Source organism: Coloeus monedula (assembly GCF_965178545.1).
Source record: "Coloeus monedula genome assembly, chromosome: 1".
NCBI lineage: Eukaryota > Metazoa > Chordata > Aves > Passeriformes > Corvidae > Coloeus > Coloeus monedula.
The window spans coordinates 64,685,929-64,830,107 of record NC_138781.1 but is presented as its reverse complement, the minus strand read 5'-3'; the positions used below and the strand labels follow the sequence as shown (position 1 = coordinate 64,830,107).

At 41.0% G+C, this 144,179-nt stretch overlaps 6 protein-coding genes across 7 annotated transcripts; 3 read left to right on the top strand and 3 right to left on the bottom strand.

The window, feature by feature from the left end:
- Positions 1-6,317: 6,317 nt before the first annotated feature.
- Positions 6,318-14,542, top strand: NRSN1 (neurensin 1). The gene is made up of 3 exons (XM_082280892.1): positions 6,318-6,425; positions 11,853-12,050; positions 13,079-14,542. The coding sequence occupies exons 2-3, from the start codon at positions 11,862-11,864 to the stop codon at positions 13,475-13,477; spliced, it is 588 nt and encodes a 195-aa protein (XP_082137018.1). The 5' UTR covers positions 6,318-6,425; positions 11,853-11,861; the 3' UTR covers positions 13,478-14,542.
- A 13,074-nt stretch (positions 14,543-27,616) lies between these two features.
- On the bottom strand, positions 27,617-82,000 carry DCDC2 (doublecortin domain containing 2; the record flags this gene model as incomplete). Its single annotated transcript, XM_082277249.1, has 11 exons — positions 27,617-27,732; positions 29,005-29,349; positions 41,197-41,297; positions 55,023-55,218; positions 56,693-56,747; positions 57,566-57,709; positions 62,603-62,734; positions 62,854-62,930; positions 69,259-69,273; positions 77,409-77,460; positions 81,708-82,000. 11 exons carry the CDS (start codon positions 81,998-82,000, stop codon positions 27,625-27,627), a joined length of 1,518 nt encoding a protein of 505 aa, XP_082133375.1. The 3' UTR covers positions 27,617-27,624.
- Positions 82,001-87,675: 5,675 nt separating this feature from the next.
- On the bottom strand, positions 87,676-95,967 carry LOC309582265 (uncharacterized protein). Of its 2 annotated transcripts, XM_082297312.1 has the most exons (3): positions 95,692-95,967; positions 93,444-93,692; positions 87,676-89,433 (listed from the first exon to the last, which is right to left on the bottom strand). In XM_082297312.1, the coding sequence occupies exons 1-3, from the start codon at positions 95,742-95,744 to the stop codon at positions 89,262-89,264; spliced, it is 474 nt and encodes a 157-aa protein (XP_082153438.1). In that variant the 5' UTR covers positions 95,745-95,967; the 3' UTR covers positions 87,676-89,261. The 2 variants fall into 2 exon arrangements, 1 of the variants encoding a protein (XP_082153438.1); XR_014227095.1 differs by lacking the exons at positions 87,676-89,433; positions 93,444-93,692 and adding an exon at positions 93,856-95,354.
- Positions 95,968-96,106: 139 nt separating this feature from the next.
- MRS2 (magnesium transporter MRS2) lies at positions 96,107-107,773 on the top strand (the record flags this gene model as incomplete). The annotated part of the gene is made up of 11 exons (XM_082291188.1): positions 96,107-96,293; positions 96,523-96,596; positions 98,256-98,292; positions 98,881-98,993; positions 99,424-99,597; positions 100,228-100,358; positions 101,025-101,141; positions 103,841-103,993; positions 105,096-105,213; positions 105,979-106,092; positions 107,067-107,773. 11 exons carry the CDS (start codon positions 96,107-96,109, stop codon positions 107,175-107,177), a joined length of 1,329 nt encoding a protein of 442 aa, XP_082147314.1. The 3' UTR covers positions 107,178-107,773.
- Positions 107,774-108,981: 1,208 nt separating this feature from the next.
- On the bottom strand, positions 108,982-131,300 carry GPLD1 (glycosylphosphatidylinositol specific phospholipase D1; the record flags this gene model as incomplete). Its single annotated transcript, XM_082291176.1, is given in 26 exon segments — positions 108,982-110,292; positions 111,459-111,509; positions 111,605-111,631; positions 111,885-112,045; positions 112,354-112,530; positions 113,105-113,198; positions 113,292-113,361; positions 113,363-113,389; positions 113,944-114,085; positions 115,804-115,960; positions 116,423-116,497; positions 117,504-117,614; positions 118,574-118,760; positions 119,593-119,732; positions 120,248-120,371; positions 120,612-120,677; positions 121,644-121,783; positions 121,871-121,898; positions 122,599-122,706; positions 123,352-123,406; positions 123,899-123,947; positions 124,205-124,315; positions 125,170-125,267; positions 127,795-127,873; positions 128,353-128,408; positions 131,204-131,300. Coding segments are annotated over 26 exon segments (2,508 nt in total). The 3' UTR covers positions 108,982-110,214.
- A 1,095-nt stretch (positions 131,301-132,395) lies between these two features.
- Positions 132,396-143,484, top strand: ALDH5A1 (aldehyde dehydrogenase 5 family member A1). Its single transcript, XM_082285562.1, is given in 11 exon segments — positions 132,396-132,564; positions 132,567-132,919; positions 133,063-133,146; positions 134,754-134,924; positions 135,060-135,176; positions 135,615-135,758; positions 136,620-136,763; positions 138,066-138,224; positions 139,536-139,705; positions 140,445-140,503; positions 140,659-143,484. Coding segments are annotated over 11 exon segments (1,761 nt in total). The 5' UTR covers positions 132,396-132,410; the 3' UTR covers positions 140,865-143,484.
- The last annotated feature ends 695 nt before the right edge of the window (positions 143,485-144,179 follow it).

Sequence of the window (144,179 nt, the reverse complement as noted above, 5' to 3'; positions counted from 1 at the left end):
CACTGAACCAAATAAAAAGATATTTCCTTTCTCCAGCCTTCTAGAAACATTTTTTCTTCAGTGAATTTACAATCTGTCAAAATAAAATTATGTCCTCATTTATAGAATAGGTAAAAATCATTGCAAAAGTTGGAGAACAGAATTATTGCCCTTGGTTATGAAGGATGTTGAATAGCCAGGTATAATGGTATTTTTCAGCCTTGAAATTGATAACCTAAGCAAAAAGAATCAGAGAATATTCTTTGAGTGCTGGGTATATCAATCATGAATGGAAGATCCTACTTTTTCCACTGCTAGCTGTAGAGCATTCAAATTGCACTCAAAACCCCTAATAAAAAGGCACAGTTAGTGACCCAGTCCAAGATGCAGGCTATGTCAGTGACATCATGATCATCTTACCATCAAGTAAAAATTTACCAGGACATAATTCACATAACAAATTGTTAAAAAAAAAAACAAACAAAAATAAACAAACAACCCCAAAATAAACAAACAAAACCTATCTAAACCACATTGATTTCCTCAGATTAAAAAAAATAGGCAGTCAAATGTATAATTTAGATAACTACATCTCATTGATTTAAAAGGGCTTAGCTCTCTAAATGAGATACCACTACCTGAATAATTAGATCCCAACGCAGTTTTGAAGATTTGTCCCTTAATCTTCAGTATTTTCAGCACAAAACGCCCAGAACAATCAGCTGTCCTGACCTATTGAACAAGGGAATAGAATGAAAAAGTGACTTAATCCCCAGTTAAAAATTCATTCTTCAGAGAATATAGTATCATATAAAACCAAGCAAGCAATCAGAAGAAAGGAGACAGGGAAACATATTTCGTTAGGGTGTTGTGTGCTATTTTCTCATGAAGTCTGCACACAACTGTTATGAGGTCAAAGATCCTGGAGAGAAAAGGAGCTCTGCTGAATTAACTCTACCAACTGCAGAGCACCATGCCCACAGTGAAACATGGTCATAGAAATCAAAAGGGTTTTAAAACCCTGTAGGCATAAACAGAAGATTTGTATCAACCAATCTGTTCTTGTTACATATTCACAAATGCAGCAATGTTTTAAATGTCACACATGGAAGTCTGAGGATGATGTCAAAAGGATGATATTGACACTGGAACCTTGCTGGCTTATACATCGAAAAGATTACAGGTGTCCATGAGAGTGGAACTGGTCTGCCTATGATTGTTGTCTGTTTACTTTTGAACATCATCAGCGAGTTAAGGTGAACAGAAGTTCACCTTAGTTAAGGTCACCACAGAATTTTGACTATATTTTAGTTCAGAAATAATAGTTCTCTTGAATGATCTCTTGAGGGTACCTGCCTGTAATCCCACCAGTCTCATGCCCTCTGAAAGTGCATCAGGATCAAAGGTGGAATTAAATTTTTATTGGACTGGCTACAAAGAAAATAACATTTTCCTTGTGTCTCTATTCAAACACCTTGGACATATTGGACATGCTTATTTTCTCATAACATCTATAAATCATAGGAACAATCAGTGTATGCTCTCCTCCGTAAATATATAGTCGTTTGCAAAAGCTGAGATGGCACTTATCCTTCTCACTGCTCTCTGGGAAGCAATTGTTTGGAAAGACTTTTATTGCTAAAATCTAGCAGTGTTTTCTGAAGAAGAAATATGGACTAAGAGACAATCAATGACAGCCTGGCAATTGATGCTTGGTATAATGGCTAATTATATTACAAAAACACTGCGGTTGCACTGTTTCAGAGAAAAAAAACAAAGAGCTCCTTGAACCAGAAGATGCCTTTGCACAGAGGTCTTCGCAGCATCCTCCAGACAATGTGGTTCCTGCCTGATAGCAGCCACTCTCAGACACTGCCAGTACATGGGCAACAACACCATCACAGTGTTGTCCTTCCCACCTTTGGTCTTATAATCAATATACATATTTTAAAACTGTGCTTATGTTGATTATACCGTATTTGTGTACTACCTTCACTTTGCCCTGTTGTTAAGATTTGTATTACACGTAATTGTATAGAAGAGCCCAGCCACAGAGTAGTTGCATTATAAACTTACAGTGGCTGCTTTATAAAAGTCAACCAGTTTATCAAAAGATGATAGGAAGCAGTATAATGACTTCTGGAATAGAGATCTGACAGATAAAATATTAAGACTCCAGAGGATTTTGAGAGCAGTTATTAATGTCCTCCTCATGACTCTCAGCATTCACAGTACAGGTCAAGTTTTCAGTTACTCCCATTTCCCTGTGGGCACCAAAGCACAGAAGAACTTGGTACATTGCATATGAAGCAACTTTAGCAACCTCACCTCTGGGAACAGAACGCACAGGCATGCAAGAGTTACCACAAGACCCTTTGCTTCAAAAATTTTTCTCACAGGTGCACAGGAATAGAGCAGAGAGAGAAACTCATCTGATGTGGCCTAACCCAGTCAAACACAGTAACTCACACACGTGGTGGCCACAGCTCAGCCTGCCCAGAAACAGCCCCTGGCTGGCTGTCCCACTGGGAGCAGAGCACTATGGAAAGTCTTCCCTTGGCAGGGGTGCTGTGCGCTTGAACGTAGCTTACACCACACCTCCTCACAAAGAAAGGGAATTTCTTAGAATGATTCTGAAGTTTCCCCTCACCTGACCTTGGCTTTGAATTCCTCTTCCCTTAAGAAAACGAATTTTAAAAATTAACCCAATCTCCCAGGCACTGATCTTCATAGGCAGTGTATTTTAAAACAACACAGCCGTCTAGCGGTAGTAGTAGCTGCTGCTGCAAAGAAAATACTCTCTGCTGCATACATTTGCTGACCAACACCTGACACTTCTAGAAAATGGTGGGTTTGATATTTTGCTCTTCCGTTTGGGTGTAAATTAAGGCTTTTTGCCTCTAAACCATGTAGACACACTGCACTTGCAAAGCTTATTTGGAAACAACTAGGCCTAACAGCAAGAAAGTTTCTTACTGAAAACTGGAAACACAAATGTGATGAATGGAGGCAGTTTCTGAGTGAAGATGGGCCTCTGAAATACTGCTAATTCCAACTGCCTATTCCTCTTCGCTTAGCATCCCCTCACAGGCAATTGTTCACTGACTCATGTGAGCTCCCTGTCACATCTTCAATCACTTGTGTATGCGCATTTTGGATTACACAGCTCCTAAATATTTCCTGGGATTGTGATCTTCTAATTCACCAGCACCAATAGGAATGAAAAAGAGAACTAACAATTCCTAGCCCATATATTTTCAGCATACAAAAGGAAAAAAGCACCTAGATTTATGATTTTGACTGTCAAGAAAGCATCTTCTGTACTTATGGCTCAGGGGACAAGAACAAATCTATATCCAAAGATGGCGATGGCAGAATATGACAAATTATGACAATTAATCATTTTTGCTAGCTAGAACACTTTGAACAAAGCACTGGGAAATACAGCCATGTCTGACAAACAAGTAGCCAAGCACTCATTTCTGGACAATAGCAACAGATAAATCACCTCATATAAAACAGGAATGCAGCAGCTGGCAGCGTGTCTAGAGTCTGAAAAAGACACCTCTTTGATTCATAAACCATGCTCTGCATCAGAAGTTTTAAAAAATAAAATACCCCTTATAATAGACCTCCCAGCTCTAGAACAGCACTACAGACCTGAACCAACCTCTGCCTTTTTGCCCCATTCCTCCCCAGTATTTCTGGCCCCTTAAGATCACCTCCTTAATGGCAGGACAGCTCCTTGAGGAGACTCCAGGCCAGAAGAAGGGCAGACAGCTTTTAGTTATCAGTCCTGCTCCTTGTGCATCTGTGTCAACTGCAGATTTTCCAGAAGTGGAAGTGTTATGGGCCTTGCTCTCCAGATGAAGGTGAGCCAGTCATGAGGAAGGTAAGGACAGGCAACTGTGTCAATAATGTCATTACAGCAGAACTATTCAGGCCACAGCTTTCCACAACATGTGAAACAGAAGAACAGCCTCTGGAATCTTGCCATCACCATTAAGCAAATAGGAACAGACATCTGCAACTCACTGAACTTGAATCTCATACCAATTCCTGCATTTTGCTACAGGAGAAACGTGTTTTGCAGAAGCTGTAATTTCTCCAATTCAGCACAGGCTCCCAGAAGCTACCTAAGCTGTGTTCATCAAACCAGCTGATAAAATCACTTCAACTCTCAGTAAGAGAGAAGCTGTAAACTCTATGGCAACCAACACCACCACCTACAGAAGTTCTTGACAGGATTTTTTCCTCAGCATGCTCACTACTGTCCATTATAAACCTTTAGAACAGCAGATGGAAGATAAAGCACTAGACTTGGGTTTCCTCTCCACCAGGGGAAAAAAAAACCAAACCAGTATCTACAGCTTGAGGTAGAATATTGCACTTCCTCTCCATGCCACTACCAGCTGAAGGCCTCAGGATAAACACAGTCTAAATTTTTTGAAAGCTGGTAGCTGAGGAAAGACCTACATTTGGAAATTCCTTCATGTAACAGCAGCTGAAACCCTGAGTCCCACCATGACCTATAGGTCCTGCTATTCTAAAACATCTTTGCATTGATGTTACCTATTTCAAGGCTAAACAGGACATGTACACTCTTCTGTTCAATGTTTCTCAGTACCAAACTCAGCTACACTTCAAGAACAGCTCTGATCTCAGACTGAGTTTAAAGTTTTCCTAATGTGCTAAAAGTGCACTAAAATCAGTTATGATATCACCAGTGGTTAACCTTCAGGGTTGTTAATTTGGAGTTCACAGATCAATTTTTGCATTACAGCAAATGTTCCCTTTGCTAAAACATTTAATTTGTCTTGGTTAGCTGAGCATGTAACTTCTGTGTCAGGAAACAAAACTGGGCCAACACAGGTATTTAATGTTCTTTTTATTTATTGCTTTTGTCAATAGGTAAGTAAGTAAAAGAAGCTTTGTAAACAGAGGGAGGATTGATCATGTAGATTAATTGCTTTTTTTATAGAAGACATCTTCCTGATCTGAGATAAAGCAGCATTCAGTTGTAACTGCTATACTACATGTAAATGTGGTGTTAGCTTTCCAGGACAATTACTCACAGAATCGCTTTTAAGACTGATAGCCCATCTGGCTTTTCATTTATCACCTCACTGTATTTTCCTGCCTTTTTCACAAATAGTTGTCAGTTTATTACGTGCTAGCTGCTGTGGGCTGGGTATGCTTATTATACTCACTGAACAACACACTGCTGTAAAGTAGCACTGCTCAGGTCAGGGGAACATTTGGGCATTACTCATTGCCTGAAACAAGAAAGGTGTAACAGTTTTGGAAGGACAGGATGAAATGCACTGAAACCAGCATTTCTTCCTTCAAATCTAATCCCTTACTTGCTGGTTTTTAAATAGCTATTTTTATGATTCTTAGTTTGCAACTACCCAAACTCACTGTCATCATCAAATGCAGGATTTTTTTTTTTTTCCAAAGAAGCTTGGGCTATTAATGAAACCATTACTCTCACCTTACTCTTTACATATTATAGCAGTTTAAAAATACCTTGTTTTTCCATCGGCTAATACTATCCCATTTTGATTTAATTCACTTCCACTTTTTCTGCATGCAACAACACTGTTTCTGTGCATATTTCAGTGCACCATACGGATATGAGTCTTTAGAACTCTTGCCCTTTGCATTCTCATCATTCTTTCAGAGGAATTACGTATTTCCTCTTCATGGGATACACTTTAGCATCTCCAGCTCTTGGTGCCTTGTCATGCTAACTCTTTCCTCAGTAGGTTCCTTAGAACCCCAAACCTGCTTTCTTGAAATCTTTCCCCATGAACAACCAACCTGTTGCTGTCAGACGCCAACGCCTAGCCCTCAGGCTCACCCTGTCTCCCTGAGGAGTCTCCCTCGGTCTCCTGCTGACCGACGCATTTCCCCAGCGCCCAGATGTCAGGGCCTTGTCCTTCGCAGGACACTGTCTGTCACGTCTATCCACTCGGCTGGACAGATGGCACAGCCCTGGGTCCCTACGGTTTTCGATGCTGACTAAAAGGGGGAGGTGCTGTGGGGGGCGCGATCAGAGGCCTCTGCGCCTACACCCACGGAGGAGACCGCCGTGACCTTGGCGTGCACCTGCGGGCCTGCCCGGCGCTGCCGGCGGGCCCCCGAGCGCCGGCAGCCGGGGAGCGCCGGCCCCCCGGGCGGCCGCCTTTGGGCGGGGGCGGGGGCGGTGTGGCGAGCGCGGGGGCGGCGTGGCGAGCTTGGCCCGGCGCCGCTCCGCGCCCCGCGGCGGCGGCGGCTCAGTGCGCAGGCACGGCACGGGAGCGAGCGGCGCTCCGGGCCGTACATAATACGCGGTGTCTGGGGCCGGCGCGGCGCAGAGCGGGGATGGGGCCGGGCCGGGACAGCCGCAGCTAGCGCCGCCAGCGCGGGGGCTCGCCGGCCGAGGGCAGCGCCGGGAGGGACAGGTAACCGCGGGGCCGCCGCTCCGGCCCCTCGGCAAACTTGGGCTCGGCACTTCGGCGGGGGCTCCTGTGGCCGCCGGCGGGCTTACGGCGGGGCTACGGCGCGGAGCATCCCGCGGAAGCCGGTGGGGATAGGGGCTACAGCGGAGCCCCGGGCTTCGCGTCCCGGCTCGGGGGGACGCGGCTCTCCCCGGGCAGGCTGCTGCGGCGCTGCCCCACCGACGCCGGGGGGAAGACGGCCGGGCCGGGCTTTCCGCTGCCTCCGGGGCACCGCCGGGCCGGGCGGGTCGTGGGGGCCGAGATCTCGTCGGCGTCCGGGCGCTGCGGAGTTCTTCCGCTTCGGGCGGGAAACGGGAGATGGAGAGCATCCCGCTCCGGCCCCTGGCGGCGGCGAAGCGGGCGGGGCCACCCCCAAAGGAACACAGGCGAAGGTGCTGCTCGCACCCCCCGTGCAGGGCAGCGGTGCAGAAGTGGCTCCCGGAGGCAGCCGCGCGTCCCGGCTATCCTCAGGGCAGCGGCAGAAGGTGCTCCTGGCAGCGCCGCAGCCCCGAGCGAGGGCAGGGCACCGGGACGGGCGGAGCGCGGCTCGGCCCAGCCGCCGGCCCGGGAAGCGCTGGGAGCGCAGGAGGCGTCAGAAAGGCCACCTTGGAAACTGCTGTAAAAAGCAGGCTGTTTATGCCAGTGTACCCCCTTCGCAAGGAACGCTCTCGGTATGTCAGGACTGGAAACGGGGCTCTTTGAACAGAAGGGTGAAAGTATGTAAGTCTGAAGAAGGGAGAGGGCGACTTCACCTGTGCCGACCATCAGATTCGCGGCTTACACTCGGTGGCAGTGTGGTATCACAGAGCAATGACACATCTTTATTTCCTTTTGTGCTGCTTTTTAAATGGCAATTCCTTACATTTTTTTTTTTAATGTGTTCAACCCTGGCTCAAGAAAGCAAAGTATTTGGAAAATTTATGGGGTAATTTTTAATGGAGCTTGCTCATCTTTTAATCTGTCTGTTCACCAGTCCAGTCACATCTCCCCAGATCAGCAGAGGATAGTAAAGCTCAAAGTAAACAGGACAGCTTTTGCCATGGAAACAAAAGTTGCTAGGGGATGGATTGCTACTACGCAGTGGTGTTCTCTGAAGCTGTGATCCTACATCCCACATTTTCCTAAGCACCTTGGGTTTAGGCACTGAAAAACTTAATGATTAAGCCTCTTCTTTCAGACTGGATGCATGTTTTCAGATCGTGCATAACAGTGATTTGGGTAACAGCAAGTCTCTTTTTAGCAAAAGTTTCCCAACATTTCAGTGTTTAGTTTCTCAGCCCTGAAGGCGAGACATGCAAATACGCATCAACACTCAAGAGATCATAGCTACTGCAGTATTTATTCATCCAATGTAAACGGATGCTATGACACACGTTTCCCTCTTACTTGTGGAGAGCTGTTTTCTCTGACTGTTTCAGTTCCTGTGTCCTATCTGTAAGTAGCAAGAGCATTACATTTGCATTGTAGCTGAGAGAAGAGACCATCATAGCCCAGATTACCAGGCTGCTTCATATGGGGCTGAGGAGCTGCTTTCTCTTCTCTCTTAAGGGGCAAGATATTTTGCAAAAGATAGGAAATTATGTATAAGTAAAAGAGTCTGACCATGAAGGAAATGTTCAGTAGAATTATTATGCAGTGCTTGAAAAGAATTAATGATTCTGGCAGTCCTTTTTCTTTTTTTTCCTTCCATTTTAAAAGGTCATGCTACTTGATGCTATCACAACTCTTTCAAGCATGAGATCATTCTTTTGTTTTCTATTTCACCTCCCAGCTCTTATTTATCATTTTGTTCATATACCTGACCAAAACCACCTATTAGCCTTTTAGTTTGCTAAAGAAAAATAATCTATGTGTCATGTAAGTGATTCCAAGCTGTGTGGTCTTTACTGGCAGTTCTTCATCAGGCTGTTAGAAACACTGCGTCCTTGGGTTTTTTTGCCTGACTAAACCTACAGACAGTGCAATGAATGCAAGATCATGTTTAAAAAGGTTTCTGTCATGTCACATTGGGTTTTCTTAAATTAATCACAATAATTAAAGTTGCTGGTTCAGACTCAGCAATGTGCTTCACCTCCCTTCTGAATGCTCCTGGTGGCCACTGGAGTAATACAAGCAAGCTGTGGCAGGCCAGGTCATTTATCTGGTCATGTTAATTCTGGTTCTTCCCTGGGTTGACCTTATGGAGTTGCTTACACCTGGGAAAAATATCTATCATTCTGCTCATTATATGATGCTAAATTTTCTTCCCTGAATGATTTAAGTTAGCCAGAAGTTAAGCATAATTTATTAAGAAGGCGGGGTTGATGTGAGAATAAAGATCTAAGTAAGGACCCAAGAGAGTGGGTCTCTGGAGAACTTTAGTTGACCTCTTTGCTTTATTCTATTTCTGATGTGTGAGATGGAATCTTTGTTTAACCAATAGGTGGGTTGAGGGGTAGGGATGTAAAGTGTTCTTATTGTTGAGGTGTAGGCGGTGTGACCCTGCATGAGAGAGCTGGGGCAGCTGTGGTAAACTACACCATTTTTTCCTCTTCTCCTTTTCCCCTAAGGTATGTTTATGAGGTGGGCAGAACTCTGGTTTTAAGAGAACTCCTCAGGGCTTGTGCTGTTAAAAATGGCAGCTAGCTGTTGAACAAATGGTGGCAGTGAGAAAAGAGGACTTCTTGTCCTCTCTTTTTGGGTAGGGAATAGACAGTTCCTGAGAAAAACAAAAAGAGCCTCCAAAAGTAGAATAACTTGCAGCTTTTCCCCACAGCAGTCCAGATTATATACTTATATACATACCAAAATTTTTTTTTCTTTTTTGTACCTCAGAAAATGATAGTGTTCAAAACTTCATAGCATGGTAAAAAAGCACAACTGTCCTGGTTTCAGCTGGGATAGAGTTATCTTCTCAGTAGCCATTACAGTGCTGTGTTTGGGATTCAGTATGAGTACAGTGTTGATAACACACTGATGTTTTGGTTGTTGCTTCATGCTTGCTGGAAGCCAAAGACCTTCTCAGTGTCTCATGCTCTGCCAGTGAGGAGCTGCACAAAAAGGTGGGAGGAAGCACAGCCAGGACAGGTGATGTGAGCTAGCCAAAGGGGTATTCCACACCAAAGAACATTATGCCCAGTAGGGAAACTGTGGGAGTTAGCAGGAAAGGGACGATGGCAGTTCGGGGACAAGGTTTGGCACTGGTCAGGCTGGTGAGCAACTGTATTGTGCATCACTTCTTTTTCTTGGGTTTCATCTCTCCTTTTTTTATTTAGTATTAGTAGTATTATATTTTACTTTGTTTCAATGATTAACTGTTTCCTCAGCCTACAAGCTTTACTTTTGATTCTCCTTCCTATCCTACCATGATGGAGGGCTAGAGGGTGGGGATGAGCGAGTGGCTGCAAGGTGCTTAGCTGCCAGTTGAGCTTAAACCATGGCACAAACAAGTGGTTTTCAGTATATTAACTGTAGTTGGAAACATCAATGTAAGCTATGTGCAACTTGACACAGGGTGGCCCCAGGGCCAGGCCTTCCCTGTTCACCGGGTGAGCAGCTGGTGCTGTCCAGGAGTTTCCTCCTCTCTCAAGGTCTGTGTCCACCCTGCCTGTTTTTCCACCTTTCCTTGGAAGGCCAGCACCTTGAGCACACTGTGATGGACACTGATCCTGTATTATCAGCAGAGAGGAAGCCCATCCACAGAGTTGGAGAGCACTTCTTTAATTTCCTATGGCTGAGGTGGAAAAGGGAAACTTGCAGGGGGTATAGAAGCAGTATGGGGTTCAAAAAAAGGGGCTCCTGCCAGAACTGTGGTTGGCTCTACCCCTGTTGCTTTGCAAAGCTCAGTCACCAGCAATGTTCCCTCTGGCCCTTCGCAGGTCCCCCAGCAACACGTGGGCTGCCTTCTCCACTGGGTCATGACTTCTATGAGAACCTTGAAACCTCATCACCGTGTTGTAAGAGAGATATTTGCAACTATAAGATGTTGAGATCATGAAATCCCTAACTAAATGCATGTTAGATATGCAAAATAAATAAAACCCCAAGATAATGGGATTTTGTAAAGAGGAAAAAGTAAATCCCTCTTTGTTCCTGAGCCAAGCACACAAACAGGCTCCCAGAGGCTGGAAGTTCACTGTTTATACCAGCACTGATTTCTAGCAGAGCCAGCCAAAAGATTCAGTCAAACCATTGCTATTCCCCACCAGTATTTTCTGGATTCTCCTTAATTTGAATGCTTGCATACTCAGGTATTTCATACTCAATAAGATCACCCATTCCCAAAGGGCAAAGGTCTATAGGGCTGCAAAACTGAGAGGTACCAGCTGCCATGAGCACATAAAAACCTCCTTCCCTCTAAGTGAAGTTGCTGTGGAAATCTGACATACAGCTTGAAGCTGATACAAATTGAGCCATGACTTTCAGGTGCAAGTTCTGATTAACAGTTCCCTTTGGACTAAGCCTTTTTGAACTTCTTTAAAGAGAAGCCAATGAGCCTAAGTAACATTGAGCTATTGCTCAAGTTGTTTCTAGGAGCTAGTATTATTTCAATTAATTCAGTAGCATTACACCCACGCAAGCAAGTTCAGGCCTTGGACTTGCATAGTTAAATATGGATTTTGTGTGTTAGGAGAACTTCCATGAAATGGAAAGAGTAAGAAACTTTGTTGGTAGTTTTCATAGCAGGCAAAATTCTGATTTTATTAAAGTCAACAGGAGCTTGGGCATTGACTTCTCCAAGAGAGCAGTACTTGGCTGTGAGCTTAGAATTTCCATTTCAGTCTCACTGAGAAAATTGATGCTGCTACAGAATTCCATTTTTAATTTTTTTTTAACTATCCCTATTTAAGTACAAGTTATATATTCTTTTAATCTGTCCAGGACTTATTTTGCCTCTATTTCCCATGGCCATGAATGGTATATCAGTGCTTAATCCTGCACTTCAAAAGCTCAGGAAAAAACATTTTAAAAAACAACCCTTACCCAGCAGTTTGGAAAGTTCCTAAGGTGGCAAACTCTAGTTAACTGACAGAGACAGTCTGGAAGAGTGGCAACATGAGCCCTTGAGGGATGCTGGATTTTTTTACCTGGCATATCCTGCTTTTTTTGGTCTCCATGGAAACACAGTATCACATTAGTGTGAAAGATGGGGAGTGAGCACCCTGCGTATGGTAGGGAATGTTCCCTGAAGCACATCTGGCCTATGCTGTGTCAGGTCTCTGAGTTCCTTGGGTTTGCTTGAGCTGAGTCACTACATGCAGCTGTACCCAGCTCATTTCTTGGTTTGGAAAAAATGGAAGGAAAGGTCTCTCCTGGGCCATTTTTTTTGCATCACATCTGTAAAGTTTGTAGCCATCTTTGCTGCCCACCACACCGATAATGGTCTGCTTTGTGTGAAACCTCTCGTTGCAGGTAGGAAGGATGAGCTCCTATGCTGACATCTGCGGGCCCAAGCACACGCAGGGCAGCACCGAGGGAGGGTACCAACGCTACGGAGTTCGGTCCTACCTGCATCAGTTTTATGAGGATTGCACAGCTTCAATTTGGGAGTATGAGGATGATTTTCAGATCCAGAGATCGCCGAGCAGGTGGAGCTCTGTATTCTGGAAGGTACTGCCTGTTGCTTTTTACTGGAGAGAGAGACTCCCATTTCAAGACTTTCCCTGTGTAACTGCTGATGTTAAGTATTCATCCAGAAAGGCCTTTCATTGCCCAGTTTTGCCTGAGGTGGCCAAATAACTATGCCTGAAAGCAGGGCACTCTTACCAAAATATGTCAGCTCCCTGGGGTCTTTGGATCATCTAGTTTCTCTGTCCCAATGTCACTGAAACACCAAAGTCTTGTCTGGAAACCTCACATACACCTTGAAAGTGTAGTTTACCTCTGCTCTGCACCCATAGAAGTCCTGCCAGACTGCTGGGAACGGGACTGGTAGGTTAAGTGCAGAGTGTGACCTAGGGATCAAGAAAACCAAAAGATCTCCATTAAGGTTGGGGAATTTGACAGAACTGGAGAAGAGCAGAGGTTGGGTGGGGCCTGTGAGGCCATCCAAATCCTACCCCCTGATGATCCCTACCCCCAGGAACATTCTGGGCAAACCAAATTTTGTACTTACACTTGAAATATGCTATAAACACTCTGTGATCCGTTCCTATGGCAATAGCAGCTTCCTTCTAATCCCTCCAAAGGAATGACATCTCACAAAGCAAAAGCAAGTGATGGATGTGACAGACTACCAACAGGGACTGAAGTTGGTGCTAACCACCAGCTAAAGCTAAAGGAATAATCAGTTACACAGCGCTGGGGTTAAACTGTGATCCTCTCTCTGATGGGGCCTTTCAACATGAAATGCTATGTAGAGATAGCAATCCATATTCCATTGTTTCCAGAAATGTCAATACTCAATTATATAAATATGAGTTGTAAAAAGACAGTTTTTCCACTAGTTCCAGTAGGGCCTCATATATCCTAAGAGAAAAATACCTGACTTCTCCTAGGAGGGAGAACTGTATCTGCAAGACGTAGTGAAAGATAAATGCCTCCTAGGAGCACTTCCCAACTGAAAACTGGAAAAGTAAATTGGAAAAACTGGAAATTAACTGGGAGTTTGTTTCTTTCTTTCTTTCTTTGTTTTCCAGGTCGGACTCATCTCTGGGACGGCTTTTATGCTGATAGGTGTAGCTGTTCTTGTAGTGGGTTTTCTTGTGCCACCGAAAATCGAAGCCCTTGGGAAGGATGATTTTGTTGTTGTGGATACCCGTGCTGTTCAGTTCAATGGGTCCCTTGATATATGCAAGCTGGCAGGAGCAATCTTATTCTGTGTTGGAGGGTCCACCGTGGCAGCATGTCTGCTGATGTCTGCTTTTGCTAAAAGTTACTCCAAAGAAGAGAAGTACCTCCAGCAAAGATTTAAAGAGAGAATAGCTGATATTAAAGCCCATGCAAACCCAGTCACAAAAGCGCCAGCACCAGGAGAATCAAAAATACCTGTCACTTTGTCCAGAGTTCAAAATGTCCAGCCTTTATCTGAAACCTGACCCTTCCCTTAGGTTTTGTTTCTCTTGTAGATCACTTTAACTGGAAAATATCAGCCCTTGTTGGCATCTGTGCTAGTCAAGTAAAACATTGAGTGCTCTGCTATATAAACATGCAGCTAATGGGGGAGCTGCTCTGGTAAAAAATTAGGATTGGGAAAAAGGAAATTATGTGATTAGACCTGTGACTAATATATTCAGTACATTTGAACCTTTTAATCTGTGTGGGTACAATAAGTTCTTGCAACAGTTATTAGGTGTTTATCTTATCAGATTGCATCCCTGGGAAACCTAGGGGCGCACTTATGACAGCTGTACCAGGAACACTCTACATCCCACTATTTAAAGTTTAGATGAATTTGCTATTTTTTTAATTTCATTAATTTGTTTAAATTTTTTTTTTGCCTTTAAAATACTGTTCAGTCTTACATGTCCCACCTGGTTCTGCTGTCTGGGAAGCCAAGATTCTGCCCTTGTAATTTGCACTTGTCCTCCTGTCACACACTACAGTCTGTATCAAAGTAATACTTCACAGGAACAACATATATGTCAGTGAGAGCCCTTAATTTGATCCTGGCACATGTCACTTCCCAGCAACGTTACTTTCTGGGAAAGAAAAGTTATACTTGATCCTGAGTTACAACTAAACTGTGCTAAAGGGCCACTTTTGTCTTAGTCATTGCCATGTTAGCAAAAACTACAAACAAAATAAAGATAAGGAATTCCTGTGGGAGGAGGAACATCATACTTGTGTGTCTTTGCTTTGATATTGTTTCTTTCATTGTTGTGTTATGTTGGCGCTAATACAAAATGTTTTAGTTTTGTCTGGGTGAGGATGAATAAATGTAGTTTGACATGCCCAGGTCCTGTATTCTGTCAGTACATCAATGCCATGTTAGATGATCTCAACGTACGTATCTAAAGACATTTTGAAATGCTGTTTATATTTTTATAGAGAATAGAAAAAGTTATGCTTAACCAGATACATTCGTGTAAATGCTTACCTAAAAACTTGTCCTTTCATGGGAGACCCCTAATTATTTTCTCACCCAGGGCAATTATTTCACTGTCTTAATCTATGGATTTAAATTAAACTGTATAAACAAAGATGTGACATTTGTACTCTCTGACAATATGTGCCACCTTATAGTTCTGTCTATTTTTTTGAATGGATTGAATAAAATTCTAGGCGTGAGCCAGCCATGGATTTTATGAAAAGTTTCTTTCTAGTAAAAAAATGTAAGAGCTCTGCTTGAAGGAGAAATCAGCAGTTGAAACTCACTGGTGTCTTTATGCGGTCTGTTTTCATCTTACAGCAGCCAAGAAGCCACTTTGGTGCTGAATCAAACAGATTCTAGCACAATAATGGCAGAGCTGTGCTCTTTCCCTTGCTCATAAAACATTTTGTGGTCTGTGACACTCGGTTCATACTTACAACATCAATAAGCCAGATCATCTGTATGTGGAAGTTTCAGCTGAATCTGTAATAATTACCATGGCTGACAACACCATGGGAAGTAAAATTTTCTTCTGCAGAGAAAGCTCCCCTCTTGGCAGCACAACTGCAGAGTCCAAGCATTAGCACTGAAAAGATGGAGAGATGAGAGCTTGTCACATGCACACGGTCACAGAGAATGGAAGAAAGTAGAGGTAAAGGCATCTGGCAATTCACTGGCACCCTTATATTAGAAATACAAAGGCACATTACACCCAATACTTCAAATCTCAGGGGAGAAATAGATGAAGCTGTGCTAAAGAGGAAAAGTTCAAAACGCTGGCAAGGTGAGAAGCTGTGTATTTATAAAGAAAGCCATCAAGAACAGGGGTGAGGGGTACTGATTACTCACAAGGCACATGGAGAGGCTGTTACTGCTGCTGTTTGTTAACTATTCCAGGTGGAGAGGGTCCTCAGCATTTCCTGTCTAGGTTGCAAGGAATGTTGCTTACTGACATTGACTTTCACTACTGTTGGGCTATTGGTGTGTGGGCAGCAGAGTGAAGCTGTCCTGGCTTTTTCAACTGCGGCTTTTTAATTGTGCATGGAGGAAATGTGACATTTTAAGTTTTACAGTGAAGTTCACAGAAGGAGATGAGAGTGAGGGCTCCCGTAGCTATTACTGAGTCCCTTCTCTCCACCTGTGTTTTGTTAACACTGTACTGGAAGTTTGACTGAAAATCCAGCTGGGAAAGCAAGCAGAGGTTGGGCTAGTTCACCCGAACTGGCTATATGGGTATACAGTTCTCTTTAAAACACACCCAAGTGTCACTAAAGTGTCACTAAATTTTCATCCAGAGGACAACTGACCCAACAGGTAATTGATAGAGCAGATCCAAACATCAGGTGCTCAGTCACATTGCACAGAACTGAACATGCTTTGACAGTACAAAAGCAGATGAGTCATGGCATGGCATTACCCAGGTGCTAGGGGAAAAGAAATGCCCTTGAGGATTTTACCGAAGCTTGCTGGGATAGGAAATGCCCCTGGGATTTATCAGCAGCAGCAAAGCTGATAATGTTGTCATGGCTAACGTTGCCACACACGTTTCATCTCATTAAACCCTTGTTTCAGTTGCTTGGAGCTTTTCCGGAACTGAGACCTCCAGAGGCTGCAATCCTTCACAGCAGAGAATCAGTGCCACACACGGCTTTTGTAGAAATATTGAGCAGAAAATTGCTCTGTTACTATTAAGAAGCCACATACTGGAAAGATTAAGACACGTCAGGGATATTTTTAAGATCCATTTTCTTGTAATGTTTTAACACCTTCGCCCTTTGGTACAGGAGCTGAAGCATCAGCAAAAGACAGTGGAAATGTAATGTGTGCTGTTCTTATGGAAAATGCCTGTGATATGGCCTCCAGCTGGGGAGCAGCAAGAGGCAGTCATGCTCCCTGGGAAATTTCTAGTGAGGTTGAGGGCAATCTGTCCTTGCACATATCATTTCCCTACCATGTAACTTTTTCACTTTTCCCATCCCCACTAAATTGCAGCATACACTCAACTGTGGGACTGCCTGGGACTTCCCCTCCAAGCACTGACTGCCATCAGCTTTCCAATGGACACATTAATGGACACCCCAGTGCAAATAAAATATGGCTGAAGCAGCCAAGCTCTTCTTTTTTCAGCTCTTTGACCTCCCTGCTCCAGAGGTTCCTTTCAGTTTCTTCATGCTCACCTTATTTCTTGCCCCTTTCTAGCCTCATTTGGCTTGAAATTGTAGTGCAACCCCTCCCAGCCCAACACCATTTTCTCTGCAATTGTAGTGAAAGAAATCACAATTTTCATCTGAGTGGTAATCACTGGCTTCATTTTGGTTAATAGATGCTCTCCTGAAGGTTAGCTCTGCTTCCCCAGCACACTGTGCAGAAAAGGCTTCTGTTATCATCTGTTCTATCCTCCACTCTCCAGGCTGTCTCGACCCCTTTATTTTCCATTTTTTCCCAGTGCATGGTGAATCACAGGCAAAAGGCAGAGACAGAAACATTCCTCCTCTTGAGCTGCCTGTAAGCAGATTTAATTCCCAGTTTCAGCTACAGCCTCAGCCTGCCATTTCCAAGTATGAGATTTTTAATCATGCACAAGTACAAGCAAGCAGCTCTTCATGAAAGCAGCAGCAGCAGAATGGGGAGGCTGCAGAGAGAGAGGTTTGGCGAGGGGGAGCAGCAGCACAACATGCACACCAGGGAGGCCACTCAGCCCCTGAGGACATGAAATGCAGAGGAGACAGCAAAAGACTGCAAGTACCTTAGCAGGATGCACTTTCCCAGCAGCTTTCTAAAAAGGGCTAAAAATGGAACAATTTTGGTAAAATAAAGGAACTAGCACTTGGGATTATTCAGCACTGACTGGTCATCCCACCATTACACAGCAGGCTGCCCTCTCAGCTCACTGAGTATCAGGGGTAGAGAGACAATAACATACAAGCTGCCTGGGCAGGCTGTGGAGGCACAGCCTTATGCCTTCCTTGTCCTACCCCTCCCAAAGCTGAAGGAAGCAACATCTCTACAGAGCATTAGCCTGCACCAGTCATCTGGGGTTAACACCCACACACCTCTTACAGAAACAACGTTTGAGTTTTGCCAGTTCATCCCCATGGGACAGTTTGTCCCAGAGGAACGTCATTGTAAATGGGAAGACCCACCTAGTCTGCTCCTATTTCCAATATTTAGAGACAGTGTGTGATTCTTCTGGAGCCTTCTGGTCTCTGGGCAAACAATCTATCCACCCCCTCATTTTTCTTCAGTTCTTACCTGGACGTGTGGCAGACCACACAGGGTGCATTTCCTGCATCAGTTCACTTGATGCACATTAAGCAGTCCAAAGCTCAGTTTTGCTGTCAGATAATTTACAGAGGTATTGGGATGAAAATAATCTCTGCATGCTGACAGTAGGTGAGGAAAATACTTCTAACAGCCCTTAAAAGAAAAGAACCAGCATCAAATAACATCTTTTATTGGTTTTTTTCCTAATTACTTACAGCTGATTTTTGAAGGCACCCTTTTTTCCCATAATTTACCATTCGTGGACTTTTGCAAAAATAGATGGGAGATCAGTTTTAAACAATGCTAATAAGCTAGTCAATTTAATAATGTGTGTTATGCTGCTCCAGCAATTTCAGCCCCAAAACTTATGGCAGTCAAGGCTTCAGGCCATTTCCTGGCTAAAGGCACCCTCCAGCCTGAGGCTAAAAGGATGTGTTGGTGCTGGTGCTGTTGTTCAGGGTGCAAGAGACGTTTCTGGAATGTCATTATTTCCTGCCTCTGGTCACCTACTGCCTTGAGCATCTGCTGCCCTTCCCCTCCCTGCCTCCTCCAGGAACCTCGAGCCCTGACAATTCCTTCCTAAGCCTGGTGAGGTGAGGGGTGAGGTGAGAGGGACCCCTGGTGAGGTGAGGGGTGAGGTGAGAGGGACCCCTGCCACACATGTCTTGGAGGGGGTGCAAAATGTGCCTGCCTGAAGTGGCAGCACAGGGGAGGCAGGGCTGCAGCAGGGACAGGAGCGAGATGAAGGTGGAGAGAGGTGAGAGGGAAGGAATCCCCAGGGGAGAACTGGTGAAATACAGCATTTCAAGCATCAGTGTGGTCATCTGCCAGTGAATATCAGAGAGACAATCAGTGAATATTGAAAGCATAGAAAAACTTGCTGGAGGTCCAAAACCTGTGACCAAAACAACATAAGTACAGTGGCTAAAATCTTCATGGAAGTAATTTTAAAAAACCAAATCAACTTTTGACATCAATATCCTGGCTCCCACAGATGACTAGACAAGCACAAGGACCTTATTGTTGGGTAAGTGCATTACCTCTACTGTGAGGACACATTATTTCCTTTAGTATACTATGAAAAACAAATTTCTTCAGTAGCTCTTGCTCAGAATGGGTTCAGCTCTCGAATGACCCCTTGCAAAAGCACTGAAAAACAGAAAAGCTCCTGAAACTGGAGCTTAAAATCACAACAGAATGGATGGCAAAGAACTTGGTCTGACCTCCAGGTGATCATATAACTGGAAAGTGGTAAATTGAGTTTGTTGGTTTAACCATAGGTCTTGTGTTTAACCATAGGTCTACATGAGATGTAGACAAATCTTTGCCCTGACACGGAGCATTGTCTGGGTCCTCTGCCCTTCCTCTGCCCCTCCAGCAGCAGTGACTGCCCTCTGAGGAGTGCCTCAGCATTGCTCTCTGAGCTAAACTAGTCTCTTTTGAGGCACCACATATGTTTAGACTAAGGTATGACAGGAAAACATTCTCCAGATCACACAGAAGTTCACCTCCCTGAACCACTGGCATAAACCTTGAAGACCTCAGCTCAAAAGCAACTCCAGACCTGATAGCCAGATTGTTTTGTCTTTGCAGATACATTCATGGCATCCATGTTGAGAAGGCTCTGGCCTCTAGTTGTCTGGTGTGCTGCCAAGTCTCCTCACACAGGCTGTCTGTGAGCAAGCCAGCAAGCAGGCATACACAAGGCAGGTCCCAATCCTCTCTCCCGGAGCAGTGCAGACCAGGCCATCAAGTCCTATCTTTAAAACACCCAGCTATGGGTCACACAGTTGTTGCTTTAGAAGAAACTCGAAGTGTGCCATGAAGTATGTCCAGATCTGCTCTGGAAGGAGGCTGCTGGCCATGTTTCCTGTGCATGTCAGGCCTGTGCTGAGGCACACTCACAGCAAAGTGCAGAGAACAGAGGTGTCAGGGACTACAGTCTGCATCCCATGTGTAAGGGAGCTAATCTAGCACTGGCTTGTATGCCGGGCTGAGCAGTTAAAGAAGCAAAGCTGCTGAGAGCGCCACATGGAGCCTGATACCCACGGACAGACATGCCACTGACACGTGCATCACTTCTTTTGGTACAGGAGCCCTCATAGGGCAGTGTTGTGTGTAGTCTTTTTTCACTTGCTGGAGGCTTCCAGAGGAGTAGGCTTTTGTCTGAGAGCAGAGGCAAACACCACTAGGTCAGTCAGCACACCATGATCTGCTTCCACATGCACCAGCCACCGCCCGGCACCTGCCCACCTCCAGCACCCACGCTCAGCGGCCCTTTGCAGCACCAGGGCTCTCTCCCTGCTGGGGAACAGCAGTGAAACATCCAAGCGTGGAGCGGTGCTAGTGAGTGAAAAAAGTCTCAACACCAATATTAAGTCCTTACAAGATGAGCTACTCACCCTTACTCCACCCTACCCCCCAAAAAAAACCCCAAACCCAAATAAACAATCACACCTTTTATGCAAAAACCCCCCTCTGCTTCAGTTTCCCCACAGAAAATCATACTTGGGAAGGTTCTTCAAGGGAAAGGTTCTAATCCCCATGAGCAGGCATGATGCTACTGCAGCAAATGTCTGCCTCCTTTTGCACACACACAGGACCATCTGCAGGCATCAGATGCGCCTGAGGGTGAGGCCCCAGCCAGAGGCACCCAAAAGGCTTAGCTACCTTTCCTTCCTTGTCCTGGGATAAGCCACCTATAATCATGTGGTCAGGGCAGGGCACTTTGAACAATGAACCCGTTGGTCATCTTGAACTAGGCCTTGTGCTGCATGAAGAGGAGAAACAGTCTTCACCCATGTCTCTTTCTCTGCAGAAGGAGACTACTTCTAAATGGTGGATGCAAATCCTAGCCCTTGTCTCACCAAGGTCATTTCTGTTTGGTGCAAACTCTTCAGGGGTCAGTGGGAGCATAAGAGATGATGGGAAGGTGTAAAGCTCAGGTTACTCTAAGGATGCCAGTCTTGCATCAACGATTTATAAGGGAGAAATAACGTGGCACAGGCATGATTTTTAGAAATATCTTTTCTTACAACCAAACTGGAAGAACCAAACCTAGCAGAGAAACAGAAGGATGAGGAGATTGTATGCAGTGATGAAACCACAACCCATGGCAGCAGAGGAAGCAAGGACATCTTTATGAGGATACCAAGCTGAATACCCAAAGCACAGTGGCAGCGTGACTGGTTATCTCTGACACCACCACTTCATCACTGAGACAGAGGAGTTTAAATCACTCAAATCTCTGGTTAAATCAGAGGTCCTTCCTAACTAATACAAGGAGAAAATTCTATATATCACTGAAGTCTGAATACACTTTCTTCTCTCAAGAGAGGGAGAATTCACTCACCTATGTGAACACAAACCCGAAGTGCCCACCCCCTAAATACTTGCTAATAAAATAACAATTCCCTCCTATCTCAAGCATTGATTTCATCGAGCTCCTTGGTTCTACGACATTCAACCAGTTCATCCACAAAACTGCTTCAGCTGAAGGCTGGACTGCCTATTTCCCCCCCTGGGGCTGGCTGTTCCCATCTTCTCAAGCAGAAATCCCAAGACTCATACCACTTTACCTCTTCCCAAGCAGACTGAGTTCCCAGCCACTGGGATACTCATAGTGTGGGAAAACCTTGCTCAGCTAGAGAGGAAAGAGGAATTGGGAGTTAATTTCTTAAGGACAAATATCTATAAGAATAATCTCATCTTAAAGAAAAACATCATTTGCTTAAAAATAATGGGTGTAATATTGGGGGCAGGTTTCAGCATTTTGACAGGAATTGTCTTACCAGGTGTTGCATTTAAAATGGAATATGCATTTCTAGCAATGCTTTTTTGTTCTACCATGTTGAACAGCTTTGAAGAAGGCGGAAACATAAATGGTTTCATATTTAAAAGCTTAAAATCTGAACAGGATTTTTTAGTTTCTGATAGAGATAGGATGAGAAAGAAGAAAGAAAGAACGGCCCTAAACTAAGAATTGAAAGCAATGCAGTAAGTTTTAAGAAATGTACTTTCCCTTAGATCCTTATAAAACTTAGATCCTTTTGTTCAGTGTCTCAACATGGTGCTCCACTATGGGGAAGAAGTCATGTTATTCCAAAAGGTGACTACAACTGCTCTTTGCTGCCAAGCAGGGGGGTCTTGATGGCCTGGAGAAAGGGGCTGGCAGAAACCTCCTGCAGCTCAACCAGGGCAAGAGCCAAGTACTGCACCCAGGTGTTATGAACTGGTTTAAACACAGAAGAGCAAAGAAAACGAACTCTCTGTGAATAAACGGATCAAACCCAGAAAGGGTCGAAATATACCCCAAAACTTGATTAAAACCAAACGAGGTTAGATGTTGGTACCAAAAAAGTTGATATATTTTATTTAATAGTAAAAGAGGTAAAGGGAAGGAAAGGAAGGAAAGGAAGGAAAGGAAGGAAAGGGTGTACATGGAGGGTGGACAGGGAAAGAGTGACATGGATTAGGTAGAAACATATCACCCTCCCAAGGGTCTCAACGATGTCTCGTTGCTCCCCTCCATCTGGTCTTCTTGGTGGTGAGGGTCCCCCGCCTCCTGCTGCCAAAAAGTGTAGAATCCAATGGATTAATACATGCTTGGGCCAGGTGGGAATGCCCACGTGCCTCCCCTGGGGTGGGCAAGTTTGATACTGTCCCTTGCAACACTGTGGATCTGTTGCATCAGGTTGTGATGCTCTGGCGCAGGGTCTAGGGACCCCTTTGGGGGATGCCTTTGATGTCCTTCACGTGGATGCAGCTTTTCCCAGGGTGAAGGGGCCCCACAGCTGAGCTCCTCTGCAGAGCGGAGGATGGGTGTTCTCTGCCTCTGACCAGAGGCTTTTTCACTACACTCCCAAAACCTCTCCTCCCCCCACACTCGTTGGTGTGAGGATCTGTGGGAGCCTGGCAGCTGATAGCCCTGGGGCTGTGGTCTCCACCCCCGAGGTGCTAAACTTGATCCCTCTGTGAAAGTATTATTTTTTCCCCAGACCTGAGTTTATTTTATCTTATCTCCATCAACATGCAGTCCAGGGCCTTAGTCAGGGCATGGTAGTCTTCTCTGTAGATTTTATACAGTTTTGCTATAATAGGCAAAAGTCCTTCATGAAGATGTTTAAGCCATAAATTATAACACTTCAGTCTCCCACACCAGGGAGGGACAAGCCCTTGCAGCAGTAGATGCTGAGGCACAGCCAGCTCTGAAGCAGCTGTGCACACACCTGGGTCATGGAGGAGCCCAGGATGAGCCCCAGTTTGAAGGTGTCAAAGCGCCCTTGGGGCAAAGGCGGCTGATGGAACCTTGGGCTGCAGCAGGCAAAGCCTTGGCATCAGCTGGAGGGATGTGACCCTTCCCCTCATCTACGTCCAGCTCTGGGCTCCCCGTGCAAGACAGACCCTGGCCATACTGGAGAGAAGTCCTGTGCCAGTGCCTTCCTCAGCTCCACCCCAGTGCCCATTGGAAGGTGGGTGAGTGGGAGCCAACTAGACACAGCAGGAGGCACAGAGCAGTGCTGGCAGGAGGCATGCACTCTGTGATTTCCATAGGCTGAGCCTGGCCAGAGAGCAGGCAGCCTGCCAGCAGGGAGGGATGGAGGCACCTCCATGTCCTTGGCCCTTGGTCCAGGCTGGTGGAGGGCCTGGCAGAGATGCAAAGGGCTGCCTTTCACCCTGCTCAGGCTGTGCCCCCGGAATGGGCAGCTAGTGGGGTGAGCTGGTGTAGGAGGGGTGAGGGAGGGAGCAAGGGTCCTGCAGTGTCTCTGAAGACACTGCAGAGAGGGTTGGGAGCCACCAGGAACACCAACATATCCATGCTGGCAGGGGTGGGAAGAAAAACCAGCCTTGCAGGGCAGAGAGCTCGGGAGGGCAGAGGGACCCAGCTCTGCCACACTCAGGCTGTAGGTGCTGGGTGAAGGCTCATCCATGGCTTTCTAAGCACAGCCTGTTCTTGTAGGACAGTCCCAAGTAAGGTCCTCTGACAACCCCAACCCCATCTGGCAATGGTGGGGGACTTTGCCACTCACCAGGTTAATACTAAAGACCTTTCAATATTCTGGTATCATGTACTGCACTATAGACTTGTACTTTCTTGAATTTTCCAAATCCTGCCCACTTCCTTACGGCCCCCATAGCTTTCAGTAGCTCCTAGGCCAGTATTTCCTTTTTACTTCAGTGTTCAAAAATTCTGAGTTTGGTTCAGCAAAGCACCAAAGTGTACGCACAACATAAGAAAATAGGTCACCCTTTTCATGAGGTTATTACTAGATTTTGATATATTTTCTTGTGTAATTACAGCAAATTTCAGCTACACAATAATATTTTCCCCATCACTAACATTATAAGAAGATTACACTATTAATATGCACATGATTTATGTGTGCAGTGTGTGTGAGCACACAGCAAATGCCTTCAGTTACAGCACTCACAAACATCTACAAGTTGATGGATACAAATGTGCACACACACAATAATCTACAGAGAGCAGATGGCTCCACTGTCTATTGACATGTCCACAGCACTTCTTTTGATTAAAACTTGGATTGAAGGCTGTCAGCCACCCAAAACAGAACATCCTCGAGTGCATCCCACTCAATCATTCTGATTGCAACTACTTTAATAAACACACCCTTCCTGGAGACACTTCATTTGGTACTTAAATTTATTATCTAATGGTTGTTTTAATCTACATTTGGGGTAATCAGTCAAAATACCCAAGCAACGATCCTTTCCCTATACTTTCAAATAATCAGAATACACATACTGTTTTATTCTGCACACACGTTTATTTCACTGTACCTTAGTTGATACTCAGTGGGGATCATATTTTCCTTATTTTCACCCATTTGTTTCCACAAACTAACTTTATTTTGGCTCTGATGTCAAGGCACCAAAGATTAGTTGAAATTCAATGAAGACTGCAGTCCTATGGAATTTAAGCCTATGCTTTAATGCTTTGCTGAATTAGGACTCTCAGCAGGAAGACACGTAGAAGTTTGGTAATTTTCCCAGGAGCTGCCAGTGAACAGATAAAACTCATGTGATTGCTGAGTAGTGCCTGAACAGTGCACACATACCATAACCCAGGCCTAACCTGAACCGTGACATTAAAAAACTCCCTGGGCAGGTTTAACTGTGCCATCAGGCTTACATTTATAACTATGTAACAGCTAAACTGTCAACATATTTTCTTTCACAGTTGCAATACAAAAACTACCAAATCAGGGTGGGTTTTGGTTTTTTTTAAGTTTTAGTTACGGGAGAATCCTATCAGCTGCAAAATCACTAAATTTACAAAGTCAGTAACCCAAAGACAGATTTTAAATCAAACAGGCCTTGATAAGAGAGAAAACACAGGAATAGTTGTACTAGTTCTCTTTAATAGCAAATTATTTTTAAAAATAAAAGCAAAAAAGAAAATTCTTTAAAAAACCCTCAGAATTGTTGCACATAAGCTTAATAAAATAAAATTATATAAACTTTACAAAATAATGTATTTCTCAAGTGAAACTGAGTTCAGCCATCGCACACAGCAGATCCAGACAGGAAAACTATTAGCAAGACGACCTGTATCATTCCTGTTTAATTTCTACTTTCATATCAGAATTATTTGTTAGGCATAAACTAGTTTCCCTAAATAAAAGAATCTGATACAAATTTCATGTTGTCAGTGTTGCAAGGTGAATGATAAAATGGTTATATCTCTATTTCCAAAAAGTCTGATTTACTTTTCTGAAGAAATATATCCTGTCTTTCTTAGGAGAGAACAGAGGAGGAAACATTTTCAAAGTTGAATGACACTCATAGGGATTTCATGTTCCTATGAAGGAAAATGATAACCTTCTATTTCCCTAGAATTTAGTTTAATCTTTTAAATTATTCTTATTGATATCTTTAAGTCTTTTAAGCATGGAAAATACCAAATTTTTGGGGAAAGGGAAGAAATGACAGAAACTGCTGGCAGACAGAAGCTATAAACAGATACCAACAATAAAGGCACCTGTGTCATTTTACCTCACTGTCACCCACAGTTATTTTATTCATTCTGGTTTGGGCGGGTTTTGTTTGTTTGTTTGTTTGTTTGTTTTTTGGTGGGGGAGAGTTGCTTGGTTTTTACTTCTGCTTAGCTACAAATGTCTTTTTAAATCCCAGAGAAATTAAATGTACTTGAGCATAGGCTTAATTGCTGTCACAAAAAAAGGAAACATACATACTTTGGTTAAGAGCTTGGCTAAATTAGGAGCTTATTTTGAACTGATCACAAATGCAATATTCCCTTCGCTCTTTGCCAGACAGCTCAACAGAAGCTACAGGTTTCAAAGACAATTCAGAGATGCCACAGGGCAAACTGTTCTAACCCTGTTCATATGGTTTTTAACATGATGTCTTTTATACTTACACTGCCAAAGCACAGAAATATGCTGAAGGATCTCCACATATTTCTATTACATTGGAAAAATATATTTAATAACTAGTAGAAGAAGGGAAGATGTTTGAGTTTCAGTTATGACAAGTGGTTCTTCACATTCCTTAAACAGTGCTTCAAGTTCAATTTGTTCATAAATGTATTTCTTGTCTTAATGGCATGAAATCAACAAAAATGACATTTAGTTTCTTGTAGTAATAATTTACTAGCATTAATGATAAGGAAACCCACTATTTCTTTTGTATAATTAATAAAATTATGCTCAGGGCTGTATTTCTATGAACTACAAATTACTCCCATTACTAACAAAGAAATGATAAGAGCAATGGAATCAGTGTCATTAAGAGAACTAATACTGTGGATCAATGCCTTATTCACTAATGCATATTAAGCCACAGCCTATCAGGAGACAGCCTGCTCAAAAGGATGATGACACACTTCCAACCATTAAGGCCATGCAAAGGGTTCATAAATGCAATAATTGTTCCTGACTTTTACAGAAAGCTGGTAGGCTCATCCTGATGTCTCACATATTAAAATGGCTCCATCAACAGCAATGGTTTCATGGAAATCTCAGTCTCAATCCAGGCATGTTCTTTTTTTTCAGTTTAGTTTTTAATTAGTAAATTAAGTTTCTCTTAGACTGAATTACAAATCCATCCAAATTCAACTTTTTGAACTAATCTACTACATACTCTTCCTTTATTTTTTGTTCATGATGACAATAATTCACTGTTAAGTGAATCAGTGCAGGACAATCAACAAAACTTTGTGTTTTAAATGGAAACTAGCTGCAGTGTTGTAGGCTGTCCACATGTATTCATAGTGCTAAATAAGTGCTATTTATGTATGCAAACACTAATAATTCTAATTAATATACTGAAAATCCACTATTTAGTAACCTTAGAACTGGCCCCCCATTATAGTAAACCATTTTCTGTGGCATAAATCCATTAAGTGAGGAACGTATTCTAGTTATATCTTAATGTTATGCCTGAAAATCATACATATCATGTGGAATTTTAGAGGAAAAACTACACATATCCTAATTAAAAGGTAAAAAATAGTTTCTTTTTCTGAACAAATTGACAAAAGTTTTGACATTGAATCTGGGTGGGTGTCTTTTCCTTTTCCCGGAACAGTGTAATTTTTGTGGTTATTCTATTACTGCTAACTACTTTGTACCACAGAATAGTTCATTTATTTCTAATACTACTATAAAGTACTCTTATATTTCCCCCCTCAAATCCTATCAGAAAAATCTCACCTTGCAAAAATGTTCTTCTAGTAGATATAAACGCTTGTTTTTCATTGGTCCATAGAGCATCATCATCTCACAACTCATTACGTGGGTACTCAACCTGCCTTCCTAATATAAGTTACCAAACACAAAAAATAACATGCTTTATATTTAAAGTGTTATCCTCTTTCATTTTCTGCTCATTACATTTTTCCTATGTCTATGCAACTGCTGCACAGTCAATGCTCTGGTCGTTCTTTTCACTTTCCTGTGGGCTGGTGATTGTCACCCTTGGATTTGTGGATGTTTTTTCAAGACCGGGATCAACCTTGAGAAAAGGACAGGCACTGTTAACTTTATCAGGTATCAAAGATTTCGCTTCATTTCAATACAACATTAGCACTTCATATTAAAATTTCCACAAGGTATTCTTAATGTGAAAAAAAAATGTTTTCCAATTGTGATCATGATAAAATTTTCAATTTTTTTTATACTTTTATGTCTTCCAAAGGAGAAAGCACTCACATTAAAGGTTCCCCCCCACACTTCTTTCATCAAGCATCCAGTTACCCACATATTCATTTAAAGTGAATGCTCACTCACTTTCTCCATTTCCATAAATAACTTCAGCTTATCTAAAATGAAAAAAAAAATTCAAATATATGAAGCACAGAATAAATTCAGAGCCCAAGAAAATGTCATGTTACTCAGCTCTCTCAACTGAAAAATATTCTTGTGTGTCATACAGAAACAGAAGAAAGCCCAGTTGCAAAAGGCAAGAAACCATTCTCAGTATCACCGGAAGCGGAGGAAGAGACTGCTTTTCAGCAGCCTGTAGGCAGGGAACGTGCAGCAATTTGCTCTGCTCCTGACACTCACGAGTCCCACTCTTCCCAGACCTGGATTCTCCCCATCGAACAAAACGCTTTGTTTTCCACACTCTGTTAGCTGGTCAATTCATCTGACAGTCAGGGGAGTCCTCCTTATTTATGTGGACTGCAACCCTCCATCTAAGCCAACAGCATGTTACTGTGTATCCTAAATTAATAGGGCATTTGCTTTTAAACTGACTAAACCCCCTTGCTTTGAAGGGTCTTGTTCATTTCATGTATTTTTCAATTTCTAAGGAAAAGAGATGAAACTTCCACAAAGCAATGGGAAAAGCTCTTTATGAAACTCAACTTCTGTGAAAGTCAATTCATCAAAATAATGAGGCATTGTGGTGTCATGAACACACCCTTCTGCTCTGTCCTAAAAGACAAAGTAGTGTGGAATTATATAATGATTCTGCTTTTCTGGAAACTGCAAGAATTTTTTTCATTCCTTTTTTCAAAATTCAGCATACTAAGGAAAGCAGAAGATGCAGATTCATCAAATAGTGAGAAACATCTGCTTTCTCAGTTGGAGGGCATATAATGTAATCACCGATGTAACTGATCTACACAGATGGAAAACAACTTTTCCACAAACTGAAGTTCTCATAAATGGTCTCAGGACTTTATCAGAAATTACCTACTTAGAGACTAGATGAGAAGCATAAGGCTGAGATGAATGAGATACAGAAACATAAGAAAAACATTTTGAAAGAATAAACAATCACCTGGTTCTGAATGCCAGAATTCTCTTTTATTTCTTCTTCAGGCTGAAGATCACCTTCGTAGTTCAAATGCTCCATTCCCTCACCATTTCCTTCATTGTTCTTGCCATTTAAATGGGTAAGTTCCTCTTCCTCTGCTTGGTCAATATTCTGTGTTTCTCCTGCTTCATCTTCATAATTTTCATTTAATTTCTTTTTGTTTTCTTCCACTTCAGTTACTTCTTTAACAGTTTTCCCACTTTCCTCTCCATTCACTTCTGGATATTCTTCGTCTCCTTTATATGCCTCCTCTCCCCTGTCATTTTCCTCTTCTACATTTTCTTCTTCATCTACAGTTTCTGCTGGTCTCTGGTGAAAGGAAAAGCAGCAGCATTATGAGGCATTTTAAGTCAGAATGCTCCATGCAATTCTGAAATGTGATAGACATCAAATTCACAATTACATCATTACTGAGGACTAAGCATGCTAATTTGAGGTTTGTCTACATGGACAGAAAATTATGCTCCTATACTTACACCCCATAATGCCCTTTTATTCTTCATTTACAAAATGTGTTGGTGAGATTTATTTAATGGGGTTTCATCCATTTGATCACACTCAGAACAACTGGAATGAGCTAGCTTTAATTAATACAGCAACAGCTTATTCTGTTCCAGCTATTCCAGGTTCTCTGACTTTCTAGCATTTAGTACATACTTGTTTATAAAGTCCTGTCACAATAAAATATCATATATTACTAGCCCACAAATTGTTCCCCAATAAGCATTTTACCTATGGACCAGGCCATGCCACACCCATCGGTCTTGTCTTCTTTATATATACAGAAAAGTAGTTCGAGAGATGAGGTAGACCTACTTACTACTGGTCACTTCCAAGATATCATTCCCCTTCCCAAAGATCCCTGTGTAGGGGGGCTAGTTTAGGATTTGCTGGACATTTGGCAGCAATTTTTTCCTGCACAGAATTGGACCAGCAGCCAGAAGGAAAAAGATCTTGCCTCACCTTGTAGAAGAGTTATCAGAAACTCACTATGGATAAAGCTGCTGGCAGCATCATCTCATGACAGCCTGGGAGATGGATGCACAAACTGTCTGTTTTTTGTCATTTGCCTTCCAGTTTCAGCTTTGAAGAGTCACCTGACTATTTAGTCAACCAATGCTCCCACTTGCCAAGATTACGTACATACTTGTTCTGAGGTATGAATGAAAATAAAGTAAAAAAAATCCCACAGGAGTGACAAGGTGTCTGCCTCCCACCCAGCCTCATCAGACTCTAAATCTAAAGCAAACACACTGAGAGCAATAGATTATCTCTTAATCAAAACTGTTTGGAATTTTACTGTCCTCAGTAGCTCCTTTATGCAAGCAACTATCTGCTACAGAGAAGTAAGTTGTCTTCTAAAATTTTCTTTTCCTCACTAATCCTAACATTTCAAAAGAATTCTCTCATCACCTTCAACGTATTAATAAAAGCCAGTTCAGTAAGAATTTATTGAAGCCTCTTGATGAAACAGCTTGATTTTGCTTTGATCTCTAAGTAGCAACATAAGACAACTTTATTATGCCAGTTTACAATGCCACATTGGCACAGCTGCAAAAAGGACAAGTTATTGTGTTGCAATAATCCACAGAATATGAAATTACTAGGAACACTACATGGTTACATGACCAGGTAAATAATGGCTCCATAAGTGATTTTTGCAGTACAGTCATTTCTATGTGTTTTTTATTCAAGCCTTTCTGACTCACTTTCATCTAGTAACATCAAACTGGCCTTATTACCACTAAAATAAAACTTTAACAAGCCAAGTCTTTACAGAAACTTTCAAAGAAGGCACCATCCAAAGCAAACTTGATCCAACCTTGGTAACCTGCAGCACATAAAGATAGCAAAGAATCTGTAGATCCATAAATTCTCAGAAGCTACCTGCTAGGTCTTAGGCATGTTGCCTACTAATGTGCTTTCAGTCCACTAAGGAAATTAGCAGCTCTGGATTCTGACCAGACACAGGGAGGGTTAAAAAAAAATTAAATGCACCAGACACCACTAGCTAACAATGTGTTTGGTTTTACTTAATGACACCTGCCATGACATTACACACACTAAATGAAGAGAGGATAAGGAAAGTCAACACAGACTTTCTCAGTTAAGTGTTGTAGTTAGCCAAGATATTTCAATTTCCAGCAGAAGAGAATACATGCCCTTGCCTGCACAGCTTTAGTATGGTGGCTCATTCTGGACTGCAGAAGAAAGTGTGTAGGCTTTATGCCATAGTGTAAACATATGTATCCCAATGCTTTAACTGGTTTCACTGCTGTGGAGGCAGTCTTTGGCATGGAAGCACAATGGACATTTGAGGGACAGTGACTTCCTAAAGTGCTATGGTAGTGAGACTCATTTGACCTTATCTGCCTTAAATAGGTGTGGATGCAATATTTTTAAGAGTTAAATCTGAGCAACATAGAAGATAAACACAGCAGTATTGAACTGTACCTAGAAACTCACGGAAACAGAGCATAGAACTGGCATGAAATAACATTCACATTCCAACTAATTTAACTTGACCAATCAAGCTAAATTACAAGAAAAATAACAGAAGAAAACAAGATGAATAAAACAACTCCCATCAGTGCAAGTATAATATTTTTTATAGTAACTGAAAATTTCAAGATAGCTGAGCATATTACTAGAATGTTATTACTATTACAGACAAAAATAAAAAGCCATGTTTTTGGCTAATCATTGGAAAGCAAAATGCATTCTTCACTTAATCTCCTTTCAAGCTACACTACATAAGAATGGACTTCTCAAACAAGTTAAAAATCAACATTGATCCAGTGAAGACCTTTCACAAAGTAATTTAAAATGCAGTATGGTTCCCTCTGCATGCAGAGTCAAAGGTAGCCTTTAAAATGTGAATATGACCATTGACTGTGCGTTTCAGAATGCACAGCAGACCTACGACAGGACTGTAGGGAGGAAACTGAAGGCCACAATCTCCCACCAAACACTACATTGCTCTTTACATAAAAAAAGTGTGATACCTTCTACTGAGATCTTATTGACCTACTTGTTATGCATAAATTAGCATTCTCTATTTTAAGTACACCTTCTTCACTGAGAAAGGGGTTTACTTAGCAAATTTTTTATTTTTCATATTTAGGGAAAGAGACTGTTTATCTGAAGATACATACAGGGAAGAAAACAGAAAAAGGGAGAAACCAGAGGTCTTAATAGTCCAAAGCCTGTAAATGCTGCACATGCTTAACTTCACCTTCTTGAACAGTTTCAGTGCTAGCAGTGAATCTGAAATAGTGAACTAAAGCCTACATTAAAGTACTTGGTGGGTCAGGGTGTAATTTAAAGTCCCCTGGAGTCATTGGGAACCTTTTCACTGAAATTTATGCAGTTCAGCCACCCCTCCACCTACGACTGTACAAATTGCCCATTACATATGCACCAAAGTTACCACAAACTGTGCTCTCTCAGTCAGAATAAATCAGGATAAATCAGGATTTTGCACTGAAAGCAAAACAGGTATGTTGATGGAGACCTACCTATCCTTGCAGAAATTATCAGACTCAAGTCAGCAGTGACCTTGTATACTGACGGGAAAGCAGTCAGATTTCCCATCTTAGTTTTTAGCTTTTCATCACTCACCTTTTAAATAACCAAAATATTGTGAGTCAGAGCTTCCTGTATGGAATGCATTGGATGGATAGTCAAGACAGATGTGGGACTGTGCTGCTCTTCTTGTTGTTCAGAAGTCAAGAGTTCAGCCTTTGGACATTGTGTTGGCTCACAGGAAGTTGTCCCTCACACTTGTGATTCGTGTAAAAGCTCAGGGCATCTCAAATCCAGAGAAACAGCTCTGGATGTATCTCCAGGCCTGAGTGCCTGAGGTCTATCACCTCTTTGTAACACAGCTATCATAAGGATATCAAGGATCATAACAGAGAACAAGAGGCACGTCAAAAATTCATTTTGGAAGCCACCAGCCAGCTGTAGCCCAGTGTAACTAAACATGGATACTGTAATGAACTACAGAACCAATGTTCCTACATTACTTTAGGCCTGTCTACACACCTCAAAAAACAACAGCACAACTTGAACTTTGACTGGAGAAGCAGTCCTATTCCTTAAGGTAATTTTCATAATCAAGTGAGTTCTAGAAGAGGGAGCTTTTCCAGTCACTGTCCCAGTCCTCCTATAGCCAGAACGAATCATAATAAGGTTTGTAATTTTGTCTTTTGAATGGTTGAAAGAAAACAGGAAGTAACCTTCCTTTTTGTATTGCTGGCTGCATCTTTTAAGCAAAGGTGATGCTTTTGCAGTTTCATGGTTGAAAGCGCATTAGTTAAAATAACTAGTTTTCAAACTATACCTTCATGAATGTGAGAAAAATACTTTGCTTGTCATGGACTAGCAATAAAAAGACCCACTGACAAAAGACTTGTATATGTACATTGAAAAGCACAGTCAACCAAAGGCACATGGAAAAACCAAAGCAATTCTCAGCTTCTTGCTGGAAACATGGGCCCAGCTCGCCTTCTGGAAACCTCCTGACTTAACTGACAGGTTGATGAGGAACAGAGCCAATTTCATTTTGCATTCAAGAAGTATGATTGCTTGACAGTATTTTTAATCTCAGCAAAAACAGTGTTTAAAAAAGAAAGATGTATTCTAATTACACTCATTACACTATCATTCATTAAGAGCTACATTACCAAATGCCATCATCACTCAAAAGAAGTAAGTCGGGAAATCTTCAGACATTGAAGCATTTGGCTTCTTCTCCTCTAGGGATGCTAATGTAAACCTCTCAGAAGGTTTGTCAATGACTGATACTGAAAAGTGCAGTATCACAAATCATGTAAGGCAAAAATTATTTTGTACCATTAATATGAAACATAATTTTGCTTTATTGAAGTCGTTTGGAAATGTTTACTTGGCTAATGGTCACAGCAGACAAACAATGAGGTAGACAACAAAAATCTTAATGGTCATGAAGAGTGGCATGAATACATCTCACAAATGCAGCAACAGGAACACTTGACTTCGATTGCACCAAAGCTCTCCAGAATAGAGCTCCCCTGCTCCTACTCAGGAATGTTTTGTAGCAGCACTGCACAGATTCCAACAGCAAAACATTTTGTTCCTGAACCAGAAAGTGTTGCTAAGTGACAGCAGCCCTCTTCTCTTCCACATCATTTACAAAACCCAGACTCTTAAAAACAAGCAAATGAATAGTTAAGGTTCAACTGTCTTACACCTCCCACATAGTTCCCACATTCCCACAAAATGCACTGTTGTTCCTGAAGGCAAAAAGTCTTTATCCCTACAACATTTAAACTCCGACAATTTTATGAGATGGGTGCATTATATTTTGGGGGTTTTTTTTACAACACATCCAGCACCTGAATCAAAAAAGTCTAATTTTTCATAACATCACAGCACCCAGAAGTCTAACTAGAATGAATGGAAGCTAAAGAACTGGAAGTGTAGAAAAAACAGCTTTTCAAACTCCCTTCATTGGTTTCATTCTGTAGTAACTGGAAGCATACTTAATTCCTTAATCACAATACAGCCTTGATAGAGAAGCCAACATCTTTGAGCACTGCCCTCTGGGGCCCCCAGCATAAGAGGGACATAGACATCTCCTATGAAGGCAGACTCAGAGACTTGGGGGCGTTCAGTCTGGAGAACAGAAGGCTGCAGAGAGACCTTATAGCACCTTCCAGAGCCTAAAGGGGGCCTTTGTGAAATCTGGAGAGGGTTTTTTTACCAGGACATGTAGTGACAGGACCAGGGGAAATGACTTCAAACTGACAGAGGGCAGGGTTATATTGGCTGTTAGGAAGAAGTTCTTTGCTGTGAGGGTGCTGACAAACTGGAACAGGTTGCCCACAGAAGCTGTGGATGCCCCATCCTTGGAAGTGCTCCAGACCAGGATAATGAGGCTCTGAGCAATCTGCTCTAGTGAAAGGTGTCCCTGCCTGTGGTGGAAGGGTTGAAATGAGATGATGTTTAAGGAACTTTTCAACCCAAACCATTCAGTGATTTTATGATCTGATCAGATCTTTACTTTTCTAATATGTACCTGTCAAAAATACTTTTTTCCATCTACTTCAGTGACATTTATAATTATTTTCCCCACAACATTTTGCATGCGTTCACTAAAATTTTTCTAGACTTCACTTCCTACAATACAGTATGATCTGCTGAGCATCCCTGTAGATAGTGAGAAAATTGTTAAGCATTTAAAAATAAGTCCTACTGAGACTGCAAAAATACAGAAATAATTTTTTCCAGAAAGACGTTCTTCCAAAAATGCCCTGTAATTCATTAAAAATGCCCTGTAAGTTAAGCAATTTGATAAACTGCCTGCTCTAAGATTGCTGAAATTTTTGAAAACAAGGTTACACAGAGGAAACTTTTTTCAAAGTAATATCAAAACTAGTTTTACAAGAGATTTGCATTTGCAGGCTTCACTCAGAAGTGAAGGCCCTTCAACTGTTGGCCACACAGGCCTCTAAAGACAAGATCAGGCATTGCTACTTCAGAAATCACAGTCACCCAATGCAGAAACCAAGGAAAGATCTCCATTCTCATTCTGAACTGCAAGGAACCAATCAGAGTAAGTTTCCCTATCTCACACAGACAAACAATAACATTAAGTGTAAATAAGTACAGCTGAAAGAAGAACATGCAGTGGAAAATATTATCTGCTGGCTTGTCAGCACTCAAAATTCATAAGACTTAACTTACTGCTGCATCATTTGTAGTGAAATTTGAGCATAAGAAGTTCTGCATGTGTTCTTTCCAAATGCCATTTTGAAATCCTTACTGATGTAGTGCAAAATGCTTCCTCATGAAAAGTTGTAGCCTTTTTAATCAAAGAATGCCTCTTCAAGCCATCAGCCTGCTTTAATGTTGAATGAACGTAAACTTTAACATTTTGCCTTGGGCAATAGGGAAGAGAAACATTTTATTCTGCTCATTGAGGTGAATCTTGGGTCTTTAAAGCAAAATGTATACTCCATAAAGAAAACTGCAAATGAAAGGTGCAAATTTTCTGCTACTGATGATATACTCCAGCTCCAGCTCACCTAGGGGAGATACACAGTCTCACATCACATCACAGCCCAGGAAATGGGAAATAATGAGTGGAGGACTGCATTAATCAGTGGACATGTCTGTAAAAATGGAAAGCAAATGGATAATGAAAGAACCAAGAATGTGAACATCCACAGAAAAAACCCAAATCAGTGCCTGTTAGACGAATTTATCATCCACTAATTTTTCCAAATAAACACAGGAGAGAAGCAGATGGGATGATGAATCTGAAGGGGGAAAATAACTCAAAGAACAAACCAAAACCAAAACACAAACAGACTCTTTCTACATCACACCTCAACAGGCAGTATCGTATATCCCATGGCAAAGCAGGCTGTCACAACAACGTGCCTGAATTCCTTATGGTATGGGGTCATGCACTGGATAACTTTGGATCTCATAACTCTCATGCTTACTCCACCTCCCAAGGGCTCAGCATGGGAGAAGAACAACCATGCTTATGGAAATGGATAAACCAGTGCAAACTTGCAGCGTTATTTCAGTATTATCATTACAAACTGCTGCTTTTGTGTTTTATAACTGACATAGAATGAAAGAAAAAGGAGTAGTTTTTTCTGAAAGCTTTAAAAGTTAGAAATGTTCCTCTTGGAGTTACTTTGAATATATTTGCATTATTACCAGCAAATTCAAAGTAACACACTTAATTACCATCTCCAGTAAGAAACTACTATTGTTTTGCTGCCTCCTTGTCAAGAACTGCAACAAAACCACCTTGTTCCCTTGCTATTTGCACAATTGATTTCATAGTCTGTCATCAGTCCCCATGAATGTTGACACAGTGATGCAAACAACCAACTTGGAGTAAACTGCATGTCAAAAGAAGAAACTAATAATTTTGTATTTGGGAGCTGAAGTCTTGGTATAGAATATAGAACACAAAGGTCTGGTTTGGTTTAAGGCAAAATACTCATTTTTTTTCTGCCTTGATGTTCAATTACAACTGTCAGCTAGTCTGGAGTAAAGCAAACCCTGTTCTTTTAATTTGTTTTCAGCTGGCAGACAGCATTTTACAGAGCAGGACATAAGCAAGAGTCTAGCCAGTGTAACACTAGGTTTAGTTAATGGCTAATCTGGCATTTGTTCAACTGCGTACTTCAAACAGCAAGACAGAGAAGGTGCATAAAAAGAAAAAAATATGAAGCTCTATCTTCACCACCTCATTTATGTGGCTGATGGAAATGATAGCCTATCAGAAGTGTCAGCATTCTAGTGAAAGCTGGCATGTAAATATTTATGCATTGTGCAAGATAGTCAAGCCCTGGCTGGCTGTCCTTTCCCATATTTCTAGCCATAACAGAAACTGCAGTGCAGAAGAGAAAAAGCTAAAAAGCTTTATATCACAGAATTTAAAACAATTTTAAATGGTCATTAATAAGAACCTGAACATGTAAAATGCTAAATGTTTCTAAGGTTTGAGTGATCTTAGTCATCTGGGAATAAAAAAGTACTCTGTACTACTCAGAAGGACAGGGCTTCTTGCCAGATTACCAAGGAAATTCTACATGAAGTTTTAACATGATATATAAACCATGGCTTGTGTTGCAATTAATTCTGGTGCTTTGTTTGGCTTTTATGGAAACCTGAAAATTAGATTATTCATACTGTGTGTGACTGATTTTTTAATAGTTTTTTCCCCGTCAAATACACCTGATTCCAGTTCCTTGTCCAGATAGCAAAATCTGTTGATAGCAAGTGAAAAATATTTCCATCTGAAGAAGACGAATGGACCTTGGTACATGAGCTTAGAAGTATCCAGCAGGTTCCTAGCATTGCAAGCTTGCCAGCACATCTGATTCTCACTGGCAACTGTGTGAACAGTTCCACTGCCAAACAGAGAAGTGGTAGTAGACAGTTTTTCTCCTCCCTAGGGATGGTCACCATCCGCTGGCTGAGGCAAACTGGTGAGACACACAGCACTACTGCCTGTGCTGTAGGTTCTCTGTGGAGAAGTAATGTGAATTGTAGTCAGCCTCAAAACTAAGGCCTGACAGCCCAATTTACACAGCCAAATGTTCTACACTACCCAGAGGAATTCTTTACACACCTTCAGAGGCCAATAAACAGGCTAATCATTTCTGAATTTGATTATTACACTGTCAAGACCAGAGCAGGATGTGCTTCGGGATGTCATGAGAAACGAAGATTAAGACAACAGCCGGCATGTTCTTCCCCAATGTCAGTGCTATCAGTATAACGCCACACATCCTAATTACCACGACACCTCACCAGGACAACCACAATTAACAGGGCTGATGAGCCCAATGGCGTTCAGCATATAAGTCTCTGAGGCTGGGGCAGGTATTTGCTGTGAAAAGACACAGCTGTAGCATTCCTTTTATCAGGGACCATGTCCTTGTTGCCTCTGTCACCCGATTCATGTGTCTTCAAGAACAATGTCTACAAAATAGCTGAGCAACATTCCTTACCATTAAAGTAAATAAATAATGAGAATGATCTTTCTTAGCAACAGGAGTCTAAGACAAAATCCATGTTTTTTCCAGATGGTATTGTGTCATTCTTCAAAATGCCTAGTAAGTTCATAAAACATCTATTTTCCCTCAGGTATTTTATTTTTAAAGCCGAATACAAGCTAAAGGTGTATATGTCTAGTATCCTTTAACACAATACAATTAAATTGAAAAAAATCAGCCAACTAAATAGTAGGTACTATTTAGAAAGCAATTAAATAGTGTCATAAGCTGTAGCCCCTAAACTTTTTAGTTTGTTGCTGTGCTGAACTTTCTCCTGTTTGTGAATACCTCTCTTCTGCTGGGAAGGACTCAACTCTGGACAAATACTCCAGATGCAACCTCAGAGATGTTGAGTCTAGAAAGATAATCTGTGACCTTGATGTGCTGGCTGTGCTTTTATTAGCCCAGTCTGCACAGTCCACCTCCTCCCCACAGGGAGCACTGCTGACTCAATTTGCCAGCCACAGGAGCTGCATGGCCCCTTTCTGCAGCTCCTTTCTAGCCCACCTGTGTCAAGACTGTACTGAGACAGTTACTGCATTACAGGTGCCCAGTTTTGTACCTCTCTTTCTTGTTGAATTTCATGAGGCTCAAGTCACCCTATTCCTTCAAGCTGTTGAGATTGCTCTGAAAGACAGCCCTGCATACCACCTGATAATGACAGCTGGGCCTGAATAAGGCTGTGTCCCATGCCATCATCTATGTTACCCATGAGCATACTGTAATGTCTCAGACCCACTATCAAACCCTGAGGACCACCATCTGTAAATAGGTGCCAGTTAAATCTCAACCAGCTGACCTTTTAAATCCCACCAAACCAGCCAGTTTTTCACCTACCTTTCAGCCCACAAATCCAGTCCCCGCCCTCATTAAGGACACCTTCCTCCCCATATCTACCACCCTTCTTGCAATTTCTCCTACAAATACGGAAGTCTATATTGAAGGCAAGATAAAGGACAACAACTGCTCTCCCTTCCCCCACAGAGCCAGTTATTTCATCCCTGAGGCAGTGAGATTGGTCAAGTATGATCTGTCCATAGTAAATCCATGTTGGTTATTCCCAGTCACACGCACCAGTTTCCATTTCTCAACAAGCTTTGGCTCTCAGTTCCATTTCTGCATATCCAGGCAATGTCTCCATACTACTCTTTAGGAGTCTATCCCCTCTTCCACCACTTTTAGTGTGAGGTCAGTCCTCTGTTCAAACTGGCCTCCTGCTATGCCTGTTTGTTTCCTTGCACAGTGGGGATAGTTCTTGTGGTCTGAGGAAGATCCTCTTGGAAATCAACCAGATCTCCTCAATTCCTCCACACTTCAGGGCAGCCTCACACAGGATCATGCTGCCAGTTTCCCAACCAAGCCAAAGGCAACTCTCTTAACTTCTAGGATTTTTGTTATTTTCCATCCCCACTTTATTCAGGGGCTTAAACTCTTACCATCTCATGGCCAGTGCAACTAAGGCTGCCACTATCACATCCCCAGCTTCTAGTTTCTATTTATTCTTGAGAAGCAAATCCAGCAGAATGCTTACCTAACCATGTCTCACACTATCTACATCAAAAACCTGTCTCCAACACACTCCAGAAATCTCCTGGATTGTTTATGCTCCATGGGGTTGCCCTGGTAATTGAAGTGTATACACACTATTATCTTTAACTCCTCCCATTTTTTACAGTCTCACATTAACCAGTCCTCAGCACTGCTGACCACCAGTAAGTCATAAAAATGCCCAAGAATTCCTGATGTTACTGGCATGAGTTTTAGCCTGAGAAACCTTCTGGATAAACTGTGATTCCTTACATCAAAGCATGGATCAGAAATATTATTTTGTGGCCAAGGTGACTGGCCCCAGGCCATCATCAGTAGACACCAAAAGCACAGTGCAAGAGCTTGTGGACTGGAAACAAAGTTGAACAAGCTGGCAAATTCCTACAAACACATAAGATGAAAAAGAGGACTATTTTGTGAGCAATTCATTAGCAGAAAAAACCCTATGTACTTTTTCAGCAAATAGTTTAAGCAGTTCTACCCTTCTTCCTTGGAATAAACTTCAATTTACCTATTCCCTGTATTATTTCAGTCCACAGGAATACAAATCAAAGCACAAAAAGGGAGATATAATCTTACGTTTAGTTATCAAGACCTATTTATTGCACATAAATCTTAGGATTAAAAAATTGGCCAATGAGGCACCATGTTGCTCCAACAGAACAAAGTACTTTAAACAAAAATCAGATAAATCCTCACCTGTTGTGGTCCAGGACTGGAGGAATATTGCTCTATCAGTATAAAGAGACTGAAATTCAGGTGAACCTATTTGGTTGGATATAACAGTAGGGAGTCCTCATTCTCTAAGGCTCTATAAGGGCTCTCAGAGCAGTTCTGAAGCTGATGAAAAGGTAACTGACATTTGACATGCTAACACAGAAAGGAAGATTTGCTAAAGCTGCCATAAAAGAAGCAGTATCATTGAGCTTACAGTCATCCCCACAGAATTATGCTGTACACTGAGGAAAGAAAAACAACACACAATCGGTAATCCTAAAAAAAAAAAAAAAAAGTCCTTTATTTAAAGCTCAATCACTACCTGGTCCAGTGGAACTTCCACAAGAGTATCTTCATCTTCTTGTACTTCAACAGCCCCCCACATTTCAGACCCCTCTTCTCTGGCTTTGTAAATATCTTCACCTATAATGGGAAAGATAGAGTGGAAGGAAGTGAAGTCCAATGGTGACACAGTGTGGCTCAACTTCTGAACTACACATTCAATTTCGCTTCTGAGAACAGCTTTCTGAGCTGACCCATCATTCCCCACGCAGTTCTTTCAAGGAAGTCTTCAGTCTCCCATTATTGTCAATTTGGTTTTGTTTCCTTTTAACAACAAATACTTGTACAACAAATACACCACTTGGGGAAGGGGGGAGAAAAGGCAAAGGGAACTAGATGAAGTCCTGGATTTGAAGCTCCTTCATTTCAGGCGAAGGTCCAGAGTGAATCTGAACTTAATACAGCAACATAATACTTCTGTTTCTACAGTGAAATATAGTATCCTTTAGTAATTAGTATTATTGATGCCTTAAGTTTTAACTTTCATATTTTTCAAATCCTGTACTGTTTAGTGTGTAACTCTGAAGTTTCTTGTAGCCTGTTAACTTCTGCTCTCCTGTGCTAGGTAGACATAACAAAGCCTCTCCAGGCCTGCTCTCCAAGGACACCCAGACTGTCCTGGGCCCAAAAGTATAAACCAAAAACCTCTGAGAGGGGGGCAAGCTGAGGGGAATTACATCATTAAACTGAAGCTTTAATTGGAGAATTAACCCTGATATTCAAATGAACCAAACCTATAAAAGTGTGAAGAACTCTTGACCAGTCGTCCATCTTGGGGTCCATCTTGGGGTCCATCTTGGGGTCCATCTTGGCAATAGCCTCTAGTCCCCAAGGTGTACCTCTGAAGGCTTTTCAAATGAATACCTACCTTTATTCCCTTACTCCTGTCTAGTCTCTGTTTTTAGGTGGCCTCTCAAGGCATCATTATAACATGCATCTACCAAAAATTTCAGTCTCTGAATCAAAAACAAACATGCTGAACCAGGTCAGTTGGATTAGTTCTACTTCCCACCTCTGGGCGCATGCAAGTAGAATTATGGCTGAAACTCCACATCTGCATTAAAAAAGTACATGCTCCTGGCCAACAAGGATTAATGGTTACATTGGTATTCAATTTTGCAAAGATTTTACACCATTTCGTTTAAGCCATTTCTTTCCCCTAAGTGTAAGTAGTAACTAGGGGTCTTTCAGTATCACCTAATTAGGAAAGTGAAGATAGGTACACACAGAAAACAATTTCCAAGTGACACACAATCCTCTCTATTTTCCCCTGAACCGAAAACAGCCCAGAAACTAAAAGCACAGGTTACTCCAAATCATCTCTCTCCATTGATCTAGGAAAGATGAAGATGTGTCCATATCCAACATAATATGTAACTACAGTAAGAAAGAGGAAAAAATATTTCCACTGTTTCTGACTGCCTCTTAGGTCTTCACAAAAGGATCTGAACTTGGTAATATCAACTGACTACGTTAATTGATCTACATTGCTGGACGCTGTTAAATGAACAGGTTTAGTGTAGGACAGAACCATTTCGGTGGAAAAATAGCGAAAAAAAAACCCAAGACCTAGAGAAATCCAGAGTCCATCTGCATAAAAAGTCAACACTGACTGCTCTGGAAGTCAAGTTTCCTAGTTACTTTCTCATCACTATGAGAGTCAAGGGAAGAGTTTGCCCTAGGAACAAATCCTGAGGCACCACACCACTGCGAATGGGTGACTGGAGGGGAGGTGCCACATGGCCTAGAAGTTCCCTGACAGCCACTGCCCAGAGGACCAGAAATGAAGGCCGTTCTCACAGTCTGAAACAAAGAGGCAGAAATGGGGGTGTCTGTGGCACATCACAATGAAATTCCAAAGTGGTTCCGCTGGGTGCATCTTAAGAGAGATTTCCTGATGGACAGAGCAGCTTGATCACCCAGGCATCACTCCTGCTGGAGCCTCCGCACCCTGCCAAAAGATCTGTACTACTCATCCTCTGAAGGTATCCCTCTCGGAAATACCAGAGGGCTCTTAGCATCATTGGTTGGATTCTTATCCTAAACATCTCACACATCTTTTTCAAGATCTCATCTTCACACTTCACATGAAAATAATAATTTTCTTTTTTAATTTCCTTTTTCCTGGGGTTTATTAAATGTAATGCATGTGCATGTATGTTCCACTGAAACCAACTAAGGACATTCAATACTTGCTGGCAGTATGATTAATCTTAGACAATCTACCTGTATATATCTTATTACAAATCTACCTGTATATATCTTCTTTGACAAGACTTTGGGTTTTTTGACAAAATCAGCAATAAAAACATGGAGCGGTTGAGAATAACAACAAAATGCATCTGAACAGATGCTACTTGAACTTCAAATGATCAATGCACTTTAAATTTCCCATTTTTCTGAGTTCTCTAAGGGACAGAATGTCCTGTTTCTCTTACCTGGTATGATCATTGTTGCCTCTCATCACAGACATTTGAGTTATAGATTTCCACCATATTCTGAGAGGAGAACAAAATGTGTTCCTTAAAAGCCACCATGAAGACTCTCCTATTTCAAGGCCTTCCCTCAAGTACGTAAGAAAATAACCTTGCCCTAGATTCCTTGGCTCACTGAACTATAAAAAGTCAACTCAGTGTCTGAAAGAACTGCATTTAATATCACCATCCTTCCATTTAGACTCTGTAATAACACCTTTGCCTTCAAGGTCCCCAAGTCTTTCAACCAAAATGGGGACAGTCTAACCTCTAGAGCTAAAAGGATTTTGGTGCAGAGGCAATTTTCATCAGGCTTTACTCCAGCAGGGCAAAAGAAGAAGTACGAGGGAGATGACCGTGTTTGCCCTGGAGGCCAAATCCATTCAAGAGCTGAGGATTCTCAATTTTAAAGCACCTCTTCTTAGAAGAGCAGATCAGCCTCAGGGCTATGCTGAACAACCCAAGGAGACAGACGTACAGTATCTTCAGAAAACTTAATCATGGAATCAGAAGGGAGCAAGAAAGAGGGAAGAAGACTGAGGGAAGATGTTTCAATAAGGAATCATATTTCTCATTTAAAAGAGAGTGCCCAAAAAGGTAGTAACAGCTGCATTTCAATAAGCAAAATCTGAACTCCATGCAATTTCCTCCAAGCCCTTTCTAACAGGTGTTTGCTCAGAAAGCTGGTCATGAATACAAAGATATTAGTTGAAAACAACTCTGCACAACACTGCAGCATCTCTCAGGGATACCACTGTTCATTGTCTCTCACAGAAAGCATTCTCAAGAGAAACAGCATTCCTGTTCTTCCACAGACTGAAAATATTATTTAAGGAAAAGAGAACATTTACAACAAAAGGGAAATAAATTATTTACCTCTGCACAAACATAAGAGAATGGAAGACAAATGCCCAAAATATGTGCACAGTCAAGGAAGGAATTAAAACACTTAGGTCTGAAATGTGCCAAAACAGGTGAAAAAAATGACACTAACTGAAAAATGGGGAAGTTGAAATAACTGAACAAACAAAAAATTCCAAAGTAAATGGCAAGGAATGCAATTGGTCTTACATTAGGACACACACTTTTGTCTTATGAAAAGTGAAAAGAAATACAAAAATTGCAAATTTACATAAAATTAATTTGAATAAATGGAGCATTATGAAAAGAGCTTAAAATGTTAACATTATTAGCATTGCTACTCTACAGCCAGAAGTATTTAGACTTTCTGCATGTGAAGTTACAAATATCTGGAGGAGGGAAGCCGAGTGAAAGGCCAGCACATTACTTGTTTGTGTGATTCTGTGTCAAGATCTTGTCAACGGAGTTTGCAGGCCACATTAATCACAATTATCAGTGCTCTGAGTTACTTCCAAGGAAATGTTTTCAGTTGGGTAACTTTGCCTTGTATTTTATAGATAATACTTCAGAAATGTTTTTTGGTTTAGGGACAAAAAGTATGAAAAAATCTTATTGATGCAATATTTCACATCTCTGTGTCTGAATCATTAGTCAGTTTCTTCACATGTCTCTAAGGAAGAAAAAAAAAAGAAGGCATTTTAGAAAATGCCATCAATTACATGAAGAAACATTTTTTCAAGTCTTCATCCTGTATTGTTATGGGTTTATATTGCAATCTCTACTGAAGCAGAAATATGTGGTGTACCTTGATGAAAAGTCCCAGCACTTCCATTAAATGGAACTTATGACTACTCCAAACAGTTCATACAAATTTATAGATTAAACATGCTCCTCTTTTATGAGCCAACTCTGACTTTCTTGTGCCTTGGGCTACCTGAAAACTGACCACAGACAGGGCCATGGCAACACTGGGGCAGAAGAGCTCTAAAAGGGGGTAAGAAAGGAAGATGTGTCCCTCTGCAGCTTTACTGATAAGTATAAACAGAGGATTTATTTCAGTTAGGTCCTCTGTTCTTCATGCCACAGCAAGTGCAGCTTCTGTCAAGAGGCCAAGCAAAATATTATTGGAAGTTTCCTCATCTTCTGTGAGGATATTTTTCCATGGTGTCCAGACAAAAAGAAGATACTGGAGTTTTTCAAGTTTTGCCAGACACTGCGTGACAATAGACTACCTTGAGCCAAAAATCAGCACTATTTTTCATATCCTTAACAGAGAGAAGTTAGGTAACCTAAACTCCTGGTAAGCTCCTGTTATTTCTGATTATTTTAAAGTAGGGTCATGCTCAGCAATTTAGGTAAAAAGGGGGAAGAAGAACCTGCAGAAGGCCAAAGAACAGATCATTTGAAAGGAGCAGCCAGCTGGAGAGAGAGAATATGCAGAGGCTGGAGGATGTAGACACTGAGGGATGATAAGGGCACAGTGATGTTAGAAAAAATGTGTGGAATGAGGAACTGTATAAGAGCAAATAGAAAGATGAGGAAGTACTGGTGAAAAAAAGGAAAGCAACGGGGTCCAACACACTGACTGGAAGGCATAAAAATGGCTTTTAGGGAGTGGAAGAGTAGAAGCTTGAAAGAATGAGAAGGGAAAAAAACCCAAGTCAGCAGGTACCCAAGCCAATTTAAGCTTCCTAAAGGAATCTTCCTTCAGGAAAAGCTTCAAAGAGGAATGCTGTTCTACTACTACCTACCAGCAATTGAATGTCTATGTTCTGATGTTACCACACATACAGAAGTACAGCAAAAAAAACAGCAATGAAAAAATGCTCATTGTTTTCAGGCAAGTATTTTTACTGATTTCTTGCTCATATTTATTCCTCCAACAAACAATACTTATTAAGGCTCTGGAGAGGGGAAAGAATTCTTATAGAATTTTTTGGTTTCAGGCTGAAGGTATGAATGAAAACTACAACCATAAGTGCTTTCCTATGGAGTTTCTTCAACAGTTGTGCTCTATCACACCTCTTCTCCAGCTCCATAATCCCACAGAGAGAAAGAGTGATGTAATCTCCGAGGGATCCAGATGGCTTAAAGCTCTGAATTCTCTGAAGCCTTGTCAGGATTACCAGGAAAGGGAACATTTGTAGCCTGGTAACAGCTCTACCAAGGAGAGGTAACTAGTGCCTCAAAAAAGCCTGCCCCAAAACTCAATCTGTCCCAAGTAAATTCAAATGATACAGTTGTTGAAACACTGGCACCTACTTTATGGCCAACCTCTACAGCTAGGAGCAATAGAACCACACAAATAGTAAGAACAAGAGAAATTTTTAGCTTAAAAAGCCAGTGAAATTACATGAGCAGTACCAGAACACTTCGTCTTTAGCAATCAGGTCCAGGGGCTATGGGTAAGAGAAAGGCAGTGCGGTCAGGTTTGGATCAGAACCTCAGAAAGGATAATGACTGGAAAACAGCGGGTGAGGTTTCTGATTTTGTACTTGACCAAGGTCTACCTCAAAAAGCAAGCAGCTCGGTACTCAGTTGCTTTCACCAAAGATAGAAGGTGGTTCTGTATTCCTGCAGAGCTTTTCAGCTCTGTGACTTTGTTGAAAACGGACAAATAAAACCAATTCAATTTATGATAATGTTAAGACTGCCTAATGACTTGCACAATGACTCTTAGAAGTCAAAGATCTTCATTTTGAGAGTTACCTACTCTGTCCTGGCCCTTACCCATGCCAGCTCTTGCTGGCTTTGCAGTCCCTGAGAATTCATTTGTGTGAAAGGGATTCCGCTGCCCATTCAGGAGAATTTTCCAGCTATTTTCAAGATCTTTTATACTTCTTAATCTCCTGATAGGTACAGAACAGAGTAGTTACCAGCAAGAGCAAATTTATAAATGCCCAAAAAATTCTGTCTAGCAACATTTCACTGGTCACATTTTACTAGTTGTCTCAACCCAGAAGTGTTCAGTGTATTGTGCATTCAGTTCAGTATGTAGAAAAACAAACCACGAATTGGTGCATGTATGTCTTGGTTTTGAAAGACAGGTGTCTGCTAAGGAAGGCAGAAGCCCCCCTTGAAGTGGCAGATATAACCCCTTTTCCCTCCAAGTTATTATATTTTGAAATCAAGGGCCTTTAGGCAAAGATGTGGGAAATAGGAATAACAGTTCTTTACTATATATATATATATATATATATATATATATATATATGTATATGTATATAACCAGTCAAACAAAACAACAGTAACTATGGCAGTAACAGCAAACAATCACAAACCCAGTCCCAGCCTTCTCGGCTGTCGGGCCCTTTCCCCTCGGGTGCAGTTCCGCTCGCAGCCGGCAGGGGCGCTGGCGGCTCCCGGTGAGCAGGGCAGGTGCGATGGTTCCCCCGCGGCTGCAGGGGGCGCTCCGGAGCGAGCTCGGGGAGCACGCGGCAATGGCGGCCTGGGATCCCGGGAAGAGATGGAACAAAGGCTTCACAAACCCCTGGGCAGCCGATCCCGGACTCTCAGGAACAGCAGGCTGGAAACGGCAGGATAGAGCGGCAGGCTGGAGCAGCAGGCTAGAGCGGCAGGGACGAACGCAAATCCCGGGTGGCAGGCGAGATGTATCCAGATGGGAGAACCCCACGGAGGCCCAGGCAGGCAGGGCGAGCAGGGCTACAGCGTAGCGAAAACTCGAAGCAGCAGCAGCGGGGCAGGGCAGCCACAGGTCGGCCTCCAGCAGGGCAGGAAAAGCGGCTTTTGGGGTCCCGGCGTTGTTTCCAGCAGGAAGAGAAGAACGGCCAAAAAGAAGAAACAGCAGCTCCTTTCTCTGCAGCTTCTCTCTCCGGACGCTCAGAGCGAACTGACCCCACACCCAGGTGTAGACAAAAAAGTAGCCAGGCCCGCCCCACTCCCTTTTTTTGTCTTTCTTAAGTACAGCTATTTGTCCCCTAGCAACATGCATATGGGAGAAAATTCCTTTAACAGAAAAAAAAACCTAAGACTAAACTAAAACCCCAACAATGTATAATCAAGCAAGCCCTGGCTAAAATGCAAAGATCATTTTCTGTTTGATGCCATTCAGTATTTCAGCTGGAATTCTTTTTCTACACTTGGATAAACAAAGTTATATGACTTTATTAAATGCTAATTAAGTTATATATTAAACTAACACATAAGAAATCCGTACTTTTTAAATAATTAAGCACGGGAATAAATGGCTTTTATATAAGCTCCTTTCTTAAACATTAACTGTAAAACATATATTGCAGTGAAAATTACAAAATTTTAGAGATATTAATGCATTTCAAAATTTAAACTGATTGAAGTTTAGTAGTAGAAATTTTAAAAGTCATTGTAATAATAGTCTGCCCTGAATATTTTGTGGAAATTGGAGGCATTTAGTAACTGCAAGCCCTGTATGTAAGGAAGGAAGTCAATGTGACTATAAAAAAAATTAATGTGACTTACAACAGAGGCTGCCTCATAAAACCAGTAAGTAAAATTTAAAACAAAATATAAAAAGAAAAAAGTGGCTCATAAAATTGAATAGTTTGCTCTGATGAATAGGGAGGACATCTGTTTACGCCTGTGCACAACATAACTTTATTTCCTGGTTTTGTGTGTGGTTGTTTTGGGGTTTATTTAATTTAAAAGTATCATTGTTGTACAAGGCCCATTTCCAACAAAAAGCCACTGCCTTTGTGATAGGTTTGCATGTGTGTTCATGGCTGTGACTCCTGTCATCAAAAAGCGATGCAATTGAAAATAACCTGGTAGCAAGACACATATGAAACTGTTGAGAATATTAAAAAAATACATATTTTTCTTCACTTGATACTGTTACAGTCTCAAGCTTTTAAGCAATTGCTTCCTCTCTTTAGAAAATCTTGTATTTCTAATACAATTTGATGCCATTATAGAATGCTGACATCTGATGACCTCTAGAGGTTGTCCTTGTATGCAGCACTCTCCTTTACTGATAGGAAATATGGTAATGCTGGAGCAAAGGAAAAGCTGCAATAAGTCAGTCATCTTTATACATCAACAACTACAAAAACAAAGGACTGAGTGTCATAATACAAGGGCTTTTTCTTCCCTCTCCCTATTTTGGTCCTTCATCTGATTTTCTCTCCATGTTTCTAAGCATCCAATTTATTAATTGATTTAAATTAACAGATCATTAAGACTATTTGCATTTTGAAATTAAGAAAGTAGTTCTCATTCAGCCACACCTTTTTTAATTCCATGCCTGTTCCATAACTCAGCCTTCTCTTGAGTACAGCTGTGCTAGGGGCTAAACTGTCACAAAACAAATGCAAAAGCCCTGAAATGTCTGCCCTGGTCCCATCATTCCAAACTGAGCATCACTACACTTTTACACCCTCCTGCTGGGAATCAAGCAACATGCTTTCCTGATGTTAAGTGTATATATATATATATATATATATATATATATATATATATAAAAATATAATTTTTTTCCCCCCCGTTTAACATTTTGCAAAGTATTCACTTCCCTGAAAGCAAATCCAAAGAAACTCATTGTGTATTTGAAGAAAGTAAGAAAGTGGCTGCAAGGTTTACCATCATCTTAGTTCCCCACTGGCATTAGAACACTCTGGCTACCATGATTCAGTACTGTAACAATACACACCGAGAGCAAAAAGGGTTCCCATTTCTTGCTATAGATTTGTCTCCTATGAGGAACAAGCCAACAGGTCTAGTAAAATCTCTGCAAATGAGAAGCTCTCTCTTTCTTCAGCAGCCTTTTTATCTGCTTTTACAATACAGAAGTGACATGGTCTATGTTTTAATGACAGATGGGTTTTTAATCTTAAAAGTTGTCGGCAGGAAAACACGGACAACAGTTTTAGCTCATAATGCAGAGCGGATACTCAGCAGCCCAGGTTTGTACTCTTTGGCAAGTCCATAATTTTACTGAAACCAATTCAGAGCAGGACAGCAATACCTGGGGTTCTGTGCAGCTCTCCCTATAAATAAGGGCTGGTCTTTTTCTTCCTTTTTTTAGCCAGTAACAAAACCAGGAAATTGAAATGACTGCTAACTTCTAAGACCTCATAATACTCAAAAATAGATCTGAAAAACTGTGGAGTGGCTAAGCCCATCTCCACTCTATGACTTTTCCAAATCACAGCAAAAATTCAAACTTCACAGTCTATTAACTCCAGAACTTGTTTTATAGTTTATGTAGGGAGTTACTTTGCAAGCCATGGGACCATGATTAAACTACTGTATTTGAATGGAATAGGCTTTAAATGAGGGTACTCCCCTCCAAGAATTTTCTGCTACACTTCTGAATTGCTGCTTTCCTGATCAACTTCCTACATGTACTCTTTACAAGATACAGTACAAATGAAAAAATTAATAGATTGGGGTTTTTTGGTGGTTTGCCATCTTTCTTTTTAAAACTTCAAACCAAGTTGCTGATAATTAAATGTACCTTTGGTGTTACTTTCATAAACTTGAATTCTGCTGAACCAGATGCACCATTCTAAGCTCTAAACCTCACATTTCCAGTTCAATTACCGTTGCATGCAATATATTCAATGTTATTAAGGCTCCTTCGAGCGCAGAGAGAGCCCAATCATAACATTAATAGTGTGCCTTACAGGTCACAAACACCAAAGCATCAGCTCACAATCTACTGGATTTGCCCTAAGAAGTGGTGAATTTAAATCTTCCACAAAGAGCTTTCAACTCTAAGAAACTCTTTAATCATCTTGATTTAAGAGGATTATGACATGGATCAGTTGTAATATAAATGGCATAAATGCTGGTGAAATTATCAGCGTATTAAAAAAATAAATTCAAAGTAAATACACATCTAGCCCAAGTAAACTCAGTGGGAAGATTAGGTTAAGCCTTAAATACACTATGTGCATAATTCTTCAGATGTTAGGACCCAGGAAACAATCACTTGCAAACAGTCTAGCACTCAAGAGAAGATTCCACACAATGCTAAATTGGAAGGGAAAAGGACAGCAAAGAATACAGGATACATTCTCTAGTATGAATATTTCCTTTTTATCTATTTCCATACACACCAAAATATGCATGTGTAAACTCACTGTGCAGTTTATTGGTTTCAGATTAAAATTAATTAATTCCTTATCAGTGACAGCCAAGTGCAGCCAACTAAAATGCTGAAAGTCTTTTTCACTGTCCATCAGGAAAAAAATAAATAAAAGAATAATTAAAATTAAATAAAATTCCTAAGATGATGATAAATGCTTCCCTTACTCAATCCAAAGCCTTTGAATTTGAAGGAGTATTTTGGAATAAAACCGCAACACCATTTGAGGAACTGCATTGAGCCTTCAGAACAGACAGTGGAGCTGTACTGATCAAAACAGTACTTGGGAGCCACCATTATCACTGTGCTCCAGGAGCTGGCTTCTAGTTCTCCATCAAAAGTAAATCTCCATTTCAGAATAAGACTCCTCACTCTAAAATGAACCTGAAAATGTCATAATTCAAGGCAGCAAGGCAGCAATTACATACCTACTTCATACTTCACCCAATACTTCACCACTCAGTCTAAACTAGATTTCTAATTTCACTGTCAGCTGAGAGAATAAAGCAACCTGATTACCACTTTTAAAGGTATTTTCATCAGCAGCCCCACTAGCCACACAGCCACTGTGGAGGTCCATCTCACCCAGAGACAAGGTAACAAACCAGGACAGAGTAAGGGAGATTCTCTGCTGACAGGGAGACTTTTCAGACCACTAAAAGCACACACATTAGGAGAAGGGGAAGAGCTTGCACAGTCTGTATTCCACCGTTTCAACTTGGACTGGATGTTAATGCAGGTCTTCAGTGTATGAAGAAGTACTGAAAACAACAGGTGAAGCAGTACCCCCAGAAGAGGGAATGTACCCTTTGCCTGTCCTTTGGATCCCAACATATTGACCCAGCAGCATAAGCTCCTTCCAAACCCAAAGGGAAGCATGATGGGTCCTCAGCAGACATGTAAACAAAGCATACAGGCACAGGATAAGTACAAGTATGCACACAGAATGTCTGGCTGCCAGAGGAAGCCATCCCCACTTACTTGTATTCTGAAGCCCATAGCTCAGTATCTTTAAACATTAATTTCAATGAAGCTTTTTTTGTTAAAAATGAAACAACAGCTCTTTAGTTTTCAACAAGATTTGTCCAGTTTCCCGGTTTACTTTCTTTCCTGTTGGCTTTCTTCCCTTTTAACTAAATTAAATGTTCTTGTTCCACAATTGTAGCACAGCATTCACATTAACTTGTAATGAATACTTAAAATGCTTAAAATGTAAAAACCCCCCAATATTCTTTGCTCTGTTCTCAACACACTTCCATTATTTTAATACTAAGCACACTACAGTTTTGCAGATTATACTTAAAGGCTGCATGGCAATAAAGAGAAAAAATTATGAAATAAACTAAGCATGTTAGATAGTAAATAAAGGAAAGAAAAATTGTCTTTATGGTATCAAAATGGCCAGGTAAAACAACAATTAAAAGAATTCAAGGGAAAGGCAAAAACCTTGGTAAAAAAAAATTAGAGTTGACATTAAAACTCCCGAATCCCCTACCTGCTAAAAAAATTTCAGGGCCCTGTAACTGGTTTTCCAGTCTTCCTGTTCCAGATTACACACAGAGTGATAACAGATCACCCTTAACCAGCGTGATGGTACAGCACTGGGCCAGAAAGGAGGTTATCGAATACATTTTTCATATACCTTATTATCCCCAAGCAAAGGATGGTGGAACATTCTGATGGTTTGTTGAAACGCTACTTTACACCTCGTGAGTGTGGATGGGATAAAAGGTTACCATCTGTACTATATGAGATAGATAAATGATAAGGACCATGGTATAATGCTGACTTCTGCAGGTATAACCCTGGCTTTCTGACAAGGGCAGTCTTTGACAATGAGGGTTGACTGGGCAAGAGGATACTCACATTGCAGCACAGCTCACAGCTCCTACAGCCTGCCTGGCCTCTGCCTCAGGTCACTCCATCTTGAGGTGTGACCAGAACACAATGCACAAAAGACAACAACTTTGTAGGAGGTGACCATTTGGAGTCAGTGTAGTACCTTTTCTTTTAACTACTCCGCTACAAGCTCCCAAAGTTCTGACTACAGTGGAGCTCCCAAACAGGGTCAGAAGTGAGTGAAAAGACTTTAATTTCCCAAGAGTTAGAATCATGGAATAGTTAAGGTTGGAAAAGACCTTTAAGATCATCAAGTCTAACTATCAACCCAGCACCACCACCACCATTCACTATTAAACCTTGTTCTTGAGTGCCATATCATACTTTTTAGAGTATTTCCAGGGACGGTGACTCCACCACCTCCCTGGACAGCCTGTTCCAATGTTTTACAGCCCTTTCCATGAAGAAGTTTTTCCTAATACCTAATCTAGGCCTCCCCTGGTGCAACTTGAGGTCATTTCCTTTCATCCTCTTGTTACCTGGGAGAAGAGATTGAGCCGCACCTGGCTACAACTGCCCACTCCCACTTTTACTAACAGGTGTTAATGTATGGAGGAAAAACAGAGGATCACAGAAGAAACCAAGAGCTTCTCTGAACATGCACTTGAGCTCAAACTAGAGAATCTGCTGCCTTGAACAGCTTCTCCTAGTTACACAAGACTCACAAAGCATGGAAAGCTGAAGTGAGAAGCAAGCAGTCACTTCTTCAATAAACTTAGTGGTTTTCCAACCAATTCTGTCAGCAGGTGGAGCAGCAACAGCATTAAATACAGAGACAAATATGTCCCTCGATATGTCTATCTATCAAATATGGCTATACATACATATATATATATTCTAGCTCTTAAAAAAAATGGGGGGAAGGGAAATATCACACTATAAGATAAGAAAAACCATTTCTCAAAGAGGATGTTTATGACTAAATTTGCAAATTGCTGCCACTACTGTCACAGCACAGAGCAGGGCAAATTCTGAAAGAGCCTCCAGCACCTCTGCTGTGTGATTAGTCTCAGCAGCTATCAGCTAACTGGAGTTTCTGTCTGTGTTCTTCCCCCAGGGTCTAGTCATTTTGTTACACAGAGCCAGGCAGGTAACCAGGAATCCTCAGGGACAGCGAGGGTTTGAGAGTTTGAGTTTGAGAACACCAGCTCCTTTTCCTCACGTTTATGCAGGGCAGAACAGTGGGGAAAAGGTCAAAATATATCTTTTGTTTTCCTTTACCAAAAGCATTGAGATAGAACCATATTAGCTTAACTTCCAAGGTATACTGAAAATCATACACCAGCCTCTTGTGCTCTGTAAATAAGGCCAGGAATGTAGTGGCTACACACAAGTGCATTTCCTAAGCAGAAAGAACTTTGGCAATTCCAGCTAGCCAGAGTAAATGGACAATTCAGGAACTATTCAAGCGTGTTATTCTAGTATTCCACTGGTTTAACTGAAGACCCGAAGCCACTATGCTACAACAGTGTTTGTCTCAGTACTGACCATTATCTTGAAGGACTCCTGTGGAAGCTTTTACTGCCTGTTTTACTTTTGTAGACTGGTTAGAAAAGTGTCGTCTGGACACAGAATTCTCTGGATTCTGGCTTTTTTTGTCTTTCCTTTTGGGAAGCTGAGGTGAGGAATTGTTTTCTGCTCGGTCACTGGATCCAATGGTAGATTTAGATTGCCGATCATTTCCCTGAAAAGAAGAGTGTGTAATTATCAGTGATGCAAATTAAAAAGCTTATTTTTAAAATTTCATTAAGGACTGGTATCAGGTGTTAAAGAAGAATAATAATTTTCAATCAGTACATTTAAGTGATATCTTAAATTATCCAGAAAAGTATATCCTATCAACTTACTGTATGATCTCACCAATTAAATTCTCAACAGCTTCCAGGAGAAAAATCACGTATTTATTATAAGAAAATAATGTTTCATTTAATGAAAAGTGGCTAGATGAATCCATGCATGCATGCATATTATATGCAGCTATCTCTCATCCATATGTGTGGACAGTCACAAGATGTAACACGTTAATATGATTTGTTAATAAATCACTGTCTGTGTGAATGAGACATGGGCATTATTCTAAGTGTCAAGAGAAGCTGGAGGAGAATGACAGTCTTCATAGAGCAGTAACACATTCAATAGAATGGAACAGAAATTTGTATATTTTACCACTTATTTCTCTTTGGAGGCTCCAGAGACATTTTTTTGTTTTGTTTTGTAAACAGTCAGTGGACATGATCAACTACCACAATTATAAAGACAGACTGAGTCTGACTCTCTGCTGTCTTGTACTTTTACAGTAAACTGCACTTGTGGAGAACTGGTGAAAATAGGTACTTATATTCTGTTTTGGCACTGTTGTAAATCCACAGAGGACTCTTCATGTAGCAAGCTGGGGTTAGCCTCTTCTCCCAGTCAACAAGCAACAGGACAAGAGGAAATGGCCTCAAGCTATGCCAGGGCAGTTCAGGTTGGACATGAGGAAGAATTCCTTCATTGAAAGGGTGATTAAGCATTGGAACAGGCTGAGCAAAGCAGAGTCACCACTCCTGGAAGTGTTTAAGAAACAACTGGACGTGGCACTTTGTGCTATGGTTAGTTGACATGGGGGTGATAGGTCAGAGATTGAACTCGATGACCTTGGAGATCTTTTCCAACCTTAATGGTTCTATGACTCATTTTGTACACATATAAATAGCTATACAGGATACAAAGCAGTGAAGGATCAAGCTCTGTATGTAGTGGTTACCTAGAACAAAACAGATTGCAAGCTGGTTTAGGGTGTTTTTCAGACTCAGCATTCAGGAACACCATTTTCTGCAAAATGTTTTGTAAAAGGTTCTGTGTTTTTCCTTTAGGTGTATAACTTGAATAAATACATACACAAATAGATATAAACAGGTATATAGGAAAGAGCCCAAGCAGAAGCTGATCTTTGCTATGGAAGCTTTTATAAAAAACAAAGCAGCCCTTACCACAATAATATTTTCTCAGATTTCTTCTGTCTAATTGGCACTGCAAATAGCTCCAGATTCATCAAGCTTTAATAAGCATGCCACCAGGTGGCTGTGGAATTTTTTCTCTTCAGATTTAATTGAAACCCAAAGGACAGGGACTTTCCATCTGCCAGAATTCAGCTGAATTAGAAATTTGATACTTACACTGCCTTTAGACTTGCGAGATCCCACAATCGGAGGTAGTACCGAGGTTTTGAAACTGCAGAAATAAGCCGTATCTTAGAATTGTGTACACTGTCACTAGCACAGACACTATGTATCTATAATCAAGGCAGATAACACCAAGATGGCTATGGCAACAGAGGTAATAGCTTTTTTCATTGTGTGTTTTCACTAAGCATCACTCATTCTGTTTACTGGACTATGTTTAAATGCATAATCATTAACTTATTCAAACAAGTGCATTACCTCACAATGCATTCTCTAAATACCAAAAACTTGTAGAGCAGTATCCAATGAATTACTGTGTGAATGCTCCTTACAATTTCTTTCCATTTATTTCAATGAAATGGTTTCATGTTTTCCAAAGGTACAAAAAGCAAAAGTTTCTCCATACAGACACCCAGTTTAGGACTCTATTATGTGACTTTTCTAGCCTACAAAAAACCAGACCCAAATATAAAACAAACTTAAGGGAGTACATGTTTCACAAAACATTACTAAGCAAGAGTATACCTAAACTGCTGTAGCTACACCCAATCTCATTCAGCTGTACACATTTGTACCCTAAGGAAAAAAAACAGGATTACTTTGACTTGGATTAAGTTTTCTCTGACACTAATTTTGTGATACATGATCAAGGGAATGCTTATGAGATGAATTGGTCTTCTGAATTTCCATTTTTGCTTTTTTTATTCTTATCTCAACTTTCTCAGAAGCTGCAAATAAAGTTTTGCATCCATACCCACCCATGCATTGTTCTCGGAATAATAATTTCATACTTTACTGGTGGCACTTTGTAAACAAATTGACACACACAAACACAGGAGAAATGTATCACACACCTTTAGAACTTACCCCTGTGGCCTTCTCGTTGTAGATTTGGACAGCAGATCACCATACGGCAACTTCTTAAACTTCTCTCTACCCACTGCAACATAAATTTGCCCATTCTCCAAGTCTGACCCATCCTGAACAAGTTTTCCATCTACAGTGTAAAGTCTGAAAAATATGAAAATGCTTAATATAATAAACCTTAACATTCAGTTAGGTGTATTAAGAGCATTGAAAGCTATGTTAATCTAAACTCACTAAATCTATGTTTAGTTTCCAGTTATGAAACCCAATAAAGTAGAGTAGATGCCATGCAATGATCAGTAACTACATCTAAAAAAAAAGCCCAACCAACCAAAAAAACCAAAACCTTACTTAAATCACAGTTTATATAAAACTAATGAAGTATGAAGTGCTATAATAGATGAAATACTCTTATAATTTCTAAAAAAATAAATAAATTACTTTATACTTCTAAGGTCTTCAATACCTTTCCCCTGATACCTTGGAAGGGATCTATTCCATGAGTTCCTGACCCCCTCTCCTACCAAGTTCCACCTTCCATCTGTGCTCCAGAAACTATGCAGTAACCTGGGAAGAACAAGGCATTCACAACTGAAAGCCCAGGACCCGTGCACCTAACACAGACCATGCCAAAAATATTGCATTTATATTGTTATATTGTATATATCAGAAGGTTGGGACCTAGTGGGAGTAACAGGAAATACAGTACTACATCAAAACAAGAAGCCATGTATCTTGGGCACCTATCAGTAATAAATATGTCTATTACACCAGGTAGATTCTTACCACAATGACTTCTGTTTGAGAAGAAATAAATGCATCAGGGACTGGTGGGGGGAATTTACTTCCTTGTCAAGTTTGTGGTTTTATTTTAGCATGGTCAAAACAGTGAGTAAGGAGGGAACATTCAAGAATAAATTAGCTCTTTCCTACAAAGTATAGTCCAAAACTCAACAATATTTATATTTATTTTAAAAGTCAACAATAACAACTTTCATTTAAGTCTTAAATGCAGGAATGTTGAATGGCTAACTTAACTGACTTTCTAGAAGTGTTCTACAGGAACTATTATATTGTAAGTTTACAGTCATAAATTTCAACGCAATGAAAGAAGATGTGAAAATATATACACAACTATACAATGAACATTTGGGGAAGAATATCAAGAGGCTACCTTGAGTACACCCTTGACTTATAACATGCAAAAATTTTCAGTTTAATAGAGAAAGAGCTTTTAAAATTGATACATATGGTGGCATAACCCTGAATAAACAGAAGAAAATCATGCACTTTACTGAACCAGGAATCACAGAATATCTGAGGTGGAACAAGGCCTCTGGAGACCACCTAGTTCAATCATGCCTTGCAGAGCAAGAGCAACTAGAGCAGGACTGTCTCCAGGTATGTTTTGAACACCTGCAAGGATGGAGATTCCACTGCCTCTCTGGGCAACATGTTCCCCTATTTGCTGACCACTACTGTAAATTTCCTTTTTCTTCTGTTAAAGTGAAATTTCCTGTACTTCATTTTGTGCCCATTGCCTTTTGGCCTATCACTGTGCACCACTGAGAAGAGCCTGGCTCTGTCTTCTTCACCCATTCCCACCAGGTATGTATGAATGCTAAGGAAACAACTTTTGTGCCTTACAATTGGCTGGTCTCAAAACAAGACTGAGAAAAGAAACCAAAGAAAAACATGAAACTGAATCAGGTATCATACTTGTGCCTTATTATTTCATTATTTGCCTTAAGTAACATGATCCTGCCTGTGAGTCAACCAAAAACCAATGTTTGGGTAACCGTAGCCAATGCCTCAGGCTTGGATACCATTTGTTTGACTTATTCAAGTCCAGAAAAGCCATTTTCAACCTGCTTGGTCAGTTTACCAGTAGACAATTGGCCAATACTAAAAAATGTCTCTTCAGATCTTTAACGATTCTTCATGAATCCTACAGAGGAATGGGGTGTGTGGACTAAACTTCTCCCTAAGACACCCTATGAACCTCAAGATTTAAAAGATCCACACATTTAAAAGATCCTCCTGAGCCTTTTGTTCCTCAGGCTGCAGAGTCTCAGCCCTCCTCATACGCCAAGTTATCTTCAAGCCCTTCCTCTCTGTGGCCCTTTGCTGCACTTGTTCCAGCGTGTCCACATCTTTCTTGTATTACCCTCATGAAAGTACCCTAATTTTCTGTGTCTCCTGCCTCATGGCAACACATTTTTAAGTGCAAAGACTGAAAATTCTGAAAGGTGAAATTGCAGCTTTTTTAAAATCTAGATCACATTGCTGCTTCCTTGAGAAGAGGTATGCTAACTCTGGAGCACTCCGTTTGTATTACTCAAATTTACTTCATAGTGCAAACACTCCACAGGCATGCCAGCAATTCAAAGAGCAATTTATGTTTCACTACCACAGAGTCAACATCAGTTACACACAAACAGTGAAAATAAAACAAGCTATCGGAAAATCAGCAGGAAGCCTATTTCTGAATTAATCTCACTGTGTTCTGCTAGATTGCACTTTGCTTTGGGAACTTGGGGGGAAAAACAGGAAATCAGTGTACCACAGTTTAAGAATTGTTTATGTATTTGTAGAGGGGTACATACAAAATGACTGGGTTTTTTTGTTCTCGATCTTTCATTTTGCTTGTGTTTTAATGTTATATTTAAAGCACGGAAGTTGTTTGTTTAACATAACTCACAAAAATGTTACAGATCAGCTGGCAATCTCTAATTGTATTTTTCACCCTGAAAATAATAATCACAATAGTGAAATCAAACATAATCAGTCTCTGAAGATGAAAGTGAAATCAAAAATGCATTTTTAAAAAATGGATCTTCAAACAAATAACAAGCATACACAAGTTTTGTGATTCTAATTTCTGAAGCTACTTTTTTACAATTTCTGAATTTTGAAGCCACAATTTTTACCCACCCACTTGTCCACAACCATTCACAGACCAGCTGGGTTCTCTCTGGCTTGTATCATGTAACAAAAATGTCCTTGCGGTCACTTCTTCTGAGGCTGATCTAGGTCTGCCTTGTGAGATGTCAGTGGATTTCCATTTTCCCTCCTGAATCCAAGCTAAAAAGTGACAGCCAAAACAAAGGAAGCGTACAGGCTGACAAGGGAGACAGCAAAGACACAACTTCTGGGACAATATCCCCAAATTCCCAGCTGCTGATGCACCCAGTACCTGCCCATTGGGTTGCTGCACCCCATCCCCATCAGCAATTTGGCAAGGAGAAAAGCTGCTTTCTCATCATCTCCTCTCTCATATTTCTTGCTTACATCCCTATGCTGATCAGGGTGATCAATAATTTCTTTTTTAAAAAGCCCCATGTGAAACTCTAAGACTTTAGCTTTTTAAAGTCTTTTAATAACATGTAAAAGAAAAAACTGCCAGGTACATAACGCAGGCTCTTGTAAGTCCACTTCTCCTTCTTTAATGAGAAATTATATCTTCCCAGCATCAGTGGTCTTACCAGATCTCCCCTAATGCTAACATAGTTTCAGTAAAACCCAGAAAGTAATGTGTAACTTACCAGACAACAATTATGACTTTACTAACAGATTTAATATGTATTTCTAGTATTTTAAGGAAAAGAAAATGAAAACTGAGTTAATAAAAAACCAGCAAGGGGAAAACATTAAATAATTAAAAATGTCATGTACATTATCTTATTTTTGAAGGATTAAAGGGGAGCACTGAAGGGAACTTCTCAAAAGGTATCTTAGTTATCTATTGAATGCTTTCATGTACAACATTCAGTTTCACCAGAGTAGCACCAAGTAATGAGAATAAAATGTGAAAGATTTTTAAATTGCTAAACAACCTGAGAGCAGAAAGAATTGGTATGTTGTAAATGTCTTTTCTCACTTTGTTCACTTCTGAGTTACACTAGCTGAGAAACAGATCCAGAAAGCTTCAACACATGTAGGTTTACTTTACTGCAAGTAAAAGTCCTAAGTAGCCAGCTAATAGAAGCAAGTAAGTGCAGGGCTGAGAGGAAAAACTTGATGAGAGCTAATCATCAACAGATAGCATTACCTTAATCTTCTCTCACCTGTATCAGCTCAGAGAAAGCAATCAGAACTAAAAGACTACCTTATGTTCACTGGTTTGAGAAAGATTTTGCAAGCTTAGCCTCAGACATTGCCTAGGCTGTGAAGAATGGTTTTCCACAAAAGGCCCTTTCCCACCTGATGAAGAGATTTCTGTAATGTGCTCTGCATGGGGCAACACTGGAATGTCGGTAATTTGCTTGCACACCTTGACAGCCCACTTACATTGCACAGTTTCTCAGGGACATCACGTCTATCATTTTGCTCTAAAACTTGTAACAACTACCACATACCAATTTAGGTAACTGATTTTACATTGCAAAAGCCTTAAGGGACTGAAACCTACCTATCCAAGAGGTCACTTCCTATTCCTCGGATACCACAACAACTCAGACCAGCTGAAACACTGGAACTGGAAAACCCCAAAAACAATTTTGGCCTTGGCTTTTATTAGGAGGCTAAGGGCTGAATATTAAGCACATCCTAGTCTTAGCCCAGGTATACAAACCCTAAAGAATCTATAGTATTTTCCTTGAAATTGCTTGCCCCAATGAATTTAAAGAATTACCAAAATTAAAAAGTAACACACATCACATGTATCTCACATTCCAAACATCTTCACCAACTTTACCACACTCATTTATTTTATTCTGACATATAACTTAATTATTAGCACTAAGTATATTGCATTATTATTGTATTATTACAGGCCTGCTAACTAATTAATTAATATTAATTTTAAAATAACAGTTTAAGCAAATTGAGGTTATTCTTTTTAAATAGCAGTTGAAATGAAACCTGAAATTATTTGGAGTCAACGTATTTCCACTTTGTGGTTTTTTGACATATTTTAATTTTCTTACAGTGGAACTTCCCATAAAATAGGAATGATCCATTATATCTACCTATGGAGCTTTAGAAACATATCTAGGCATACCAAATGTATCTTGCAAATATTCAACTTCCTGATACCTGTGAACAGCTCCACTTCTGAGGGTTACTTTTCCTGTAACCATTTCAAGAATATGATCCCAGTGATTCAGTGTTTTCCTGGGAATGAGGAGGCGCACTGCAGGGCTAATAACATCTCCATTAGCAACCAGGCTGAAATAAAACAAAGTAAAATAACTTGGAGGAGCACTTTAAACAAAGCTCATCTGAAGTGAACACACCACTACCACCACCCCCGAAATGGCAATTCACTAAGTGAAAATTCTACTTACAAAATAGTGTAGGGCTCCTGGAGAGGCTTTCGAAACCGTGCTGACACGGTGATCCTACTGTGAGTAACTGGCTTGACCTGCAAGAACAAAATAATTAGAAATTACGCAGTCTTCACATTTGGAAAAAGCTTACCCTGACCACCATCAGCAAGTAGGACAGCATGCCTTTAAAGCATGCATTTTATTCCATTCCAGCTTCACCTTCTACATAGCACACATAATTAGTGCTGCGGGTTTACGTGTGTGATGAATAACAACCACAGCACAGTATACCACAGTGCACCATGGGACAACCTATGGTTTGCCCTGAGAAGGCAGAATTGTATGGACATCTTTGGCTGTCCTACAGACACAAAGAAAAACTCCCAAATGCTGTTCTTGCTCTCTTAGTTTTTATTACTTATAACCATGGTGCAGGCAGTTAAACAATCTTCTCTTTTTAACAATAAATGCCGTTGCTAGATCTCTCTCTAGATCTCTCTGCTACTATAATAACTACTTTTGGTCTTGTCCAGATCTTTACATCCAAATCCACCAGCAATTTAGAAAGGTTCCTGAACACTCTGCTCATTTTAGGGCAATGACTCAAAACTAAGGTGAACCACAGATTTTTAGCCTTCAGGATAGTACACAGGCTACTTAATTCCCAGCATTAATCACGGTACCCTTTTGAACACACAATGCATTGAGATCAACATTAAGGTCATTATAATGAACAGAAAGTTCATTATTAAAAAAAAAAAAAAAAAAAAGGATAAACACAAACTCCAAAATCATTAGGAAGATTTTTTTAATTCTTCATCATTAGCAAATCAAAATAAGGTGTTAAACCCAAACAAACATTCAAGAGTTATAGTACATGCATTAACAAGTTGGCTACATTTCTAAAAAAAAATACCATATAAGCTTAAAGGATTAAGCAGCCGGTATGCAGAGAGACATGCTTCCAAACAGATGTACAAAGTTTATTTAAACTGGCAATTTTCCAGTCACTGTGTAAATGACAGTGTCTAATGACATGATGTGTTGCAGTTCTATCACACTTTGTGCTAACTTAACCAGTACTTTTCATTTAATTTGTGGGAAATGGTCTGAACTCCAGTGCTTTTAGTCTTTGCTTGAATTTTCACATAAATTCATTTAGTAACAACTGGAATGCTGTCCAGATCTTTCTGTTGCATACACTGAAAAGAGAGGTGCTCAACCTATTACATATTCCAAACAGGCTAAAAATTATTATTAAAATAATCAAATCTAACTTTCCACACAACTCAAAGAGCTCCACACTGCAAATTCTATGCCAAGCACATAAATTCTGGAGGTAAGAGAGCAAACCTGGGAGAAAAGGAACCAAGAAAACAAAAGCAATACTGGCACTCCTTAGTGTACAATCACTTCAAGTAAAATACAACAACAGGTAAATCTGTAGAACAAAGTCTGTTTTCAGTGTCTGCTAAAGAAGAAGCATATTTATTCTGAATTCAACTCACTTCAACTTTTTGTTTTTCAAAGACCTTTGTGAGCTGTGTAGCCCTCTCAAACATCTGTTTTTTGAGAGACTCAGAGGACAGAAAAGCCCACATTGGTCATGGATGGAGAAATGCAGAATTAGCCTTTGCACAGCTACAAAGACTAAACAGAAGCAATCAGCACCAGAAGGGCACAGTGATTTGAAGCTCAGTGCAAAGGGATATTTTGTCCAGAGACATCTACAACAGGAGAGACAGCAAAGAAGATGTTAGTGCAGCATCAAGCCAGCACTGCTTGCAGACCAGACTAGGAAGCAGACTCCTGGAATGGCTGGGGACCTTCCCTTTACGCAAGCAATTCACTAGGCAGTGCATTTACTCCTTGAGATCTATTTTCTAGATGCATGTTTGTCTTGGCCTCATACCAAGAGAAATTTTGTACTAGACTGTACATAAGATATGCACTAATGCCTAAGGTAACTGCAGTTCACAGTCTTGCTGTTAATTCCAGTGTGATCTCAATCAGGTGGAAGATTCACACCTACTACTACAGAGTAGTACTACAGACTAGAGGAAAGAGAGTAAGAGGTTTTTATCATACAGCTCATTAGGGGAGGCAAAGACATTTTTTTGAGAACTGCCAAATAACTTAGGAGCTCAGCCATTGTCTTGGGGTGACTTTATGATGTGTACCTGCTATCACTGTTCTATGCCCAGAAATTAACTTTATGCCTTTCTGTGCCTTTAAACTGAGCCTGAGAGGGGAGAGAGGGAAAAACCGAGTGAACTTTTCAAAGCAGTTGTTCAAGGACACAGATACACAGACTCCTCTGCTTCTGCAGCAGCAAGAGCAGAGGAAGCACCCAGCTTGCTTTTCTGCCAGCTTTCGGCTCCTCTTCTCCAGAGAGAGACGAAGAGTTGAACTTTGTTTTCCTGGGACTTCAGTTTTTCCCTTCTTCTCTTCTGGACTGTTTCAACATCAGAACACACCAGGAGAATTTTCCACCAAGGCCCTGGAGGTGGGCTCACAACTCAGCTCCAACAAGGAGAGAGATTACACCTACGGAAGGACTCTGAAATTTCCCCAGGTTTCTCTCCACAGTGAGAGGTTTCATTATTTAGCATTATTATCCTTTTCCAGTGTGTTTTTTAAATAAATAGTTTTTATCTCTTTCACTTTCCCCCAAGGAAAATTTCTTTTTTCCTGAACCTGGTGGGGGGAGGGATGGTTGTAACCTGCCTTCTCTCAGGGGATATTTTCCTCCAAATTTGTCCAAACCAGCACAGCCATTCTTGCAGAAACATTTAAAGCATATTCTTCAGAGCAAAACTGGTCATTTATGTCACCAAAATTTGAAATGAAAATTTACTGGAAAGAAAAGAAAATACACCTTAAACTACAACATCTCAAAACATTTCTTTTGCCGCTGTCAGCCATTAAAGGGTTATTTTCTCAGCATAAGCAATCTAATAAAGAGCTTCAGAATACAGAAAAAAAAAAAGTAATTTTCTAAAGGGTATGCTACTGAAGGCTAAAATAATACTGATCTACTTCCATAGCATCAGGTCCTAATGTCCAGGCTCTGAATATAGGTTGCACACAAAATGGGAGTTACTGAACCTTGGATGCCCTTACACCTTTCTTTGTAGCTGGTAGGTTGCCAGGATAATCCCCTATAAAATATCCAATACATAAATAGTAAAGTTATAAATCACTTTTTCTAAAAGTTGATTCCACATCTATTCCTGATGCTCACTTATGCTGCTCAAGCTCTCCCACAGTCTCTCCAAATAGTCCCTCAAACTAAGTTCTCTGATGCAGCCTGCAACACTCAGGTTCCAATGCTCCACATTACTGGAACAGCTAGAAAGCATTCACTAGGCATAAAGGAGCCCTTTAGGACGCCCCAGGTGTGCCTCACTACTTAGTTGTTCCTGAAGGGTGATGAAACCATTAATTTTGGTGTACGCGCCTCAGAAGGCCATCAAGTGATTGCACATAGCCCAGTCACAAGAATCCTGAGAAAACAATAATCTGACAGATGTTAAAAGCTCATTTATTATTTGAAGGATTGTATTTCTGCCAATAATAGATACTGAGGCATCAACTTGCAAGTTTGTCTTTTAGGTTGCTCTCTGAGGGTCATTAACATTTCTGGCAGCCTTCTGTGGCCTTACAAGTGAGGCCTGCTATTAAACAAGCAAACTGCAGGGGATTATAACATGAGATGAGCTTGGGCAAAGATTAAATATTTGTCTGTTCTATCTAAAAATGGCCTAAACCAGAACAAAATATAAACTTGCATTGGTTATCTAAGCCTGTTTAAATCAATGTACCTTCTGTATTAAAAAAATGAAAAGAACATTAGTGCACTAATACATTTGATAAAAGTGACACTGCAAAAATCAGTGCATGAGAATACTAAGATGACCATGAGAATTTGGGATTGTTCAGCCTGGAGAAGAGAAAGCTTTTGGGTAACCTAATTACAGCCTTCCAGTACCTGATGGGAGCCCACAAGGCAGATGGAGAGGGACTTTTTACAAGAGCATGTAGTGACAAGGGGGAATGGATTCAAACTGGAAGAGGGTAGGTTTAGATTAGACGTTAGGAAGAAATTTTAGACTGTTAAGGGTAGTGAGGCACTGGAACAAGGTTGTCCATAGAAGCTGTGGATGCCCCATCCCTGGAAGTGTTCAAGGCCAGGCTGGATGGAGCCCTGAGCAACCTGGTCTAGTGAAAGGTGTTCCTGCCCATGGCAGGGGGGGATGGAACCAGGTGATCTGTAAGGTGCCTTTTGACCTAAGAGATTCTATTATTCCATTAAGTAATTTAGCATTTACAAGATCTGTTTCTAGGAGCTTTTAATATGCTGAACCTTGGTGGCACAAAATTCTGGAAAGTCTTTTGGCACACCTGACATGAACAGCAGGGACAAGAGTACTACATCTTTTTTTCGTGTCCACTTGCTCTTTGACAGAGGCTTAGGCTAATGTTTGTCTAGAAGAGGAGAGATAACTAATGTCTTTGGGACAACTTGCCTCTTGAAGATGTTTTACACCTGGTCTGGCTCAGGGGCCAAAAGAAAGATAAACTCTGTGTTCATGCAGGACACAGGAACACTCTGGTCTGCAAACGAGAGAGAGGAAAGGAGAAAATATATATTTTATTAGCAAAATTAAAAACCAACAAAACCAAACAGATGGAGGAAAGTGCCTGCACCAGGGGTGCTGCAAATGAGGTGTGTACACCACCTTTAATTTTGAAGCTGGCAAGTCTGCAAGTATATGCAAGTATAAAGCTACATAGCATAATGCAGAATTCCATGATGCATAAGAGAGAACTCTCACAGACACCCAATGTATGTTCTGGCTACAGCATGTTATATTAAGCTCTCTGAGTACAATACTGAAAAATTCAGCATAAGCAATCCCAGCCTGTTCTGAAGCCATGTTTTATAAAGATTACACTGTGATTAAAGACTACACTGTGATTAAAAAGGAAAAGAAGAAGTAAGAAAAAACCCACCACTTCCGTACTATACACCTTTCTTCTCATTAATCTGACTGTTCTGTTCATAGAGTTTAGAATAACTTCTGTCTGATCAGTGTTAAACTATTTATGGTCACGAAAATCAAGGTACCTAATTTCAAAATACAGAAGTACACATTAATAAAAGACCAAGTGCTCAGCCATAGTAAATCAATTTCATTCCTTTGAAGTGTATGGAGTTCCACTAAACCACCCCAGCGGAAGACATGGCCCGGGGTTTAATTAAAGAATACATTGTTCTGCTCCTGTTGTGTTTGTAGGAGGCACCACAGTGTTGGTGTCTGGAATAGCCTGACCCCTCTGGCACTGCAGAGTTACATATTAACAACAAAGTGGTCTTGGGTGAAAGTTTGTGCTTACATTAAGACACCAGCATTACTAGCCCCCTAACCCCTTTATTTTCTTTTCATTTCACCAGCCACATTCTCTGATGATGTAAATCAGCACTTTCCCATTTACGTCAGCAACTGTAAGCAGATTTACATTAATCAGTGATCTGACCCCATTATGATTTTATCTTTAAATTTTGTACATTTTCAGTTTGTTTGAAAAGACCCATTCAAGGGCAGCTTCCGTTTCCTACTGACAAATGTTGACAACAACTCATAATTTGTGATGAGATACTTATCTGATGTATTACACGACAACACACAGCAGCAACACAAAGTGTCCAGGGGAGGAAGGAGAAACTCGGAGAAAACTTTATGTTAGCTGGAAGCAATCAATCCAATGAGAATTTGCAAGGCAACAAGAGCTACACACAGTTGGAAATATACCATGGGATCACAGATACTCAAAACCACCATAATTTTTATTTTTCTATTCTTTAAAAAAAATAAAGAAAAAAGTTATTTCACACAGAGCCTCTTACAGCAGTATGGATTTTTCTTGAGCCTCTTACAGCAGTATGGATTTTCCTTGCTTCAGAGAGAAGTTACCATCTGTGAAATGACTTTGCAAAGCACCTTGCAAAGTCTGGGCAAAACAAAACAGCTAAACTCAACACAGGTTAGGTTCTGGGAATGGGAATCACTCTGTGGTGTTTGAGGACTGTATAAACACTTGAATCTCAGAACACATTTTACAGAGTCCCTTAAAGTCCAGCTTTCATCTTGGGTCATAATACACTGGGGTTGAACTTGCGATTAGCTCTGAGTGTCTCCTAACAGCTCTTTTAAACACAAAGACACAGCACATCAGCATCCAACTGAAGCAGGGTAAAAAAATCCATGCCCTCACAGCTGCTTTTTAACAACATCTGATATCTTTTTCCCTTATATGTTAAACACAGCTATATTCTAAATATTTACAAATTCAACAAACACAAACATAACACTTAAGAAACATATACAACACATTGCTCAATCTACTTCAGGTACTTACATCTTCCAGTGTTGACTGTTGGAAAAAAATCAGAACCAAAGCAAAATGATCAGCAGCCAAACCATTACCTCAGGAATACTGTCATACTACACATACAAAAAATTGTTTCTGTAAGAAAACCATTTTGAATTAGTCTGTGCATATCCACACGTGTGTACTTGAATATAATGTGTGAGTATACATAAATGTACACACCACCTTAATAAAATTCTCATTAAAAAAATTTCTGTTACATTTATGTTCAGCTGACTACATGAAAACAAATTAGAACAGTAAGTTTTCTAAAGCTATTACAGCACAGGAAACACCTATTTCGTAGAAACACAATTTATTTTTTAATGGGCATTTTTATACGCATTGACAAAAGACACAGAGTCAAACTCACTAAATAACTAAAAAACATGCCACTCCTTTTTAGAACACTATGGATGGGCTGGCTTATGCAATCTTTCTAACTCCAAGAAGTGTTAGATTGGGAAGAGAATGTCACACATATGGCATTAAAGGGAAACCATCATTGAGAATGGCTGTTCATGTAAAGACTCTGAGCAATGCACACATTGGTTTGAAGTACACAGACAAAAAATAATGGTTTTCACTTCATTCTTCAGACATGTGCTAACTAGTAAAAGGTAAGAAACATAATCCCTAACATGGAGATGTATCAAAATTAAGTTTATTTCTTTTGCTTGGTGTGAACATATTTACTGATCCCCATGCACAGAGTGTTTGCTTGTATGAATGCTGCACTATACTTCTCCACACTTACTATAAAAATATAGACTGGAAAGTGGGACAGACTCAGGAAACTACCCAATGTCCTGTTGGCTACTTGCAAGAGGCATGTGACACTTCACAGAGTCAATCCTTGTATATAAGAAAAGTATACAGTTCATTAATTAGCATTTTAAGTGGCCTCTGAACATGCCAGGCTGCATATTCAGTTTCTAAAAATGTTTTATGCACTTGAGAATATGTTCAAATAGAAATGTCCCATTCTTAGCTTTTCTCTTCCTTTCAGTGTACATTAAATAACTAGACATATGCTAAAGACAGAGGTCTGGCACCACTTTCACAGTGCCGCCATGAAGACACTTGCCAGTCATCCATAGCTAAGAAATGGTATCACTATCTGATTCCTTTAATTTCCTTACCAGAAGTGTCCCTCCATCAAAGGGAGCAACTAAACAGCTGCATGATTTACAGGATAATATGTACTTTCAAAGCCACACTGGACAGCAACAAAACAACAGTCAAAAAACGTAATGTGTCTGGGCCAGACGCTCTGTGCTGGTTTGATTTGTATGGGTTTAAGAGCTGGCTTTTCTTACTGCTACTAACGCACTCCTGGGTGCTCTGAACATCTCACTCATCACCCACGTCACTTTATAACTAACCTTTTGAAGCTTTCAATATTTCAACACAATGTCACATTCCAAATTTATCAGCTCATGCAATGAGCCATGGCTTTGCTAGTTTGTTACAATGGCCTGTTTGTTAATCAATGTGCCCAGGAAAATTGAGAAAAAATATTTACATTTCCCTGGGGTAGAACTAGGGTCAAAACAAAACAATCAAAACCCCATTGATACACATCACGACCCTGTGATGTGAAAGAAAGGAATGTTCAAGGTTCAGTGGTCAAAACCAAACTAGAACAATAAGTTTTCTAAAGCTATTACAGCACAGGAAACATGTTATTTCATAGAAACATGACTTTTTTTAAATGGACATTTTTTACACATTGACTAAAGTTGCAGAGTCAAACTCACTGAGGTGTTTGGCAAGTACAAAACCATTTCAGTTATCCTATGCAGTAACTAACCTGGATAATTCACGTTTCCCTGGCTACTTTGCACTGCTGGATGACACTTTGGATAGTACAAAACAGCCTTGTGCCAGAGACTACAAGTCTTTCTACTGGTGTGGGTATAAACCAGAACTGAAACTGCTATTAACTGAGCAATAGGCCACAACACCATGGCTGCACACAAACTTCTCAGCCCACATAAAACATAGATGAGCTGGAAATGAGCTGTTCCACAGCAGACAGTCATGTAGTGACTAAGGGAGCCTTCTAGACTGCAAAGCTCCTACACAATTCCCGGAGTGTTTAAAGCCAACCTGCTCTCCAAAGTAAACTGCCCTACTTTTCAGCCATGGTAAGTGAAATGGAGTTTATATTCCCTGTCCATCTGGCAGGAAGTCGCACCTCAGCTATTTAAGCCCTGGAAAGAAAAACTTTTCAGTCTGGATCTGCCATAATTTTGGGACATTGGACTAGAAGCCGAATCTTCAGCTGGGGTAAGTCAGACAACGGCAGGGCCTTATCCACCCAGACACTTGGCATGTGCAATGCTCCACAAGAGATCACATCTGTGTGATCCCGAGGATATCTCCCATTCCTTCTCTGAGTTGTATGATGCTGTACACACACTGCTTACAACACAGGCAGTGATGGCATCAATAACAGAGTTTATTCAAGCAAAATAGATCCTGGTACTCATTTCGGACACTGACACACTACTGCTGATTCTGACTGGTCTTGTCTCACATTTTGTGTATTTTCCCCAAATACCTTAGACTTAATTATACCAAAAGGAAGTCTCTGGCCTTTATGGCTCCTCAGAAGGACCTGAAGCTAGCAACAGTCAACAGCTGAAGAACAAAAAACAACCCCCAAAAAATACTTTTTTTTCTTCACCATTTTTAATCAAAGGCAAAAGTTGTTAATGTTTCCAGTAAGTCAATTTAATATACAGCAAAAAATTATTAATGAGACTAACACATGCATCATTAAAAGCTTCAGTACTGGCACCTCTTCCCTCCCTCCCTCCTGGCCTCCTCACAGGCCAGGAAGACCAGTTACCCTACGGAACAAGGCATGTGGTAATCAAGGAAGGGAACAACTTCAAGTTTCAGATCAAACTCAATACAGACTATGGAATTCTCCAGTGACATGAAGCAAAGTCTTTCTGCTGCTCAAAAATTAACTAAATCCATCTGTAAGCAATCTGCTAATCAAAATACTCAAAATTGCAGAGTTCATGTATACAGAACTGTAAAAGGAGAAATTTTATGCATTCACAGGTCCAGTTAGGAAAAAAAGGGCACAGCTTATCTTCTAACTGGATGTCTGGTCAGTTCTTCTCTGATTCCTCCTGGTATTGGATTGTGAACGCTCAGGAAGAATATTTGTTTTGTATGTCTTCTTGTGCTAATTATGTAACCAGGATACTAAATACCAAACAATGGCATATCACATTAACCTGTTAAAGATGTTGCTCAGGAGATTAAAGGCATATATGACATTTTTTTAATCTTTGCATTTTAATAGTCTTATTCCCTAAAATACACTTACAGTAGAATGACTAATTAATTTAGCATGAGAAAATGAGAAAATTCTTGCCCAGCAGTAGAACTAATCAAATGGGTCAGATATGGAGTAGCAAGAGCATTTAGTTTTGCATTCTGGCAGAGAACATGAAGTAGACCTTTATACACAATTTGTTACCAGCCATACAGTATTCTGTGTTTAGCAATTTTGGGTAGCACAAAAAATGTTTGAGGGTTTTTTTAATTCTTAGGAAAGAAGCTGGAAAGAGTATCTTCTGTAGATACATTGTTTTGACATCAAAAGCCTGTAATTTGCACAGCCTGGGATCATTTCTAGTATCTAATCAGTCCCTTTTACAGAACTATCTTCTGTACAGAGAAAATATCAATGAACCATTTCTGACAGTTAGATGATAAAGTGAATCAAGAGCCCAAAAATTGAAAAATGGCACGATTTTTCTTATGATTAAACATGTATGTTGTCAGACATGATAAACAGTAGTTATGAAATAAATAATTATAACTACTGTGATTTTTCATGAGAAGGTACTTGAATTACTCATGTTAAGTTAGATATCCAGCAAGAATATACCAAAATAATTTGTGAAACCAAGACAACAACATAAACTTCCAAAATGTAATTCTTACAGGTAAGTCCAATCATACTACTGCTGAGAGATGAGTGGTGACTTTGTCTCGCAACATAGGATGAAGAAAAACAATTGCCATAAATGATACTAGAATAATTTAATTTTGAAATATGGAGGAACAGAGGGAAACACAAGATTTACAAGTCTTCAAAATACTTTTATAGCATCATCTTAGATGCTTTGGGGGAAAGTTTTAGTGCTAAGTTCATATCTACCAAGTCTCAAACATTTTATTTTCTACTTCACACTCCCCTGTCATGGTGCTCGCCTCTTCTGTCAGCACTGGACAACAGGGAACCTTTCCTGTCCCAGGATCCCACCAAGAACACAGTGGCCAAATGACCTGCACTGAGATCTGCCAATGAACTATGCCTGGTCCACAAGACCCCGTAGCAAAATTGCTGCTAAGTGATGGGCTGTACCTGGTAGAAGACATTCTGCCAGTCACATTTTCACTCTGCAGTCACACTTCATCACAGGAACAGACACATTCTGTGAAGCTCCCTAGCAAGCAAAAGCACTTTACTCGATGTCCTAGCCCATGTCTAGGTCATCCAGAATGTGACCAATATGAGAACTGATATGCACTGGATCAGAAAAAGAGGTTTTAAATTTAAAAATGTCCAGACATTCATTCAAATCCTTGTGATTAGTAAGTGTTTTCACTAGGGAGAGACATTCTGGAGGTGTATGCAGACACAAATATGCAGGTCATACATGTAGGAAAGCTTTGAGGAATCTTTACTAATCCTCTGAAGAATCATTGGCACAAATATTGATTATTCCATTCAACAAACACTCCTACAAATGTGACCACACCTAAACCACATGATAAAACAAGAAGTTGCAATTGAAAAGGAGTTATGGAACATTAAAATAAGTTTATATAAAATAGTGAAAAAGTGATTTTTCACTGGAAAAATGTGACATGGTTGTGTCAGAGCTGCCCACACAATCACCTTGTCCTAGAAGTCCAGGAGAAAAAGTGAACTGCAGATAAAAAACTCGATGTTCTTCCTACCTAAGAAGATCAACCAAGGGCAAATGTATCAACAGTAGAGCAGCTTACTACAGGCCTACTATGGCCTTCTGATAATAGATGCTGTTTCATACAGACAGTATAAGCTTCCTTTTTTCTCTTAGTTGCAAGAGCCTGGTTCTTCAATATCAAAATACTTCTGCTTTTCTTAGGCACCTGTAATTCTTTGCTGTTACAAATATCACATGGCAAAGCTCATTTACTACAGTGTGTTCAAAGAGTCGGTCGTAAGAAGTCAAAGAAGAAAGGAGGTTCCAGCCGAACATATTTTTATGAAGCAAAGAGAGTTTAAAATAAATAGTTGCCTAAAGGATTTGCAAATGCAAAAGCTCAGTTGGTTCTTCAGCAGCTTGCCCAGCCCCAATGGCAAGTAAAATTCATCTTTTTGAGTGTAGAGGGAGAGACCATCTAGATCAGACAGTGCCTGGAGAAATATAAATGCCCATACTTTCCACATTATAATTGGAAAATAACATTAAAAACCTTTTAAAACAAACAAAAAAATAACCTTTTAAAAACAATTAAGCTTATAACAAACAACTGGTAACTCTGTTGGTCCATATTTCCTCAAGAGATTAATTGTTAGATTCCTCAAGCACATCATTTAATGTGTATTTGGACTTGCACATCACCTTTGGTACAAAAGGGATCTCTCTTGCAAAACAAGAAACTCAGTTGCCAAAAGAAGCGATGGATGGGAACATACCTGAGAAAGAATTTGTAACAAAGCTTTAGCTTGGGTCAGGATGAAATCTTTTTACTATTTTGCCTACCAGTAAAAAAACTGTTAAAATTTTGAGATGTATTATTACAGCATGATGGTTCTGCCAGAGGATTTACACCATGCCTTGAACATCATTTTTTTCTTGCTTAATTCTAGTTTGACACATGTTTTCTAGTTATACATGAATTTAAAGTAATTGACGTGCTGCCTTCAAAGAACAACATTAAAGTGCTCCCAAAAGCAGATGTCAAGCATTTGGCAGTTTAACTAACACAAAAGAAAACATATAGCTGCATACAAATACACAATGTACAGCTGCTGCATAAAATTTTCTTTGTATTGACCCTCTGCACACTAACCAGAATCAGAAATAGATATTTGTAACTCTTTTAGTGGAGAAAATGCCAAATTGCATGTGCTTGATACAACCAGAATTGACATCCTTGTACTTAAGCCTGATAGGAATACTACTGCCTCTCTTGATCCTAAAACAAATCTAGGTTTTTGATTCCTAAGTGAACAACTGAAAAAAAAAAAAAAAAAAAAAACCAAACCAGAACTTGCTGCTTCATACCATTTTAACAAAAACTAATTTAGGCATTAAAACTTCTGTTACTAGTCCCCTGGAAGTTCGTTCCTAGGATTAAATTATTAGGCCATGAAGACAGTTGTGTAATCCATAAGCCCAGACAAAAATCTGCCGGCTGTTACTATGTTTTGTCTCATTTTTATGACTCCTCTCCCCAAATAAACCAATCACGTTAAAGTTAAATGCACAGGGAGTTAAGCTCTCCACAGAGAAACAGTGGAGATTGCAAACATAAGTCAAATATGAAGAGGAAAGCTGAGATAATGGAGTTTATATTGTATTATTTCAAAGCCCTGAGAGATGGCTGAAAGTGTTAAGATAATATACAATGAGCACTGAATCAAGACAAAATAATAGCAGCTTCTTTGATCAAACATGCAACTCTAAGTAAAAAAACTCACAACTCTTACAACTATTTCTCTGACTGCACAGACTTTTTCTTATATCAAAAATCTTCTAAGGATTTGCAGCAAAATAATCAGCCTTAAAACTAGCTTTAAAAAAGCAAGGCTCTAGAGGTACTGATAACTATTCAACTAAGTGTAAATTTACAGGGTAGTTGTAGCAGCATATCAAATCTTCAGCTTGAATGTGATCTTCCTGCTCAGTGCGCCCGTTCAAAAAATACAAGTGACAAAGTTATGCTCAATTATAAAATTGTTGTATTTCATAGCCTCTGAATAAGAAGTTTCTGAGTATCACAGTAAATGTCATTACAGCAATTCTGAGGATCTTCTAGTACAAGGTGTCCACTGTCTGAAGACACCTGCTATGCAAACCACTGAACTGCTGAAAATGTGGCCTGAGAGCACAAGGCAGAGGAAATTGAAAAACAAGTCAGCTGATGCTTCTTGTGAAGCAAAAGCTGTAATTCAAATGTTTGTTGGGAATCACTGTTACCTCCATATACAATAAAACAGCAAAAATAACACAGTCATGCATCTCACACAAATCCACATATGAAACGTTTTGAAGCTTGCAGTTATCTCCTCTGATTACAGCGTAGCGCCACTGAAGAGAAACAAGTGAGCTTGACAAATTATGGACTAGAACTAGTCAGAAGTTTACAACTAACATTGGCATTTTCCAAACAAAAATGTCCTTTCTTCAGAGGAAATACCAAGTTTTGAAGTGTCGAGGGACTCCTTGCAGAACAGGGGCATATGATACCCCTGGAAAGGTTGGACAACCCAGGGTTGCTGAGGAAAAGCCCCTGAACTGGCCCCTGGCTGCAGGAAAGCCTGAAAAGCACCTGGCTGCAGGCAGCCCTGAGAGTCCTTGGCAAGTTATGCACTGGTTGGCTCCCCCACTGATTAGAGGCTGTCTAGAGGGACTAGTTGTGAATCTTTGCAAAAGTAGATATAAGTTGGCATAGTTGAACAATAAAGGGAGAACGATGCTCAAATCGTATCGGTGTACGTGTTGTTTATCTGGCCAGCTCTCCAGACTCGGTCCCTAACATTGAAGAACATTTGCTGCTCCAAAACTCCCCAAATTCTCATTCCTATCATTTTTTTCTGCGAGTACAAATTTCCCTTAGATTTATGATCAGATTCAATGAAGACAACAGGACATCTTTTTTCTGACTGAATTTTTAACTGGATGTGGCAATTTAGAACGCTGAGCAGAAGACAGTCAGTACATCATGCTCAGAGCAACCAGAGTAATAATCACTGAAAATATATGTGCAGAATGGCAGACAGTTGTATTATTATTAAATTAAATAAACGTATATTTAAAAAATCAGGCATAAATGCAGGCATGCCACTAACAAACTACAGGCTTACTTCTTCAATATTTCAGCCATCATACCTCATTATTGACTTCAGCAGGTTTTTTCTTTGTTTCTCCAATGTCCAAATAGCTGTGGAAAGAAAACAGGTTTGATTACTTACAGAAGCATCTAACTTACACAATACAAATATTCTACACTTTTTTTCACACATGAAGGTTTTAAAACTTGTCATGCTTCAAAATAACAGAAAAAGTAAATAATTAATAAGAGACTGTTAATATAAATCTTCAGGCTAGCTATCTGGGCTAATACAAAAGACAGGGGAGAACCAACCACCTACCTTCAAGTCACTGGTGATTAGAACAGACCATCAATAACCCCCTCGTCAGAAAGAAGCTCATATACAACTGTGAGGTGGATCAATAAATCTCAGAACAGTATCACCTTAATGGATTTTTCATGGTCATCATCTTGCCTCTTAGTTTCTCACATTAAGTCTCTGAGACATTTAAAGTTTTCCTGCACACCTGAGTTTAACTGAGGGCATCAGCTAAAGTTTAAAAGGATCTACACCACTTGGGTTTCAATAGAATGTGGACACATCTGAACACTTGTTTCTTGTGGCTGGATGAACCAATACCAGCTTCATCATTATTTTATGGATAAAATACAAGCCTCAACTGGACAAGCAAACAAAATACATCCTTTTGAACAATATTATGTTATCCCTCTGATGTTCCCTGTTCTCACTTCCAGTGGGAAGGTGCTTTACCAGGCTTTTAAGACTAGAAGACCTTATTTGAGAAGTCACGTATATCTAAAGCCAAGCATCAGTGCAGGCTCACCAAAAGACCTCAGAGCTCACAACATATCTGCAGCTCTTCAGTGATGTCATGCTCTGTAGTTAATGACTGGGATCAGATTTGTTTGCTTTCCTACTTGGCCAAAGTTGAGAATTCATGGGACCTGAATGAAGGTGCAAAAGCAGTAAAGAGAAATAAAAGAAGAGAGAAAGAAAAAACATCATTCTTTCTTTGAAGGAATGGCAATCATTTATCAAAGTATCACAGAATGGTCACAGGGATTTCAAGGCTTCATTGTGAGGGGACACTAAGACACAGCAAAGCTGCCAGGCCATGCTTGAAAGCGCATGCCAATGCTTTGAGAAAGGTAAGTGTAGTAACATAGGATGATATTTTGAAAAACTTCATGTTTAAAAACAAGCAATAAGAACTGTTCCAAGCTCTCAGTGTAAAAAGGAATGAGTTCTCCTTAAACCAAAACCAAGAAGTCTTACAGCCTGAAAAGAAGTGCGTCAGACAAAATGGTTCCAACAGCCTGTAACAACAGCTACTGACTGTGGTTCTTGTTTTCCAGACATCTGTGAATTACTTCACCACAGTGAGAAAGAAAAGCAAATACATAGTCAAAGGCTTAAATTCACTATGCAGAGGTCTGGATATTCAGTCATCAAATTTCAGGGACCTGCAAATCTGAAAAGTTCTAAACAGAAGCAAAGGAGCTTTTTTGGATGATGGCACTCAAAAAAATGTCAGACCAAAAACTTTACAAAACTATTCTCACTTGCTAAGAAAGTAGAAATGCTTCCAACCAATGGCTAGCCAAGCCAGCAATGAAACTACAGCATTGTTTAGAAAGACACTCCTGGAGAGAAGACAATCTACCACTGATGAATGAGCACAGATATAAGGAAATGGGCAAAGGGAGGCAGATGGTAGAGCAGCATGCTAAAAAAAAGCTAAAAATCAAAACCAGCCTCAGCACAGATAGTTTTCTTTCAGGAAGCTGAGAGCTGGGAAGAACTCCACAGGGGTGCAGCCTATATGTGCATTCTCACTCACCACTGCAACAACTACAATATACCAACACACCTCACCATGTATGCATCAAAAAACAGGTGTTAACTTGGCACCCCTGTAAATGACAAAACAAGCTGGAAAACTTGTTATATGAGCCAAAAAATACCAACATCAGATAAAAATTCCTCCCTTAAAGAAAATTTCTATGTATTTTTTCCTAAAAGCAGAATTTCTAAATGCTGATTATTTTATTTTACTTTAAAAATTGAAGATATCAGCAGTATATATAGAATATATGCCCTCGGAGCTATCAATCTTCAAACCTTAAGATTCAGGCTTTGGCTCATGTGCTAAAGGTGAGCACAGTTTAGTCTAGAATTCACTGTGAACAGGAAAGAAAAAGATTCACTTCTCAGTGTAAGGCATCTGAAAAGAAACAAATGCACTGCTTGAAGCAGAACAATGACACTTTCAACTTCTGCTACTCCTTGGATACTTTCTCCATGACACTCCCACAGCTCCCACACAAGTGCCACAAGCCTACATTTCAAAGTTCAGCCCTGCACAGTCTATCACAGCAATGAATATGTCCAATAAGAATCATGGGGGGAAAAAATAAAATTAAAAAAAAAAAAAATAATAATTAAAAAAAAAATCAAACTTCTTGCTGCCATCAGACCAGACATCCTTTAAGACAGATGTTTTGGTCTCTCACAGCTGTAACTGTTTACCTGCGACACATTACACAAACATACACATTTTTCTTTAATTCCTTCACTTCCTTTCAGAAAATATTTCCTTCCAATTAACCCTTCCTCTCCTCTGACTTTTCTGGCTAAGATGTGTCCCTAATTAACACTCTGTCTACAACCCAATTAAGAACAACTTCAACATTAAACCCTTCAGCTTGTCTTTAATGCTCATAAAAGCACTGCTAACATTTCCAGCACTATGTAAACAAATACTACTAAGTGAACAACTCCAGTTCTGAATGCAGAAATGGAAGGGATCTCAAGTCATCCCATTTATCCTCTCTAGAGCACAGGACTATGACATATTATCAAGGGATATATAAAACAGCCTGGTTTTACCCAGTTCTTTAGGTTAGCTTTTCTTAAAGTATTGTCTTTGTTGGTCTTAAATAACTCGGTACCCTGTTGCACATTGCAACCATAAAAGTCTGAAAAACTCTCACCATAAAACTCTGATCATAAAGTGTGAACTGATAAAAAGAAATGCCCCACCCAATATAAACCCAGAGTGTCCAACTCTCTAAGCAGTGCATACTAATGTCACTTACTTACTTTTAGCCTATCAAACACAAAACACATTTAGGGAGGTGGAACACGATGTGCTGCAAACCAACAACTTCAGGCCATCCACAGAATCACAGGGTTTAATATCAAAAAGATATGGTATCTTTTTTAGAGCTGAGCACTGCATTTGGCATGGAAAAGAGTAAGTACTGTTGGAAAAGGGCTTATATTTAGCCTGTCATACATCTTTCTCTCTGACTTTCCTACTGAAGTGGAAGAAGCTTCCATAAATCTTTAGAAGCAGGTAGTGACAGAAATGATAAGGGTGATGATAGAGATCCTGTTCATTACACAGAGAGTTTTCTCCTGAAACATAATGAGCCACTAATGAGCTCTCCTGAAAACTATAGTGTCATCAATCTACAGAACCAAGATGAAGACACTGTAAAGGTGGTGGTTGATGATACAAATTCTCAACCACCTGCAGAAAGGGTTTGTTAATTTTGAGATTTATTTCTATAAAGTCAACTGTAGGAAAAATGCCCACAAAGACTGAGCAAAACATTTAACAGTCAATTGAGACTATGAAATCCACTGACAGAATTAGGAATAGTTACTGACCACATGCAGAGCCACTCTGGAAATACCTAAAGGCCCAGACCTCCTTCACATTATTCTCCCAGTGACTCACTAGAAAACAGACAAACTGGCAGGTTAATTCTTGGTGTCCAGGTAGGAAAAAGAATGTAAATGGTCATCTTCTAAATAACAGGAGGGGCATAAAAAGGCTATGTACGTACCCAAAATGAACAGAAGTGATGGAGAGGCAGACAGCTGGGTAGAATACTTTAGACTTTTAAAAAATAAACAAGAAAGGAAGCATCGGGAATTGAATTCCCAGACTCATCAACTTCATGGAAGGACTGTCAACAGTCCACTTTTCTATCGCTTTCACCCTGTTACCCCTGAGCACAAATACTGATACTGGCCCTTCAGCTAAGCACAGGCATCACAACAACATGCCATTCCCACATGTCCTTTGGGTTAAAGGGCTATTTCTCTCTTCTTTTCTACTGTCATGTCAAGGAGATGTCACTATGTGACTCATGGTATGAGTACCCTTTCTGGGGCTCACCTCTAAAGCACTTTTCTTTTTGCTCTGGGTCACAGCTTCTAAGTTCTCTTTCCCCAATGACTAATAAAAGGGACAGGGTGAGGGGTCGTCTGAAGCACTGCCACAGTGCCAAACCCCAAGTGCTGATATTCATTTCCCTGTAAATCTTACATTTCAGCCACTCACTTGAGTTTCTTGAAGGCCTCCCTGCCACCAGCCACGTACTGCTCTCCACTCTGGAGCTCCTCCAGCTGTCGGACACGGTGCCCACCCCGGGGGGTATAGATGTTTCGCACAGCTCCAAAGGGTGCCTGCACCCCGCCCGTCACCTCTTTCAGGAACACATCAAAGTTGGACACTTTCTTCTCATGGATGACAATGCGGCGCCCCGGGAAGAAAGGGTCCCCGTTGCGATACACCAGCACGCTCTTCACGGTCGGCTGCGAGAGCCACGACCCCTTTGTGCCGGGACTAGTCATGCTGGTGCCTTCGCGTCTGCGGTGCACCCGAGCCGCCCAGCCGCGCTGCCTGCACCTGTCTGCTCGGGAGAGGCTCCTGCCCGGGCACCCCTCCGGCCCTGACACCTCCCTGCCCGCGGTGCAGCGCCCACGCCCACGCCGGGCACATGGGCACACCTCCCGGGATGCAGGGAGCGATCACGGCTCGCCGGGGCCTGGGCACAGTCCTGCGTAGCCTGTGCACAGCGGCTCCTCCCAGGCAACCAGCGCGCTGCTCCGGGCTCCGCGGGAGCTTGGCGCGGGGAACGCCAACCCCGGCGGAAAAACGCGGCGCGACACTCGAGCCGGCACAGCAGGGACACAGGGACCCGCGGCCTCCCGGGGCCTTCATCCTCCGGCTCTGCCATTACGGAAAGCCCTACCGCCCTGCTTTCCTCGCGGAACTTTACCCCGCGTGTGCCCGGCCTCCCGCAGGGAGCGCAGCCAGGCGAGAGCCTGCCAGGAGCCTGCCCGGCCCAGAGCCACCGCGAGAAGGAGGGCGAGGGGCGGCGTGCCCAGAGGCGGGCAGAGGGCCGAGGGGGCCGCGGGGGCAGAGGGAACGGGATCCGGGCGAGGGAAAGAGGGAAATCCCCGCTCTGCCTCCTCCTGCCCGATCGCCGCCTGTTCCACAAGGGAAGGGCCGGCAGCTGAGCTGCCCCGGCCGGGGAAGCGACGGCAGCGGGGAAATGCCGAGGCGGCGCAGCGCTCCCACCGCACTCCGGCACACCCTGGGGACAAGAAGTCGTAAAACCTGAGAGAAAGTAAAACAGAAGTGCCTTCAATTCGAACATAATTCTTTTAACAACCTCTTTTCCCCGTTGATAGTCTCAAGTCTAAAACTGCACTAGACCCTCCTACCTGGATTTGTTCAGTGTACAGTAAAGACTATCTTTTCAAATGGGTTTTAACACGCGGGATGAAAGGAAATTCCTTTCCTTTTATCTTACCTCATTTGATGGGAAAATTACCCCCCTGCTGTGAGTTACAACAGAGCAGTTAACCATTACAAAAAGAGCAATTTCAGGGTGAGGGCAGTCAAACATGCTACTGTTACTGGTTAACAACTAAAGATCCCCACTTTATTGGTCTCCTGACTAATAAAGGGGAGAACCAAGAATTTGTCATCCTCGAATTAATACTGTTTAACATTGAACTACTGTAACCTGAAGAGACATTTTTGTTATTAAGGATTATGCTTCTGAGTAAAAACCAAAAATGCTGATGACCCTCACCTGCTCTGCATTCAAGTAGTGATATGTCAACTATCTGCTATTTTATGCCAGATTCTACCACATTTGTTGATCTTAGGCCTAATTTGTAATCACACAACATCTTTGACATAGGACTAAGATTGAATATTTTTTTGGTGCACCCATTTTGATATTTGTGCTACTCCAAAATACTATTGGTCTTTACCTATGGCCACAGTAGTTATGGTCACTTTATGGATTGCAATAAAATATCCTTTAAATGGTAGCAGAGCACTGCTAGCCTTAAGCAGCCTAAAATTGGTGGACAAAATTTTTGTTTTCCATCTCGCCTAAGTACAACCACTGACCAAAAGCTAAGAAAAGGTTAGACACTTCAGTCCATAATAGCAGTGCCTTGAACCATGACAATCTGCTCCTTCCAGCTTTTCCAAGGTCTGACCTTTTATTCCCACTATTGTTTCACTTTGTAAGCAATCTCCTATCACATTCTCAACAGCAAGGAGACAAGGTGCTGAACCCACTGACATGATTAAGATAAATGCAGAAACACATTATCTCATTATGATGGAGCAACTTCAGAGGTCTCATCTTACATGAGGTTGGTGCATGACGGGACGTCTGTCAGGATCCCCTGAGGTCACATAACAAGAATAACATAACATAATGTTGGGGGATGTGATGAGAGCATAGCCATGGCAAAGTGTAGCCAAACAGGGTCACTTTATCTGCACCAGTATGCCGTGAGGTCTCTGCCATTTCAGAACCAGGAAAGATTTTGCAGCTTGTTGTAGGGCCTTGCCAGTTATGCTCAGTGACAGCAAAACATGAAGTCATGAAGACAGAAATGTCCTAGTGCTGAAGAAAAGACCAACAAAATGGGCAGAATGGAAAAGGATAAAGTTTCTAATCACAGAATGAAAAATTCAGCTCATTCTATTGCACACAGTGCTGAGAATCACACTTAGTAACTGCACCTCTGTACAGCTTATCAGAAAATCAGACTAAGCAATAGCAGCTACTGCATTCCCAGCTGTAAGTTGGTAGTACCCAGACTGTCTGCACTGGCAGTTTAAAGCACATAAATACCAAGTGGTTTGGCTCACATGCACACACTAGAAGAAGTAAAATACCGATGCAGTTGTAAATTTTAAAGCCCATGTTACAGCAAATTCATCTACTTGCTCAACTGCCAGATCAAAAACTCCTTAGAATACCATGATCAATTATTTTTGCTTTACAAAATACCTTAGACAATCACAGTTTAAGCTACAGCTTTTGATCACACAGGTCCTGTCTAACAGCATTCTTGAGACAGCCAAGATGCTGAAGGATTATGTAGGGAAAAGGCTTTAGGAAACCCGTAGAGGCACAAAAGGGGATTGTTCTCCATGGAAAAACAAATTCCATGAGTTAGTTCCCTTAAGTAAGGAAAAAATTGAAAGGTTACCTTCCATGTGGTCTTGGTATAGAGTAATGAAAGTGAAGTCATCTTCCTTAAGCAAAGATTTCTCAGTGTGTTACTGTAGCTACCTTTGATCAAAGGACCTGAGATTATCAGTTGGGTATTCCTGATTCATTCATGTAAGAGCAATTATTATAAACATGAGTGGGTTTTTTAGTAAGTTTACTATGGGGTCTTTTTGATTTCTTCTTGTGTAGCTTCACTCATCATCCACTAAACACTCTGGTAGCAAATATTTTTTGTTAATCTGGCTTCTTTTTGTTGTTTAGTGTTCTGATTTTTATTTTTTTCTCAATGTGAATAAAATTGCATATTTATTTTATGAGAAGAAACAGGTCAGAGGTACAGGCACATACTTGTATATAAAAATGATTGATAAATGAACAAGTTATACACTGTGAATTGTCTGTAGACCAAGATGCCTTTTTACCATAATTTTACCAAAAAGTTCTCTGAGCTTTTCTTTAGCAGAGATTTATAAGGACCCCTCTGACGATAGCTATGGTTTCTTGCTCTTTCTGTGTGTTTTTCCTTGGTGTTTCTGCTCCTCCTCTTGCACAAAGCCCAGCTGCAATCAGAGCAGTCCCCCATGTCTGCACTTACATTCAGCTGGCAGAGGAACTAGTTGCTCATGTCATTCGACCTCACAAATACCTTCGGTGTGGATGGCAGTTTCATGACTAAGCAAGCCTGTGCTGGAGCTATCCTTGCATTTTGGCTGGATGCAGAACAGCCATCATGCCTGTCTGTGTCAGTGAGCCTCTTCAACAAGCAGCTTGTTGAAGAGCTTGGCCCACTATTTTTTTGATGATATTCAGCAAACAGCTCCCAAAGGTTGGCACTGCAGGACAGACTGGATACCTGACATGTGCCTACAGCACAATCAACAAGCAGCTCGCTGGTATTTAGAGCTGCAATAAATAGAGGCCAGTTCTAGATCTCCAGTTATCTTTTGCCAGCAGCAGTGTAAAATCAGACATTGTGTGTGTGCTTCATGACTTGTCCCTGGTGCCAGTGCACACCGATGTTCTGCCTTCACCTCTGAAGACAGAGGTGATCCCTGGTTATTGTCTGCCCTTCCAGACAGTTGCAATGGTGACTGATAATGCAGCTTTAATGAGATACAATACCAGTGCTTCCTGATACATTGGCCTGTTGGATCATACATAGCAGAGTTTTTATTGAATCAGGGGGATGGGAAGCAGAAGAATTAGTTTGTCAGTAACAATGCATCCAGCTTGGTCAGCATACCAGGGCAGGAAGAAAAGAGACCTCTGATAAAACCAGGGGGAGTCTCAGACAGACATCCTGAGAACCAGCTCAAACCAGTCTCAAAGGCCAGGGGTACAAAAGAGCATGGGCAGGGGAGAAAGGTGAAAAGTTCAGGACGAGGAAGACCTCCTGACTTCATCAAAAAGACCCTCGGAGACCCCTACCAAAAACACCAAACAACACTGCGCAAGCGCAACGCGGATGTAAATGACTTTTGGGTTCATTATAATACGAAACGAGGTTGGGCGGGGCTAGGTGATGAATATGTATAGGCGTGTTGCAAAACTTAATGAATATGGAACTTGTAACCCTATAAATACCGAGCTGAATGCAGCTGTCGGCCCACATGATTTTGGAGGACCGATCCTTCGTGCGTTCCAGCGCTGGAATAAAACATACCTACTTCACTACTTCTTTAGTAGTGGAGTTCTTTCCGCTCTTCAATATCAATACATATTCAGTGCAAAGTGACATCATCTTATTTCCAACACTTCCGTTGTCTTAGTAGCCAGAAAAACAGACAAGCAAAGGAAAACAAATAGATCAACCCAGCAGCTTTTTCCTTGTTATTGAAGAGTGTGAAATGTCAGCTGTGTAAGACTTACTGCACATTCATAAAATACAAATTTCTGGCAGATATCCTTTAGATGCTTCCCTAGTTTTTGCATTCCAACATGCAAAATAAGCTGCCATTAATTGTCAGCAGTGGTGTGCACTGGTTTCCTGCCTTCCTGAGGTATTTTCTGTGCTGTCTGGTGTTCCCAAATATTAAGTATCTCTGACATCCAAGAGATTAAATTAGTGTAGTGTGGGAAGAGATGAGATAGAATTGGGTTGCAGGCTGTGGGACGCACCTGCAGAGGCACATGGCAGCACAAAGCAGCACATGGTGGCGCACAGAGGTTTGTCTCCACCAGACCCTGGGGGGAGGAGGTGTCACTTGGCAGACCCCTACGGAGAGGAGCCTGCCGGGAGCTGACAGACAGGTGAGCAGTGAATGATCATCCCATAGAAGGACATTTAGGAAGTGTGTTGCTGATGTGGTAACACGGGATGGGTCACATAGTGAGAATTGCCATGTAAGGAAATACTGTGCCTTGGAAGAATGTATAAAACCAGCTCGTTTCTTTCAATAAATGATTCAGATTCCCTGCTGGTCTGGGTCTGTGTCTCGGTCACTCACAGTGTCACACATACTGCCACTTGCTAAGATTAACCAAAACTACAGCTAAAATACTCCATTTAGAGTAGATTTCAGCTTTTTATCAAGTATGAATGTGGCCAGCATTTGCACACAGACATCGTTACCCTGAAACTGAAAACCTCTTGACAGTGAACCGTGCCATAAATCAAATCCCTCCTGATGGGAGAGAATTTTCTAAAAGTCCTTGCAAGGAGTTTCAAGGATAAACCAAGACTTTTCCTTGAGTTTCAATGCTGCCGGATAGTTGTTTATTAAGTCTTATCAGAGGAACAGAGCCACTAGCGTGACCCAGGTACAGCACAGAGCACAGAAAGAGGAGTGAAATCTCTAATTATCAAGATTTACACAGCCTTTTAAAGGTAATTTAACCAATGGTTACTAAAAACATATATTATTTTCACTTTCCTACCAATTATTCAGTAACACGGGCAGGAACTGCGGAATTCTCTATCCAATCATTCCAAACTACTTTTACTGCAGAACATGGAGTAGTAGAAGAAGGAGAAGGTTTAGAGAACAACAACAATCCTCCATTTTGATTTTTTTTTACTCTTATCTATTTACTACAAAGAGAAGCCCAAAACCTCTAAATTTTTCACCCTGTGACAATCTTACATAGTAGTCTATCACCTAATTCACACCACTGTATTTTCTAGTTCTCGTCTGACCGTTGGTAATTTTTTCCAAGGTTGGAGGCTAAAACAGTGTTGTTCAGGGGGGTAAGAACCCTTAAAAACAGGCAGAGAAATCCTCTCGGCACTCTGGGTTCCTACATCTCCCCCTCCTGTTTGAACGAAAAACACTTCCTTGACAGCTTTGTCCATGGCTCTTCTAGCACAGTGAAGTACACAAGGCACAAATACTATAAGAATTACAATAGTTAAAACATACAAACCTGTCTTCAAAATTTTTCTCCATAAAGGTGTAAGGTCAAGCCAATTGAACAAATCGTTCAACAATGATCCGCTTTCTTCTCCAAGTTTAGCTATTCCATCCTCTAATTGCCGTATACTTTCATGGATGGATTTCGAATGATCTGACAAATTCATACAGCACATACCTTAAAATTCTTCACATCCATGTCCTTGCACTAATAGAAGATAATCAATTGCTGCTCTGTTTTGCAGAGTCGCTTGTCTCACACTCTGAACATCAGTTAACATATCGCTCAGTGCGAGAGAGACAGCACGAGAGTTCTTACTTAGCCAACAGCCCAATTCATCCAATTGTCTTAAGGCTGCTCCTGCAGCAGCACCAGGTAAAAGGAGAGCTGCAGAAAAACTTTGTCCAAAATTCCAAGCTGCAAATTTGTCATTACAATCAGATTTATATTGCTCAACAAATCTTTTTTTCCTACTCTTATGTTCTTTTATCATTTTTGCATTAGGTGTTAGCAAAGAAAGCTTTCCAAAGCTGCATGGACCGCCCTTAACATTTGAGGGAATTGCAGGCCAAATTCTGTCCCCACAAATGAGAAACATCCCTCGTGGCAATTGCAATGGATCCTGGTTGAACGATATGCTCATCTTTACTGTTGAATTGCACCAAGATGTTGCATTTCTATATATTTCGTAATTTGGAGTGACATCTGTTATCTTGTCTTTATTTTGTTTCAACCCTGGAGAACTGAATACTACACAAAACTCCATCTTTATTGAACCAAGAATTTCCAATTCCTGAGGTTCGTAAGGAGCCTCCGGAAGGAATTTGGTCCAAACATCCCAACTTTCCACTGGATTTGAACCAAATCGTGAAAGTTTTAGATTAGCATGTTTGGAAGGTGGCCATTTGTCTGCTGGTAGACCAACCAAACGTTGAAAATGGTTTCTTTGGCCTTGAGTGAGTTAGACAGATGGTATCTAAGCCTGATGCATTGGCCAGAGTCTCCCAGACATTTTCTTTTGGTTGTTTTACGCGGAAAACTGCGTTGCTTAAGGCAATCAGTGAGATGATAAGGCACAAGTGTAATACCTGATTGGGCTTCATTCTCAACAGCTTTATCCCACATAGGAATCTCTGATCTGTAACACAGCTTCTACCACACCCTTACATACAAAATTTACACCATTAACTTTCCCACTTTTTACATAAGACTCAGTCCACAGTTCTTGTACAGAAAGACAACTGATGTCTGTGGCATCGACAATAGCGTTGACACTGATTCACGTCTGCGTGCTCGCCTCCTTGTTCCCGAAGTCGATTCCTGCTTGTTTCTGGACTTGAAAAGGTTTCACGTTTTTTGCTGGAATCCACTTCAGTCGTGCACCTGTTAAGACACAAGCATACCCTTTGCACTAGGTTATTAGTTGAATGGACTTTCAGTTTTCCCTGTCTCTGGATTTCTGATCTAAACCAAAGGGTTTGCCTTTAACTTTGCCTATATGGTGTTGGAAAATGTCTAATTATAAGCAAATTTGATTCTGAAAAAAACCTGGTTTTAAAAAATTTAAAACATACAGTGCTTTATTCAAGTGTATTTGAGGCATAGCCTCTGCCTCCCCCCCTATTTTTTTTTAACCAAAAGGGGATTTTAGAGTTTGGCGTGTTCTTTCAATAATTGTTTACCCTGTAGGAGAATGAGGAATACCGAAGGAGTGATGTGCACCCTGACTCATTAAGAATTAATGTAGCTCTTTTGCTATATAAGCTAGACTATTGTTTGTTTTTATCTTTTAAAGTATACCTAATGATGCAAATGCTTGCAGAAGAATGCTGACATGCATGTTTCACTGTTTCTCCTGTGTGCAAGGAAGCAAAAACCGCATTGGAAAATGTATCCACTGGCAGATGGATATTTTTATATTTTCCAAAAAATGAGCATTTGGCATTTGCCACTCTGTCAAGAGCCTTTTGAGCCTCAGGAGTAAGTGTCCTGGGAGACATGATGTCACAGTCTCCTCTTAGCAAGTCAAAACCTGAAGCAAGTCCATCATCGGTGTTCTCCAAAATTGTCCTGTTTCAATTTATTGTTCCTAAGAGCTCCTGTAGATCCTGCAGATTGTTGAAGCAGGTTCTAAGCACTGTATCTTGCGCAGTGATTCGGTACTCTTGTATCCTCTGCAGACTCAGGGCAAAATCTTTAGATGTATCCAAATTTTCTACACCTGAAGCATGGCCTTCTTGAGAGTTCTGCTGCCACTACTTCTGAAGTTACTTCGTTGTAGATCTGAACGAAGCGCTGCTACTTGCTCTTTAAGAAGTTTTCCAAGTTCTTGTCCAAAAGCATTTGCTTGGGCTGCTGCAACATGTTGAGGTGTGCCCACCTTACTGCAAGCTTCTATCATTTCAGCTATGGTCGCTTGACCAGGTATAGCACTGATTATACATTTGCACTCTGCATTAGCGTTTGCAAAAGCAAGACTTTGTAGCAGATATGGTTTTGCCACTTCATCACTGACTTGTCTGTCCAAGGCTTGCTTTAGACGATCGACGAATGAGGTAAAAGTTTCAGCAAGACCTTGCTTTATTTCTGTGTAAACGCCTTCTGGGGTTCCAGCTGGTGGAATTTGTAAGATTGCTTTTTGCGCTGCTTCTTTGATATCTGTAAGCACATTTCGAGGCAAAACCACTGCCTGATCTTCTGGTCTAGCATGAGGTCCATCACCAGCCAATTGCTCCATTGTGAGAGCTGCATGTGGTCCTCCTGCATATTTTTCTCTCCGCTCACGAAGTGCTTTTCTCCATCTTGCATCCCATAGCAGAAGTTGTGCATCTGTAAAAATTGTCGAGAAAATACTTCTACAGTCAAAAGGTACCAAGTCATAATTGTTAAATGTGCCTCTCAAAAGTTGTTTGAAGTATGGACTTCCCAGTCCATCATTCTTTACTGCATCCATTAAATCTTTGGTAACTTGATGATCCATAGGTTGCCATACAGGAGGATTTTTATTTTGTCTGGTATACATAACTTGCATTACAATACTATCTGTTTTGGCCATATTAAAATCTCTGTCTTTGAGTCCTTTTTTCCTAATACTTGACCAGTCTGTTGTAACAGATGTATCTCTTGAAACATGTCTGTCAGGTGAAACCATGTCCATACCAGCATTTCGTGAACTTGCAGCTTGATTGGACTGCAAGGATGCAGGTTCTTCTTCACCGAAGAATCCATGCATTCTATCTTCTTCTCCTCCTCCTGGATGAGGACTAGGGGAGGGTATTTGCGGCTGTGCACTGTAAGGTAATAAACGAGGAGTGGCTGAACCTGCCATCGCAGGTGGCTTTGATCTGGACACTGGAGGAGAGGGTACAGTGGATCTGGACAGGGTACTGCCACCATGCGGGATGGGTGAGGGGTGGGGACCCAGTGCTGCAACCTCTTGAGGTATATGATCTCCTGCACATTCTCTCAGTCGGAAGGAAAGATGACGAATAAAGTCATCTGAAAGCTGAAAGCAACCATGGAGAAATGAGGGATCAGATGCCTGTTGTTGTGGAATTCAAAGCTTTGAAGAAGGCATATGAGAAGTTGGAGTTGTACTGCTTGTTGTAAAAAAATAAGGTGAAGCTTGAGAAGATATAGGAATGCCTTCTGAAGTTGTGATGGTCACCATATCCTCCCCACTGAGGTCCTGAATAGGCACTTGAGGATGAAAAAGTCCCATAAAATCAGCTGAACGTCCCTGAGAAGTTCGAGAAGAATGTGCATGAAGTGGAATGTCTCGCTCCGAGACTTCACTTTTAATAGGAATAATACGTGCTTGGTCCTGTTGTGATGGACCATGTGACAGTATACAGCTGAGAAAGTTCGCTGCCTCTTCTGGAGATAAAATCGGGTTTTTTTTGGTTGAAATCATATGGGAGATGTGGTTCAACATCGTGCGATTGTTGTAGTAATTCTCTGAGTGGCGTTGTCGGAGGGATGAGAGGTGGCAAATGCGATAGTGACACGGTAGTTGCTGAAATGCCTCGGCTGTGTGTCCTCGGCCGTGGCTGCGGTGCAGACGGGGTCTGTGTTGACGCAGAGCTGGTATGAGGTGTAGCTGCTGAAAGCTTGTACGATGGAGCTGCCGCAGCCGCTGGCATTGCAGCGCTGGCTGGAGGCGCTGTGCGTACCGGCGGTGCCGGTGTAGCAGCCGAGGCGTCCGTGCCCGGCGGCCGCGCGGCGCCACCGGCCAGGACCGGGGGCGGGGCGGGGCTGGTCCGGGACGCGCCGGGGCCGGGCAGCAGGGGCGGGGCGGGGGCCGGGCAGCGGTGGCGGGGCGGGGCTGGTCCGGGAAGCGCCGGGGCCGGGGCCGGGGCCGGGGCCGGGCAGCAGGGGCGGGGCGGGGGCCGGGCAGCGGTGGTGGGGCGGGGCTGGTCCGGGAAGCGCCGGGGCCGGGGCCGGGGCCGGGCAGCGGGGGCGGGGCTTGGCCGAAGCCGGGGGCGGGGCTGAGGCCCCGGCCAGGGCTGGGGGCGGGGCCAGGAGCGGCTCGAGCCGCGAGCGGCGTTGCCGGGGTAACCGCGGTGTCCGAGGGCGGGGGGGGCTGTGCCGCGCCGCAGGCGTGGAAGCGAGGGCTCCCGAACGCGGAAGTACAGCTGGGCCGGCAGCGGCGGGAGTGGTGACGTCAGCAGCAGGCGCCGCCGCCGCGGCGGGCCGTTCAAAGGCGGGAGCGGCCGCGAGCCCGCGTCGCGTGGGCAGAGCGGGAGGGACACATGGAAGCTCCGGGAGCGCCCCTGGCCGCGTGCATGGTTCATCTGACGGGAGGACCCCGGGTTCGCGAGGTACGGAACTGCCCCTGACTTGCGCCGGAACGGGTGGCTCGGGCGAGATGGAAACTACGCCCTCCGTGCGGTGCCTGCAGGGACTCAGAACCGCTTGTGCCAAGAGCCTCGGGGCCTTTCGCACGAACAGCGCGTTCTCCGCCCGTCTCTGAGGGTGGGGAGGGTTCGAGCGGGGTTTTAAAGTCTCCCGCTGCTTTTACGGGTGTCAGCGAAGTCTCCGCGGGAGTTTTAAACATCTCCTCTTCGTCAGAAGCAGGAGGTGCCAGCTCTAGAAGCGTTTCATAAATTACTCTAGCTGGTGGTATTAATTTCTGAGCCGTTTCATCTCTTAGACTGGCGTAATGATATAGAATAGAATTAATATTCTCCCAAAAAGATGGTGAATACAAATCTCCAATTACTGCATCAGAAAACTCTCTTTTAGTCCAGGACAGCAAACAACTTATTTCTTTTTTAGATGCTGGTAAGGGATGGTTACGAACTAGGCTTTCAAAATTATGTATTATATTTGCCTCCACTCGGGACAGAACTGCACCCATAGTTTGTTATTTGGTCTAGTTTTGGACAGCTTACCGTCTTTTTGGTAGATGTTGCTGGCTCGTGAAATGCCAGTCCGAGTTCCGTCCAGCAGTCCACAGGTCTTCCTCCCCCCTGTGCACCGAGGTTCGGAGATCCTGGAGTTTCAAGGCCGACCCCGGGGTTTTCTTTTCTTCTGTTTCTGGTCGCGCGCTGCTGTCCAAAACGTTCTGGGTTGCTTTGCTCAGATGAGGCCGAACACGGGGCACCAAATGACACTGAACCGTGCCATAAATCAAATCCCTCCTGATGGGAGAGAATTTTCTAAAAGTCCTTGCAAGGAGTTTCAAGGATAAACCAAGACTTTTCCTTGACTTTCAATGCTGCCGGATAGTTGTTTATTAAGTCTTATCAGAGGAACAGAGCCACTAGCATGACCCAGGTACAGCACAGAGCACAGAAAAGCAGGAGTGGAGTCTCTCTATCAAGATTTACATGGCCTTTCAAAGATATTTTAACCAAAAGTTACTAAAAACGTACACTATTTTCACTTTCCTACCAATTATTCAGTAACACGGGCAGGAACTGCGGAATTCTCTATCCAATCATTCCAAACTACTTTTACTGCAGAACATGGAGTAGTAGAAGAAGGAGAAGGTTTAGAGAACAACAACAATCCTCCGTTTTGATTTTTTTTATCTATTTACTACAAAGAGAAGCCCAAAACCTCTAAATTTTTCACCCTGTGACAATCTTACATAGTAGTCTATCACCTAATTCACACCACTATATTTTCTAATTCCTGTCTGATTGTTGGTAATTTTTTCCAAGGTTGGAGGTTAAAACTGTTGTTCAGGGGGGTAAGAACCCTTAAAAACAGGCAGAGAAATATTCTCGGCACTCTGGGTTCCTACACCTCTAATGGCTTCAGTCTACATATCATTGTTGTCCATAATTCCTGAGGAACTTTTTCATTGAATTACTTCCTTGTGAGGTCATTCATCTTTATGCAAGGTGTGAGTAACCATCCTTCTGATTTTGTGCATGTCAATCCTCTTTGAACAAAGGCTCATCTATGTATATTAATGTATGTATGCACACACAAAACATACAAATGCACAGGTTGTGGTGCAGGAAAGGACAGTTAAAAATATTCTAATAAAATAATTGATTTAATCATATAAAAGTTATTTATGATTACAAGTAGGAAATTGTAAAATACAAGGTATAGCAATATTAGGAGTGCTGTGTTTAAAACATGCAACCATAGAAATGTAACCAAGAAGTTACTGGATTTTTTATATTTTGTTCAAGAAGCTATGGAGACCATCATGCACACCAGTTATGCTGCTCAGAAACCCCCTACACTTCCCATCTTAATTTGAATTTCAAGGATTCCAATCAGTAGAGCTCAGTAGAGATGACCAATGATTGTCTTAGGGTAGAAATATTAATGAAGTTATATAACTAGCAAAACCAATTATTGCAGAGGTTAAATTTAAGCAGAGCAGACGTATTATGCATAGTATGTAAAATAACTTATGTAACAATGACTTGGCAGAAAAAGTATATAAAATTGATGGATTTTGTTTACTAAGTGGAACACGTTTGGAGGAGTAATCCCACGTGTCCTCTGCACTGAAATAAAGAAGCGTCTCCTTATTCACATCAAATTGGTGTTGGATAAGTTTCTTTCATCCTGTTTGGTGACCCTCTTGTCTTCAAAACTCAGACCGGTGTTTGGATTTGTGTCTTCCTCTTGGAGCAGCCACACTGCATGGATCATTTCATTAATCACTTCCTTTTTTATTTCCCCACTAAGGACTAATGACTACTCTAAGTACATTCTGATAACATGTCCTGCTGCAGGATTTGGACATGGCCTTTGCCTCCAGGCCGATTTAGACTTCAGCCGAACCAGCCAAAGGAAGCATATCCCCGGCAGGGATATCCTTTTGCGCATGAAACCTGCAGTTTAAAAAGAATATATGATAGTGGGAGCTGGTATACTGCTAATGAAACTTCTACATCTCAACTACCCAGGTTGTCTCTATCTTAAATACAGAACTAGGGCAAGCAAATTTTATTACAAGATGTTTGCTGGGGACAAAATTGTACTTCACTTGGGGAAAAAAACCCGAATTTTAGAAGGAAAATCATCAGGAAGTGGCCGAATGCGGCAGGGAAAATCGCAGCCACAGTAAGGTGTGCTCACTTTATGAGCACTGCTGGAGCTGGGATTTTAAGAACACTTGTGTCTTTGGGAGGAGTTATCCATTTAATTGGATTTTCAGTTCGGACCTACCTCATTAGAGGAGCGCAGGTGAGCTTCAAGGGGTTCTTGGTTTTTTTTCCCATTCTCACAAATCGTCACATACAAAATCCAGTTAATGTCAGTAGGGTTAAGACAGGCTGGGTAAGAAGGTGGAGAGAAGGATCATGTCTTTGTGCATATATAAAACAATGACGATGAGCTTCCAGGGCACCCACTGAGTTATCTCAGATAGTTTAGAAATACAGACGCGGGTCACAGGACCCGCTACTCCGCCACCGGCTCCGCCCGCAGCCGGCGCGGCCCAGACCCGCCCTTCTTCCGCCGCCGCTGCGGCCGCGCTGCTCCCAAGCTGCGCCGGGGCTCCCCGTCACGGCGCCGGGCTCCTCCTCCCTCGCCGCGGCTGCGCGCCGGGAGCGGTGCCGGGCCGAGGGGCCGAGCGGGGTCGATGCTGCGCGGGGCCGCGCTGCTCCCCCGCGCCCTGGGCGGCGGCTGCTGCTGCTGCGCGGCCCGCGGCTGGGCGGGCGCGGCGGGCGCAGGGTCCCGCCCGCGGGCCGGCCCGGGGCTGCCGCCGGGCCGCGCCTGGGACTGGCCCGCGGCGGTGCCGGCGGGCGCCCGCGGGCTGCGCTGGGCGGGTGAGCGGCGCGGCCGCGCTGCGTCGAGTCGGGCTCCGGGAGAGCCGGGCGGGGGCAGCTGCGCTGGGAGCGGCGCCGGGCTGGGCCGGGCCGGGAGGTGTCGGGTTCCTCGGGGCCTTGTCGTGACCGACGCTGCCTGGCGCGTGTGCCGGTGCCTGAGAGCGGGGCTCCGCGCCGCTCAAGGCCAAGGCCGGTGTGCTGCAAGTAGAGCTGTGTTCTCTTCCCGCAGGTAAATTTTACCAACATGCCCCCACTGAGACCTCCCAAGCCACCCTAGCCAGCGTGTCTCCTGTTTTTGCAGTGGTAAGTACCTGCAGGCATTTTCACCAGCGAGGGCAGCTGGTGCAAGATGATGGTGCTTTCCCCCGGCTTTTTTTCTTTTTGTTTTTTTTGGGTTTTTTTTGTTTGGTTTGGTTTTGAGTGGGGGGGGGAGGTTGTTTGTTTGGGTTTTTGTTTGTTTGGGGGGTTGTTTGCTTTCTTGGGTTTTTTTTTTTTGGGGGGGGGGGGCGTTCCTTAAATCTTAAGGCATCATAAAAGCGGATGGATTTGTGTCTCGGAGAACATCCCTAGTTCTAAATCGTTGGTTTGAGGTACTCTGATATGAGGACCAGTTACAGTATGTAGCGTTGATGGAGATGCTTTTCTAAGGCCCAGCATCTGCTGGAAGTTCTCTGGCTGTAATTGTGAAGGCAGGTCAACTCTTGGAAGTGCTGCAATCAGAAGTTCCTTCTTAGTTTGCTAAGGCTTACTAATACCTTTTAGGAATATTAGTCCTGTGTCTTGGTAGCTGCACTTCTAAGCAAACATAGAATTCGGTGAAAAACAAGCTCTCTCTATGCTGTCTTGTTAAAGGAGACTGAAAGCTGTTTGCGAGCTGCTTGGTTTGCACATCCTCATTTTCCTTTAAATATATATATCTAGTGAAAAATCACATTATTAGTGCCAGTGAAGGAAGGTGAGGTCTCCTTGTTGATAACGAAAAGCAGTCATTCTGCAACAAGGTGCCATGTAACCTCCACTGCAGCTCTACTGGAATGCACGCTTAGGTAGGCTTAATTCACTGAAAGTCAGTTTAAAAGGCAGTAATGTAGGATTAAGCTACATTGTTTATGAGCCAAACAATACACTTTATCATTAATCCAGACATGTCAGTCTTTCCACGAAAATAATTTAACTAGGAAATACAGGTGTTAAATGAATAATATGATTGACAGTTATGAAGACAAGAAGTATTTGGGTGCAGGCTACGAGCTAAATAGCATGTCTCTGCAGTACTTGACGTGGGCACAAGGCCTGACGCACAATCCATGGAACTCTTTACTTTTTAAGTTTTATTTGTAGATTTTTCAGAGTGTTCCAGAGCAAATAGCTGAATTTTTAATCACAGATATAAGATGCCTTGCTGGTCTCCTCTCCAAGAGATCCAGTAATAGGATGTGTGGGAATAGCTCAAAGCTGTGCCAGGGGAGGTTTAGACTGGACATTAGGAAGCAATTCTTTACCAAGGAGGTAGTCAGACTGTGGAACAGGCTTTCCAGAGAGGTGGTCGATGTCCCAAGCCTGTCAGCGTTTGGAGCATTTGGACAGCATCCTTAGTACCAGGCTTTAACTTTTGGTCAGCCCTGAAGTGGTCAAGCAGCTGGACTCTGATCTCTGATTGTAGGTCTTTTCCAACAGAAATATTTGTCTGTTCTAAGTCTGATCCTCTGTAAATCACCTTAACAAGGTTTGTGTAGGAGCATGGTCACGCAGATGACACTGGTCACAAACAGTGAAATGTGGCCATTTCGTGCAATTATTTTGTTTAATGGGGATGAAGTGTGAATAGAGGGCATAAAAAGGTGCTTTCTCTTCATAATGTGTTTTCCATTTGGGTCCTAGGGAAGTGCCAATAATTTTAGAAATTGATTTATTGTTTTATAGTGGTTCTGTGAAAAAAATTTTTTTTTTCCATTTTTCCAGATGAAGTTCGACAAAGAGGGAAATACTACCTATTTTGGTAAGTTTTCATTGTAGTTTTGTGTGGGCTTTGTTTGACTTTTTCCTTGTCCAATACAGAAAAGCCCAATTGGAAATCTACGTGGCTTAAAAAATCATGTTTTGGATACTTCACTGTGTTTATTTGGGATGTTGCAACATCTCCTCTGTTTTGCTGCCTTCCATTGGGCCTTTATTGTTACAGTTTTTTTATATTTTTAAGCAATATTTTGAACATAATGTATTGCCATCTCTCACAGGAATGTAATTTTTGCTTTGCCTTTTTTCTTTTTGACCAGCATGCTACTTTCCCTGCCTCGTCTGTTAGTGTAGGATTACATGTGCTTTCTCAAAGGAGTCACTTGTTTCTCATGTGAAGTTAATTGTCATTGCCAACTTTTTCACTTACATCTAGAATTTTTCATTCAAGATACAGTCTTTTAAACTTTGTAGAAAATAACTCAGATTGAGGAGTCAATGGGAAGAAAACCTTTAGAGATAGCACAGCTGGGTTTTTTTGTTGTGAGACTTGGTAACACTCTAAGATGTGATTTCAGAACATGTATGCTTGTCCTCTAAATGTCTTCATCTAAAAATATTTTCATCATAGAAAAGAAGAAAACAGAATTGTACCAGGAGTTGGGTCTTCAAGCTCGAGATCTAAGATTTCAACATGTGATGAGCATTGCAACCAGGAACAACAGGATCATCATGAGAATGGAGGTAATGGTTTCTCTGTAGCTGAGTATAAACCTCTCTCATCCTTGCACTTTGATTTTCTTGCACAGTTCTAACAGCAGCTTTCTGTGACATGCAGTCCAGCAGTAAATGTGTCTTTGGAGCTCTGCCTAGCAATCAGAGTGCAAGTTCACCAACTGTACACATTAGTGACCATTTTCCTGGTTGAGCACAAGAGAAACATTGCTAACATTGTCACAGAAGTAAAGGCTTGTGAGGAGCCTCTGCTCAATCCCTGGCACAGTGCTGTGTGAGCCTCTTTGCAGTTAGCATGAGATTTTGTTATTTTCCCACCTGAAATGACATTTGAAGATTGGTTTTATCAAAGCCCAAATCATCAAATGGGCAACAGAGTTATGAGAAATCTTGAGCGATTTTTTTTTTTCAGACTCCTTACATGTACTGTCTTTTTCAGTTCTTGAAGGCTGTCATAACACCAGAGTTTCTTCTGATACTAGATTATCGGAATTTAAGTCTGGAACACTGGCTCCTCAATGAACTAGCATCTCAGCTGGCTGGGGAAGGTCAACTAGTCACATATTCCCTGCCCTTTGAATTCCGAGCCATAGAAGCAATCCTGCAGTACTGGGTGAGCTATCTCATTTTTTTTCAAAATGTTTGGGAAGTTCTTGCTACATAGTAAAGGGCATTTACATGCACATACTTTTAAATGTATTCTGCACTTTCTCTCTTTTTGTTTTGACTCTTGTTGCTTTAGTTTCTTACAGTGTTGTGTGTATGTGTGTTTTCATTCCCTTTCCAGTAAAGTGCTTTTGGATATGATGGCTTCACCATCATTTGGATAATTAAAAAACAAGTCCGAATTATTTTCTAGAGACATGTTGTAGCTGAAATGAAAATCACACAGAAGTGCTGAGGTTTCGGCCTCGTGACCAGGAGTCAGATAAATTTCTAGCTATCATAAGAAATCTGTGCTTGCTAATTCTAATATAACGTTTCTAGACAATAGTGTTTTAGTTTTATCAGCCTTATTGGTGTGGTTGTCACTGGGTTTCAGTTCACTTTTTATTAAATACTGTGTTTTGCACTGGCTTGATGTTTATGTGGTATCCATATAGAAGTATTTCCCAGGCACTGGAAAGCAGGTTATATTAACTACCTATTGCTGTGAATTCTCTGTTGAGAGACAGGAGTCAGTTGCCCAAATCATTCTAAATGAATTATTTTAATTCTTATGAAGGATCATGTTGTTATCTAGATCAGCAAACTGCAGGGAAGACTTAACACTTTGCAGCCTCAGATCCTTGAGACACTGGAAGCTCTAGTGGACCCCAAGCTTTTATCTGTGGATAGGAGTAAACTACACATTCTCCTGCAAAATGGCAAGAGGTAACTAAGCTGTGAAGAGACTAGAAAATGATCACAGAAAATGGCATGCATTAAAGTGTTGAAAAATGGTATTTGATATTAATTTCCTAGATTACTGTAATGCTGGGTTGTGCCTCTTACTTGGAAATGTAAAAATCGGTGTATGAGTTACCTAGTGATATGGGGAAAAAGGAAGATAAATTCTGAATAGTCAGAAATACTGTTGTGCTTCTTAAATAGCATCTGACAGAACAAAATAATACCTAAGAGAATCAAGCAGTGTGGAAATGTTCCCCTTAATGTACATCTATGTAAATCTGTGCTTGAGGTTACTAATACAGTGCTCCCTTCATGTATTGGCCTCTCTGATACAGCAGTGCAAACATGCGCTTGCTACATGCTCAAAGAGTGCTTGTTTTTCTGGCTTTCTGTATAAATACATCCAGAAACACTTCTGGATGCCTTTTAGTATGTGTCTGTACCTCCCTGGTCCCCAGTCAGATCACTGCCACAGCTAAGTGTGTGGCTTGCAGAGCATGTTTTGAAGGAGCTCTTACAACCCCTCAAGGAAGTCTTCCCCGGCCACTCCATCTGGCAAGGATGCTGGCTCGCAAACTCATGTAGAGATGACCTTTAGGTGCTGGTGCCACTGGGGATTACTTGACCTTTTGCCTGTTCTTCCTTCAGCTTGTCAGAACTGGAAACAGATGTTAAAGTTTTCAAAGAAACAATTTTGGAGATCTTAGATGAAGAAGAAGTAATAGAAGAACTCTGTCTGTCTAAATGGACTGATCCACAAGTATTGTATGTATATTTTGAAACCACATACATTTTTTTAACAGTGTATTTTGTTTGAGGAGAACTTGAACACTAAACTGGATGCTTACTGCTAAAAAGCAGAAAGAAAAAGTCTTTCTAATTTTTTTTAAGCCCTAATGCTTGCTGCTTCAGAAACCATAGTAGTTGCCATTTTGGAGAGGAACTCCATTGTTACACAGTTACAAATAGTTCTTGACATAACAGGCTGGCTCATCTACCGTGTGATGAAGTGGGAGTGGGATGGCAGGAAAGCAAAGTGTTATTTTTCAATATAAATCAACACATTCTGGGAGCATTTTCCTCAGTTTCACCAAAATAAAAACCAGAGGCAGGTTTTAAAGCTTGTCTTTAATAGGTCAGACACCATACTTCCTTTACTAGAAGTGTTCTGAACACTTTGCTCCTAGCTTTTGCTTACCAGCAGTACCTGAAGGAAAGAGGCCCTCGAGCAATCTTGTGCACCTGAAGAAAGGCATTCCAGGAGATGTACGTGCAGAAACAATCCTATTACACTCTGGGGTTCTGGTGAAAGACAGCACACAGCAACAGCAGCACTGGTCACCTTAATAAAAACTAAAAAACTGAGGGATAATATATACAATTTCCAAATATGTTTTGGGCTGAATTGTATTTGAAGCTTGGGCATAGAGGTGTGTTTTATGTATAAGAAGATAACAGAAGCTACCTCCCAGGGTACTTTGTGAAGTTGCTGAATAATACTTTTGCCTAACTGCATTGCATGTACATATTAGTACTGTTCACACAGTAGTGTGGGTTTGAAGTCTTGCCCTGCAGACCTTCATCTAAATGTGCAGCAGAAACTCAGTGTTCCAGAAGTGGGACATGGTTTGCATTTCTAATGCATCTTCTGGAGCAGTATCGGAGGTAGCTCTGAATTCCAGCTGCTCCTGAGCCAGCAGCTGGTCTTTTTCCTGGTTTTGCTCACAGCCTTCCTTTAGACTTAATACAGTCTGTTGGCAAAGCCTTTGTTGTCTCATGGTAGACAGTGTGTAGGGGACATCTAGGAAAGATCCCAATGTCACCTTATGCTCGTGTCAAGAGAAACCCACAGGCATCCCTTCTTTCAGACACTGTTGCAGTGGGGTAGATGTTGTGTGTAGTGGGAGGTTGTGTGAAGAGTGCTGGAACTGTGCTGCTGGATGCAGTGAGGCAGTCTGTGCATGAGGCACACCGGGAAACACCAGCCATGACAACACATTTGTGTTAACACATGGCAGGCAGGCTGGCCACGTGTGATCAGCTCTTTTTTGCTCCAGGACTGATGCAACTGATACGTGGTACTTGATGAACTCGGGAAGCCTGAAAGGATGTGGAGGAACCCAGTGAGGCAGATAGGTACCATCAGAGATCTTAGCAGCAGAACGGTGAGCTTAGCTTAGAAAGATGAGGCAGACCTCTTAACTTCGTGAGGAAACGTCAGAATGTGGAAGACTCATGAGGCAAATGGAAGCTAGTTAATGAAAGCACATCCAGTGGCAGTTACTTTCATGTCTTTGTGGCTGTCTTTATTTTGTATATCCCCAGAGGAGCTATGTAAACGTAAAGATAGTCATCAAATATGACCTTCAGCTGAATCTGTAATACAGCAGATAGTGCTCTAAGGCTTTCAAGTTTGCAGCTCATCTCCATGCAGTGAAAACCTTAAGGTCTGGAGGGCTTTCAAATCAGGTTGGCTAACACAGAGTTTCTGCCCCAGAAGAGAGAAACTAGGTGCTCTATTAAAGGTCCTCAGGGAGCTTACATGAGTTGGTTTGTAAGACAGACAGCTTATTTTCTTGGAAAACCATTTTACAGAGGTTCTTTTAGCAGTCAGTAATGCCAGGAGAAGATTCATTAAAAATAGCAGTCTCTAGAGAAATGAGATCATACCACAAAACAAAAAATTATGAACAATCTTCCAGGCTTTGCTGCTTAGTATCCAAGCTCTTGTGGACCTCAGGTGCCTCAGGTTTCATCTACACAATGCCAGAAATGTGTGTTTCAGAGGAAGGCTGCTGTGCCAGCAGTAGCACTATGAAGTAAGATCAAAGTCTCTCAGATAGACTTCACTTAGAGGAGCATCTTTCAATAGATGGTCTCTCTTTGGCTGCTTCATGATCCCAAAATGCTTTTCAGTAATTGCTGTGTATAGCTCCAATGCTTTATGACTAAACCATTTTAATATACACCTAAACCATCTCCATCACTGTGTAATTGTTTGTGTGTTGATTTTCGGTTATGTTTTATTCTTGGGTGTTTTTGACTGCACTGTTACCAGCTCTCACCACTTGAGGGCACCAAAAAGTTAGGCATCTCCAGTCAAAATATTTAGCATTTTATAAAAACTAATAATATATAATATCAAATTTCTATAACTTTTTAACTTTGTAATATCTGAAAAACTTAAGATTTGTGGAGTTGTGCATCCTTTGAGCACATCAAATGTTACCTGCTCTACTTAAAATAATTGACTGCGTATGCTGAGGTGCTGATAAATATAAAAATATTTCTTTTATTTTATGCTATTGGAACGGATGGAAGTTCCTCACCAAAAAGACTGGATTTTGTGGTGTAGTGTCTAACAGCACTCTTGTTCCCCACAACTCTTCTGTGCCTTAATACATCAGTAATATCCTTCTATACAATATGTAGCTAACCAGGAAAATACAAATTGTTGCTCACAGTGAGGAGAGTACGTCTGGGATTGACCATGCAGAGGAAATGGAGCTGCTGTTGGAGAATTATTACAGACAAGCAGAAGATCTTTTAAATGAAGCTCGTGAACTCAGAGTACTGATTGATGACTCAGAAAGCATCATCTTCATCAACCTGGACAGGTTAGCTACCATCCATTAGATTATCAAAAGCTGAGTGGAATTTAGACTTTCACAACCTAGACTTTCTCAAATCTGCCTACAACAAAAGTTGGAGAATTCTTAGTGAGGGTTGAATGGACTTGTAGTCACAGCTGCATTGCGCTTTTCTTATCATGAACTGGATAAAGCAAAGCAAGAAGATAGCCTAATTAGTATGTGTGATTCGTATGTACCTCTGAAGCTAGGTGTCAGACTTCCCTGGCAGAGAAACCCAGCTTCTAGCTCCTTCTGGGGAGCTGCTCAATACAGGAAATGTCTGCAAATTTAGAGGCATATTGAAATTCTGTTCAGAAAAGATTGCTAGCCAGAGTCTGGCTAGGCTACTCAGGTTTTCAGTACAAGTTAAATTATTACTCTGTAGAGTGATACAGAAATTATAACTTGGGAGCAAGTTTTCTCTTTTTCTCTGTATGCTATATTTTTCACTTTTAATCAGATTTCTTAACTGAAAAAGAATTGTAGCTTGCATTTGCAAGAACATTCTACTCTCTCTTTGAGGCTGGCGTTTAATATGTTTTCTCCTCTACACTGAGGAGTTACCTGTAGAAGCAATTAATGGATGCTGCATTAGGAAACCACAAAAATCTTTTTTGTGAAAGACTTGAATATGGAATTCACCCAAACAGGCTCAAGTTTATAGTCTGCAGCATTTAACAACTATTTTTTTGTAAAATGGATTAATTTGCAAGGTAACAATAACTTTTCATCCATTGTGAATATGGACATAGAAATTTCAGCCAGGTGGTGGTGAGAGGACACAAATTTAAGCAGAAATTTACTGTTACTCTGTGTATACACACCTCTGAGAAGTGAGCAATGCTGGAAAGTCTGATGATGATGATTAAGCAGAACCTGCTGCCTTTAGAGGTGTCCTGATGTAGCAATGTCAAAATGATAGTCTCTTTGTACTGTTACTTCATGATCTTTGTCACAGGCTTACCTAATTGCAGCATGTCTTTCTCTCTTTCACTATTTGGTTTTAGTGCTTGCTATATGGAATTTAAGAATTTAGGCAGCAAATAAATTTTTGGGTTCCCCTTACAGATGTTTCTCCCTTCTTTAGCCACCGTAATGTGATGATGAGGCTGAACTTGCAGCTGACCATGGGGACTTTCTCTGTCTCTCTCTTTGGACTCATAGGAGTTGCATTTGGTATGAACTTGGAGTCATCTCTTGAAGAGGTAAGGAACGAGTGCTGCATTTATCATAAAATATGGGTCCTGCTCTTATAGCACATTTTATATTTGGTACAACCTCATTCTTTCCATAGACAAAGCTCCAGTGATTTATGTGTTCATACAGTCACTTCTTTTTTAAGCAAGTTACTGTATGGCAAACTGCACAGTGTTGCAGCCTTTTTTCTGTGTTAACGACCTTGGAAAAGAAATGGGAAGACAAATTTTTGGTTGTATAAGTAGTTGACTATAAAGTAGTAATAAAGTTTCTTTAATGATTATCTATTCTGACAAGAGCAGCTTTGTCTTCCAGATACAAGGGTATCTGGCAAGCAGCCAGGCTATTTCCAGCACATCAGAGGAAGTACTCTACTATCAGTAATTGTTTATAGCTAAACTGGGGAGGAAGGGGTACAGACTGGGGGGGGTCCAACTTCCAAAATTGCACATGCCACCTTTAAAACAAACAAACAAAGCAAAGACTTCTTCCTTTTCAACTCCATTAAATATAAGGGTTGAATTTTCAAATTTCCCAGTGAAGGAAAGAAAACTGCATGGAACAGTAACAGAATGCAGTACAGTGGTCCTAAATAAAATGCTTTGCTATGAAACAGCCCTTTTGCCAAGGGAGGGCTTGGCTGTTGATGGTAGAGAGTTTACTGCTTCCTTCCATAAAGGAAGAAAACACCAGTGGGGAGTGAGAGATTATCTTTGGGTAATCCCTTTTCTGGAGTGATAGTTGGATGACTAATGGGAGTGTTCTGTCAGTAGGACCCCAGGATATTTTGGCTGGTGACAGGGATTATGTTTCTGGGAAGTGGTCTGATCTGGCGGCGCTTACTTTCCTTCCTTGGGCGGCACCTAGAGCCTCCGCTACCTCCTCACGTACGTATGGCTGGCCAGGGCTCCTGCCTCACCCTCTGCATGTACAGTCCATTCCTAAGGCAGAAAGTAAGATAGATTAGAGGGGTAAGCCACAAAGCACAGCAGAATTCAGCTCAGGCTCTGCTCCTTGACAGAGAAGGTGCCCCCTAGCTGGATTAAATAAGGTGGGGAGCCCCAGCACTGGCCAGAAGTGAAGCTGCAGGCTGTTTCATGAGATGTGTAATATTTACTTTCACCTGGAAGCCCAAGGAAAGCTGAGGCTAATGGTAGAAGCAACCCTCGTCCTCCCACCCACATACTAACTCTGGATCTGTAGTCCCTGTCTTGTAAAAGAGTAAGCAGAGCTAAGTGAGGGCAGGCCCTAGCTGTAACATCTCTCTGGAGAATGATGCCATGGTTGTGATGTCCTGACTCTGAGTGCGAAGTTTGTTACAGTTTCTCACGTGCATACCAGTTCTCTCTGTTGTTGATGGCCGAGCTGTAAGGAAGATTTCCAAAGAGGCCATTCAGATGAGCATGTATGGGTCATTTTCCCTATTGACTACCCTTTCCTGGACTTGTGGAACTGTATTGTCTACCTCAGCTCTGCACTGTGGTATTTATAGCAGAGGTATCAGTAGAGTCAAAAGTTAAGTTGCTACAAGTGACAAAGGGAGGCTCAGATAAACTCCTGTTCTTCCCTCCCCTCTTTTGCTACTAAGAGGCAGATGGAAGTAGTTCGATGGGGATTGTTGACTATGGCTACAATTAGCTAGAATATCCTGAAGTGTAGCTCAAAAACCAAGTCCAGCACATACTGACTGGCTTGGAGAAAGATACTGGAGGAGGGATACTAGGGAGGGAGATGGCAAAGACACTGTTCTGAAAACAAGGGGAGAAAAATCAAGGTTCAGGCCTCTGTGTGGCTTTATTTCCTTTTGCCACATGTAGAGCAGTTTCTCATGTAATCACAGGCTATTCTGTTTCTTGCCTAGGTTCCTGCAGTTTTGAAAAAATCCCAACCAGCAGCTGGAAGAGTGGAGATAAAGACCAGCCTTAAAGGAGAAACATTTGGGCTGAGCAGAGGCACATTAACAAACCAGTAGGAACAGCAGGAATGAAGAGATTGGTGTTGTTACAGGGTGGACTTTGAACACACCTTGTATTTGTTCTCCCTTACTGAAAACTGCAAGAATTTCTACACTTGCTAATTTCGATAATATTTTGTGCCAAAAACCTTCAATGATATTTTTAATGCTCATGCACAAAAGGAGAGAAACACAAGGGAAAATAACAAAATGCTTTCTACAGCAGTTTCACCTCCACCCCATGTATGTGCCTTTAGTTTTTTGTATCACATACATGTACTTACTTTTTGGGCATTCTGGTTTTAAATGTTTCTGTCAAATACTGCTTTGCTTAATAGCCCTTCTTACAGAGAAAAGAATTTTTGGCTTAAAGGAGGACAGCAGTCAGCATTGATCAATAATTCTGGTTCTGAGCTGCAGATTTAGGAATCTGAGTTCAAACATCAAAGAAAAATCCACCCCAGGAGTGGCTTCTTGAATGGATTTTTAAGGCCCTATTTAATTGCAGAGAACAGGTTTTCCAAAGCAAAAAGCATACCTGCATCTCATGTGAAGCGTGACTTCCAGACTGGGAGCAGTGAGAAACAATGAGCAATAAAAGACTTTGAAATGTAGCTGCTAATCTTGTATATTCCTTAACAATTAATTCAGGCCCAAAACAGGCAGTTCTAGGAACAGGGCATGTGGGCCTATGGATAATGGCCACTTGCATTTTCCATCTGACACTGTTTCAACACACATTGGTACAGCTGCAGATCAACAACTTGTGTGGTCATTATTCAAATTCTGGTAAAAATCAAGAGATGGGTTGTTGGTTTTTCTTAAGCTGGGCTCTGCTTTCTCTCTTCCCTCCAGGACAAAGCATGGACTAGCCTGCACCACAATAAGTAGCCAGGTTAGTTAAGGGTATGGAAGGCTGAGGTCCTGTGATAGGCTGAAAGAAGGAGTAAAAGCCTTATGCCAACTATTTCTATTTTTTCTTAGGACTTCTCTTTAAGGGTGTAGTTCTCCACTGCTTTCTCTCAGGTTGTAGAGGGAACATGAAATATGTCTACATCAGGTTACATGCTGTCCATTTCTTCTTTGGGATTTTTTTAATCTAACACAGTGAGCAGCTCCTTAGGTGACACCACATAAATAATTGTACTGGTAGGGGTTGAAAAGACAGTAGCTATAGCTGTCAACATTCTTCTCATGACTAATGAGTCAAAGATGGAAATAAAAATGTTCATAAATTAAAGTTGTGCAGGCCTGTGATCCTGGTTTGGTTCAAGTCAGTTGTACATAGTTATTTTCCAGCAGTTCTTCTGTATGTGACTCTAAGTACAGGTACTAGTGGCATGAGAAGGTGGGAAGGATAATGGGGCTTGTAATGCTTTTGAGTTCTTTAGTTGATTTTTTTGGCGGCCTTTTAGCTTAGCAGGTAAAACAGTAAAAACCCTCCAAACTGAGCAATCCAGTGGAAGAAAACAATGGCTCACATACCTCAGCTGATAAACCCCAGGAATCTCAGTGTGTGAAGGGACATGGATGCTGATGTTTTCATTTAGGCCAGAACTGGTATGTGTTGGTGCAGCTCTTTGGGAAGCTTTCTAATAAGCTTTTGTGCAGGGAGGCTTCTGTGGACTCCTTTTGACTCTTCACCTGTACATAACTGACTTAAAGCACAATAAAAACACCGAGAGAAAGACATGTCTTCTACAAGACTGCTTTTTCTCTTTACAGACGTACACAAATGTTTAAGGGTTTTCTTACAATTCAAGTAATCAAAATGCAGTCAAGTGCAATAAAATTATGGGGAGATCATACATAGGAAAAACAAAAGCGAGTGGAGAGTGTATGTTGAGAATGGAATTGCTACAGAACATACTGGTTTTGTCAATTTTGATTTGAAAAGAAAACCTTTATTCTGCCCTTAAAGGTGCATTGCTTGTTTTGCCTTGTACCACAGTTAACAGATTTGTAAGGTAAGCACTGCAATCCCAGTTCTATCCAGTTACTTCTGTCACGAAGTTCAGATTTAACTTCTTTTTTAAAGTGTTTTGCTGTTTGGGCAAGTCCTTAAAGTAGATGGCAGAACACATTGTACATCAAGCTAATGTTCACCTTGCCTTTTTTGATTTGCTTAAAGCAACATCCTTTAAAGAGAATTCCTAGGAACGTAAGTTGAAGTGTTTGATTTTGGAGTATGACCTCTAGAATTCTGTGCTATTTTATTTAGAATAAAAATAATGCTTTGCCTTTGTGAAGGAGGCAAGAGAGAGAAAACACATACACATATGTGTCTACAGAGTAGCGTTGGTAATAATAGGATCAACCCATTCTGCTGCTCAAGTTGTTTAATAGATAATTGATGCACACTCTGTTAAACCTGTATCATACAAAATTAGTATTAATTAGTTAAAGACAATACTGTTAACAATAAAAGCCATTAACAATTCTATGTTACCATGGTCATGGAATTTTACAGTAAAGCAGAAAGGATGTCAGAGTAATCAGCCACAATTGCAAAAGCATTTCCTAAAACTTCATTAGTCTTGCTTGTTCTTTTTTCCCTGGGAGATCCAAGCTGCACTATACCCTCAGTGCAGGCCTTAAGACTTGAGGGAGAGAGAGACAGTCTTGTTGAGCCAGCACTCACCTTTCTGTCAGTCTTAAAGCTGCTCCATGCTTATTACTTTTTCAGTAACTTCCCATAACTTAGAATCCTTATCCTTATCACAGTATGTAAGGCATTGTAAATGATGTGCTGCAGTTTCCCAGTTTTGTCAAGAAGATACTCGAATCTGGCCAGTAAAGAAGGTGGCCACTGGACATTCCTTATACGGCCAAATAGTACTACCAAAAATCCAGCTGCCTGCTCATTTCAACCTCTAAAAGGTTTTCAGACCAGCTGGTTCTAGATAAGCAGTGCTGCTGCCCACCACAGAATTCAGCAAAAGTTTGCTGACGGGGTCTGTTGGTTTGCGTGAGTTCAGGAAAGTAGCACAAAGACTACAGAGATTCTTCACTAGAAGACCACGTGTGCCCTGGTCTTCCAGGCTACTGTGCACTTTTAGAGTGAGTAGACAAAAAGCCTTCCACCAAGCCGAGCTTTTGCAGAACTTCTCTCTGCTGCCACTACAACTTCTTTCTGCAGGGATAAAGAGCAAAGGTAGCAAAATGTAACTGTAGGTGCATGGCTGCCTTAAGCTTCCCCCATGGATTTTGACCATCTCCTTAGTGTCATACAGAAATGTGATGGGAAATGAGGCAGCAGCCCACCTCATCAGAGTAGCAGTTAAAGTCTGTTTGCCATACTATTTCATTTGGGGAACTGGAGCAAGCTGGAACAAATGAAATAAATCTCTTGCCCATATAAACTGCTTCTCAGAGCTAATATCAAGACAGATGAAGCTGGAGTGTGGACTAGAGTGGTGCCATAGCAACAGAACACAAATGCTTGGAGAATAGCCTCGCTTGCACTCAGCAGTGCCTCTGTTTCAGGTGTTGGATTATGCACCCTAACCTAGCTGAGAAGAATTTCCAGGTGCTTGTCCATTGCATGTTTTAACACAAGAAGTCAAATACCAGTTGTTGAAGACCTCCTCAGCCTAGTACTGAGGCTTCTTCTGTATTCACACAGAGAACCCTAGTCCTCATGGAGATGATGTCAGAGTGAGCAGAACATTGGAACTCAGCTGAACAAGCACTAAGTAATTTTCCAGCTGAAAAAAGGTTCCTCAGTGCATTATAGAAATGTAGCAATTGGCATTTGGTAAAAAACTGGGCATGTGAGGGAAACAAAGAGAAACAGGTACGCAAACACATCCTAAATCAGTCAGGTAAGAATTGGACCTCTCTATGCTTACAAACACATGACATATGAACAGTGTTCACTGCAAGTGATAGCCAGGACAGCAAACCTGTAAAGACTAAATGAGAGGAATGGTTTTGAGTGCTCGGTTTGCTCCACAGCTGAGCATCCACTTTGCATACAGGCAGGCATGAATAGTAAAGGCAGGAGGCACCTATGCTGCATTTCCCATGGAACCTTTCAACAAACTCCTAAGCACTTTAGAATTTAGGCTGGTTTAAAGTGATTCAAACCTTTCAATTCAGGTGCCAAAATGTTGGCTACTCCATAGCTCATCAACCTATAAAATGGGTTTAATTACCAGTTCAGAGAGTGACTTAATTAACTATGTAAAGAACTTAAGACTTTTGAAAATGTGTAAGATACATGTGAGGTGTTAGCTAGTATATTCAAGTGAGGTAGAAGGATGTTATGAAACAGCCAACAACAGTAATTTTTCTCACCTTTCTTTCAGATTTCACAGTGGTAACGGAACTCCCAAATCTTGATAGTTCCTATAAAATAACATTGCTGGTTATAATACTGCTAGGGGTTTTTTTTAAGTAGGACTTTTTAATTTTTCTCAGTAGTTTGTTTTCTGGTTACTTACCTCAGGAGAAATCAGAACATACTGTGCCTGAAGAAGAAAAAAAGGAGGAAAAACAAAAAGTCAGTGGAGGAGAGTAGAAGACCAGTATGTTAACCCTGGCTCTAAACAGCAAAGTAATTTAATAACAAACAGGAGGAGCCAAATTGCAGAGGTTCAGAAACCTGAGAAAACCTTCTGTTTTCTGGAACCAAGGCAGAACACACTTGGTATTTGTACTGGATGTGATTAATTAGTTATAATTCTAAATTCATGTCCAGAATTCACTTTCCTGTATTCTTACCCAGTCCTCAGGACAGGGAGATGTCCATGATGTGCAGTGGCCTGTCACATTCCCCGAGGATGCCTGTCTGCCGTTGTAAATATAAACGCGGCCAGCTGCCGCACCAGCCAGGATTGAGGTGACACCGTTAGTTCGCAGTGGGGATGCCACAATCATTTCATCTGCACATAATACAAAGAGGACATGACACAGCAGAAGTGAACTAATGCTAAATCAAAACATGGGAGAGCTGGCATTTACATGCCTCTAGATGCCACAATTCCTATTAATGATGGCAGCTAAAATGTTTCAATTTCTGACTGAGTTGCTTGGGGTTTTACAGAGGCCTCCCTGTAAGGCACAGTGGAATACTGGTACAATTCAATTGGGAAAGCAGACTGTGGTTAGCACTTGTATGAGTATGTAGGTGACCAATTTTCCTGTTGCCAAAAGTTAAACCCTTCACTTCTGGTCTAGATTCAAGCTTTACCTAGCCCATCATTATCCAGATCACTTAAGTAAATGTCTCCTCCGAAACGAGAAAACCTCCTGTCCCCACTGAATGTGCTGAGCAAAGAAGGCTTGGTGCTGTTTGACAGGTCATATACCAGAGCCAGTCCAGCTTGATGCAGCACTGAGGACATAAATAAAATCCTAGACAGGCTGTCTGGAAGGAAAAAAAAGAAATAACAGATGTTGAGCATCAGACACAGGAACTCAGGTTTAATACTTAAAATTTTAGGTAATACTGGCATTACATAAAATGGATAATATAATGTATCAAATAACATCAAACATTATATGCCTTTAACACTAATTAGCATAGGAAAAAAAAATCTTTTAGTCACAGTACCAGGGGAGAAATGGATTCAACTTAGACTTCTGCATTTTGACATCCTCAGTTCCTTACTGCCTACTGCCAGAGTGAGGACAAAATACTGTGTGGTTTCATTTCCAAGAAATATGCAGTCTGCTAGCAAATCACTGTTACATAAAGAATGCAAAGCAGTAATGTTAAGCCCATTTTAAGGAAGGAAAAAGACCCACTCAAGTTGAAGCACAGTAGAGAGGACTCTATGTGTAAGGCACATACAGGTGATTACAGTGATTTCTAATTGGTTTTTTTTTAATTTCATGGCAATTCAAAGGTCCCTTTTCTAACTTAAACATTGTATCTCTCCTTGAGTCATACAGAAACAAACATCCTTAAGTAGAAATGGTCTCCAATTTTCAGGACATACCTGCAGTAGGTGCACCCACCACCAAAACTTTTCTTGTGTTTCCGGCCACAGACATCACACCACTGGCCAGAGACAAACCCATTCTGCCCATCTCCTGTCAGATTTTTAAAACACCTATGTAATTTCTACAGAATGTCACTTTACTTCAAATTATTCACAAGGTCCCATACTAAAGGAGGAGCCCTACCTTCTCTCCAGTTATCTCAAACCAGCGCTCAGTACTTGGTGGGTTATACCCGTACACCTTCCCAACACTCTCTGACATCCGACAAGAGGGTATTGCAGCTTGACAATGCAATTACAATGCAAAATAAATTTGTATGTAACAACATATTATTGTACATGTTTTCCCCTTTTACTTTGCAATAATAGTGCCTGACAAATTCTAGAAATCTATTTTAGTAATTCCCATACTTGTTCTAACTAATTACACAATATTTAGAGCACACACTTGGTCTGTCTATCCACTTTTTTATCATCCAAGACATCTTCGTGTTTAATTTGCTTTCAAAAATGCTCTATCAAAGTAAGAGGTATCCATACAATTATTTAAGGCATGCCTTACCCATCAGCATTTTTGTGACCCCTCTTCCTCCCCAAGAAAACCCAAGAAATTCTTAAGTGTCTCTAAATAACAGAGACCTGCCCTAGAGATGGTCTAAAAACCCTTGTCTTCATAGGGAAGGGTGAAGGCATAAAAATACAAATTTAATGAAAGTATTCTAAGCAGAACAAAAAGGAAACTTCCTAAAAAGCTGGAAGTCTAATCTATTTCAAATTTTAAACCTTGCAGAAGTAGAGCAGAGTGGAGGAGACAGAAGATGTCACATACAACATACCTAGAACAAGTCTTCCATGTAGGGCTACCAATCAGCAATAATGTTACGTTCTCCAGCTGGCAGCTGGCAAGTGAAAATCCAAACCAAGCATAGTTTTCTTCCCCCTCCATCATCCAGTTGGCATCCTGTACTGACAGGAGTCCTGAGAGACCAGAAAAAAATATGAGTTAAATCTTCGTGTGCCCTGGCATTGAAAAACCCATTTGCAATCATCCACTGATTCACCCTATGACAACAAGTTTCTCTTTGCAAAGTTACACTGCCCATGACATGGCACCAGTAATTGTTGACTTTGCTTACTCACCCTGCAGCTCTGCTGGCTGGTGAAAGCTTTTATTTGACACAGCCTGTTTCTCAATCCTTCCAAAAGCCTACATGAAGTATGTGAAAGCTACCACTCAAGCCTGCCCTAAACTACTTACTGTTTATCAGAATTTGTAACTCTTCAAGGGTGCTGGGTGGGAGAGCTTCAAATCATTCTGGCTATAATTTAAATAACCCATTCTGTGCTTTGGTTTTACAAAAATGTCAGTTAGCAGTGTTTTGAAACCCATGTTCTTGTGGTTTCTAATTTTACATGAATTAGAATAAGCTGCAACAATTAAGCATTATTGTAAATCTCAATTACATGATTCTGACTAAGCTGCCCAAGCTTTATTATTTAGCTCCATCTATGACATTTCCTCCCTCATTCACTAGAAACCTCATCACCTGTACCCATTAACTACATTCACTTGTAGCATTCCTCTTTAGCCACATGAAGGAATGTACAGAATGATAAAGATTGATTTGTTGACGTTCATTTGCAATTTTCCAAACCTGGAACCAGCCTACCCTGGACTCACAATATATAGTTGAATCCATTGCTTTAGCAAAGGTTTTCAACACAGTTTCCCACAATGTTCTTGCATCCCAGCTGGGACACTGCAGTCTGGATGGACAGAAAACCAGATGGGAAAAACCTGGTTGAGAGGATCACCCTGACAAGAGCGGAGAACGTGTTGTTCTCTGAATGCCTGCAACAAGTGGAGTGCCTTCAGGGATCAATCTTTTGACTCATCCCGTTGGACACTTTATTATAAATGATTTAGACAAGGCAACAAGATGCTGTTTTGTGAAGTTGGCAGATTACAGGAGATTGCAGGGGAGTGGTCCTATTCAGGGGCACCCACGCAGGCTAGAGTAACAGGCTGACAGGAACCTCACAAAATTCAGTGAGAATGAATGCAAAGCTTAACCCTGGGAAAGGAGATGCCCTTGCAGTGATACAGCTAGGGACAGACTGGCTGGGGAGTTGCCACGTGGAAAAGGCCCTGGAGATCCTGGTGGGCAGAGACCTGAGTGTGAGGCTCTGACAGCAGACAGCCAACAGTGCCTTAGACTGTATAAGCAGGAGCATGGCAAAGACATTGAGAGAAGTGATTGTTCCCTAAATCACACCTATAATATATTGTTCAGTAACAGGAAAGATGTTGTTAAACTGGAGCAAATTTAGTAGGGGTGTTCAATGATTTCCATGCCTATGAGGTCACTATGCATGGTGGGAAGACAATAGACAATGAACATAAAGTGAAACAAGAAAGGTTCATACTGGCTGTAACAAGAGATTTTTTTCCCTATGAGGACTGCCAAGAAGTACAGCAGCTGCCCAGAGTGGCTGTGCAATTTCTATCATTAGAGGTTTTAAGATGCAACTGGACAAAGCCCTGAGCAATTTGGTCAGGCTTCACAGCTATCCCTTACTGAGCAGGAGGGACAGCCTCTGAGATCACTCCAAGCCTGAATTATCCCAGGATTAATTAGGAACAAATGAACAGTCACATAAAATATGGGAGGGTTAATTTACTCAATAAATATTACCTTGGTCACTCCTGTTGATATGAGAGTAAAATGCAACCACAAATCCTCTCTGCTTCCCACCACCTGGTGCATATGGAGAGCCCACAACCAGATCAGCTTTTCCATTCCCGTCAACATCAGCTGCCAGGAGGGACCAACCAAGATTACAGTAGGAATACTGCAATAAACAGTTAGTTTAAGCCCGAAATAAAACTTAAACCATCAATTCTGCAGCAAAATAGAGCAACTTAATTCTAAAGAGCTAACTTTGCTTCTGACCAAATTACCCTCCCACTCCCTGGCTTCAATTTTGTTTTCTTTGGTTTTTTGTTTGGTTTGGGTCAGGGTTTTTTGGTGGCTTTTTTTGGTTGTGAGGGCTATGCACCTTGCTATTCACCCTGCTGCCTCCCCTGCACTGGGGTATAAATGTCTTTCCCACATAAAACCAATCTAAGCAAGCACCTGCTTACTCCATCCCCCTCAGTCTAAATTTCCTTGCAACAATAAGTTAGATTTTAACATTTTTTTTTTATTAAGCCCATAAGCTCTTTTCCCCTTTATCTCACCTCCTGCTTGTGTAGCCCATGTGTCAGCCCATCTAACAGGATAGTATAAACAGGATATTACATTGTCAATATACCTGACAAGTTATGGTAACATTTGGCTCGGGTGCCAAGCCTCTTCCCTCAGTTCCAAAGTAGACATATACAGCACCCTAAACAGCATAAAAGGCAAATGAGGCATGAGACCACCTGCTTGTCAGTACTAAGTATTAAATCCAAGGCCAATCACAAGGAGTGGAACAGTTCTGCAAGGGCTATTCATACAACTTTATTTTTCCTCTCAGAGCCTTCCCATATTATTTTCTTTCCCACCCCAAATCTAAGAATATCCATGGGTAATGGGTATTGCTGTAACCAAGCAGCAAACTAGAGAAGTACATTTTCATCATACTGTGTGTAAGGAGCAAGGGCAGTATAGTGTATAATTTATACTCATAATACACACGTTCAGATGGCTCAAATTTTGTTAATTTATAATACAATGGCAAACAGTGCCAGGCACAACAGATGCACACAATTTTCCAAGTGGTGAGTCTAAATAAAAGCACTTAAATTCTTATTCAGGCAGCTAAATTAGTATGTAAAATTCTGAAGAGTTTTAAGCTTAATGGATATCGTTTAAATCAAAACATTTTACCTCTCAGTTTGCATGGCCTGGAAATACTCAGGGACCATTATATGGGCTTATCTGGTAAGCTGCAAGTCATTAAGCCTCTGTAACTTGGTTATTTTAGCAAGTGTGTCTGTGTTCGTATCACATTTTAGTTACCATTTGTTGCCCTGTGACAGCATATGACAAAACTCATTGACCCATGAGGTCCATTCCAGACTCTCTGTTCCTAAATATAAAGGGTACATTTGTATTTCATGAATGGCCCCTTACATTTCCAACATGTCAGTGCTGCAAAGTTGCAATCTGGTTTGGATTTCTAATGTGCAAAAAGGCCACTGAAAGAGAAATACAGGTAGCTGTCATTGCTGTTGCTCCAGTCAAAGTACCCACAAAGGTTATAAACATCTGTTTAAATTACAAAGTCACCTTGAGCAACAACAGAAATTCTCTCTTTCATTTCAATGTTTAAAAAAATATGTATCAATAAAAACATTCAGTTTGGAGAGTTAAAAAAAAGCCCTAACAAACCCATGTTTGTAGCTTACTTTGTAAGTAAGAAACTGAGATCCCACAGAAGGTGCTCCAACTGCCAGATCTGGCACTCCATCCTCATTGAAGTCCAGGACTGCCAAGGCAGAACCAAATCTTCCTGAAGGCTAAAAGGAAAGGGATTGCTCTCATGTTTTCAAGTCAAAACCGTGAAAACCTACGGCACATTTGCACAGGGAAGACTAGAAATAGATGACAAAAGTCTATCCCAACAATTCTTTTTTCTTCTAAGTAATAACCCCCATGCCAACACACTAACTCAAAGTTGGTTGTGTTAAAATGAAGGACAACAGAACATAATATGGTGCTGCTTTGCTATTTCCTCTTCTGAGTCCAGTGCACCATTGATGTTAAGCTTATGGTCTTTCCTGTTGACAGCATTATGACTGGGAACCAGTAAAACACTCTGTAAGAAGACAGCAGCTGTTACTTCACAGTTTATAACCACAGAAACAAATTAAAATGAAATGTAGCTCATTCCTCCCTATTATATTCTTTGTGACTAAAGGTATTTTCTACAGAGGATCATATTTAACACTCAAAAGGGTCATTTGCTCCTACTTCTTGGTTACAAACCAGCCACCATCATGTCAAATCAGTTTTCTCTTTTTTTTTTTTTCAATACTCTTACTACAGACAAAATGATTTGGGGAGAAGTTATCAATTAATGAAGAAATGTAGCCTCAAAGGAATTGAAACATCTCAAATTAATAATTTTAGATTAAAAAGGACAGGAAACACAATATTTTCTTAAATGCAGGGATGAGGATGAGCTATACTGTGGCTTAGAGAGACACAACCTTAGTTTTATTTAAGGGCACTTTAAGGTCTAGTACTCACTTATGTGGCACAGTAATGGAAGTGAACCCACAGATCACCATCACTTCAATTGTTCCCGGAACTTTAATAATGATTATTTTTCTTGAAAAGCATATGACATCTTTTATCAGGAGCAGTATTTCAGGAATAATACTCATACACATTAATGATACCAATGCTCAGTCAAAATTCACCAGTTTTCAGGCAAAAAAAATTTAAGTGACCAATATCTGCCTTGACCCCTTACCTGATGACCCTGTAGTACTTGGTCAGCTTTCCCATCCAGATCCATGTCCTCTAGTGGCAAACCCGACTGGTTGCTGTAGACCACATACACCCTTCCTATCTGAACATGGCCCATGGTGCTGTACCCTGGTGCTCCAGCCACCAGATCTTCATATCCATCCTGGTTTAGGTCAGCTGAGATCAGTGCCCTGTACAGCAAGGGAGTCAACAATATCAGCATTAGTTTTCAGACTACCACAACATTAGTGGGATAAACCCCCATAATTCAGATAAACCAGGACCTGTGTTTCCCCATATAGTTTTGTAAAAATCTACACAGAATTTTTTATATCATATATTTATTTATGTTTTCTTGAATTAAGTAAAACCAGAACAACCATCTTCCATTAGTGCATCTGAGATAAGCAAAAGAGTTAGAGTAGTAACATGTTGGAGTTTAGAGAGGGAACATGGAAAGAACTAACTACTGTTGATTTAGCCAGTATGAAGTAAACTCAAGAATTAAATCCAAATTTTGAGACAGAATAAGTTAGATAAGCAGCAATGCAAATTTGTTTTATTATTGTTCCCTGTTGCAGGTCAAAGTAGAACCTCATTGGCAAGGAGAGAGAATATGCTTCTCTCTGTCCTGAATCTATCTTTGAACTCCCTACTAGTCTCAAGTATTTCCAAGAAGTCTCACTAGACATCATCAGTCATCAACTCATGACAGACAATTAATTTTGCACAAACATCAACCCACGACCAAAAAAGGGTAGCAACGATCCTATACTGCCCAGAACTAGAGCCAGTGTTAGTTCTAATGTTGGTTCCTTCCGTTTGGAGCTTGATCAACATCCAAAAGAAAAATCTTACAGGTTAACTTGCTGTTCTGAACATACAACATAAGCCATTCCATCAGATTTTTACAACTTTGCACTCTCACCTTTAAAGAGTATCCAAAGGATCAACAATAATATTTTGGTGTGTACTCAAAATTTTAAGAAATCAAGAGGAAGGTGGGATGAAAAAATTACCAACCATCCAAGCCTAGCATAGGGTGAAGTCAGAAAATATGAAGCTGCTGGCTTGGAGATGTGCTTAGAAGATTTCTGATGTGTAGCTCCTAATGCTGTCCACACATTGGTTTTAAAAGCATGGTTTATCAAGCGGAGGGATTTCTGAAATAAAAATAATAAAGAGACACAACAGTGGCTAAAACACAGATCGAAACTCTAGAACTTTTTGGGGCACCTCAAAAATCAAGTCACCAACAGTGGAAATCACCACATGGATTTAAGAGGAGTCTGACTCAGATCATAAGCACCATTTTAGAAAGACAAAAATCTGTATGCACTAAAGGGAGCACTACTAATTGTTCACTGCTATGCCTTGCTGAGAGCTCTTAACCCAAAAAAAGCAATTATATGTCTGTGAAATGTAAATACTAACTATATATTTTGTCTTTTTTGGCACTGCAGGATGTGTTCTAACTTCACTATACAATAAGCAAAGTGTAAAAATTGAGTACTTATGACGTACATATATAGATTAACAATGGTACTGGAATGTCCATGAAGTCAGCTACTGCTAACATCCAGAGACCCTGCTCCACCATGCAGCATTTCAGACAGCAATGAAAACAATTTTATATAGAGATGAATTTTACCTGACACATCTGTTACTTCTCACTTACTGTTGCCCAAGGCTGTATGTTGAATTGAACTCCTCTCTCTGTATAGTTTATATTCTTCTCAAGTGTTTCTGTAAGCAAAGAAGTTGTATTCTTGTGATGTTCATGTTTTGATTGTTTGTTTCTGCTAAAACAAAGAAGACAGTGATAAGAATTAATATAACTGAACTAATGACTTGAGGTAAAAGTCTCTGTTAGGTTCTGCAGTTCCTTTACACAGAACTTAGTTATTCACACTAAGAGAATCTCAAATTCACACTCAAAAAGATAACCCAAAATATCTCTAATTTTCAGTAGCTCACTGTCCGCATTAGCAGAAGACTCTCTTTTCATTACTAAAGCTTTAAACTGTCAGAGCTACACTTACACGTGGTTGTCCTTGTGCTCCTTTGTGCAGTTTATGAACAGTGGGTTCTCAGGCAGGTAACAGCTACTAAAGAAAAATACACAGAATGCACTTTAAAGATTTTACCACAAGAGAAGTGAAACTAAAAATACAACTTTTATCCTTACTGATTCCTCTGTTAGAAGTCATCAGTTTTTTAAAGAAAATCAAAATTAGAGCATCATCATAACCCTTAGAAACCCCTGTGATATTTATCTGATGACCTTGATTAGGTTCTGTATGAGTATCATATGTCTTTACAGAGCTCTTGAGGGAAACTTATTGTAACATGCCCTGTTATCTATATGAATCTAAAGCATTTTTAATGAAAGTGCCATTTAGGAACAAAGAATGTAACAGATTGTACCATTCTGTATTTCAAACATAATTTCCCAAAATAGCAACAGTGATATTTTCCATATAAATGGGTGGATTAATTGCCACTGTTGGTCTTCTGAAGTTATTTACGAAAGATTACATTTGTAAGAGAGCCATACAAGGCTAAACTTCTATAAAAATATGAAACTGTGAGTAGAAGCTTGAGCTTAAACACTAGAGTATATACTCCTACTCTTTCTAATTCTATTTGCCTTCAGGGTCTGAAGGTAATACCTGACCTCCCCTCAAAAGGGACATCTTTGCTGACTGATGGCAGCAGCCAGAAGGTGCAGGCCCAGATTGCTAGTCCAGGCAGAACCTCAGGGCATGGCTATGCAACATTTAAGCAAAGCCTTGAGTATGTCTTAAAGAACGCCCCAAATTTTCCCTGCTAAGTATCACCTGGGCATGCCAGCGGCTTGCCAGGGCAAAGGAGTGTGAACACGTAACAAAAGAAAAATCAAGGCCTGCATAATCCTGTGAGCCTGGGTAAAAGGCAGACATGGAAATCCCTCTGTCCAAGTGAGGATCTAAAGCTCAGCACCTCTTCTAGGAAAGAACCTGCCTTAAGAAGAACAATTAAGTGGGTGTCAGCACTTGACTACTGTGTTCTATAGGTCAGGGCACACAATATACCTGGCTCCATTCTCTAGCATATGGCTCGTCAGCTCAAAAATGTTGTTGGTCCAGAATGCCATGTCATCCACTCCTCCAAGGAAATATTCATGGAACTTCTCCACCAGAAATGTAGATTTACTAGCAAATGTTGGGAAAAGCTAAGAGACAGGCAATATGCTCAGGAAGATGAATCACATCGTCTCCATGCTGTATGTTCATTTTTATAAAGAAAACAGAAGACCAACCTTGCCAACAAGAAGCCTTTCTCCATGCCTGAAAAAAAATTTCAGAAATAAAATTTGTTTCATTTAATATTTAATTATTATACAGTTCTTTTCAAAAGTCCTATATGGTAAATACTATGCAAGTCGTTATATTTCCATGTTGGTTGTTAATACATTTTTAAAGTTGTAATGTAAAAAGTAACAATAAAAACTTTAATGCCCTTAATTTGAAGGATTCACAGTTTTTGTAAATGCTGTGTGACTATTGGTAATTAACTGAAATACAGGATACAGCTACGCTGTTCAGGATACTCAAAAGCAGACACTGCCAGATATCCAAAGTCTCTTTTCAATTATTCTTGGACTTGAAGGGATCTACATAAAATGTAGGTAAGGCATGTATCTAGAGACTTCTTCAGTACATGATAATTACATTGCTAACGCACAACAGTGCAATGGTACTTAAAGACACAGCTGTTATCCAATAAATAGGCATAAATATGTTACATGTATAAATGCATTAAATAGTCAAGATTCACCATCTGTGGTGTAATAATTAATTTAACAGTCATTAAAAAGTCCAAATTTTAATCCTAGTCATTAAAAAAATTCAGATGTTCTGTGATTTTGGGGTCTAGGAGGGAGCCTATATTGCTGACATCAATGCATAAGGTGTTTCAAATATGATTGTCATAATTCTCCTACATATGTTTCACTTACAAAAGCCCAGGTAGAGATATTAAACTTACAGTTCAAAAAACAGCAGATAAGTACATTCAGCAATTGTGCTTTCAGTTATGATCTCTTTTCCATAAAATTCCTTATAGATAGCTGCTAGGTCTTTGACAGGTACATACCTAAAAAAAAAAAAGAATGTGTTACAACAACAGATGTTCCACATCACCCAATAAAAGATTAAAGTTCTTGTAATAACAACAGCCCATAAAATATTCCAAATTTCAAAAGACTGCATAAGGTCATGAAGATTTACAAATACCAGAGAGACCAGGATTGCACATGCAACTGTGAGGGAAAAAAAAGTGGGCATCTAAATCTTCTGCTCATTTTTATGCTTTTAAAACTGTCTGAATTCAACATCTTCAACTTCCAAAACTTTAAGTAAATCTCACTTAGATTGCCACTTAACTGAGTTATTTCACTAGCTGCTAGGACATTCCAGCAAAAAGTTTTCACTAGTTATTTAATATATAACTGCTTATAAATTCAGAGATAAATAATTTACTCTTTTTTTGCTGTGTTCCTGTACATAAAACTCTCTTCTGTCCTTCCAGTTTTTTAAGTCAAGGAACAGTAAATATGCATATAAGGAATACCAAACTCATACATTTAAAATAGTTGCAAGTGCTTCTTTTGAAAGAAAAATAAAGAAGGGCAGCATTTTGTTAAAACAGATCAATACAGAATTGTGATATGTGATTATATTATATATGATTATACAGAATGAACATTAAATATTAAAGAAGGCAACCTCATTATCTTACCAACTCGATGCCAGATAACTGAAGTCCAGCTCAAACTGACTCACTACATCTCCTCCTGAGGATGAAAGAATGAAAACAACCCCACATAACCCAACAAACAAAACCTGTTAAGTTTCTGTCATGAGTAACACTGTGGATGAAGCTATGCATGGCTCTTCTATATGTATTTATGTGGCGGATTTGCCAGCTATATATTTAGAATACACAAATGGTTCACCTGCAAGTATGCTGCACATTTTATACCTCCAGAGAATAATGTACAATTTAAAATCACAGTAGTGACTCCATCTAAATCTTAGCATCCTTTGGTCTGCATTTTGGCTTTAATCCAAATGTCCATATGCCTTATCACATCTCCTCAAACTTGGACCATAAGGATGGGTACAGCAGGGCTTTGCAAGCCATGGGGAAGGGCAAGAATACAGTGTCCATATGCCATTCTTACTCCTGCATTGCCCAGGATAAGAAACAGAATCAACCACCATGGTTTTGAAGAGGACTAGCTATTCCAATACAAGGATCTATGATTGGCAAACAGAAACATTACCAAAATCTCCAACACTGTGAGCTTCTGAGTATGAACCATGAAAATCAATCTGGAGAAAGAGAAAAACAAGAGAACTGCCTGTTTCTTTTAATATGAGCAGAAACAAACTCTCCAAGCAACACTAATGTTTACAGGTCCCAAACCTGACGAACGTCACTCTTACGAAGTTTGTGACATTGTGTCTCTCCAAAAATCTTCCTGAAACAGGACTCCAGCTTTTCTCTTTCCTCCCCACCGCAGTCCAAAATGAAGTTATCCGTTCCAATAAATCCAGTTGTATCAATAAATAAAACAATGCAGGCTTACTTCTCCCATGGCCTTTAGAAATCCTTGGTCAATGCCCAGGCTATGCCAGCTAACATCTGCCACCACATGTGAAGCAATTCCAAACAGGAAAGCCACCAGCTTCTCTGTAGCCTACACAACAACAATCCATTTGTAGTAATACCAGTAATTTTACTCCTGTCTTTAAGAAAATGTTAGCATTTTACGGATGTGCATGTATGTATGTTTCTCACCTATATCCATGTATGCATATACAAGGATAGGTGAGAAACTCTTACAATACAAGAATTTACCATGACAAGAGTGCTGACCACTCATTGCTTGATGCTGTGGTCAACTTTTGTAACTTGAGAAGCTCTAAGCACTTTATACAGTCGAAGGCCATAGAATTACATGGTTGATGTGAGGGTAATTTGCATACTTTGAGTTAAATGTGTACTAAACTGTTGTCCTGGACCAAGGATAAAAACTTCCACTTCCAAGGAGTGAACTCCCTCTGCCACCATGGGTGTTGTGTAGCCACACAGAGGAGAGAAATACATTCTTCTGCACTCTCACTTTTGACAAATTGTTTTTCCTTTCCTCCTTCATAGCTCACAGACCATTAACAAGAGCAAATCTGGACTAAGTTCAAGATTTCACAAATGAGAGTTCTAAAAGATGTCTGGTTTTCAAATGGCAAACCCTCAACCAGATCTCACAGGAATGCAAGACCACCAACCACATTTAAAAGTTTGGACCTATGAAATGTATCATAAGCACCAGAACACAGTGGAGATAACTGACAGACTTTATATGGAAACTGTAAATTTTTTGTATGGCAAAGATTAAAACAGGATTTCAAGTGCTCCTATACAAGCAGAGATTTTAATAGAAAAGTGTTGGGTTTTTTCTACACCTCACAAAGGATGAAATTACAACTAGTGAAGGTGAAGAAAATAGTTGAAAGCAAAGTCAATCAAGAGAAAGTTAATCAATTTTCTTACCTCCTCCCAAGGCTGAGGATAATTCCTTCTGATGTAGTCAATACTTGCTTTGAGAAATGGTGACCAGTGAGTGTCTTCAGATACATCATGGAACATTCCTATTGCAATAAAATTATATCAGTATTTGATTTGTTCTTTGGGGAAAAATGAAAAAGAAAAAAGGAAAAGAAAGAGTTTTCTCCATTAAAAACCCCACAGACTTTTGTTCAATTTTGTATAATGCAGAAGATACATTTTGCACTCTATCTAATGAAAAGAGCCAAAAGATACTTATTTTATGTGATTTATGCTATCAAAAGAGATACTAGATTTACCTTCTATGATTTTGGTTTGAAGCATCTGAAAATTTTGTGCCTGCTCCTTTTCTCTGTGCCGGTGAGTAGGTACAGTACAATGAAAAGCTGCCTCCCAAGCAAAGAGGATAAAGAGAGCTGACGGAGAAGCTGTTGACTGAATTAATGCATCCGCTTGTATGGCAGAAAAGCTGTTGGGAATGGCAGCCAGCTCAAAATATTATGTTTTCTGACAGGTATCAATTTCCACAGGGCAGAGGAGGGTTATGAATGTCATTATTATCACCACCATCATCTTCAACAGAAAGGCAAACTAGCCAAAATACAGTCGGTGTAGGAGGAGAAAAAGGGAGGAAAGGAGGAAAAATCAGGTTTCTTTTGAAAAATCAATTATGACTGTCACTTGAATTTAGGCAGAAAAGATTGTGTAGGATCTAACAGTGACCTTGCCTAAAGATTTCTGTGTACCTACATAAAGCTAAGTGCAAAGGGATGTTGACAGAAACAGACCAAGCAGCACAATGTTAAATTCTCTAAGGGGGAAGAAGGTAGGCAGGAGATTGTTCAGACCATCAGTACTCTTGGAGGAAGAACACATGTTTGTTGATGCAGTAATGTGAAATTGAACAATATTAGGGTAGATTAAGCACTGAGAGAGCAGTGACATTTTACAGTGAGGCTAAACTAGATAAAAGAAGGATGGTACTTGCTTGGCCAAAATCAGAGTGCCTTCTACATCTAAGCCTGTCTCCTGCCCAGAAAGGCAGTCTGGATGGCTTTGTTCTGGATGGCTTTGTTCTTGATCTAGTGACTCTCAGTTAAAACAGCTCAGGTCTGCAGAGGTACCTATTTCTTCCACATTGACTAAGGAGACTGCTGACAAGTGGTCCAACTCTAACAAGGCAAGATAGACTCCAACGTAAGTGAAGGAACGAAGATTGGATACTGCAGATAGAGAGGCTCTGACCACTGGCCTGGTATAAGACAGGTCAAAATGTTTAGAAGGGAAAGACGAGATAGGCAGATATTGGCAAGCTGAAGTAGGAACTGAAAAAAATCCCAGGAGAACATCAGTCATGAAAACAAGGAAAGCAAGACTGAAATTTGGGACAAGAAGCTGGCAGAGCTGGGCAGAAAACAAAGAACAGTGACCCCATAAGTGACAGAAGACAGAACCAGTATAAAATACCAGAGCAGAGAGGTGATCTGGATGTGAACTGAGCACATCAGGATACAAACTAAGCAGCCTGTAGTTGGCATAACCAACAGGCAGCATCAACAACCTGTGTCTGAGAAACAACGAGAATTTTGGCTGCAACTGTGATTTGGCTCTAAACCAAACAAAAATCCTAAGTACACCCCAAATTTAATGGAATTTGCATAGCCCACTAAGGTAAACTACTTCCAATATTTTAAACTTCCACTAATATCTCAACAATCAATTGGCTGGATATCCTCACACAAAGTACTTATCATTGCCCTGTCTCTGGTATTTGCCTAAACACGCTATTAGCTTGTAGCTGGAGGACAGGCTCTTTATCCCATTTGCCAATTGCTCACTATCCAGATTTACCATTTCAGTAGCAAATATCCTACAGCAAAGCCTAGCTGGCTGTTTTGTAGCTCTAATGTTGCTGAAGAAGTTGATTATGATCAAGAGCTGACCTATTAGAGTTGAAAAACCAGGGGACAACCTGCAGGTCAAGACATACTTTTTACAGCTAGTGCAAGAGGGTGCAAATTTTGTACTGCAGACTTTGGATCTGCAAGCAGCAAAATTAAGACTGACATTAATTTCCAACAGGCACAGTAAAAGGCAAAAGACTGCACTCTGGAAAAAAGGGACTTTAAACTGGGATGTTATTGACACTTGCCCACCTACCCCCAGCAAGTCCTACCCTATTTTGTTGCTGTGGGATTTTTAGATTCTCCTATCCTCTCTTTGACTGATCTGATAGAAACTAAGACTTTTTAAATACAGAAATAGCTTTAGGCCTTCCCTAAGACTTATATAAAAAAGACCATTTTGTCCTCTCAGTACTCAGTAATCTGACCTAATTTAGTCAAACAGCATCCTTCTATCAAGTTGTCCCACCCATTAAATAGTTACATTTACCCAAGAGTTACTTTCTAAAACATTTTCAAATGTGTTATTTCATTATAAAGTTCAACCAAAAGATTCTAACAAAAATGGTGGATAATTTTTGCGGGAAATCATTTTTGGCCACACTTCATTTCTTACAACATAACCATTTTCAACCCTACTAAATTCTGCAGGATTTGCACATAAAAATGCAGTTGTTATAATTTGGACTTACAAAGCTTTTCTTACCACGTTTGCAGATTGGAGGATAAAAGGCATCAGGATAAATGCTCCCAGCCTGAAAAGCATCTTGGTGGTTTAGCAATAACTGGGTAAAGGATGGGGGTAAAAAGGAATCAGAAGGCTATTGCACAGCACAAAACTACATTTTACTACCAACATCAAAGATATGTTCTAAATATCCAGCAAAATACAACTATCATCTTGGTAAAATACACCACGTGGTGCACAAAACCTTGCTGTCATTTTGCTGTCCTTAGTTTTATTAAATCTCTGTTTCCAAAATCCTCTACTGATTCTTCTAATACAACCACTCACACAGAATATGACGAAAGAAGATAGGAAAACATGCAAGAAACCACACAAAGTATATATATACACACATTGTTATATTCCTGTAATAATATTCAGAAGGAGTCAAAATATTTTCAATAAAAAACGGTAAAAATACAGTCTGAGCACAATATTGACACAGGCATTACTGAGAATAATAAGAAAGGCAAGAAGACAGAAAACAAAACATTCAGAAGAAAGGTGTACAAAACTAAGCAATAATATGCTTCCTACCTGTCTGTAATTAACACTCCCTTCATGCTTAGTGAAAAATTCCAGAGCTCTATGTGCTGAAAAACAATATATTGAACTGTTGATTTATAGGTATTGTGTCCAGGCCCACGTTTTGTTAGAAGCATTATCAAAACCAGAACACAACACATTTTCATACCCAAGCCAAGTGCCACATTCTCACAGAATGGTGTGCATGTGAGAGGGTGTTTTCTCACCTAGGGAGTTAATAAGGAAGTGCTCTTTCTGTGGCACATCTTCAGCCTCTCTCTAATCCCCAGCTCCCAAGCTAACCAACCAAGCTGAAATCGCAGGGAAATGAACTCCCCATGTTCAGAATTGAGCTACAGCAGTGAAATGACAGGACCACACCCAGCACATATGAAGTGTGGACCACAGAGTTCTAGCTGTACAGTATTCAAGTTTCACTGTTGCCCTTAGCAGTGAAAAAGGCATGTTGGGAATCAATGTGGATGTTTAACAGTTTGATTAATTTTTAACATGCATGAAAAGTAACAAAAATCTAAAGTCATCACAGTAAATAACAGTATTTATTTACTGAATTGGCAGATACTCTTACTCCCAAAAATCTTTATTTAGCTGTCATAACAAGTGAATGAAACGAACTGACATTCTTTTCTTTAATGAGGTCTCCTCCTTATTAATATTAGATCCCAGGAATAATCTATCAACAGTATTCTAAAAACACCCAACATTGACTCTAAAGCTATTTACAAAGACTGAAGTTAATTTGTTCCTTACCAAATAAATCACATCACAAAAAACCCCAAAAAACCAAACAACGAAACAAACAAACAAAAAACTCCCCCCACCAAAGCCAAAACAATCCACTCATTCTGGAATAAGATCTAGACAAAACTGTGTGGGTTCGAAAGATCTTTAACTTTGAATTTTATCCAGTGATTTAATCATCCTTATACAAGTAAGTTAAGACCTTTAAGACCAGCCTTGTACCAGAAGAGAAATAACAACAACAAAATAATAAATAATAATCTAAAGTTTTAAGGTTCAGACATTTCTACACACATCTCTGATTCCAGTGTGGGAAAGCCTCAGTTTGGCAGTTTGCTTTTTCTGCTTCACACCTCCCCCACACTTCTCTCACTACTCAAGTGGGCCCAGGTTCTACAACTCCACCGTCACAAGGCATTTTATGCCAGATCCCCACAGTTCCACAGAGCCTCACAAGTCTGACAGGAGCCCCTAGGGGTGAAGAGCTTCCCCATTCAGACCTGCCTCCAGGCACGGCCATGCAAGTAGGACACAGCACAGCTCTGCCAAGCACACTGAACACGATCAACATTCTGAACAGGAAGAGCTTTCCATCATTTTAAAAGTACTTTCAAAAATCTGTCCAGGATTTATTTGGTGCTGTCTTTAAGTGAGAGGAATTCCTTTTTACAGTTTGTTGTTTGGGGTTTTTTTTGTTTGCTTGTTTTTGTTTTCCTGCAATACTCAGTGTTTTACTTTTGCAAATATTTTCATCTTACTGTTATAGACTTCTATGTGCACAACAGTAAGAGAACTCAGCAGCATCAGAGCTGATCAGAGTTTAATGTAATTTACAAAATTTGTTGTAAACTATGACTCAATAGTTCAGTGTACACACAACTCCTCAGACAACCAAGATCTATAAATGCGTGTTTTCTGCAACATGCTCCTTTGATTACAAAAAAAGAATGACTGCTTTGGGACAGATCTGTAAGCTTGTTTCTCTTTGCAGATTTTTTTTTTCAAACACACTCTATTCTGGCAAATCTGTTATTTCAACTCCTCAGAAGTGCATACTTGGTAATTAGTGTCCTGAGCTTGCAGAGTTGTGTACACTTGCCTAACCTCAGGCACCATGACTTCTCCTACAGATTATTATGGGTTTCTTGACACACTGTTAGGAAAAGCAAATTGTTCCAGGATGCTGACCAAGGGTACAACACTCAGTAAGGGAACACACTCCAGTCCCAAACACCATGAATGATCCCAGCCTTGAAATTGTTCAAAGTTGCATGTATTCAGTACCTAAAGTCTGAGAAAATTACCTGAATAAAGGCAACATCCTACATTTTACCATCTGTTTGAGCAATGGATTTAGAAACAAAAAGAGAAGAACAAACAATTGGAACTGTCAGTTATTATGAGTAGCTGTTTCAGAATAACCTCACACTGCTCGTATTTGTGCTTGCAATAACTGTGGAAGAAGCCAGATTTTAAAAATAGCACAGGCAAACAAGAAATTCAAAACAGAACTAGTTCTCCATTTTGATGTTCACTCAGTTCTCTCCTTCATTCTCTACAAATCTACGCTGTTCTGGCTACAGAGAGCAACCTACCAGAAAGAGACACAGAACAAAATTTTTATGATGTTAATCACAGGTACAAACACATTACAGAATTTTATCTATTTATGCAGGTGTGGCATAATTAATACAGGGTGATTTGAAAACAGAGCTACCACAAATGACTTTTGTTATTCTTTAGTTTAAATATAACAATCCCACGAATTGCCTAAAGCATTCCTTTTCTTTCTCCAAACCAAACCCTATCTGCATACGACTCACAGACAAAAACATTCCAGTTACATAATGCCTGTGTTTTAGGAGACAGAAAAATATGCAACCCAAGTCAATTCAAGCACTTTACTTATAAAAAACAGTAAAATTTCAAACTCCAAAATCAAACTACTCATTTTCCTGTCTGTTATTCACATTTTTAAAATTATGTAGACTGCTCGTTACTTCAACATTATTTCCTCTCTCTGCTTTCCAGCTGAATCTGAATTTACTTCTCTTCACAAGAAACACAAAACACAAGAAAATCCATTTTGAATATGTCTTACCTATTTCAACATGTGTTGAAATTCCACATGGGACACATCTTTGACAGAAACGGTAGAGTATAACCAGCAAGACAGACCAAATCTTCAGACCAACCATGATGCTGGCTCCAACTGTGGTTTTCAGAAGCCTGGAGCAGTAGCACTGTGACCTTTGAAATGTAGGTTACGGAGCATGCCTTTTCTTTCACACATATTGCTGACACAGCAAGCAAACGACTGCCGAATTTGAAAGGCTATTTTATACCAATGCTTTCTTTTACTGCAAATAAAGTAATTTATATAAAGAAAGAAATAACCTATGGGTCTGCTCCCCACTTGAATTCTGTAATATCGCTGGGATTTGAGCAGTGTAACCAGTGCATCACTGCACCGCAGCAGTGAGACTTCTGTTAAATACAGCAGTGTGTGAAAGAGCATCCTCTCACAGTTTGTCCAGCTCATGGTGTGCTTGTCTTACAACAACTACATCACATTTCATGAAAGAAATTAAAGCCAATTGCCAAAGCAGTATTAATAGAAAGACACTAGCTCCTGAGTTGCAGGTAATACAAATTCATAGCCTTTGGTGAGCTGATAGGACATTGCACACTGAAGTCTGGGTCTTATGATCTGTGTTGAAAGCCCAGCTGGTATGCGGGGGACTCACGGAAGTACTCCTGCCAAGTGTACTGCTATGAGCATCTGGCTTCAGGGGCTGGGCACCCTGCGTTTCCCAGCCACCCGGCATGCATGTGGCACAGCCGCACCAGTCCCCAGCGAGATGGTAGCACTGGGCAGGGCTTCGCATTTTGTACCAGAGACTGACCAGCTGTCAGTGGCCCACGGGCCACTGACAGTGGCCCACGGGCTCCCATGGGCCAGTGCTCCTGCAGTAAAGCACAACTTAGCCTGTTGTGCCTCGAGACCTTATCAGTCTACAACTTCCTCACGAAGGGAAAAGGAGGGGCAGGGACTGATCTCTTCTCTGTGGTGACTGACCAGTGAAGCTGTGTCAGGAGAGGTTTGGGTTGGGTGTTAGGGAAAGGTTCTTCCAGAAAGCATTTGGACTACACCCTCAGGGACATGGTGTGACTCTTGGGGTGTCCTTTGCAGGGCCAGGAGTTGGACTTCAATGATCCCTGTGGGTTCCTTCAAATACAGGATATTCTATGACTCTAAGCCTCCCCTCTCCCTAAGAAGCGGGGGCCTCTATGGGGCGTGGGAAACGATGCTCCGGGAAGCCGAAGGCCTCTCCCGCCCCCACTCCCCCCGCTACGCTCCCACCCCTGGCCGGGTGCCACCCGCCGCCGCCGTGCCCCGCCGAGACGCCGCTTCTAGCACGGCCCCTCGGCAGCTCCTCCTCCGGGTCGGCGCGGGCGGGCCGTGCCGGGGCCGTGCCGGGGCCGTGCCGGGGCCGCCGCCTGTCGCCAGAGCGCGGCCATGGCCACCCTCCTGCCGCGGGGCGCCGCCGCCGCCCGCCGCCGCCTCCTGCTGCGCCCCGCGCCGCTCGCCCCGGGGCCGGTGCGGGCCGCCAGCCGGGCCCTGTCCGCCGCCCTGGTGCGCCGGGGCGGCCTGGTGGGCGGCCGATGGGTGGAGACGGCCGCCGCGTTCCCCGTGCAGGACCCGGCCAGCGGCGAGGAGCTGGGCCGGGTGTCCGACTGCGGGGCGGCCGAGGCGCGGGCGGCCGTGCGGGCCGCGCACGAAGCCGGCGCCGCCTGGAGCCGCCTCCCCGCCAAGGTAAGCGGCCGCGGGAGGTGGCGGCGAGGGGGCCCCGGGGCGCTCCGCTCCGGTCCGGTCCGGTCGGGTCGGGTCTCCCGGGGCCTCGCTTCCCCGTCCCTGCGGGCGGCGGCCACGGCAGCCTTGTCTCTCCTTCTTCCCAGGAGAGGAGCGCGCGGCTCCGCCGATGGTACGAGCTGATGATGGAGAACAAGGAGGAGCTGGCGCGGATCATCACGGCCGAGAACGTGAGTAGGGCGGCGGGGTGGGCACGGGCACTGCCCTGTGCTGGCACTCCCGCTGGGAAGCCCAACACACGCAGGCGAACAGTGACAATCAAATAAAACTGACACTCGTCAACACTCCCTGCGTACTTAACCAGTTAGCCACCGTGTCCTTTTAAATAACTTCGGGCATACTGTGCACTCACATTGCTCTGCTAGGTCACTGGATGACGTTTCAAACATTCTTCTACCGGACATACATAAAGTGCGTTGGTTTGATGACGGTAACACCTAACCAGGGGAAACCAGACTCATGTTGTGCTTCATGGCATGCAAAAGCATACATCCACCTAAACCATGGTCCTCATGGCAGAAATATTTGTGACTAAGAAAATTCATGTAAGTCTGCAAGTTGGATTCACATAGTCTGCTTTGGTCTGTATCATTGCATAGTCTGGGAGCTCACAAACTGGTGTCCTTTGGGATAAAACCTTGCTGGAAGATACTTCAGCAGCTCCTCTGTGGTGTCACAGCTGCTATTGGTCATTCAGTCCACGGGATCAGACCTGGGGATAGTCCAAAGTGTGAAAAATGAGGTTCACTCTCCTGTTAGGATTTAAAAGTTTAATGAAGGACAATAAGACAAAGATAATAAAGCAAAATTCACTGTGCCGGGTGCTTTGGCACTCAGCTGAGAGCACACCCGTTATTTTGGAGACATCCTTTACATACCTGTCCTATTGCATCAGCCTAGTTCAAAATCAATTCAAAATTCAAAATCAATTATGCATATTCAGACTTTTCCTTAAACTAGTTCACATGTTCCAGGAACTGTTCAGCATGGGTCCTCCTTGGATCTGCCTTTTTAGAGCAGGCACATTTCTTGGCTGTGGTTTTAGTCAGTTTTTATCATCACCCTCAGAGTGGGCTTTGGTCCATGGTTTCTGCAGATGGTAGTTGCTGATAGTTGGTATGTCAATAGCAGGGGTCTTCAACACATGTTGGTTGGATGCTATCCAACCAAGAAGACAGTTCAATTACCACAAGCATAACTATATTAGCTATTTCACTATTATGTCTAAGTTTAGTTAATGACAGAAATAAAGGCATTAGTTATTGTTACAAAACTACCTCTTTACGACAAAGCTACTTTAACATTATACATATAGCGTCTACTTACAACAAAGCTACTTTAACATCATTCATTTTAACATTTGCAGAAAGCCAATATTATAACATTTATCTATCACAAAAGCAATACTCCCCCCAAAAAAAGCAAATGACCCTGGCATAAACTTGTAACTGTTTTGCCATGATTCGGGTTTTTCTTCAGAGTGGTAATAGCATCTAATTCAGAGTTTGTAAATAAATGCATACTACATTTGCTTGTCCTGGGCAGGTATGAATCGAGGCACAGCATACAAAATATTGACTATACAGTGATGGTATATTGAATCCACACAACTATTGCTGCTGCAATCATAGAGACCTTTTTGGAGATTGCAGTGTATGTCATAGGGAGGGGATCATAAAGTACTCTGAAAAGAAGAGAAACTCCAAAATTACTTGAATTTGTTTATATTGCTTCTGTTTGCTGCTTACAATGTATCTTCAATCTGATTTAATCAAAGGGGAAGCCTCTGAAAGAAGCACAGGGTGAAATCGTATATTCAGCCTCATTTCTGGAGTGGTTTGCGGAGGAGGCTCGACGGATTTATGGTGATGTTATTCCAGCATCTGCGAAAGACAGAAGAGTCCTGGTGCTGAAGCAGCCAGTAGGAGTGGCAGCCATTATAACCCCAGTAAGCATAGCTGAACTCTTCTGAGCCACGTGGAGGTTTTCAGCTCAGCCCACAGCTCAAAATGTCATTTATTTTCTGCAAAAACAGGAGGCAAAATTTTCCCAACTTTGATTGTACTATTTTTTCTCTTCCTAGTGGAATTTTCCCAGCGCTATGATTACCCGGAAGGTTGGTGCAGCTCTGGCAGCTGGCTGTACAGTGGTAGTGAAACCTGCAGAGGACACACCTTTATCAGCATTAGCTCTTGGGGAGGTGAGCTTTCAGTGCTAAGCTTTACCTCAGCAATGGACTGACACTGTAAACAGGGAGTCAGATGGGCTTGGAAGGTAGCTCTGGCCAGCTTCATATGTGAAGATAGGACGAACTGTCTGACTACATGCAGGTGTTTTAGTTCAGTGAGAATCTTTGTAAATTGCCTCTAATGTGGTCTAGAGCTTCAAAATGGATCGGACCATTTTGATACACAAAATATCCTTATATCTGTAATTTGGTTCTTTTGAACAGACAGCTTGAACTGGAGCAAAGCTGCTCTCTGACGCACCTGTGGCACCTGTTCCTAGTTGTGCTGAGCCCTTTTGGCTTCTGTTGACTTACAGATGGTTTTCTTCAAAACAGTGAACAATCATTAAGGGACTATTCCTCTTACAAAATGCACTAATAATGCAAATTCTGTTTTTCTTTTTGTTGCAGCTTGCAAACCAGGCTGGAATCCCAGCAGGAGTGTATAATGTTGTTCCCTGTTCCAGACAACAGACAGCAGCTGTAGGGGAAGTTCTATGCACTGATCCATTGGTATCCAAAATATCTTTTACTGGCTCTACAGCAACAGGAAAGGTACATATGGGGACAGAATATCCTTGAAGATTATTACTGTGGTTATGCTAGAAAGGTAGGGAGAAAGTGTGTGCCTTTATACAGTGCCTTCTTTTCTGGCTACTGTATACAGATTGTCCAAATAATTGTGTACCTCTTGAGATACTGCTTGTATGTTTTAGCATCAGTACTCACAGAAGGATGCCTGTCTGCAACTTCTTGATAACTGCCCTTTATTAAACTATGATGTGAACAGTTCTGTACAAGGTGTTCTTGGTTTATATCGTAAGGTGACAACATGCTAATAAGAACACTGAAACTGAGTTTCAAAGGTACCATTCAAAAATGGCTTCAGCAGTTGAGAGAAAGGATTAGAGAAACAAGTTCCTAGAATCTCTGCTATCAACCTTAGTCAATAAGCAGTCTTGTTGCCATCTATAATTGAATCACTAAAACTGCAGTGTGGCTACAAAATGACAGAATTCTCTGGGATGGCTGTATGCAGAATGAAGAAAAAGACTGGTATCAAGGCAAATCATAATACCAAATTCTGTCAGATCTTGAAAACTTAAGGTTAGCCAAGATTTTATTATCAAAAAGAATAGAACAAGGAAACAAAAAAAGTAACAATATTAGTGTATAAAAGCTTGACCTGACCTGAAGTTGATCAAAATCTTTCTCTGCATTAGTCATTGGCCAGAATCTCATCTTTAAAGATTTTAACGGAGGAAATTTGTTTTTGTCATAGGAGATGGTCTAGCGTTATAGGGAAGCTGCAGATTATTTCCTTGCCAGAGTAATTTTTCACTGCCTTTCATCTGTGATTCCACTGTTCACATCTGTTATAGGTACAGATGTCTTTGTCTCCTCTGTTGCCTACAGATCTTGCTGAAACATGCAGCTGGCACTGTGAAGAGAGTTTCCATGGAGCTTGGAGGACATGCTCCTTTTATCGTGTTTGACAGTGCCAATGTGGACCGGGCTGTCACAGGAGCCCTTGCTTCTAAGTATAGAAACTCAGGACAGGTGAGAATAATCTTCTTGTCCATGTTTCTAGACAATGAAGAGCTGTACATAAAGTTTAGGCTGTAAATAAGCTATTTTATGTAAAAGGAAAGCATAGAACACTTCACTGTGAAAAGTGCTGCAGTCACACATGGCTCTGGGCACCTAAAGGCAGTTACCAGCAAGTCTAAATAGCAACACTAAAATCCCATGTATTTTCACAACATACATGGCAGTCAGTAGCATCACTGTTAGAGAAGATGATGTTCTCTAGGACTCCTTGCAAGAGCTTGAGAAGTGATAAGGCATTTTGTCATATGCTTTGTTAACATTAAATTGGAGAACTAGAGCTGTGAAAGACACCATCTTGCTTCAGTCTGTTAAGACACTCACAGATAGCTTTTTCCACAATGAATAGCTTTAAAAAATTGATAGACAAGATTCAAGTGTGCATTGCTTCAAGTGTATTTCACTTAGAGTCAAAATATTTTAAGAGAATCACTTTCCAGAAGAACAGTCAGCTGAGAAGGGCTGTGTGGAGACTGTTCCAGCCTTACAGGTACATGTGAACATGAAGTTGATGAACTCCAGCTTTTGAGAAGCACCAAATTTTCAGTGGGTTTGGGCAGTCATTCGATGGGGGAAACTTTGCTTGAATAACATGAGAAGACGACATGACTAATATTGGGAAGAAAGAGACGAAACAAAAGTGGACAAGGACCACTAAGGGATCAGACCCAGACTGGACAAGATCTAGCATTAAAGGCACCTCTGCTGCTGTAGAGAAGGATAAGTAGCTGTTACTTTTCACATACTGTAGCAGTCAAAATAGGATGCAGTTAAGAGCAAGGGGTAGCAAAAATAAATAGGCCATTGAAAGCACTTAGAAACAATTTTTAGGAAGAAAGCAAACTCAAATAATAAAGGAGTTAGAAAAAAGACCCCAGACCACTAAGTGTGTTCTGAGTTTCTGCTGCTCAGTCCAGCATTCTGCAGTCTAGAAGGTATTTTGTGCAGCTTCTGGGCCTTGGTTGATCCATGTATCTGAGTCCACAAAACTCACAAAACATTTCCCCAGCATAAGCAACTTTGCAGTGTGACGTATTTCACACATCCACTGACAGCTTGTTGAAGTTGTATTTCTAAAGTGGAAGGGGTGCTGAAAGATATGGCATAGGTTGGTAACAGCTTAGGATGAGGGAGGAGAGGCAAGGGACATCAGTGCAGTAACCTAATTCTGTGCATGAAGGCCAGAATGAATTAATGGATGGATTAAATACAACATAAACCACTGGGGTTTTGTCTTATCTTGTTTGTTGTCAGACCTGTGTTTGCACAAACCGTTTCCTGGTGCAAAAGGGAATTCATGATGAATTTGTGGAAAAGTTTGCTAAAGCTATAGAGAAAGAACTGCATGTTGGAAATGGATTTGATGCAAAAACTACCCAAGGACCACTAATAAATGAAAAAGCCGTGGAGAAGGTATAAATAAATATTTCATTTTTGACATCCTAATTTTCTTTCTATGATCCATAAAATACATTTGTGTTTCACTTTTTTTCACTTGTTTTATTAGAACATATTTGCAGTGTGGCTGGAAGTGTGTTCTGTCCACCAAATCCATGTGTACATACAGACAGATGTGGACAGTTCATGCATCATCACCCTGTTTCCATTAAGGGAAAGAGAGGCCTCCTTCAGGAGAAGCTGATTCCTCCTGATTACTCCCTAGCTGTTCTCAAGTCCATTCACTGAAATTGGATACACTGTGAGAGCTGTGTGGTGATCCTGCAGTTCTGAAGCACTGTGATTGACAATTTCTTTTGAAGAACAGTGTTCTTGGCAAAAGCTAGGGAGAATAATTAATCAGGGTTAAAATACCAGAACTCTGGATGTTGTAATCACTTGAAACTTCACATACATGGTGTGACTCTTCTGTTTTGGATGACCTGCAACTCCAGAATTTTTTTTGTTTAAGTCCTAGTACATCACATCTTCTATAATACTTCACCATTCCTAAGGTTAAATATTAAGTCAGGTGTCTCATACTTTGTAAGATACTACAGCTCAGTTGTATGCAGGCTTGGTTTGAAGCCATTATACATGAATGCTGCCAGCTTCTCTCTCTTTATAAAAGAATGGGAAAACATTCAGTTATTTGGGAGACAAAGGATACAGTCCTTGAATTTCTTTCCTTCATGCCTTCCGTTCTTGTATCACAAAAGTGTAGTGTGTGTATCACATACAACTATATATATAAATAAACACTGTATATAGTCACTTTCTATAATTCCTGTAATTTCAAAGGACAGTATTCTAGGTGGAGATTGCTACTTTAGTTTTCTTATTACTTTGTTGTGTTTAGATGAATTGTAAATGTAGGGGGTAGATAGAATTGTAGATGTAGGGAAATGTTCTTGCCGGTTCCACGTTGATAGTTGTTTCTCTTTCCATGGCAGTCATGTACTTCTGTTTTCGTAGTGCTTAATCACTGATACAAGATTCAGTTTTTAGTCCTGCAAAGACTTTTTCTCACATTAGGTGTAGGCTTTTAATTTCTACAGAAAAGTAGGCTGGGGGCAACACTCATAATTTATTCCTCTGAAATTATGTCAGACTGAGAGAAAAAAGAATTAGAGAAGTTAGATAATATTGCAAATGATCCTCTGCAAAGTGTAAACCTCTCTTCAAAATTTTCTCTTTAATATTAAAGAGTGTTGTTTCTTCAGTAGGAAATGTATTATTGCTCATTCTTAAATACTGACTTTAAGATTTTTGTTATGCATATATCAGGTAGAGAAACACATTAAGGATGCAGTTTCTCAAGGAGCATCTATTGTGACTGGAGGGAAACGACACAGCTTGGGGAAGAATTTCTTTGAGCCAACATTACTTAGTAATGTTACAACAAAAATGCTTTGCACCCAAGAAGAGACATTTGGCCCTTTAGCACCAGTTATCAAGTAAGATTATTAATTTTACAGATTAAAATTAACAAAAAAACAATGAAAGATTATTTTGAATAATCAGAGTTTGCAAAAATTGTTTTTGTATGATCACACAAATCTTCTAAAAAAACGGGTACACATGTGAAAACATCCTCTGGATATGTGGTTCATCCGTTTCTTTCTCTTGACCTGATCTTAGCATCTCTGCAACTTTTAGAAAATTAAAGTGTCTCAATAGTTAAGCAAGGCTAGATAGCAGCAAAACCTTCATTGGCTGCATGATCTGTGGTACGAAATAGGAGACAGGACTTTTGAGTTTGTCATGTGATTTGCCAGTCCTAAGCTTTTCTGACAGAGGATGACTTGGAGCTCTCTGTTCTCCTTAAAGCCTTCCCTGCCTTTGTGCAGAGCAATTGGATGTGATAGAAGAACATACAGTTACCTCTCAGCACTGAGAGTGCTGTGTAGTTGGGGAAATAGGTAGGCTAACCCATGTGAAGTAAATGGTTTGGTTACCATCCAGCTGCCTAGGGAGGATAAAGGCAATCTCAACTACTTAACTGCAGTTTCAATTACGAGAAGAGGTAGACATTTCAGCATTTCAAAATGCAAGTTAAATTAGGTTTTTAATGTACACTTTTGGGAAAAATAAATTGACATTTTAATTCCTGATAAGACTGCTTCTTGTCAGTAAATCAGCAAGACAGTAGGTGAACTGCAGACCTCATTTTTATTTTTGCTCTTTCTATTGCAGATTTGAGACTGAAGCAGAAGCTGTTGCTATAGCAAATGCAGCTAATGTGGGTTTAGCAGGTATGCCTCTCTGTCAGATTAAGTGTATTTCTGTGGTTTTGTGAGCTTTAGTGTTACGGGATGATGATTTTGAATGTCAGTATGTCTCTTTTTCACAGTCGTCTGCAATTGTTCTTACTGATTTTCATTCCTGTATCTCTGTGTCTGCACGACAGGATATTTCTACTCCCAAGATCCAGCTCAGATCTGGAGAGTTGCAGAACAGCTAGAAGTTGGAATGGTTGGTGTTAATGAAGGCATAATCTCGTCAGTGGAGTGCCCTTTTGGTGGGGTGAAGGAGTCTGGCTTAGGGCGAGAAGGTTCAAAATATGGCATCGATGAATACTTAGAAATAAAGTATGTCTGCTTTGGAGGATTATAAAAGCCTTCAGACAGCACAATCCCAACAATTTGAGGAAGAATGCTGTAGTTTTAATAAGCTTCTTGAGCCAGAAATACATATGAATGCAACTTCTACCTTCTTTAGAACTAATCAACCCTGTCCTGTGTGTGTATAGAGATATCTACAGTATTCTGTGCTGCCAAATGTTTTTACATGGTCTTTGTGTATACATCCAATTTTTCAGGAATGTGATCACAATGCCCATTATTTTTAGTAATGAGTAGGGATGTACATTTATTATTCTTGAATTATCCCTGTGTAACTGGGAGAACTTGGAGACTTGTGCCTAATGAAAACAGATTATAACCAGTAGCAAGGGGAAACTAGACCACCATTTTTTACTACCTTTAGTGTTTCAGTGTGGATATGGGAGGCTTTGGGATGGCAGGCTCCCTGCAGAATTTTGTGTAAATACACTTTCTCAAGTACTTACATGACCTTCTTTAGAAGCAAGCATGTTTGGTTTTTTGGTTTTTTTTTAATTATGGGAGAATCTGCTGCTTACAAAAGGTGAGGAATTGTTTTGAGCTCTGTCTAGGCATCCACATAGGCAAACAGCTTTTTCAGCACTGTTGATGCTGACTGCAGGGCCGCTGCCTGTTCAGCTTTAGGTTTTTGAGCAAAGAGGTGTTATTTGTGCCTAACAGCTTGCATGCCTAGGATGAAATACGGCCCTTGTTTGATGCCTGTTAGCCCCAGCAGTCCTGGGAACAGGACAGTCCAGGACTAAGAATTGCTGAGAAGCAGGAGGAAGATGGGATACTTACAGGAATAACTTGCAGAATTTTAAGGGAAGACTAGAAGGGCTATGTGAAGAAACCACAAGTGGTGACATGATGATAAAGATAAACGCTCTCCCTTTCATGAAAAGACCATGACTCTCCTTGGGTAGAAGTTCAGTCCCTAATGTAAATATTGCTCAGTGTCTAAAGGAACATTACTCATCCCCTTCAAAGAATAGGAGCAGATATCCATCCCTGTGGGCTTTGTGTCTTGAATTGGATTTGTGGTTACGCACGTGAATGTCCATTAGGGAGGAAGGTTTAACAACCTTTGAACATGGCTAATTTGTGACATAATAAAGATTAAATAGTGGTGGTTAGAGGTGAGACTTTGACACATCACCTCACTATTCTGTCATCTTCAAAAGATGATGTAAGGCTTCCTTATTATGAAATAAGCAATGTTGTTTAAACATTATTTTAGTGGCAAGTCAAACAAAGCACTTTAAAAAATGTGCAATGTTAATTTGGCAAATAAATCAGTGCTGCAGAGGTTAAGTGGAATAAATTTTGTTTCTTGTATTCATTACAAAAATAAGTAAAAGAAGGCAGTGGAGCCCTTCTTCCATTGAAGTAATGAATGTACCCTATGAAATGAAATATTTTAAAATATTTTATACCATCAGGCAAAGAGGTACCAGATAACACAAGACTTGGGGAAGGAGGGAAAGCAAGCTGGAACCGAGTTTCACAGGGATTTTTTTAAAGCGCACATCAAGTAGCATTGACTGCTACTTCTTATTTTTAAATATTTTTTTATGGTTGTATTTATGTAGCAGTTGAGACCAGGTGGGTCTGGAGCACACTATCTGTCAGTACTCTGTGCATCACGCCAACCAAAGGGCATTTACTGCCCTTTCAGTAATTCCTAGTGCACCAAACCCACACAGTTGTGAGGGTGAGGACTTTGTACTGTTATCTATGCTTGTTGTCAAGAAAACAAAAAGGATGGCCTATTTGTACACTAGTTACAAGAAACTTTCCTGTAGCCGACTTCTAAGATTACACTACTGAGCATACAGGCTGCCTGAATTTGGGGAATACAGTGTTGTGGGAGGAAGCTGTTTGCCAGCCTTGGCTACCAATGTGTTTAGTATTAATTTGAAAAAATAATTTGGTAAAAGAAGGTCATGCCTTGGTTCCTGGGTCCCACAACACAGTGATGCAGGCATAGTTACAGGTATTGCACACAGGTAGAATATCTGCCCTTGAAATTGCAGACTTCAATTATGTCTGCCTGTGAACTGCAGTATAAGGTCAAAATTAAAATCTTATTTACAGCTGTATGACAGTGCAGTATTTAATGTGAGTGTGCTTCTCGGGACAGTGCCTTTGGAGGATAAATTCTTTAACCCTTACTCTCTTCACTGCAAAGTTACTGATCTGATGCATTGGTACATTTAAAATCGTAATGTCATGTCTGAGAATAGCACTTATTTGAGTGTTTACTCTTTTTTCAGCACTTTTAATGAGTGTTTACTTTTTTTTAGCAAGTAATACCTTTTACTATGCCTGATAACAAGCACAAACAATAATTAAAGATAATGTTTGTAAGAAATTTTAAAAATACCTTTGTCTAGATTGGACTGTGGTTGGATTCCAGCATAATATCCTCATGTCAGTAAAGTCTACATCAGTTAAGCACAGAATAATCAAAGTTGTCTTCATAGCAAAAGCTGTGATTCTTCAACAAAAGATGTACTTGAATTCTCACACCTCAGTTGTGTTGATTGCACTTGTGATAGTTTAGCAATTTCTGGATATTAAAACTGTGGTGAAAAAATGTTTTCAGTTAATAAATCACTTCTGTGAAACCACCAGATTTTGTGGTTTATTACCTTACTCAATGCTGAATTGACAAATTGACAGCAGCCACATTAAGTTCAGTCTTTCAGATTTGCACAGACAATTTTGTTCTGACAGCTTTATCACCGGAAAAGACAACACTTCTTTGCATCCACATGTTCATACAGTGTAAGATTTTGGTACCCCCAATTACAGTCCCTTGAATCTAAATCAAATAGATGAGACTACCTGGGCATAGTAATATGCCATCAGTCATTTCGTATGTGAGTCTTTTATGCTGAGTCGAAAATTTTATCACAGGATAGGTTTTGTAGATTAGAGTGTCTTCCCTGCTTTTGTGATGTGATAATTCTTTATTTCATTCATTAAGATTTAAAATAAGAGTTTGGGGAGCTCCTTTGTTTCTGTCTAATTAATACAGTCTTGAAGCCTGAGAAACTGTCTTTAATTTCCAACTTGACATAGTCACAGCAAATTTCCATTTTATTTTCTTAAGTTACTCTTTAAACAGCTGTTTGACATACACACACCCCCACCCCCACTGCCTGTCTTCTCTGTATAACATGCTCTCAAGAAATTATGTTTACCTGTTCTACTGGATAGTAACAATTTAGCTATCTTAAAGAAGATTTAAGTATGGTGTTCAGAAGCTCTAGATTACATTTCAGCACTTGTTTAAGGGGTTTCCATGTCAAAACTTCCTGCT

What these genes read in the sequence shown, in the direction of transcription:
- LOC309582265 (XM_082297312.1), bottom strand. Translation starts at nt 95,744, where the DNA reads ATGGGAAAAAAAACCAAGAACCCCTTGAAGCTCACCTGCGCTCCTCTA. An exon ending in ACCTGCGCTCCTCTAATGAG is followed by an intron (nt 93,693 to 95,691) that starts GTAGGTCCGAAC and finishes CTCTCCCATCAG; the next exon opens with GAGGGATTTGATTTATGGCA. An exon ending in CAACATCTACCAAAAAGACG is followed by an intron (nt 89,434 to 93,443) that starts GTAAGCTGTCCA and finishes GTGTCTTAACAG; the next exon opens with GTGCACGACTGAAGTGGATT.
- NRSN1 (XM_082280892.1), top strand. Translation starts at nt 11,862, where the DNA reads ATGAGCTCCTATGCTGACATCTGCGGGCCCAAGCACACGCAGGGCAGC. An exon ending in GGAGCTCTGTATTCTGGAAG is followed by an intron (nt 12,051 to 13,078) that starts GTACTGCCTGTT and finishes TTTGTTTTCCAG; the next exon opens with GTCGGACTCATCTCTGGGAC.